The 105,452-nt window shown below is 43.3% G+C and overlaps 1 protein-coding gene across 1 annotated transcript; it reads left to right on the top strand.

Annotated features, from left to right (window-relative positions):
• The first annotated feature begins 14,742 nt into the window (after nucleotides 1-14,742).
• Nucleotides 14,743-72,176, top strand: LOC110533935 (fibroblast growth factor 11-like). Its single transcript, XM_036990358.1, has 4 exons — nucleotides 14,743-15,698; nucleotides 51,531-51,641; nucleotides 53,584-53,687; nucleotides 69,033-72,176. Exons 1-4 carry the CDS (start codon nucleotides 15,506-15,508, stop codon nucleotides 69,267-69,269), a joined length of 645 nt encoding a protein of 214 aa, XP_036846253.1. The 5' UTR covers nucleotides 14,743-15,505; the 3' UTR covers nucleotides 69,270-72,176.
• Nucleotides 72,177-105,452: the final 33,276 nt, after the last annotated feature.

The following is a 105,452-nucleotide window of genomic DNA, read 5'->3' as shown; positions in this document are numbered from 1 at the left end:
TTCTCCCCACACACTGTCCTCTTCTCTACTCTTCTCCCCACACACTGTCCTCTTCTCTACTCTTCTCCCCACACACTGTCCTCTTCTCTACTCTTCTCCCCACACACTGTCCTCTTCTCTCCACTTCTCCCCACACAGTGTCCTCTTCTCACCACTTCTCCTCACACACTGTCCTCTTCTCTTCACTTCTCCCCACACACTGTCCTCTTCTATACTCTTCTCCCCACACACTGTCCTCTTCTCTCTACTTCTCCCCACACACTATCCTCTTCTCTCCACTTCTCCCCACACACCATCCTCTTCTCTCCACCTCTCCCCACACACTGTCCTCTTCTCTCTACTTCTCCCCACACACTGTCCTCTTCTCTACTCCTCCCCACACACTGTCCTCTTAATGTCCTTTTCTCTCTGCTTCTCCCTACACACTGTCCTCTTCTCTCCACTTCTCCTCACACTGTCCTCTTCTCTCCACTTCTCCTCACACACTGTCCTCTTCTCTTCACTTCTCCCCACACACTGTCCTCTTCTCTCAACTTTTTCCCACACACTGTCCTCTTCTCTCCACTTCTCCTCACACACTGTCCTCTTCTCTCCACTTTTCCCCACACACTGTCCTCTTCTCTCCACTTCTCCTCACACACTGTCTTCTTCTCTCCACTTCTCCCCACACAGTGTCCTCTTCTCTCCACTTTTCCTCACACACTGTCCTCTTCTCTACTCTTCTCCCCACACACTGTCCTCTTCTCTACTCTTCTCCCCACACACTGTCCTCTTCTCTCCACGTCTCCCCACACACTGTCCTCTTCTCTACTCTTCTCCCCACACACTGTCCTCTCAATGTCCTTTTCTCTCCGCTTCTCCCCACACACTGTCCTTTTCTCTCCACTTCTCCTCACACTGTCATCTTCTCTCCACTTCTCCTCACACACTGTTCCCTTCTCTACTCTTCTCCCCACACACTGTCCTCTCAATGTCCTTATCTCTCCGCTTCTCACCACACACTGTCCCCTTCTCTACTCTTCTCCCCACACACTGTCCTCTTCTCTACTCTTCTCCCCACACACTGTCCTCTCAATGTCCTTTTCTCTCCACTTCTCCTCACACTGTCATCTTCTCTCCACTTCTCCTCACACACTGTCCCCTTCTCTACTCTTCTCCCCACACACTGTCCTCTTCTCTACTCTTCTCCACACACATTGTCCTCTTCTCTACTCTTCTCCACACACACTGTCATATTCTCTCCATGTCTCCCCACACACTGTCCTCTTCTCTACTCCTCCCCACACACTGTCCTCTCAATGTCCTTTTCTCTCCACTTCTCCCTACACACGGTCCTCTTCTCTCCACTTCTCCTCACACACTGTCCTCTTCTCTCCACTTCTCCTCACACACTGTCCTCTTCTCTCCACTTCTCCTCACACACTGTCCTCTTCTCTCCACTTCTCCCCACACACTGTCCTCTTCTCTCCACTTTTCCCCACATACTGTCCTCTTCTCTCCACTTATCCTCACACACCGTCCTCTTCTATCCACTTCTCCCCACACAGTGTCCTCACTGTGAGGTTATTTAGCTCTCAGTTTGTCAGTATCACTCTCTGTTTTCACCAGTGCTGTCTATCTGTCTCTCTCTGCATCTCCACTTCTCCTCACACTGTCCTCTTCTCTCCACTTCTCCTCACACACTGTCCCCTTCTCTACTCTTCTCCCCACACACTGTCCTCTTCTCTACTCTTCTCCCCACACACTGTCCTCTTCTCTACTCTTCTCCCCACACACTGTCCTCTTCTCTACTCTTCTCCCCACACACTGTCCTCTTCTCTCCACTTCTCCCCACACAGTGTCCTCTTCTCACCACTTCTCCTCACACACTGTCCTCTTCTCTTCACTTCTCCCCACACACTGTCCTCTTCTATACTCTTCTCCCCACACACTGTCCTCTTCTCTCTACTTCTCCCCACACACTATCCTCTTCTCTCCACTTCTCCCCACACACCATCCTCTTCTCTCCACCTCTCCCCACACACTGTCCTCTTCTCTCTACTTCTCCCCACACACTGTCCTCTTCTCTACTCCTCCCCACACACTGTCCTCTTAATGTCCTTTTCTCTCTGCTTTTCCCTACACACTGTCCTCTTCTCTCCACTTCTCCTCACACTGTCCTCTTCTCTCCACTTCTCCTCACACACTGTCCTCTTCTCTTCACTTCTCCCCACACACTGTCCTCTTCTCTCAACTTTTTCCCACACACTGTCCTCTTCTCTCCACTTCTCCTCACACACTGTCCTCTTCTCTCCACTTTTCCCCACACACTGTCCTCTTCTCTCCACTTCTCCTCACACACTGTCCTCTTCTCTCCACTTCTCCCCACACAGTGTCCTCTTCTCTCCACTTTTCCTCACACACTGTCCTCTTCTCTACTCTTCTCCCCACACACTGTCCTCTTCTCTACTCTTCTCCCCACACACTGTCCTCTTCTCTCCACGTCTCCCCACACACTGTCCTCTTCTCTACTCTTCTCCCCACACACTGTCCTCTCAATGTCCTTTTCTCTCCGCTTCTCCCCACACACTGTCCTTTTCTCTCCACTTCTCCTCACACTGTCATCTTCTCTCCACTTCTCCTCACACACTGTTCCCTTCTCTACTCTTCTCCCCACACACTGTCCTCTCAATGTCCTTATCTCTCCGCTTCTCACCACACACTGTCCCCTTCTCTACTCTTCTCCCCACACACTGTCCTCTTCTCTACTCTTCTCCCCACACACTGTCCTCTCAATGTCCTTTTCTCTCCACTTCTCCTCACACTGTCATCTTCTCTCCACTTCTCCTCACACACTGTCCCCTTCTCTACTCTTCTCCCCACACACTGTCCTCTTCTCTACTCTTCTCCACACACATTGTCCTCTTCTCTACTCTTCTCCACACACACTGTCATATTCTCTCCATGTCTCCCCACACACTGTCCTCTTCTCTACTCCTCCCCACACACTGTCCTCTCAATGTCCTTTTCTCTCCACTTCTCCCTACACACGGTCCTCTTCTCTCCACTTCTCCTCACACACTGTCCTCTTCTCTCCACTTCTCCTCACACACTGTCCTCTTCTCTCCACTTCTCCTCACACACTGTCCTCTTCTCTCCACTTCTCCCCACACACTGTCCTCTTCTCTCCACTTTTCCCCACATACTGTCCTCTTCTCTCCACTTATCCTCACACACCGTCCTCTTCTATCCACTTCTCCCCACACAGTGTCCTCACTGTGAGGTTATTTAGCTCTCAGTTTGTCAGTATCACTCTCTGTTTTCACCAGTGCTGTCTATCTGTCTCTCTCTGCATGGCCACATCATGTCTCTTACCATAATCTCACATAAATGGGTATTGCGCTAAGCCTTGCGACCACTAATGCTTTTATGTAAGGCTCTTAAAATATTTTAATTAAAAACAAAAATGAAAGCATCATTTGGAGTGGTGGTTAGTGCCTCCCCAAAAAGCAGATAGCTTTGGATAGAACGGGAGCGCCGAGATGCTATTTATAGAGTATTCACAGCCCCGTTGTTTATCAGTGATATTTAATCACAGTCAAACAACATAGTAAAGGAGACTAACGTAAGCTGTAAGCTCCGTCACGTCCAAGAGCAATCATTCCTCCCTTTTACACACGTCACCAAACAAGTCTCCTAACAACACACTGCTCCTAATGATTACGTTGCACAAGTAATGATGAGTGTACTGTAAGTACTGCTACAATGTAGCATGAGACCAGACCTCTGAGTTCCCTTTATCTGTAGTTGTTGTGTTTTTGCCCTGTTGTTGTTCCCTGTCTGGCACTGTGTGTTGTTCCTTGTCTGGCAATGTGTGCTGTTCCTTGTCTGGCACTGTGTGTTGTTCCCTGTCTGGCACTGTGTGTTGTTCCGTCTGGCACTGTGTGTTGTTCCTTGTCTGGCACTGTGTGTTGTTCCCTGTCTGGCACTGTGTGTTGTTCCCTGTCTGTCACTATGTTTTGTTCCCTGTCTGGCACTGTGTGTTGTTTCCTGTCTGGCACTGTGTGCTGTTTCCTGTCTGGCACCGTGTTGTTCCCTGTCTGGCACTGTGTGTTTTTCCCTGTCTGGCACTGTGTGTTGTTCCCTGTCTGGCACTGTGTGTTGTTCCGTCTGGCACTGTGTGTTGTTCCTTGTCTGGCACTGTGTGTTGTTCCCTGTCTGGCACTGTGTGTTGTTCCCTATCTGTCACTGTGTGTTGTTCCCTGTCTGGCACTGTGTGTTGTTTCCTGTCTGGCAATGTGTGCTGTTTTCTGTCTGGCACTGTGTTGTTCCCTGTCTGGCACTGTGAGTTGTTCCCTGTCTGGCAATGTGTGTCGTTCCCTGTCTGGCACTGTGTTGTTCCCTGTCTGGCACTGTGTGTTGTTCCCTGTCTGGCACTGTGTGTTGTTTCCTGTCTGGCGCTGTGTGTTGTTCCCTGTCTGGCACTGTGTGCTGTTTCCTGTCTGCCACTGTGTTGTTCCCTGTCTGGCACTGTGAGTTGTTCCCTGTCTGGCACTGTGTGTTGTTCCCTGTCTGGCACTGTGAGTTGTTCCCTGTCTGGCAATGTGTGTTGTTCCCTGTCTGGCACTGTGTGTTGTTCCCTGTCTGGCACTGTGTGTTGTTCCCTGTCTGGCACTGTGTGTTGTTCCCTGTCTGGCACTGTGTGTTGTTCCCTGTCTGGCACTGTGTGTTGTAGATACATCAGTGGTGTATGTCTGGCACTGTCTGGCATTGTTCCTTGTCTGGCACTGTGTGTTGTTCCCTGTCTGGCACTGTGTGTTGTTCCCTGTCTGGCACTGTGTGTTGTTCCGTCTGGCACTGTGTGTTGTTCCTTGTCTGGCACTGTGTGTTGTTCCCTGTCTGGCACTGTGTTGTTCCCTGTCTGGCACTGTGTGTTGTTCCCTGTCTGGCACTGTGTGTTGTTCCCTGTCTGGCACTGTGTTGTTCCCTGTCTGGCACTGTGTGTTGTTCCCTGTCTGGCACTGTGTGTTGTAGATACATCAGTGGTGTATGTCTGGCACTGTCTGGCATTGTTCCCTGTCTGGCACTGTGAGTTGTTCCCTGTCTGGCACTGTGTTGTTCCCTGTCTGGCACTGTGTGTTGTGCCCTGTCTGGCAATGTGTGCTGTTCCTTGTCTGGCACTGTGTGTTGTTCCCTGTCTGGCACTGTGTGTTGTTCCGTCTGGCACTGTGTGTTGTTCCTTGTCTGGCACTGTGTGTTGTTCCCTGTCTGGCACTGTGTGTTGTTCCCTGTCTGGCACTGTGTGTTGTAGATACATCAGTGGTGTATGTCTGGCACTGTCTGGCATTGTTCCCTGTCTGGCACTGTGTGTTGTTCCCTGTCTGGCACTGTGTGCTGTTTCCTGTCTGGCACTGTGTTGTTCCCTGTCTGGCACTGTGAGTTGTTCCCTGTCTGGCACTGTGTGTTGTTCCCTGTCTGGCACTGTGTTGTTCCCTGTCTGGCACTGTGTGCTGTTTCCTGTCTGGCACTGTGTTGTTCCCTGTCTGGCACTGTGTGTTGTTTCCTGTCTGGCACTTTGTGTGTTGTCATTAAATGAGAGACTGGAGACATTTTTCCACTTGAGAAATACTGCACCAAACATCTTAGCTGGATGTAAAATTGCATTACTATAAGACCTCCTCAGCTAAAACGATTTTTGGATTTATCTTAGATTCATTCAGACTATTCTGAGGAAGTGTTTCTGGCTATGTTGTTGCTACGGTGGCTAAAGAGGGACAAACAGGATGGACACTCTGCAAACCATTTCCTGGACAGAGCTGAGAACTTTTTGGTGATGATCAATATACTAGTAGGTATAACCTTTCAAAGACATACCAATTGTCCCTGAGACGGCCGCTGTCCACAACTCAGTGGTGCTGAATGTCAGAGCTCAGGATCTGTCCATGGTATCACTGCCATGTTATCGTTGTCCATGGTGCTGTAATCTACTATGCTGGTTATTTACAGTACATCAGACCATCAACCAGCCACCACAGTTAGCTCCCAAATAGCACTGATGCATTAGCTAAGTGGGGCTATTACAGTCGTGAGCTATGCAGAAACAGCCAAATGGATCTTCACATGGTAACGTTTTGACGAGCATGACTAGTTCAGAGCAGTCATCAGAATGCCTTGGAGTGTCAGCTGTGGCCGCAGCGGTGATGAGTTCACACAGTTTGGTCAACCACTGATTAATACTGGAAGTTTGTGCCGCCTCCAGTAATTGACGTCATTGATATCTGCTTACTGGCCCTGCAGACATTTTATTGCCTTCTTTTTTCAAATCATTCAACGCTTTTAGTTTAGTTTCATTTCTGCTTAATTTATTTGCACCAAAGAAAACAATTGATAAACAATAGAGATGAAAATGAATTAAAAAGTAACAAAACGGTGTGCAGGTTTGGTTTGAAGCCCAAGGGCTTATATGAAAAGCCCACCACAAAAAATGATATACACATACAGTGGGGCAAAAAAATATTTAGTCAGCCACCAATTGTGCAAGTTCTCCCACTTAAAAAGATGAGAGAGGCCTGTAATTTTCATCATAGGTACACTTCAACTATGACAGACAAAATTAGAAAAAAATATCTTTGGAGGGAGTTGAAAGTCCGTGTTGCCCAGCAACAGCCCCAAAACATCACTGCTCTAGAGGAGATCTGCATGGAGGAATGGGCCAAAATACCAGCAACAGTGTGTGAAAACCTTGTGAAGACTTACAGAAAACGTTTGACCTCTGTCATTGCCAACAAAGGGTATATAACAAAGTATTGAGATAAACTTTTGTTATTGACCAAATACTTATTTTCCACCATAATTTGCAAATAAATTAATAAAAAATCCTACAATGTGATTTTCTGGATTTTTTTCTAATTTTGTCTGTCATAGTTGAAGTGTACCTATGATGAAAATTACAGGCCTCTCTCATCTTTTTAAGTGGGGAGAACTTGCACAATTGGTGGCTGACTAAATCATTTTTTGCCCCACTGTAAGTACAAAAATAAAAAGGTTTGTTCCAACAGACAGAGTCATTAAAACTCGTTTTTCAACCACTCCATAAATTTCTTGTTAACAAACTATAGTTTTGGCAAGTCGGTTAGGACATCTACTTTGTGCATGACACAAGTTTTTTTTCCAACAATTGTTTACAGACAGATTATTTCACTGTATCACAATTCCAGTGGGTCAGAAGTTTACATACACCAAGTTGATTGTGCCTTTAAACAGCTTGGAAAATTCCAGAAAATGATGTCATGGCATTAGAAGCTTCTGATAGGCTAATTGACATCATTTGAGTCTGTCATTCCGCTCAGGAAGGAGACGCGTTCTGTATCCTAGAGATGAACGTACTTTGGTGTGAAAAGTGCAAATCAATCCCAGAACAACAGCAAAGGATCTTGTGAAGATGCTGGAGGAAACAGGTACAAAAGTATCTATATCCACAGTAAAACGAGTCCTATATCGACATGACCTGAAAGGCCGCTCAGCAAGGAAGAAGCCACTGCTCCAAAACTGCCATGAAAAAGCCAGACTACAGGTTTGCAACTGCACACGGGGACAAAGATCGTACTTTTTGGAGAAATGTCCTCTGTTCTGATGAAACAAAAATAGAACAGTTTGGCCATAATGACCATCGTTATGTTTGGAGGAAAAAGGGGGAGGCTTGCAAGCCAAAAAACACCATCCCAACTGTGAAGCACAGGGGTGGCATAATCATGTTGTGGGGGTGCTTTGCTGCAGGTGGGACTGGTGCACTTCACAAAATAGATGGCATCATGAGGTAGGAATATTACGTGGATATATTGAAGCAACATCTCAAGACATCAGTCAGGAAGTTAAAGCTTGGTCGCAAATGGGTCTTCCAAATGGACAATGACCCCAAGCATGCTTCCAAAGTTGTGGCAAAATGGCTTAAAGACAACATAGTCAAGGTATTGGAGTGGCCATCACAAAGCCCTGACCTCAATCCCATAGAAAATATGTGGGAAAACTGAAATAGCGTGTGCGAGCAAGGAGGTCTACAAACCTGACTCAGTTACACCAGCTCTGTCAGGAGGAACGGGCCAAAATTCACCCAACTTATTGTGGGAAGCTTGTGGAAGGCTACCCGAAACGTTTGACCAAAGATAAACAATTTAATGGCAATGCTACCAAATACTAATTGAGTGTATGTAAACTTCTGACCCACTGGGAATGTGATGAAAGAAATAAAAGCTTAAGTACATCATTCTCTCTACAATTTTTATCGACATTTCACATTCTTAAAATAAAGTGGTGATCCTAATTGACATAAAACAGGGAATTGTTACTAGGATTAAATGTCAGGAATTGTGAAAAACTGAGTTGAAATGTATTTGGCTAAGGTGTATATAAACTTTCGACTTAAACTGCATAAACGAATTGATCACTAATCAAAAAAAGTATTTGTTTTGTTTAAATGTGTGAGTGTGCATGTGAGTGTGTGAGAGTTGGGCTACACGGAGGAGATTACTGAGTAGTTTGGTTAATCAGTCCGACCCCCAGTCTTCACTTGAAGTTATTGAGGGATGAGGATGTTTCAGCAATGTGAAGATAAGAAATTCCAGAGTATTGTTTTTAATAAAAACATATCTTTAACCTTTATTTAACCAGGAAGGGCTCATTGAGACGTCCTGGCCAAGATAGGCAGCACCAAGTCATTACACAATTACAGACAGACCACATTAAAATCTACAGCTAATCTAGTAAAAAAACATGGAATTCACAATAGTTTTAAAAAAATCATAAAACTGTCAATTAAAAACATTGACAGGTCAGGGAATCAGCCTCAAAATCCTTCATCCATGATTTAAAAACACCAATCGAGACAAGTTCTTCGAGTTTAAAAGTATTTTGTAAGGCTTTCCAGGGAGATTGCGCAGAGTACATAAAAGCCCTTTTTTCCCAGTTTGGACATTTGGAACAGGTAGCAGGATAATGTCCGAAGAGAGTACCCACCACATTTCTGAACAATAAAAAAGCCCAAATAAAATGGTAGTAAACCCAAAATGGCTTTGTAAAAGTATACCAGTGACTGAGCCTACTATTGACTAGAGAAGGCCAGCCAACCTGGTATGTAACGTGCAGCTGTGCGTAAAGGTTTTGAGACACTGAAATCAAATAGGCACCAATCTCATCATGGCCTGCTGCTAATATCTTTAAGTTACCAATTACCAATTACCTCCATCACCTCCATTACACCAGGAGGATCAAACTGAAGTAGAGAAGGGAAATGTCCCTTAACGCAATTGTCGTTGACAGAGAGGAAACCACATTCACAAAAAAAGTTATTACATTCAGATGAAATAACGTCATTCAATATAGAGCCCACAAACCTCTCTCCACCTTTCTGGTTTATGGCCTCTTTTTCTTTCCACTCTATTCCACTCAGGCCAGTAAATGTAGTCAGGCGCTCTGCTGTACAGTGGTATGTCCCTATCTCTGCACGTCTTTCAGATGTATTACTGTGATCTTTATGGCCCCGAGACTCCTGGGATATCTGAGTTACATCTACTTCTCGCCACCTCTTCTTTTCTGTCCTCTCCTCTCTTTAAAAGAGACAAACAAATGCACGGGCGCACTCTCACAAACCGACACATGCATAAACACACACACACACCCACCCACACACACACACCCGCACACACACACACGCCTCTGTCCTCAGCGCCCCTTTTCGTTCCTGTCTCTGTCTGTATTTGTGGAGCGGCAGGTTGCCTAGTGGTTGGAGCGTTGGGCCAGTAACCGAAAGGTTTCTAGATCGTATCCCCGAGCTGATGAGGTCAACATCTCTCTGCCCCTGAACAAGGCAGTTAACCCACTGTTCCTAGGCCGTCATTGTAAATAAGAATTTGTTCTTAACTGACTTGCCTAGTTAAATGTAAAAAATGTACTCAGATGTTTTGGGAGGATGAGAAGCTGTTCTATGGTAGATTAACTTTGAAATCACACGATTTTGTGTGCCCAATACTATCCCAACTCCTCTCCTAATCCATCAGATTAAGAGTCATATTAATATAGCTGTCATATTTGTTTTTACATTCTTTCCTGGGGAAATGAGGGAAGGAAATTGAGGAGACCATCTAAAGCGAGGATTGTGCTAGATTGCAGGTGTGAAGTCAAAACATTGTTGTCTCAATGGCTTTCGATAGAAATCCCCTGACGTTCACAGAATGGGGTAGCTGAACCAGATGACAATTCCAATGCAACATTCCCTGCTATATGACATGGATCTTTACCTAATGTTTTATACAACAGTAATGGAAATGTTTATGGATCTGAGTGACTGCCATTTGGTCTGTTTGAAAATGTGACATTGATGTTATAAGCTCAATAACCACAACCTGATGATTACTCTGATGGACATGACTTAATATTCTAAACATCTGGTTACTGGGCACTAACGTTACATACAGATGAATGCACACACACACAAACTATGGCCCCACATCCCCTCAGCTGCTTGCCCTCCTGCAAGCCTAACGAACTCAGACCCCTCTATTTAACACATGCATGCCTGCACACACACACACACACACACACACACACACGCACGCGCACGCACACGCACACGCACGCACACGCACACGCACGCACGCACGCACACACAAACACACATAATGCAGAGCGGCACTCAGGCCTCAAACATAATTACCAGGCGGTCTGAGTAAATACCAGAGAATGGAAACGATATCTGCAGCTCATTGCTAATGAGGAGCTGACCGGGAGGTCATGGACATTAGAAATATCACCTCTGCAACCAAAAAGAGAGGCTGGTATTCCACATGGTTACATAATGGTGGGGGGATTACTGAAGGATACCTCCTGTCATCTGTGTGGAGCAGTGATAGAAAGAGAGAGAGAGAGAGGTAGAGGGAGAGAGATAAAGAGAGGGGGTGACAGAGAGACAGAACTGGGCCAACTGCTTGGACGTGCCTGTGTGTGTGCGTGTGCTTGTGTGTGTGTGTTCGTGCGCCTGTGTTTGTGCCCTCCCCCCCACAATGAAGGGGAACTCAGGGAAGGGATGCCCACATTTGTCAGGCAAGTCTGGGGGTCCTCTGTGGAATGCAGTAGCTTTGGAAAAGCAGATCAAGGTCGCACTTAAGCCGTCCTCTATGATGAGAGCCACAGTGACAGTGACAAGTCCCTGCAACTACATTAAAAACACAAAGTAATCTAAAAACACAAATATTCATCCACCTTTCTCTCCGTCTCTTCCCCTGTATACCTCAATACATCACAAGGGACAAGTGTTTTTGAATACAACAAACAAATATTGTATATTTGTTTAAATCACATTGATAATGTTAATCAGAAATGAATGAAAGCTCTCAACATTTGCTAACCTTGACCCCAACCTTACATCACCTAAACACTCACTATTACTAGACTTTTGATATAGAGAGATGAAGGAGTTGTAAAAGTCTTGGCAATGTGTGTAATGTCTTCTCCATTAGGAGATTGACTCTGGTCTCTTCTCTCCACTCTGCTCGTCTTATGGCATGAGTTCTGCCTGTGTGTCCATCTGTCCGTGTGTCTGTCCGTGTGTCTGTCTGTGTGTCCATCTGTCCGTGTGTCTGTCTGTGTGTCCATCTGTCCGTGTGTCTGTCCGTGTGTCTGCCTGTGTGTCCATCTGTCCGTGTGTCTGCCTGTGTGTCCATCTGTCCGTGTGTCTGTCTGTGTGTGCTCTGTATAAATTGGTGCATGCAAACAGACAGACAGAGGGAGGATCAGATGGAAGGAAAACATATTTCCTGTTTCCTTGTCAATGTTAACTGTATTAACCCACGCCACCCCCGCTCCCTCCGCCCTCCTCCTCCGTCTCCCTCCTCCTCCCCGCGGAGACCGGACGTCTACTGTCACCTGTCAATCAGTGTTGACCTTGCTCCCAATCGAGGAGGCGTAATGTAAATCGACCTTGCATTTTCAACTTGCTTCCACTGCTGGTTTCCATGGTGATTGCCTTGTAAAAGAGGTTCCGTGCCAAATAAAATGGAAGTGATTGATAGGCTTTATTGGGGTGTGAGGGACGGGACGATTTAATTACTGTGGCTGATTTCATGCTCAATAACAGTTTTGCTAACCACGCAAGGTAAACAACGATGACAAATAGGATAACATGACAGGTGGGAGCCGGCCCGTCATGAGCCTCTTAACTGTAAATACTGCATTTATATGTTCAATGTTAATGACCAACCAAGCAATTTCTCCAGGAAGGGTTTACCCAGGGACTGAGCATACAGTGCATTTGGAAAGTATTCAGACCCCTTCCCTTTTTCCACATTTTCTTAGACTACAGCCTTATTCTAAAATGTATTAAAATATTTGTCTTATCAATCTACACACTCCAAGACCCTATAATGACAAAGCGAAAACCATTTTTTTTTTAAAATTGTTGCAAATGTATATATATATATATTTTTTTAAATAAAGTATTCAAACCCTTTGCTATGAGACTAGAAATTGAGCTCAAGTGCATCCGGTTTCCATTGACCATCCTTGAGATGTTTCTACAAATTGATTGGAGTCCACCTGTGCTAAATTGAATTGATAGGACATGATTTGGAAAGGCACACATCTGTCTATATAAGGTCCCATAGTTGACAGTGCAGGTCAGAGCAAAAACCAAGCCATGAGGTCGAAGGAATTATCTGTAGAGTTCCGAGACAGGATTGTGGCGAGGCACAGATCTGGGGAAGGGTACCAAAAAATGTCTGCAGCATTGAAGGTCCCCAAGAACACAATGGATTTCATAATTCTGGAACCACCAAGACTCTTCCTAGAGCTGGCCACCCGGCCAAACTGAGCAATTGGGGGAGAAGGACCTTGACCAAGAACCCGATGGTTACTGTGACAGAGCTCCAGAGTACGTCTGTGGAGATCGTTGAACCTTCCAGAAGGACAACCATCTCTGCAGCACTCCACCAATCAGGCCTTTATGGTAGAGTTGCCAGATGGATGCCACTCCTCAGTAAAAGACACATGATAGCCCACTTGGAGTTGGACTCACAGACCATGAGAAACAAGATTTTCTGGTCTGATGAAACCAAGATTGAACTCTTTGGCCTGAATTCCAAGCATCACGTCTGGAGGAAACTTGGCACCATCCCTACAGTGAAGCATGGTGGGGGCAGCATCATGCTGTGGGGATGTTTTTAGTGGCAGGGACTGGGAGACTAGTCTGGATCAGGGCAAAGATGAACGGAGCAAAGTACAGAGAGATCCTTGATGAAAACCTGCTCCAGTGAGCTGAGTACCTCAGACAGGGGCGAAGGTTCACCTTCCAACAGGACAAAGACCCTAAGCACACAGCCTAGACAAGTTTCTGAATGTCCTTGAGTGGCCCAGCCAGAGCCCTGGCTTGAACCTGATCGAACATCTCTGGAGAGACCTGAAAATAGCTGTGCAGCAACGCTCTCCATCCAACCTGAGAGAGCTTGACAGGATCTGCAGAGAAGAATGGGAGAAACTGCCCAAATACAGGTGTGCCAAGCTTGTAGCATCATACCCAATAAGACTCTAGGCTGTAATCGCTGCCAAAGGTGCTTCAACAAAGTACTGAGTAAAGGGTCTGAATACTTATGTAAATGTGATATTTCAGTTTATAAATTTTTTATAAGCATTTCTAAAAACCTGTTTTTGCATCATTATTAAGGGGTATTGTCTGTAGATTGGGAAAAGAACAATTCAATCAATTTTAGAGTAAGGCTGTAACATTAACAAAATGTGGAAAATGTCAAGAATGGCTGAATACTTTCCGAATGCACTCTATGTTTTTCTGTGTGAGTGTGAGTGTCAATGTGTGTGTGGTGTGTGTGTGTGTGTGCATATGCGACTGGGTGAGTGTATGCGATAGACTGGGCTTGGAGTGCCAGGGCCGGTGGTGTTCTGTGGTGGGTGTTGTGGTGGGAGGGAAGGGGGGAGGCTGTCTAACTCAATCTGTCCCTGGTCGTGTATCTGTCACGGTTAGCGTAAGCCAGCAGCCTTCCTTGACAGACACTCAATGACCGTCTCTGCAAGCAAACCTGCTTTTTCTTCCCTCCATTTCATATGAGGAGTTTGAGGAGAGAGAAGGAAATAGAGGAGGGAAAAGGGAGGGAGACATGCAGCAGAGTCTCCAGAGAGACTCAGCATGACATACTAGTGTAACGAAGATGGTGAATGACAGAGAGCATACACACCAAACAGAAACACAGAATGCAGAGATGTACCCAAAAGTGTTCTCTCTCTTTCTTGCTCTCCACCTCTGACGGACAGTCAGATGGATGGGGAGGCAGCGCGACAGAGAAATTGTATCTCTTCTAAGAGCGTTAACTCTGAGGAGAGAGGTGGCTGCATGGTTTCTCTCTCCTCAGCCTCTCTCTGCTTCTCTCTTTCTCTCTCCTCTTCTTCTCATTCCCAGTCGATCTCATTCTCTCCCATCACAGCTGCTCTCTCCCTCCCCCTCTCTCTCTCTTTTCCACTCTCTCTCTCCCCCTCTCTCTCCTTCTCTCTCTCTCTCTCTCTCATGAATGTCACCTCTACTGATGGTGGCTGCTGAAATTCACGCACACACACACACACACACACACACACACACACACACACACACACACACACACTAACTTGCTGCTTTGGGTGGAGGGAGGGGGGGGGGGGGTTAGGTGAGGGCTGTGTGGAGAGAGAGTATGCCAGAAGAGGCGGAAGAGAAATCTCTCTCTGTCCATCCCTCCGTTCCGTTCCCGGCTTCATTCTTGTGAGTCCATCACCGTCCCGCCTGTATGCTGCCACTGGATCTAAGTCTGCTGGATTACCGCGCCGTTTCTCCGCTCATTATTCCTGACGCTTTTCCACGGCAGGCAAAGTTGGGCATCCAGAAACTACATGGTGACTGCCTGTATATTTTTATGCTGTTTGAGCTTCAAAATGATTTCACTCTTCACTGGAAGAAGTGTAATTTTTATATGACAGAGAAAAGAGCTCTGTCTCTTTTTGGGGGACTGTTTACTTATAGGATAGGCTAGTGATTTTGCAATATTTTGAACTTCGTTGTCTGGTAATTTGGTCGTGAGGGACAAGATGGGTGGGGTTAAAAATGTAAGAAATGGAGATGTCTTTACATGTTTTTTTTATCAAACAGACATTCTAACCTCAATCACCCTTCTTTATTTTGACTGATGATGTGACCTTACTGGTCTTTGTTTTGGGTGTTTTTTTTTAGTGTTGGTGTATTTATTTATCATCACACTGGAGGGTCAACATTGGATGTTTGACTGCACTTGAACTTTCACCTTCTCCAGCTCCTTCCTTTTTCAGGGGGCTCTGAACCTAACCCCCATATCTGTAACACCGCGTAGAACCCCTCTCCCCCCTCTGGGGCTCTCCCTGGACCTTCCCATCTCTCTCTGCTGCTTGAGGACAGAGACAGCCCCACCAGGAGAGGGGTTGTTAGGTAGGAAGACACCCCCCTCCCAAAGGTGAGAGGGGGGGGAAGATGGCAGCTCTCGCCAGCTCTCTCATCAGACAGAAACGGGCGGTCAAGGACGACGGACAAAACCGACCTGTAGCCAACAAAAGGAAGCCCTGTCCTAAGAGCAACAAGTCTCTGTGCCAGAAACAGATCTTAGTCCTTATCTCTAAAGTACGGCTATGTGGGGGTCGAAAAGGTCGAAACGAAAAGAGACCGGGTGAGTCATCGCTCTCTTCTTCCTCCTCCTCCTCCATCTCCTCCCCTTCCTCTCTGCCAAGTCACTGATTGGTTGGTGGAATGGTGGTCACAGGTAAACACAATATATGCTTCTGAGCCTGTCTGTAGTGTTTTGGGGTAAACATTTTGGGGGTTACATTTTTTGCTTTATTCATAACTAACGGAATGTGGGGATGTTCATGTTGGAATTATTTGTAAATTTTTTGGAATGAATGATTAGAGAATTAGATTCTATCCAATGTGTCTGTTTGGGTCAGACCATGTCAGAATGAAAAGGAACGCCATATCAGATGCCGCTGGTTGTAGTGGGTATGCCCTAGTCACAGAGAGACAACAGAGCTAAATCAACAGTGGTGAGCAGGAGTCTCCACTCACACTACTGGATTATATAGTGTATAGTCAGCCTTCCCCAAATCCACACAGCTGTTCCCATCCTGGTTGGTGGCTAGTTGGATAGTGGGTATATCATGTGGAGTGGGTTATCACTCTGTCCATACTGGAGGGACCACATGATGCAGTAGACTACAAAGAGAAAACCCACAGCTCACATACACTATTCTTACTTCACCTTTTAGAACTGCCTTTGGGGAGGTAATTAGAGCCACTTATTTCTGTCTAAGTGTGTGTGTGTGTGTTGGTAATGTGCACTGTAATGACACCTCCGGTTAAAATTCAGTTATGTTAAAGACCCTTCGACCTTTCCACCCCCACAACAGAGATGATTAATACATTTCAGATTGAGACCAATCTAACCTGTGTTGTGATCTATGTAACCTTGCCAGTTTTCTAATCTATGTAACCTTGCCACAGGCAAAAAAAAATACAATGATCACAATATTGTTCTCTTCAATGTCCATTGGGTGGCCATGAAAATGTAGACCACACGAGCCGCGTGATTAATGAAAACGGCTGGTTTCTGTCAATTCTTCTGTGCTTCTGGATAGTGAAGAGTTGAACGTAAAGGATCATAGCAGCCGCCATATTGAGAATATAACCCATAATGCATTTCATAGAACACAAATATTTTGTTGTAACCCCAGATAATCCCTGTTTGGAGAATCACCACTTTTCTACAAAGCCTGAAATGTCTGCTACGTTATAATGGTGTTTTCAAGATGTTGCTGAATAGTGAAGAGATTCTGCTTTATGGACACAGTTAAGGACATGCCAGAGAGGGTTCACATTATAAAACACTACGTTATCCTTGTTATTTCCTATGGCCATTGGTGTATGTAGTATCAGACATGTATTTTGCTCTGGCATCTTGACGTTTTCTTTCGATGACTTTGGCAAATTTTTCAGACGCAAATGATATCATTTCTAAACATTAAGTACAAAACTCTAAACTGATAAAACTTGTATTTCTTTTATTTTCTTACGTGACTTGTCAACTGATACAGTATCACCTGTCTCTCTCTGCTTGAAATTCATCAGCTTACAATGCATCAATGACATTCAGATAGTAAGTGGGATACACGGAATGTACAAATCATTAGGAACACCTGCTCTTTCCATGACACAGACTGACCAGGTGAATCCAGGTGAAAGCTATGATCCCTTATTGATGTCACCTTTTAAATCCACTTCGATCAGTGTAGATGGATTCTGTATGTGTGCCATTCAGAGGGTGAATTTTATTTTATTTCAATTTATATTTCACCTTTATTTAACCAGGTAGGCTAGTTGAGAACAAGTTCTCATTTACAACTACAACCTGGCCAAGATAAAGCAAAGCAGTGCGACACAAACAACAACACAGAGTTACACATGGAATAAACAAAAATACAATCAATAATACAATAGAAAAAAGTATATATACAGTATGTGCAAATGAGGTAGGATAAGGGAGGTAGGGAAATAAATAGGCCATAGTGGCAAAATAATTACAATATAGCAATTAAACACTGACGTGATAGATGTGCAGAAGATGAGTGTGCAAGTAGAGATACTGGGGTGCAAAGGAGCAAGATAAAATTTTAAAAATAACAGTTTGAGGATGAGGTAGTTGGATGGGCTGTGTACAGGCGGAGTGATCTGTGAGCTGCTTTGACAGCTGATGCTTAAAGCTAGTGATGGAGATAAGAGTCTCCAGCTTCAGTGATTTTTGCAGTTCTTTCCAGTCATTGGCAGCAGAGAACTGGAAGGAAAGGCGGCCGAAGGAGGAATTGGCTTCGGGGGTGACCATTGAAATATATGTCTGCTGGAGCTGCTGCTGCTGGTTGCTGTTGCTATGGTGACCAGTGAGCTGAGATAAGGCAGGGCTTTACCTAGCAAATACTTATAGATGACCTGGAGCCAATGGGTTTGCCGACGAATATGAAGCGAGGGCCAGCCAACGAGAACATACAGGTCGCAGTGGTGGGAAGTATATGGGGCTTTGGTGACACAACGGATGGCACTGTGATAGACTGCATACAATTTGCTGAGTAGAGTGTTGGAGGCTATTTTGTAATGTGATTTTCAGGATTTTTTTTCTCATTTTGTCTGTCATAGTTGAAGTGTAACTATGAGGAAAATTACAGGCCTCTCTCATCTTTTTAAGTGGGAGAACTTGCACAATTGGTGGCTGACTAAATACTTTTTTGCCCCACTGTATACAGAATGGTGTCGTCTGCAAAGAGGTGTATCAGAGAATCACCAGCAGCAAGAGCGACATCATTGATGTATACAGAGAAAAGAGTCGGCCCGAGAATTGAACCCTGTGGCACCCCCATAGAGACTGCCAGAGATCCGGACAACAGGCCCTCCGATTTGACACACTGCACTCTGTCTGAGAAGTAGTTGGTGAACCAGGCGAGGCAGTCATTTTAGAAACCAAGGCTGTTGAGTCTGATAAGACTGTGGTGATCGACAGAGTTGAAAGCCTTGGCCAGGTTGATGAATAGAGCTGCACAGTATTATCTCTTATCGATGGCGGTTATGATATCGTTTAGGACCTTGAGCGTGGCTGAGGTGCACCCATGACCAGCTCTGAAACCAGATTGCATAGTGGAGAAGGTAAGGTGGGATTCGAAATGGTCGGTGATCTGTTTGTTAACTTGGCTAATAATTTTGCACACCCAATTTTTCAGTTTTTGATTTGTTAAAAAAGTTTGAAATATCCAATAAATGTCGTTCCACTTCATGATTGTGTCCCACTTGTTGTTGATTCTTCACAAAAAAATACAGTTTTATATCTTTATGTTTGAAGCCTGAAATGTGGCAAAAGGTCGCAAAGTTCAAGGGGGCCGAATACTTTCGCAAGGCACTGTAGGTCTGTAGCAGTTTGGGTCTAGAATGTCTCTCCCTTTGAAGAGGGGGATGACCGCGGCAGCTTTCCAGTCTTTGGGGATCTCAGACGACATGGGAAAGACAAAAGATTTAAGGGCTTTGAACGAGTATGCTAGTAGGTGCAAGGCTCTCCGGTTTGAGTGTATCAACAACTGCAGCGCTGCTGGGATTTTGAAGCTCATCAGTTTTCCGTGTGTATCAAGAATGGTCCACCAATCAAAGGACATCCAGCCAACTTGACACAACTGTGGAACACATTGGAGTCAACATGGGCCAGCATCCCTGTGGAAAGCTTTCAACACCTTGCAGAGGCCATTCCCCAAAGAATTGAGGCAGTTCTGAGGGCAAAAGTGGTACAACTCAATATTAGGAAGGTGTTCCTAATGTTTTGTGTATATTGTTATATACAACCCAGATATTTAATCAGTGCATTCTACACTACACTATAATTCCAAATGGTAGCACATAGAGTGACTCTTTCCACTTTGTCCTATTGAAGCATTCTGGTTGATAGATAATGCTGTAGTATTACAGCCACATCAATATACAGTTGAAGTTGGAAGTTTATGTACACCTTAGCCAAAAACATTTGAATTATGAGTGAAATAATCGGTCTGTAAACAATTGTTGGACAAATGACTTGTGTCATGCATAAAGGAGATGTCCTAACTGACTTGCCAAAACTATAGTTTGTTAACAAGAAATGTGTGGAGTGGTTGAAAAACAAGTTTAAATGACTTCTACCTAAGTGTATGTAAACTTCTGACTTCAACTGTATGATTTGGTTTTACCTTCCAAGATAAATTGACTCAAATTGATACATTTATGAGGCAAAAATATATAAATGTACAGCATTCAGCAGTTATCTATATCCGTTAACTAGGGACTATATAATTTTGGTTTAGAAGTTATCAGTTTTGAGCAGTTAGATTAAGTGATAGTTCATTTTATTGTTAACAAATGACAACAAAATTATATGAAAAGTAAAGTGAATATTGCTATTTGAAAAGCAGATGCTCAGATTGACTATGTACCCAAATGGAAAGAACCACTGGGCAAAAACTGGTTGAATCAACGTTGTTTCCACATCACTTCACCCCCCCCCCCCCCCTCCCCCCCCCCCCCCTCCCCCCACACACACACCCAAGAATGTATGTGATGACATTGAATCAATGTGAAACATGGATACGTAAGGGTATTTCGTTTTCTTCATCTAAATCCAATGACATGGTGATTTATTTTTATTGGTTTCACATTGAATTCACATTAGTTGACAACTCAACCAAATGTAAAGCAAAACAAGACGTTGAACTGACTGACGTATGTGCCCTGTGGGGAGTAATTTGGTACAGTGAACAAGTGACTTTGTGAATTAGTTTGTTGTAATCAGTCAACTGAAAATGTGCTTCGATGATCTGTTTTGATATTTGTGCTTAGAGTTGTGAAACATTCTGATGATCTGTTTTGATATTTGTGCTCAGAGTTGTGAAACATTCTGATGATCTGTTTTGATATTTGTGCTCAGAGTTGTGAAACATTCTGATGATCTGTTTTGATATTTGTGATTAGAGTTGTGAAACATTCTGATGATATATTATGATATTTGTGCTCAGAGTTGTGAAACATTCTGATGATCTGTTTTGATATTTGTGATTAGAGTTGTGAAACATTCTGATGATCTGTTTTGATATTTGTGATTAGAGTTGTGAAACATTCTGATGATCTGTTTTGATATTTGTGATTAGAGTTGTGAAACATTCTGATGATCTGTTTTGATATTTGTGATTAGAGTTGTGAAACATTCTGATGATCTGTTTTGATATTTGTGATTAGAGTTGTGAAACATTCTGATGATCTGTTTTGATATTTGTGCTTAGAGTTGTGAAACATTCTGATGATCTGTTTTGATATTTGTGCTTAGAGTTGTGAAACATTCTCATGATCTGTTTTGATATTTGTGCTCAGAGTTGTGAAACATTCTCATGATCTGTTTTGATATTTGTGCTCAGAGTTGTGAAACTAAGAATAAGAGCACCTCCTCACAGCTGGCCACTGAACTGAGGCTAGGAAACACTGTCACCACACCGCTTTGCATGCTCTTCAACCTATTGCTGCCCACACCTGCCCGCCCATCCAGCATCACTACTCTGGACGGTTCTGACTTAGAATATGCGGACAACTACAAATACCTAGGTGTCTGGATAGACTGTAAACTCTCCTTCCAGACTCACATTAAGCATCTCCAATCCAAAATTGAATCCTTCCTATTTTGAAACAAAGCTTCCTTGACTCATGCTTCCAAACATACCCTCGTAAAACGGACTATCCTACTGATCCTTGACTTCGGCGATGTCATTTACTCTACTCAGAAAATTGGTTGCAGTCTATCACAGTGCCATCCGTTTTGTCACCAAAGCCCCATATACTACCCACCACTGCGACTTGTATGCTCTCGTTGGCTGGCCCTCGCTTCATATTCGTCGCCAAACCCACTGGCTCCAGGTCATCTATAAGTCTTTGCTAGGTAAAGCCCTGCCTTATCTCAGCTCACTGGTCACCATAGCAGGACCCACCAGTAGCACGTGGTCCAGCAGGTGTATTTCACTGGTCACCCCCAAAGCCAATTCTTCCTTTGGCCGCCTTTCCTTCCAGTTCTCTGCTGCCAATGACTAGAACGAATTGCAAAAATCACTGAAGCTGGAGACTCATATCTCCCTCACTAACTTTAAGCATCAGCTGTCAGAGCAGCTCACAGATCATTGCACCTGTACATAGCCCATCTGTAAATAGCCCATCCAACTACCACATCCCCATATTGTTATTTATTTTTTGCTCCTTTGCACCCCAGTATCTCTACTTGCACATTCATCTTCTGCCACATCTATCACTCCAGTGTTTAATTGCTAAATTGTAATTACCACTACAGCCTATTTATTGCCTTACCTCCCTAATCTTACCTCATTTGCACACACTGTATATAGATTCATTTCTATTGTGTTATTGACTGTATGTTTGTTTATTCCGTGTGTAACTCAACTGTGTTGTTGTTTGTGTCGCACTGCTTTGCATTATCTTGGCCAGGTCGCAGTTATAAATGAGAACTTGTTCTCAACTGGCCTATCTGGTTAAATAAAGGTGAAATAAAAAACGAATTAAAAAAAACATTCTGGGGATCTGTTGTGAAAATGTAGCACATGCAGTACTTGTGGAAATTGCTACAAAGTGATAAAAAAACGATCTGCTCTTTGTGTGACATTAATTATTTGTGTGTCTTTGTTAGTGTTTGTAGATCTCTATTTACATGTGAGTGTGGAAGACTGCTTGAGTGTGTGTGTGTGTGTGTGTGTGTGTGTGTGTGTGTGTGTGTGTGTGTGTGTGTGTGTTAATGTATGTACAGGTAAAATAATGGAAACGAGTAGATAAGGATACAAAGTATATTGAAGGCAGGTGCTTCCACACAGGTGTGGTTCCTGAGCTAATTAAGCACCTAACATCACATTATGTTATGTATCAAATGTATGTATCATGGCTTATGTATCAACATTTTGGGCAGGTCAGTCTTTTGGCACATTTTTTGGGCTACCATGGCTATGGGAAGACAATTCCCCAATCCACAGGGCACGAGTGGTCACGGAATGGTTTGATGAGCATGAAAACAATGTAAACCCAGGCAGGTCACCCGTGATACAAGTCAGTGTTCGATGCCCATCCATGTCTGGGGGACGTCAGGAGATGTCGTGGAAACAGATCCCTATGGGCAACAGTGATCACGTTTACCTTCAAGTAGGCTTTCGTTTTGCTTGGGCATAAGCATCTCCCCCTGGTTCCAGAAGTCGCAATCCATTTGTATATTTTTGGTTTCAATTATATCCCAAACCTTAACCCTTACTTGACACATTCATAGTTAATGCTTAACCTTAGGAATTCAGCGTTAATGCATAAACTTAACCTTGGAACCATACAGCAACCATACACTTCGAGATTTGACGTTTGAGATACACGGATGAACATCTAATTCTGATGTGAGACTGTGTGAGCTTGTTGTGAAAACCATATGCCATGGCCGTCTCAGTCACCAGATCTCAACCCAATTGAACACTTATGGGAGATTCAGCAGCAGCGCCTGAGACAGTGTTTTCCACCACCATCAACTAAACATCAAATGATGGAATTTCTTGTGGAAGAATGGCGTCGCATCCCTACAATAGAGTTCCAGACACTTGTATAATCTATTCTAAGGTGCATTGAAGCTGTTCTGGCTCCTGGTGTTCCAACGCCCTAAGACACTTTATGTTGGTGTTTCCTTTATTTTGTCAATTACCTGTATGTGTGCGTGTGTGTCCATGAGTGTGTGTGAGTGCTTGCCTCCCGTATTGGTGTGTTTGAGTTGCTGTGCATGTTCATGTCTCTGTGTGTGAAAGCCCCAGAGTAATGTATGATAACAACCTCTCCACGGGCCTGAAATAGCACCGTGCTGTATTCCCATTCTTCTAGTGGCAACAGAGTGCACTGCTGCCATGCCTCATAGCTTTGTTATGGTAATACCCATTGGTCTTGCAACTGTGAGCGATATCATAAACAACAGTGAAAAACAACAGGAAAGCTTCGATGCTCTCACATATGACTGTGTGTTTGCATAACACGGCTTCAGGCCACTAAATGTCTCATAGTTGAGTTCACTGCACTGTAGGGTCCTCACTTCATGCCAGTGGTTGTGTCTTTCAGAGAGTTATATAAGTGATCCATCGCCATTCCTCCATTTTAAGTGCGTTCTATCATCAAGCCATCAGCATTGGCATGGTAATAGTTGTTGTCCCCCCCCCCCGAAGACCCATATCATGTTCTGCGCATGTATTTATTTACCTTTATTTTACACACATATTTTTGTGGTCACCCTCCATTCACATTTCTCACTGCCAATCGTAAATGATAATTCCTCCGAGTTTAACAGGTGAAACATCCATGCAGCATCTTCATGCTAACCATTTGATCTCAGCTACAAAGGAATATGCATTTAGGTCTTTTTAGTTATGTACAATGTTGTTTTGAATTATGTATAGTGAGCAGATGGTGTTAAACTGTAGCATACCTGTGTTTTGTTTCAGTCAGATCCGCAGCCACTTTGAAGCATTTACCACTTTCATTAAACTGTAATATTTGCAGTATACACATTTCCTATAATGGTGGTAGGTGTACAGTGTTAAAGATGTCATATTACCACAAACAGTGTGATAGTTGCAAAATGCAGCATCAGCTCCCACCTTCCCTCCACCTCTTCCTGTCCTGGCCTTTCTTAAGATGGCCGCCTGGCTGGCCCGCTATATGAAAGCTCTCTGCCAGTGATCTGCGGTGATTCTCCCCTCTCCGATCCATCCAACGCATTAATGTACAGTATACTGATTAATCAATAATTACCCCCTTAGTTTGTCCAAGGAGGAATCTGACCTGGGAAGGGTGGGATATAGAGCAGTGACCCTCTCCTCCCCTCACACACACTGTCTAACTCGCTCGCTCGCTCACACACACACACACACACACACACACACACACACACACATATATGCAAACTCACACACACCTACAACCTGGACAATGACACCTGGGCAAGATGAGAATGAGACAGTAATATGAACCAAAGCTAAAGAGGAGTGTTTGATCTGCAGTTAGTGCATGTTGACAGCCAGACAGACAGGAAGTGTAGTATAGTCCCAGATGTCTTCTGGCGCAGAGGTGGGTCGTAGTAAAGCATGAGTAGGCATCAGTAGGGCCAATCGACTGTACTCTGGAAAAGTGCTGCGGGTCACAAATCTGGGACCCTATCGGCGAGCAGGAGACCAGGGAACGTGGTGAGATCCAGCGTAGGATAGCATTTAGCTGACCGCAAGAGATGAGGGCCCTAAAGTCGCTTACTGGACAACACCTGATCAGACTGAGCGGTGTTAGGTAGCCTCCCATCAGATCTTTACTGACTGCGACAGGGGTCAGAGAGGGAGAGAGAGAAGAAGGGAGCGAGAGAGAGGGAGAAGGGATACCATGAGGTTGAGAGGTAAGAGACCACGGTCAATAGAAAAAGTATTTATTTCTACAAGTTAAGCCCTTCTTTTCCCTTATGACAAAATAAAGCATCACTATAAGCACAGTCAGATCTGACAGTAATACTTTTTAATAGCAAACTACTGTACATTGAATAGGCCGTGTTGATAGCCATCACATCTGCACAATAATTACAACGTTTACATTTTTTTTACCCCTTTATCTCCCCAATTGGTAGTTACAGTCTTGTCCCATCGCTGCAACTCCCGTACGGACTCGGGAGAGGCAAAGGTCGAGAGCCATGGGTCCTCCAAGACACCACCCTGCTAAGCTGCACTGCTTCTTGACACACTGCTCGCTTAATCTGGAGGCCAGCCGCACCAATATGTCGGAAGAAACGCTATACAACTGGCGTCCGAAGTCAGCGTGCATGCGCCCGGCCCACCACAAGGAGTCGCTAGAGCGCAATGGGACAAGGATATCCCGGCCGGCCAAACCCTCCCCTAACCCGGACGACGCTGTGCCAATTGTGTGCCGCCTCATGGGTCTCCCGGTCGCAGCTGGCTGCGACACAGCCTGAGATCGAACCCGGGTCTGTAGTTACGCCTCTAGCACTGTAATGCAGTGTCTTAGACAGCTGAACCACTTGGGAGGCTATAATTACTAATAAGTGATTTTGTCACGAGTAAACCATATGCAATCCTGTTTTTAAGCTTGGTGTTTTATTGGAGATTTAAACAATTCTTTAGCCATGACAAACAAGATTTAAAAATAACCTTTGTGTCTATTTTCAGAGTGTACTGTATTATGGAATAAAACCTAGGGAAAGAGTCGACACCCAGCTTGTGTCTGTCAGTCTCTGGGCAAAACAATGAGCAAAGATCACCTTGGATTTGTCCAACCAATTTCCATGGATTTTCAAATTTGTCCATGAACAGCCCTTGTTGCGTCACAATGCCTAAAATACCTCTTAGCAAATAGCATCCACGGACCAGGACGCTAGTATCCATGCGTAAGCATATCCGATTAGTTTAGGAACAGAGGGAGAATAAATTCCTATATTCCACTGTTTGATAATGAGAATGCCCAAGATGCATCAGATTACAGCCTTATGCAACAGCAAAGATTTGGGTCCGTTCCATAATCTTTGAGGATTTTTTTGCTCAAAAGGAAAAAACACAATTAGAAGTGAAGGGATTGATGTTTGTGGTTTGGTGGCTTAATTTTCCGTCCATAAAATAAGTCTCCAAGCTGGAGCTCCTAACTGAGCTGCAGGATACAGTAGATGGAAAGCATCCAGAATCATGCAGATATCTAAAAGAAATGCAGAATGCATAAATCAGATTATCATTCTCTTTGAATGGATCAGAGGAAATGTGGCCTTTGGCCAAACACACAGTGATATTAGGGTACAGTAGCCCTGATAGCTTTAGTGGCGGTAATCAAATCAAATCAAATTGTATTAGTCATATGCGCCGAATACAACAGGTGTAGTAGACCTTACAGTGAAATGTTTACTTACGAGCCCCTAACCAACAGTTAAGAGACAAAAGTAACAACTAATTAAAGAGCAGCAGTAAAAAAATAACAATATATACAGGGGGGTGCCGGAATAGAGTCAATGTGCAGGGGCACCGGTTAGTTGAGGTACATAGATGACAGAGAGTGGCAGTGGTGTGGAGAGGGGAGGGGGGGCAATGCAAATAGTCTGGGTGGCCATTTGACTAGATGTTCAGGAGTCTTATGGCTTGGGTGTAGAAGCTGTTTAGAAACCTCTTGGACCTAGACTTGGCGCTCCGGTACCGCTTGCCGTGCAGTAGCAGAGAGAACAGTCTATGACTAGGGTGGCTGGAGTCTTTGAACATTTTTAGGGCCTTTCTTTGACACCTCCTGGTATAGAGGTCCTGGATGGCGGGAAGCTTGGCCCCATGTGATGTACTGGGCCGTTCACACTACCGCATGTCGTACCTTGCGGTCAGAGGCCGAGCAGTTGCCATACCAGGCAGTGATGCCTGGTGCAGCTGTAAAACCTTTTGAGGATCTGAGGACCCATGCCAAATCTTTTCAGTCTCCTGAGATGGGAATAGGTTTTGTCATGTCCGCTTCACGACTGTCTTGGTGTGCTTGGACCATGTTAGTTTGTTGGCTCTCAACCTGCTCCAATGCAATCCCGTCGATGAGAATGGGGCCATGCTATGTCCTCTTATTCCTGTAGTCCACAATCATCTCCTTTGTCTTGATCATATTGAGGGAGAGGTTGTGGTCCTGGCACCACACGACCATGTCTCTGACCTCGTGGTTGTCTCGTTGTCGGTTATCAGGCCTACCACTGTTGTGTCATCTGCAAATTGAATGATGGTGTTGGAGTCGTGCCTGGCCGTGCAGTCATCAGTGAACAGGAAGTATAGGAGGGGGCTGAACACACACCCCTGAGGGGCCCGCGTTGAGGATCAGCATGGCGGATGTGTTGTTACCTACCCTTACTACCTGGAGGCGGCCCGTCAGGAAGTCCAGGATCCAGTTGCAGAGGGAGGTTTTTTTTAGTCCCAGGGACCTTAGCTTATTGATAAGGTTTGAGGGCACTGTGGTGTTGAGCGCTGAGCTGTAGTCAATGAATAGCATTCTCACATAGGTGTTCCTTTTGTCCAGGTGGGAAAGGGCAGTGTGGAGTGCAATAGAGATTGAATCATCTGTGGATCTGTTGAGGCGGTATGCAAGTTGGAGTGGGTCTAGGGTTTCTTGGTTGATGGTGTTGATGTGAGCCATGACCAGCTTTTTAAAGCACTTCATGGCTTCAGATGTGAGTGCTACGGGTCGGTAGTCATTTAGGCAGGTTATCTTAGTGTTCTTGGGCATATGGTGGTCTGCTTAAAACATGTTGGTATTACAGACTTGGACAGAGAGAGGTTAAAAATGTCAGTGAAGACACTTGCTAGTGTCGTGGCAATTTCCTGTATTACCAAATGATGAGAGAGCAAACCACACACCAGTCAGAGTTATACTTAAACTTCACCTTTAACAATAATTAAGCTTTTGCAATAGCATTTGACTTTCAACATTTCAGGATCTCTAATGAAAAGTTGAGAGTGGTCAACATAATGGCAACTGAGATATTTTATAGCAAAGATCCACCCCCTAGTCGACATGACAAACCACCGATAACAGGAACTGTTCACAAAGAAAGACTTTTACTTGAGAGAGGTGTATCCCATAGCCAGACAGCATTCGCTATAAATTATCGTTCAGTTTGGTCTCTAAAACGAGGCTCTAATCTCTTTTTGGTACTTCATAGTACCAAAACACCAACTCATCCAATGGCATATATCAATTGTCAATTCTAGATACTCACATCTCAAGAACACCCCACTTCTGGACAAGATCACTGAGGGGAGTGAGCCTCTAGGTCATATACTAGGTCATGATAAGGGCAACATCAGAGGGGACATACAATGGTTCCAGACACTGCCATACTCCTCCCCCCAATGGGAAAAGGAGGGAGTGACTGGCGTACAGACATTGTGGAGATAACTAACTGGTTCCCCATTATCACGCCATCCCTTCACATGGTTTAGGAATAGTTACAGAGACATTCCCATAAGAAGACAATGTTCCATTCTGTCCTCCTCCCCTTCTGATATTCTGCATAGCACCACATGGTTTAACAGATACATTCACATATGAAGACAAGCCTGACCTCTCCCCTCTCTGGGCACCAAGTGACTGAGCCCTAGCTGAGGAGGGATAACTGCAACTGCCAACCCTATAGTCCAAAGGGAAACATTCTAATGACAAGTATCTCACGTAAGCATATTATGAAAATAAAACATCTTATCTATGTTACCCAACTAATTCTGATTCGCCGCAACACTAGTTGGTCAGCGTATGCTCGCAGTACACGTTCTGGTTATCCATTTGGCCCTGCGACCTTGTGAATGTTGACCTGGCTAAAGGTTTTACTCACATCAGCTACGGAGTGCGTGATCACACAGTCTTCCAGTACAGCTGATGCTCTCATGTATGTTTCAGTGTTATTTTCCTCGAAGCGAGCATAGAAGTAGTTTAGCTCGTCTGGTAGGCTCGTGTCACTGGGCAGCTCTCAGCTGTGCTTCCCTTTGTAGTCTGTAATGGTTTGCAAGCCCTGCCACATCCGACGAGTGTCAGAGCCGGTGTAATACGACTAGATCTTAGTCCTGTATTGATGCTTTGCCTGTTTGATGGTTTGTCTGAGGGCATAGAGGAATTTCTTATAAACTTCCGGGTTTGAGTCCCGCTCCTTGAAAGCGACCCCTCTAGCCTTTAGGTCAGTGCGGATGTTGGCTGTAATCCATGGCTTCTGGTATGTACGTACGGTCACTGTGGGGATGACATCGTCGAAGCACGTGTTGATGAAACCAATGACAGATGTGGTGTACTCCTCAATGCCATCGGAGGAGTCCTGGAACATATTCCAGTCTGTGCTAGCAAAACAGTCCTGTAGCTTAGGTCTGCTTCATCTGACCACTTTTTTTATTGATCTAGTCACTGGTGCTTCCTGCTTTAATTTTTTATTGTAAACAGGAATTAGGAGGATGGAATTATGGTCAGATTTGCCAAATGGAGGGCGGGGGAGAGCTTGGTATGCGTCTCTGTGTGTGGAGTATAAGTGGTCCAGAGTTCTTTTCCCTCTGGTTTCACATTTAACATGCTGATATAAATTTGATAAAAGGGGTCTGTTATGGTAATGCTGGTATGGCTATACGTTTGCTAGTCCCTGGTATTTAAAAGATTAGTTCACTATTTTACAATTTGATGAAAGATGGCTCCACACCCTGAAAGTAGTCTATGAGCCATATGAAACTGTATGGTTAATGGTTCAGTTCTTTAAACAGCCATTGCAAACTTCAGCTAACTTTAGCCACCGCTAGCAAAACAAAAAAATCTGTGGAAGTGACGGGGGCATTTGATTATGTTGTATTTGTTAAAAGCAAAATCACCTTCAATTAACATGAAACCAAATATGTATTTGATTTCAGGTCATTTGGACATGATTTTTTAAAACATGCTCACATGCCCCCATCACTTTCATTGGTTTTTAGCTAGCAGATGGTAAAGTTAGCTGAAGTTAGTAATGGCTGAATAAAGAAAATGTAACCATGGATTGCAGTTTTTCCTTGCCCATAGACCACATTCAGGGTGAGGGACCATCTAACATCAAGCTGTAAAATACTTACTCCTTTCATCAGAAGTTACGTAGGGAAATGGCAATTACATCATACTGTATGAATAACTCTTCTTTTCTGACACCCATTAAAACAAGCACCATTACCATTTGTCATCAGATAGTGTTGAACTCATTAAAGTAAGTACCAAAAACTACCGTTGCTACTTAACTTCCAAATAAATACTAAATCCCTTGTAAACAGGAATGCAAAAATCAAGTCTGGTCACGTATTAGTATTGGGCAGCAGTACTGTGCAGTGGTAAGAGTTCACTCTATGACTATGCTGTGTAACCCTGAGTGTGCACTGAACTGAGCTGAGGGTGTTGCCACAGGCCCCGGGGCTTATTTACCGTCATCCAGCTCAGCTAAGGGAATAAGTTATGCAGGAAACACCTCTTTGCCTTCTCTCGCCCTAAAGATATCACAAAAAGACAAAGAACGCAGTCAGTGCCCCCCCACATAATAACAGCTGAAATTGAAATTGTGGAGACTTTGATTAGACCGGACAAGGACAGATTGAGTTTAACCGCTAACAAGAGAAAGACAGAGAGAGAGGGGGGGTGGGGGGTGGGGGTGGAGGACAGGCAGCGAGATAAAGATGGAGGGAGTGTGAAAGAGAGAGAGGGGTATAGAGAGAGAGAGAGAGTGGGATAGAAAGTGGGTGTAGAAGGCGTGTACCATTCCTGTCCATCTGGATTAAAGTAATCTATAGGAGAAAAATTGTGCATAAGCAACGTGCCTCTGTGTGTGTTCGTGTGTGTGTGTGTTCGTTCGTGTGTGTGCGTGTGTGCACGAGTAAATGTACATGTGTGTGGTTAGTATTGACTTTGTGTCAGCTGTAATCTATCTCAGGCAATGTTGGGCTGAAAAGTGGCTGATCCCAGGCAGCACCAACACAAAATGCCTCTCACACAACACCAGTACTATGTAGCACCATTCATGACCCACAATGTTTTCACACCAATTTAGTTTCTCTAAATGCTACAACAATCCACACATAGTAATATCTATACCAACAGTACCATTCTTCATATTGCTCATTTACACTTAAACTGACTGATTTATCCACAGTTTCAATCCACTTTATTAAGAAATGCAACTGAGAAGGAGATTAGGGTCTTGGAGGTGTGCTTTGATGTGGTTTTCTCTTGTGTGTGTGTGTTTGCACGTAGGACGTGTTTGTACATTCGCTCTGCCTAAGCTGTACATGTGTACAGTTACAGTCACTCACCATTCTAGATAACTTGAAACAGTCTAACCAGGCTGGAAGTAGCCTAGGCTAACTAGCAAGCTAGCCAACTCCTTTTGCCAATTAGCTTCAGCCAGACAGTGGGACTGGCTGAAGCCAGACAGTGGGACTGGCTGAAGCCAGACCGTGGGAAAATTGGTTTGACCTTGTATTGCCTCTTTGTGGGGCTAGTTAGGGGCCGTCAATAATTTACATGGGAAAACATTTTCATATTGCCCACCTTTTACTTCTCATTTAATGCTTTCAATATTTGTATATGAACTGCTGACATTTAAAAAAATATTGTCCCATTTCCATTGTGTAATATACCTATCGTCGATAACTAGCCCTATAGTGACATCCAAAGTTAAACCAAATTTACCATGGGCATCACAATCGGGTTGCATGCAGCTGAGCTCTGAATTGATGATTACTAAGGTGTTGCCGGCTGTGGGCATTATTGAAATAAACCCAACCCAAGGAATACTGTGGCGTACCTTTAACCCTTTACACTCATGGGAATTGGCCTATATGGATAGGGCTACATTGAAATGTTTCTCACAAAATAAATATGAAATGCATAAGCATGGTAGCAATTGGAAGGGAACAGTTTGGAGATTATGGGAAACGTATTAGACCGAAGTTGAGGACACAACTGTTCACCTGACTCAAGACTGAATCTAAACATTACACTGTTGATTTTATGGGCATTTCAAGTTCACTGTACTTTTTGTCACATTTGTTGATAGCAAAATCTGAAAATACTCTGGATGCAGAATATTCCTGGAAAATGTGGGGTAGGTGCAACATAAGACAAAACAATTGCAAGAATTTGAGTGAGAGGACTAACTGGTGTCTCCAAGTGGACACACACACCTCTCCAACGTGTGCGCACTTCCTAAGTGATTTCATTTTTCTTCAACTATAAGGGGCTTGTTTGAGCTCTCCTAGCTGTGCCGTCGAGGAGCTAGGGCAAGCACACTTGTAGTTGTTTTGAACACAACCCTGCATCTCCGTCATCACATAATCACTGTTTTTGTTTTACGCAATACAAAACGTCCCATTATAAATCACAATCTGGGTCAGGTGGGCATCATTTGAAAGCTTGTTCTATTGCCAACATGACTACCTAAGTTATAGAATGTGATCGTACAGTGTTAGGCTTTGACAAGGCAATTCAGAGAAACACAATGCAGTCTTGGAGTGCTCAGAAAGGACTCAGGAGTGCATTCAGGTTTCAAATCAAACTTTATTTGACACCTGCGCCGAATACAACAAGTGTAGACCTTACCGTGAAATGCTTACTTACAAGCCCTTAACCAACAGTGCAGTTCAAGAAAGAGTTAAGAAAATATTTACCAAATAAACTATATAAAATAATAAAAAGTAACACAAAATAACAATAGCGAGGCTACAGTATATACAGGGGGTACCGGTACAGAGTCAATGTGCGGGAGTACAGGTTAGTTGAGGTAATTTGTACATGTAGGTATGGGTGAAGTGACTGCATAGATAATAAACAGCAAGTAGCTGCAGTGTAAAAGTCAAATGGGGTGGGGGAGGGGGGTGTCAATGTAAATAATCCGGTGGCCATCTGATTACTTGTTCAGCAGTTTTCTGGCTTGGGGGTAGAAGCTGTTGAGAAGCCTTTTGGTTCTAGACTTGGCACTTGCCGTGCGGTAGCAGAGAAAACAGTCTATGACCTGGGTGACTGGAGTCTTTGACAATTTTTTGGGCTTTCCTCTGACACTGCCTAGTATATAGGTCCTGCATGGCAGGAAGCTTGGCCCTAGTGATGTACTGGGCCATACGTACTACCTCTGTAGCGCCTTGCTGTCAGATGCCGAGAAGTTACCATACCAGGCGGTGATGCAACCGGTCAGGATGCTCTTGATGGTGCAGCTGCAGAATTTTTTGAGGATCTGTGGACCCATGCCAAATATTTTGAGTCTGCTGAGGGGACATAGGCTTTGTCATGCCCTCTTCACAACTGTCTTGGTGTGTTCATGATGGTTCGTTGGTGATGTGATCACCAAGGAACTTGAAACTCTCGACCTGCTCCACTACAGCCCCGTCAATGTTAACGGGGGCCTGTTCGGCGGATGGGAGACCCACGGTATAGGTGAATAACGCACAAAGAGGAAAAATTGTGTTTCAGAAATCGTCAAAGACTAATTATTTTAACCTAAAGCATTTAATAAAGACATTTATAGTACAATATTGTGGGGTATGGGAGTGAGAGGGCTAATTACACCGTGTGGGATAGGGATCACAGCAGTGATTGAATGAAGATATGTGGCATGAGTTGAGGTGTTCAGAGGCTTGACCAGTGCAGGACAGGATTTGATTGGGAAGACAAAAAAACAATAACACAACAAACTACACAGTTAGACAAAAGAGCTAAGAATGAGTTAGTCTAAGCAAGTAGTAAAATCATTGCTGTGTAATAATGTGATTGTGTTTGTGTATATGATTGACTCTACATACAGGAATGAGAGAAAATGTATAGGGGTACTCACAGTGCTTGGAGGGAAACAGACGTGGCTTCAGTTCATGTCAGGAGAGAGTTGACAATGGTAATGGAGTGGAGTAGTCATCACCTCTTAATCAGGGAACAGGAGGGGACTTGGCTGTAAATACAAATAGCAGATACATTCCATTACAGCTGTGCCGTTGTAGGTTTGGGCGAGTTTCTCTATGAACTTAAAAATAATTTAGTCAAACACAGACTGCACATCTCGCTTACTTGACACATCAAAGTATCCTAAGAAAAGTTCCTGAATAAAGCCCTGACCATCCACATACCTGAGGATAACTGACAACTGCAAGCAGACTGGTGGCACCATAGGTCCCAGAGCGGTGGGGCAATTTTTTCCCCCTGGGGCCTGGAGTTTTTCCTAATATGTTAACCTAACTTGGAAAACTCTGGACCCTATAAAGGTATGACAGTGATTCATTTGTAAAAAGGTTTTATATGGGCTATGGTGGGACCAGTTTTTCCTAATCAGGTCACATGATTTTTTTAACTCCTGAAACTCCTGGCCCTGGGGGGATGAAAACCCTGAAAAAACTGCAGCTACATTATATTTGTTCATATGAATTTTATTTAACTGGATTAGAAGGGGGATTTCCTCTACCCAGACAACAACTGATAGACATAATAACTCACAGGGCTGAGCTTGCTTTATGCATGTTTGCATCATGCAGGCAACTGTAGGCTTTATAAAACATTGGACAGGGCGCATAGGCTGTATGCAGCTGTTCTTATTAGTAGCCTACAGTTGATCAGACTGAAAAATAGTCTCGTTTTCATCCCATACAGCATGTCAGATTTCTAATGTTTAGGTATAGCCTACTCTGTTGCAACATTTATATCGTGAGTTTTTGCTTGTGTCTGTCCGGAGTGGTCATGTGTTACCATCTTCGCTAAATAAATACCGGAGGAAAGTGGAAAGGCTACTTGACCGCACGCGAAAAAATGTGCTGCGTCAAACTCTCTCTTTAAAAACGTGTAATGGATGATGCGATCAAATCATTCGCAATTATTTTCTACATCCCAGAAAAGACAGTCGAAAGTGTGATATGTTCAGCTAGTAAAACATAGTAACGTGCCATTTCCTCTGCAAGCTCCTTGTAGTTGCCCTTGTCAGCGGAACTTTCCATCTCGTCGTGTCCTCTAAAAGCAAATTATAGCATGCCCAAAAACGCAGGCAAGGCCAATAATACAGGCGGCTTCATGACCAGCTATACTTTTGATACCAGTTGGTATTGAATGCCCTTACCTTTTCATACTTCTTCATGAAACTTATCTCAGGCTGAGGTCGACCCTCGCTTTTAATTCGCAACTTTTCCATAAACCCCAGATAATGAAAGGGGTTCTTAACACATAGAACACCCATAATGCTCTGTGGCACAATCCCAATTCAGCTCAACATGTTCATTCTCTGATCCTAATTCTATGATCGGATGGACACCATGTCAATTCATACTGCAAAAGCTTTGATTGGTTGTAGGATGTCCTCCGGAAGTGCTCATAATTACCATGTATGTCTATGGAAGGTGGTGAGGCCTACGAGCCTCCTAGGTTTTGTTATGAAGTCAATGTAGCCAGAGGAGAACAGAAGCTAGCAGTCCTCCGGCTGCACCATGGTGCTACCCCAGACAGTGCTGTTGAAGTTACAGTAGACCTTCATTGCAAAAAAAGTGTTATTTAATCAATTATTTTGTGACACATGAACATATTTAATATAGTTTTATCCCCTAAAAAGGATAACTTTAATGTTTCACTATTTACATTTTTATGAAATTTCACTGAGGAGGATAGTCTTCCCCTTCCTCCTCTGAGGATTCTCCACTGGTCCACGATCAGCTCCTTTGTCTTGCTCACATTAAGAGAGAGGTTGTTGTCCTGGCACCACACTACCAGGTCTCTAACCTCCTCCCTATAGGCTGTTTCATCGTTGTCGGTGATCAGGCCTACCACTGTTTTGTCATCAGCAAACTTAATGATGGTGTTGGAGTCATGTTTGACCACGCAGTTGTGGGTGAACGGAGAGTACCGGCTACCAAGAGCGTTATCACATAGTCGTCCAGAACAGCTGGTGCTCTCATGCATGCTTCAGTGTCGCTTGCCTCAAAACTAACATAAAAGGCATTTAACTCGCCTGGTAGGATCCTGTCACTGGGCAGCTCGCGGCTGGGTTTCCCTTTGTAGTCTGTAATAGTTTTCAAGCCCTGCCACATCCGATGAATGTCAGAGCCGGTGTAGTAGGATGCAATCTTAATCTTGTATTAACGCTTTGTTTGGTGGTTTGTATGAGGGCATAGCAGGATTTCTTATAAGTGTCTGGATTAGTGTCCCGCTCCTTGAAAGCGGCAGCTCTAGTATTTAGCTCGATGAGGATGTAATCCATGGCTTCTGGTTGGAATATATACATACGGCCACTGTGGGATGACGTTGTCAATGCACTTATTGATGAAGCTGATGACTGAGGTGGTATACTATTCAATACCATTTGATGAACCCCGGAACATATTCCAGTCTGTGCTAGCAAGTCACTGGTACTTCCTGCTTTAGTTTTTGCTTGTTAGCACGAAGGAGGATAGAATTATGGTCAGATTTGCCAAATGGAAGGTGGGGGAGAGCTTGGTATGCATCTCTATGTGTGGAGTAAAGGTGGTCTAGAGTTTTCTTCCTTTGGTTGCACATGTGACATGCTGGTAGAAATGAGGTAAGACGGATTTAAGTTTGCCTGCATTAAAGTCCCCGGCCACTAGGAGCGCCGCTTCTGAATGAGCATTTTCTTGTTTCCTTCTGGCCTTATGCAGCTAGTTGAGTATGGTCTTAGTGCCAGCATCGGTTTGTGGTGGTAAATAGACAGCTACAAATAATATAGATGAGAACTCTCTTGGCAGATAGTGTGGTCTACAGCTTATCATAAGGTACTCTACCTCAGGCAAGCAATACCTCGAGACTTCTTTAATATTAGACATCACGCACCAGCTGTTATTGACAAATAGACACAAACCCGCCCCTCGTCTTACCAGACGTAGCTTCTCTGTGCATGGAAAATCCCACCAGCCCTATATTATCCATGTCGTCATTCAGCCAGGACTCGGTGAAACATAGGATATTACAGTTTTTAATGTTCCAAATTTTCTTTACGGTAGACAAACATAGGCTCATTCTGTTTGTTCAGAACAACTCATGGTATGTCGCCATGTCATCTTGTAACTGTGCATCAAACATAGTGATCATAAATGTTGACACTGAATATGACTTGAGTTTTATGATATGGAAATGTGAACTGCACATTTGGACTCATTGATGTTTGGCTTGCATGTAGGGCTTTAAAGCAGTATGTATCATAATCCTCAAAGTGTTGTGTTTCAAAATACACCAAATCCTCTTAATTTACAGTGTTTCTTTCAGTCTGACAACCTAAAAATTGCAAAAGTTGGCCAACTTCTTGTCACATATGGTGCTCAAGTTCTGAAAGGCTGTCAGTCAAATCCCGTACAGCGCTGTGAAGCACAGAGCCTGAGCTCTGACTGTAATTTAAAGCATGTACAGCCACTACGTTTTAATTTAGATGCTTACCAGTGTCCAAATCTGCCATTTTCAACCCATATACAGGTATGAGTGTAAAGGGCTACAAAAAAAAAAGAAAATCTGTCAGCAGCCACGTTTTCAAGATATTGGACTTTCAAGGAACAAAGTATCACTTGCCACATCCTCATGGTGATGCAAACTTGACTGTCGACATGTAAAACCTTTTGGGACTGTATTGACAGCAGACATATTCCTTAAATTCTGTGTCATACCATTTTCTCCTAATCATCTCGCAAATTTCAGTTTTGGACGAGATTGACTTTATGAACAAAATGATCCTATTACTTTGTAGTCCATTTTAACACAATAACAAAAGGGTGGCAAGTAGCCTAGTGGCTAAGATTGCTGGTTCTTATCCTTGAACTGGCAGGGTGGGAAAAATTGCTCTTCTGTCCTTGATCAGGGCAGTTAACTGCTCCCTGGGGGCTGTGGACATCGAATAAGGCAGCCTCACTTCTCTGATTCAGAGGGGTTTGGTTAAATGCAGAAGACACATTTCAGTTTATAAACTCGTTATCAACGTAATTAGAACAGTAAACAAATAAGGTTGTGTCATACCCATGGTATACGGTCTGATATACCACAGCCTTCAGCCAATCAGAATTCAGGGCTCAAACAAGCCATTTTTTATGTCCACTATAACACTGGTTGTTTGGATCCTGGATGCTGATTGGTTGATAGCAGGGAGTTATAGCACCACAATTGCTGCATTCTCCGGGTAATGCATGTTAGTAGCTCCATTAGATTTTTCAATGTGCATCCACTGTCCCACAGCACAGCCAGTCATTTATTAAACTTAATCTCCCCTGAAAAAAAGCATCTAGATAATATTTCCCCATGCTACTAGGCTAGCATTTGCAACAGTTGGGGTTTGTCTAAACCAGGAATGGGCAACTGGCTGCCTGCCCCCCTTTTGTAGGCCAGCATATCAATTTCCAGAGGACAGGCTGGAAGATGACCCAATGAGGGTGCGGAACACCTTCCACAACTGAGATGAGAGACCATGTCGACCGGTAGTCTATGGATCCGGAAGACGTGATGTACCATGAGCTGGGCCGTCTCCGTGGCAGAGGGTAGTTTGGGGAGAGGAATGAAGTGGGCGACTTTGGAAAACCGATCCACAAAAGTGAGGATGGTGGTGTTGCCATCAGATGGGGGAAGAGCCATGACAAAGTCCAGGGAGATGTGGGAAGGTCCTGGTACTCTGCGGGAATGGAGGAGAGGTCCAGGGCACCTTCCGAGACCCCAGGAAGACATCCCGGGGCAGAAGGGACTCCAGCCCATGATGGCACCAGTAGACCAGTTGATGAGGGGATTGTGTCATTGGAGCCAGGAGAATCCTAAAACCACGGGAATCTGAGGAGACTTGATGAGCATGAATTGAATAGAGCGCCCGTCCAGGGGCTGAGTGGGGGGTTAAGCGGGGCTCCCGAGAAGGTGGAGAGATCGATGTACCACCCTTGTAAGCTGCCTCTCAGACAACCCGCGGAATTGCTCCAGCAACTTGTCCAATCCCCGATCATGGCATTCAGCCAACGTTTGGACCCCCTCCATAAGGCCACGAAGCAGTTCCTCATGCCTCCCGATGGTGGCTCCTTGGGAGGAGGTGGCGTTGCGCAGCTGACCTGGTCTGCTGGTCATGGCCAATTCGTACTAACAGGTTTGAAGGTAAGACCCAGGTGCACACAATGTCAAAGTAACAGAAGTTTATTAAATCTAACACTGGCAGTCAAAGATACAGGACGGCAGCTCAGGGTCAGGGTCAGGGTAGTGAGGCAAATGTACTGGACGGTAGGCAGGGTCAGGGCAGGCAGAAACCTCAAAACCTGGAAAACTTGAAAACAGGGGAAAACACTGGTAGGTATGAATGAACAAAACAAACTGGCAACAGACAAACAGAGAACACAGGTATAAATGAACAGGGGATAATGGGGAAGATGGGCGATACCTGGACGGGTATGGAGACAAGACAGGTGAAACAAATCAGGGGGGTGAAGACAGGTGAAACAGATCAGTGTTTGACACCTATGTGCTGTTTCTATGACCAGCTGTTAGTCAGGAATTATTCACACGATAATTACCAGGTTCTCATGCCTTATTAGTTCTTATGCCTTATTGCTTAATTATAAACTGGGTGGTTCGAGCCCTGAGTGCTGATTGGCTGACAGCGTGGTATATCAGACAGTATACCACGGGTATGACAAAACATTTATTTTTACTTTAATTACCTTGGTAACCAGTTTATAATAGCAATAAGTCACCTCAGGGGTTTGTGATGTACGGCCAGTATACCACGGCTAAGGTCTGTGTCCAGACACTCCGTGTTGCGTAGTGCTTAAGAACAGCCCTTAGCCGTGGTATATTGGCCATATACCACACCTCCTCAGGCCTTATTGCTTAAATATACCACGGCTAACGGCCGTGTCCAGACACTCCGTGTTGCGTCTTGCTTAAGAACAGCCCTTAGTCGTGGTATATTGGCCATATACCACACCTCCTCGGGCCTTATTGCTTACATATACCATGGCTAAGGGATATTCTTTGACACAACGTGAGGCACAACCCTGAGGTGCCTTACTGCTATTAAACTGGTTACCAACATAAATAGAATGGGAAACAAGCATGTTTGTGTCATACCCGTGGTATATTGTCTGATATGCACACGGCTGGAATGCTTTTTTAGCCTATCAGTATCCAGAACCCAAACTACCCAGTTTATAATCTACTATATACACTGGCCAATAAGAATTATCTTCTGGTTTAAACATCATGACCCAGTTCTCCAGTTGACAGATTGTTCCCCTTGCATGCCACGCTGTGCACTGCTGTAGGGGGAGGAAACCCCTCTTTCTGCAGTGAGGATGAACCCTCATGGGACAGTGTTTGTCTTCTCTGGTAAATCAAACAGAGGTGCCTGGCTGAACTTGTGTGAGAGTGCAGACGTGTGTGTGTGTGTGTGTGTGTGTGTGTGTGTGTGTGTGTGTGTGTGTGTGTGTGTGTGTGTGTTGAAGGGTTCATGGGAAAGACATGGTGGATGAGGGTTTGAGGGTCATGGGAAGCTGTTGGATAGGACTGAAGGGAGAGTGAGTAGTGTGTGTGATGATGAACAGCACTCTTGCTGCTTTGCATTAGTTTCTTCACCTGCCTCTGGTCCTTATTCCTCCAAGTAAGCAGGGCAGAGGCTTTGGAGTCTGCAGCTAGGAGGGAAGAAACCATGGTGTATGGAGGTAGTAAGAGCAGTCCTTGCAGTGTATGGAGGTACTGTAGTAAGAGCAGTCCTTGCGGTGTATGGAGGTACTGTAGTAAGAGCATTCCTTGCGGTGTATGGAGGTACTGTAGTAAGAGCAGTCCTTGCGGTGTATGGAGGTACTGTAGTAAGAGCAGTCCTTGCGGTGTATGGAGGTACTGTAGTAAGAGCATTCCTTGGGGCGCACTATGGTGCTCCCTTTCTTTCTGAGCTGACAGCTCCTCAGACAGTCTATATTGCTAATTACAAATGACACAGATATGTCATGATGCCAATGAGGCAGATATGAAATATGTGAATGTTTAATGTGTGTCAACTAGGGAATCAGTCAGTGGGAGCTCTATTTGCGTCGCTGTGTGTTTGACATGTCCTTGTCAATGTCATTAATAAGTAGCAGTAACTCTCGCCTGGCTGGCTGGCTGCTGGGTGTTTGACATGTCCTTGTCAATGTCATTAATAAGTAGCAGTAACTCTCGCCTGGCTGGCTGGCTGCTGGGTGTTTGACATGGGTAACCGTTTTACCGTGGTATAATTGAAAGTGAGAGAGTAGTGTTTGATTGGGAGATGAAGAGGTCATTAAACACCCTTCTCATGCTACTACTGCATGAGTTACCCAATGTGCCTCTTTTCCTCTCTCTTTCCCGTTCTCTTCCTTCTACTGTTTCAACCTTCCTCATATCACATCCGCATCCTTCTCTCTCTCCTCCTCCTCTTCTCTGTCCTCTATCTTTCAGCTTCTTGTCTATCCTCATCCCTGCCTCCCTATTGTTATCTCTCGCTCTCTTTCTATCTCTCTCTCTCCACGTCCCACGTAGCATCGATAATTACTAGCGATACTCCAGAATTCATGGCTCTGTTTGGAGGGATTGAACACCACCAGAGACAAACTGCTCTCTCTCTCTCACACGCACACATACAATTCCCTCACAATCTGGTTGAAAGAGGAAGGCAGAGAGCGAGGACAAATGACAAGAGGGGAGGGGAGAGGCAGAGAGTCCTTCTAATGAAAGGAGAGGGAAGCCCCTGCAGTTTAGCCCGGTCACAGAGCAGAATGAGAAATGCCCTTGGCTGCTAAGTCAAGCAGTGCTTGTGATTACTCTCCACACTTATCAAGATGAGGTAAGTCACAGATAACCCCAGCAAGCTACAGTTCCCAGGGAGCAATAGACTAACAGAGCATTGCAGACACACTCACTAACATATACACAGGCACACACACAAAGACATACACACACACACACACACCACATACACACATGCACTCATACAAGCGCACACACGCGCACACCAACACACACACATACACAGAAACAAAGACACAAACACACACATGCACACACGCACACACACACACACACACACAAAAGGGTTCCACTGACTGGCATCCATGGTTGATGATGGCACATGCTCTGTATGACTGCCCTCACCCTGGACTGGAATAGTGATGCAATAGTGATGGCTCAGCATATTAGGTGCCAACAAGGGAGGTGGGTTAATTGGCTCACATTGTGGGTGACAGCAGTGAGAAGGAAACAAAAGGAAACAGCAAGAAAATCCCTCAGCCAATCATATTAATTAAAGGGTATTGATGCATGAGATTCAATTAGACAGAGCCAGGGGTAAAAGGAGAATATTGTGGGTAGAGGGTACGGTGTGTGTCTGTGTGTGTGTGTGTGTGTGTGTGTGTGTGTGTGTGTGTGTGTGTGTGTGTGTGTTACCCTGTCTAATGAATGAAACTAGCATGGATCTGTTACAGTGATGAGAGTGTAACATGTTTGCTGTGGTACTGAAGTTGTCACCCCTACCCGTATGCTACCAGATCATTAACTAGGATGAAAAAGCATGTGTGTCACGGGAGGCCGGTGGCACCTTAATTGGGGAGGATGGGCTCATAGGAATGGAACACATGATAATGGTATCGAACACATCAAACACCTGGTTTCCATGTGTTTGATACCATTCCATTCACTCCATTCTAGCCATTATTATGAGCCGTTCTCCCCTCAGCAGTCTCCTCTGGTGTCCGTGTATGTGTGTATGAAAGAGAGAGAGAGAAGTCCATGTGTTCATGGTAATGTAATGCATGGCTGCAGTATCCTGTGACATGGAGTACAAGGAGTCAGTGTTATGATTCTGCACTGTATAGTCCGCTGTCTGGTTGACATTCACATCAATGTCATTGTGCCCATTCAAATGTGTGTGTGCACGCATATGTCTTCGTGAGACAGCCATGGATGGAGTATTAAGGGGAGCTTGTAAAACGGCTAACTAGCTTGAGGGAAACATTTTGGTAAACATATAGGTCATTTGGAAAATAGCATGTGTGCCTGCACTGAGATCAACTAAGAACTATAAACTGAATAAACGGAACAGTTCAACTGTGGGCATATGCGTTGACATGCCAGCCTCAGTCTGTCTGGGAAATGTCCTTCTGCCTCCCCTCTCCCCCCTGGTCGTGCTTTCTCCCAGCCATCCCCTCTGGTCCTACTGCCTCCCAGCCATCCCCTCTCCTCTCTGGTCCTGCTGCCTCCCAGCCACCCCCTCTCCCCTCTGGTCCTGCTGCCTCCCAGCCATCCCCTCTGGTCCTGCTACCTCCCAGCCATCCCTCTCCCCTCTGGTCCTGCTGCCTCCCAGCCACCCCCTCTCCCCTCTGGTCCTGCTGCCTCCCAGCCATCCCCTCTGGTCCTGCTGCCTCCCAGCCATCCCTCTCCCCTCTGGTCCTACTGCCTCCCAGCCATCCCCTCTCCCCTCTGGTCCTGCTGCCTCCCAGCCATCCCCTCTCCCCTCTGGTCCTACTGCCTCTCAGCCATCCCCTCTCCCGTCTGGTCCTACTGCCTCCCAGCCATCCCCTCTCCCCTCTGGTCCTGCTGCCTCCCAGCCATCCCCTCTGGTCCTGCTGCCTCCCAGGAATCCCCTCTCCCCTCTGGCCCTGCTGCCTCCCAGCCATCCCCTCTCTCCTCTGGTCCTGCTGCCTCCCAGTCACACCCTCTCGCCTCTAGTGACTCTCCAGGGTTGCTCTGCTCTGGGGAAGAGTGAGTTGTGACATAATGGCCATCTGTAACAGGCTTGCCTGGGATTGAAAGCTCAGCGCGACACAGCCTCCCCAACAATCATGTCTCTCTCTCTCTCTGCTGCCCAGTTAAGAGCTCCGCTGGGAGAGCTCTCTCTCTCTCTCTTTTTCTAGCACTAACTATCTGCCTCTCTCTTCAGTGATTTTTTGTTCTGGCTGTCTTTTTATTCTATTTACATTTGGGGGGGGGGGGGGGGGGGGGGGTCACAACAAGGCTGTGTTGTTCTTAGATATGTTTTTTCCTTGACATGCTCAAATAACAAAGATTGGTCACTTTTTTGTAATCTGTTGGACCAAGAGACTCTGATCTTTGTACGTCAGTGTCTTTCCTCGTGCTGAACAAACGTGTCCATAACATCCGTCAGGACAGATTTTCCTCCATCTTAAACCTTTTGTTATTACCAAATCAAAAGTCACATTTTACACTTTAAATCCACCCCGCAATAGCCTATCACCTCGAAACTGGTCATCACCATCCTGGACGTCCCTAAGATGAACCTCACTGAATGTGCTATTGATATCTAGAAAAACAAGGTAACACTAATGCTCAAAATCATCTGCAATCATCATCTCCTCATGAACCATATGGCACATTCACTCCAGATTTGGTATTTAGACTTATTACATCAGTCTTTACAGGTTTTGAGACAAATATGGCCGCAATGTACCTATAGATGCATGTTAGCACATATGCTAATCATAAAAATGCTTAAAACATATTCTTCTCATGAACCATGAGTCAGATTGGCTCCAGATTTGGTACAGAAACTCAATTAATTATCCTCTAATGAATTTGAGAATGATTAGTTTCTGCATTCAAAGTCGGCCACTCTACACCACTAGATGGTACCATATCACACCAGGGCTATAAGAACTGAACCCGTTGACACGAGGCCATGAAATGTGGTATGTAAACCTTGTGTATTTGTCCGTAGAAGCTGTGTGAACATAAAGTCAGTTGGTGGCACTATGAGTGTCATTGGCACCAGTGGAACCATAGAATTCCAGAGCAGTAACTATTGACCTTTGTCTCATGAAGGTTAGATTGAAATTTTGCAGACAAACAATGAGAAATATCGTGATTAGTATATCTGCATAGTCACATATTGTTGCCAAATCACATAGTGTTGCCATATTATGTGGTCTGAACACAGTGAAACATTTTTATTTTATTCTGGAAAATCAGAAACCTGAAGTCCTGCCGTTTGCGCAGTATGTGTATTACAGCTGTGAGCGTGTATTGAAGTATTATTTTGGAATGCGAATGTGGAGTGTTAATGAACTTATCTTGTGTTCATTCTGTCATCCTGTGAACCCTGATCATTGCTGCTCTCTCTTTCTTTCTTACCAAGAATTGAACAGAACTCTAGTCAGTGACAAATGAAACCATCCTTTGGCCTTCTGCACCAACTGGCTTGACTTCCTTGTGGCAATATATTATGCTGTTCCCTCATCCCAAAGCCACAGTCTCACTTGTTTCATGGTATAAAGAGGCCACTAGAGCTGCAATGATTTTTCCATTGATCGATGTAGAGCGTTAGCAGAGCAACACAAGAGCCCTAATGGCACCTGGGAGATTCTCAGTGGCACTTCCTAATGGCTAGAGTTGGTAAAAGCCACAGTGGCTCTTTATTCCCCTCTGGTACATATCTGGTGTGATGAGGACTGGTTACAGTTTTTTTTACGATTGCTTACACACTAAAATTGAACTTTTCCCACAATTAGCAAAACCTTACACTCAGGGAGCAAAACACAAGGCTAGATTTGCACAACTGTAAGCACATTGTCAGCTTCACACTATTTGCAAAACATTACACACAGTGATTTGCAAAACCCTAAACACACTTGTATACATCAGACACAGAAGTATATCATGATGTCACTTCCTTGCAATTCCAAAGCACTGACTGTCAAATTACCACTTCTATGAGCCAATCTGTTAAACTTCTTATGGCTGCAATCCCGTTAACGGGATGATATGAAAACAACCAGTGAAAGTGCAGGGCGCCATATTCAAAAGAACAGAAATCTCATAATTAAAATTCCTCAAACATACATGTATTTTATATTGTTTTCAAGGTAGTCTTGTTGTTAATCCCACCACCGTGTCCGATTTCAAATAGGATTTACGGGGAAAGCACCACAAACGATTATGTTAGGTCACCAACAACTCACTAAAATACACAGCCAATTTTACAAGCCAAAGAGAAAGAGACAAAAAGCACAAATCGAGAAAATTCATCACTAACCTTTGATAATCTTCCTCAGATGACACTCATAGGACTTCATGTTACATAATATATGAATGTTTTGTTTGATAAAGTTCATATTTATATAAAAAAAATCTGAGTTTACATTGGCGCGTTACATTCACTAGTTCCAAAAACATCCAGTGATTTTGCATAGCCACATCGATTCAACAGAAATACTCATCATAAATGTAGTTGATAATACAAGTTATACACATGGAATTATAGATATACCTCTCCTTAATGCAACCGCTGTGTCAGATTTCAAAAAAACTTTAGGGAAAAAGAAACCTATGCAATAATCTGAGACGGCGCTCAGAAGTAAAAATCACCACAGCCGCAACGATGGCGTCAACATAAACAAGAAATTACATGATAAATATTCCCTTACCTTTGATGATCTACATCAGAAAGCACTCCAGGAATCCCAGGTCCACAATAAATGTTTGTTTTGTTCGATAATATCTGTTATTTATGTCCAAATACCTTCTTTTGTTGAAAATAGCTGCTTGAGAGACACCTGATGCATTCTGCTATCATTCACTCCCACAACACCATAGAAATCTCATTACAATTTCTATTATTGGTTGACATCTAGTGGAACCCCTATGCAGTGCAACATCATTAAAAATTAATATCTCAAGGGGATTTCATTGGGGACTCTGGTGAATACATACAAAGCCCAGATTTCTCACTTCCTGTTTTGATTTCAACTCAGGATTTTGCCTGCCATATGAGTTATGTTATACTCACAGCCATCATTCAAACAGTTTTAGAAACCTTAGAGTGTTTTCTATCCAATACTAATAATACTATGCATATATTAGCAACTGAGACTGAGGAGCAGGCCATTTACTTTAGGCACCTTATTCATCCAAGCTACTCAATACTGCCCCCCAGCCATAAGAAGTTGCTAAACACAGCCATCAGGTGCACAAACACATGATTGCTAAATTGTAGACACACCAATCAGGTTTAAGCACTATAAAAATGCAGCAGGTAGATAAACCTGCTTTCAACCACAATGGAAGGAGTCAGAAGAAGAGTGAGGGTGAGAGGAGGAGTACACAGAGGAGGAGAAGGAGGTAGAGGAGGAAGAGGCAGAGGCCGAGCCAGAGGAAGACCTGAAGCAGGAGGAGAACGTGCACAAAGGAAAAGAGGACCAAACTTATCAAATGACATTCGTGCAACACTAGTGAACCACGGATTGACGCTGAGGGAGGCTGGACTGAGAGTTCAGCCAAATCTTAGCAGATATACAGTGGCATCTGTCATAAGGACTTTTCGACAGGAAAACAGGTTAAAGATCTGTCTACAGTTACAGTAATCAGCCGCTTATTGTCAGCACCATATCAGCACTTGTCATACCCCTTCCTGTGACATTGTACAGTAAGTTACATGTATTATTCTCTACATAGGATTGAGGGTTGGGAACGACAAGGAGGAAGGGGGCCCATATTCACGCAAGAACAAGAGAGATAATTAACATGGTTTTGGCCAATAATGCTATCAGGCTCCGAGAACTACAAGCCAACATTATCAGTGACCATGCCATTTTCAATAATGTCCGTCAGGTTCAGACAACTACAAGCCAACATTATCGGTGACCATGCCATTTTCAATAATGTCCATCAGGCTCAGAACTACAAGCCAACATTATCGGTGACCATGCCATTTTCAATAATGTCCATCAGGTCTCTCAGTCAACACTGGCACACATCCTGAAAAGACATTAGGTTCAAATGAAACAACTTTATCGAGTGCCTTTTGAGCGGAGTTCAGAGAGGGTCAAACGGCTGCGGCATGAGTATGTGGAGGTTTGTATTGTTCACTTTAGCACTGTGATGTTGCATACTGCACACATGACTTTTTTACATTGACTGTATACTATTTCTTTCCTGAACTACACAATCTTGTCTTTCACTGTATTTCAGGGAGTTTTGCAGATGGATGCTGAGGAAATCCTGCATGAATTCATATATGTTGATGAGGCAGGGTTCAACCTCACAAAAGCAAGAAGGAGAGGCAAAAATATCATTGGCCACAGGGCTATAATCAAAGTCCCAGGGCAACGTGGGGGTAACATCACCCTTTGCGCTGCCATTTCACAGCATGGGGTTGTCCTCCGTCATGCCAAAATGGGCCCTTACGACACACCTCACATTCTTGCATTTTTGGACCGATTGCACTACATCGTCACAGCAGGTAATGAAATGCACCAGATGCAATACATGGTCATCTGGGACAATGTGTCATTCCACCACTCTGCTTTGGTCCAGAACTGGTTTCAACACCATCCACAGTTGACAGTACTATACCTCCCACCATACTCTGTTTCTAAACCCTTTCGAATAGTTTTCTCTGCATGGCGGTGGAAGGTTTACGATCTCCAGCCCCAGGCTCAGGTACCCCTCATTCAGGCCAGGAAGGTTTACGATCTCCAGCCCCAGGCTCAGGTACCCCTCATTCAGGCCAGGAAGGTTTACGATCTCCAGCCCCAGGCTCAGGTACCCCTCATTCAGGCCATGGAGGACCCCTGTGACCAAGTCGATGCCGCAGCTGTGTAAGGATGGATTCGACATTCAAGACGGTTCTTCCCGCGTTGTCTTGCTAATGACGATATTGCTTGTGATGTTGATGAAATTCTCTGGCCAGATCCAGCTAGGCGAAGAGATAATGTATAGGATGTTTACTGTAGTATTTTCTGTACAATATTGTCAGTTTTTTTCAGATGATGTTTTGTTTGTTGTTATTTACTGTAATTGTAACCTGTACTGGATACAGTGTTTTACGTTTGTCTGTTTGCTGAGTTAACAGTGTTATGCACACTACTGTAGTAGCATGAAAACTGGGACATGTTTTGTTGTGATTCTCCATGTTGACTGATTTGGGTATATGGAGAGAAATAAATGATGTTTTCCTCAGTCTGCAGCATTGGTCTTGTGTAGTGTTTGTATAGTTGCACTTTCTCTGTGTACTTCATTTACAGTATTCTTATCACTGACAATTAGACTTGCTAAAAGTGTTTTAGGTTAGCAACAGCAGTGTGTAACTGGTTCAAAAAGATTGAAGTCATATGAAATGTGTGGGTATCGTATGGTAACAAAATATAATTTTTATGAAGTCGTGTTTAGTTTTGACAAAAGTGTTCCATTTTGCAAATGATCTGAAGTGTTGTGCTAATTGTGTGTCATGTTTTGACAAACCGGGCCCTGTTTTCAGAATTGTGCTTAAACAATTGAAACAAAAACTCCTAGCTCTTGTCTTCCATTTGTTCTAAGCAGCCGGAGTGTGTATTGTACAGTATGTTGAGACAGTGGGACCTGTTCAGTGTGGGAGTGAAGCATCAGATGTATTGGCCCAGACAGACAGCAAGCAGTGGTGTTTATTAGCCCTGTCTTGCATGAGCTGTCTGTTGAACTGCACATACAGCCATCTTTCCCAATGAAATGACACTGCCATCTCTCTCTCTAAGATCCCTTGTCTCCCTGCTCTCCCACAGACATCCGCAGGGACATGTAATGAACGGCTTCCATGCTCTGATGGTGTTATTGGGTAGGATGAATCCCACATAACTCAAAGGATATGAGAGAGAGAATGGGGGCGATAAAGAGGGAGAGAGAGAGAGACAATGGGGAGCGGCAAAGAGAGAGAGAGAGACAATGGGGATCGGCAAAGAGAGAGAGAGACAATGGGGAGCGGCAAAGAGAGAGAGAGAGACAATGGGGAACGGCAAAGAGAGAGAGAGACAATGGGGAGCGGCAAAGAGAGAGAGACAATGGGGAACGGCAAAGAGAGAGAGAGACAATGGGGAGCGGCAAAGAGAGAGAGAGAGACAATGGGGAGCGGCAAAGAGAGAGAGAGAGACAATGGGGAACGACAAAGAGAGAGAGAGACATTGGGGAGCGGCAAAGAGAGAGAGAGACAATGGGGAACGGCAAAGAGAGAGAGAGACAACGGGGAACGGCAAAGAGAGAGAGAGACAATGGGGAACGGCAAAGAGAGAGAGAGACAATGGGGAACGGCAAAGAGAGAGAGAGACAATGGGGAACGGCAAAGAGAGAGAGAGACAATGGGGAACGGCAAAGAGAGAGAGAGACAATGGGGAACGGTAAAGAGAGAGAGAGACAATGGGGAACGGTAAAGAGAGAGAGTATGGGGGCAATAAAGAGAGAGAGAGAGAGAGAGAGAGAGAGAAAGCAAGGAAGGGAAGTAGAGAAAGAGGAAGAGATATTAGAGGGGGGAAGTGTGAGTTTTGTATCTACATGGTTGTAAATATGAGAGTCTCTGTCACATTGTTACAGACCCTGACTCTGTTCCTATGGGGAAATAACCCTTCAAATCATATACCCAATCACATACCCACATTGTGAGTGCACACACACACACACACACACACATACACACAGATAGAGAGACCAATCTTCATCAGGATCTGTGTATCGATCTGGATCGTGCGAGCAAATGGCTCTCAGGGAGGCTGAGAGAGGAGAGGGCAGAGTAGGAGGAGGTTAGAGGCATGGGAACTAACATCTGACCCCCATTCCCCCAGAGGGTTTCTCACAAACTGCTCTCTCATCCATGTTTCATCTCCCTCATTAAAGCTACATTGTGGATGAGAGGCGGCCCGCTAGCTTAGCCCGACCAGGCTGTTCTCTCTAACTGAGAGTGACTGAGCATTAAGCCATGGCACCACAGCACCTGCAGCCTCCTGCTGGCAGACTGTCAACTAGGAGCACCACAGAGCAGGGAAAGGGAAAGTGAGGAAGGTTGTAGGAGTGAACCGGAACAGACTCAGTGGCTGCATGTTTCCTATCTGAAAGGATTCGTTATCTGTCGGTTTCTTAAATGAACACAAAGTAGACGGCAGGGACCCTGCACATTAAATGTTCAGTTATCTTATTCCTCCTCATCACAAATACATGTGTGATGCTGATGTATCTTTCATGGAGCAGAAGACAGGCTCTCTTTCATTTGACTTAATCCTCCAATGACCCCAAACTCTTTTGCTTAAAATACCAACGGCAATGATAATGGGCAGAGAGAGATAAGGTGCTGGCCAGCAGCTAGCCAGCAGCCTCTGTTCATGACATCAGTTTGTCTATTTTTGTCGTCAACTTTTATTAAACTATTATTCATCATTATTAGATGACGTTGCAAATATTCATTGCACTGACGGCTAAACAATTTGTATACCCTTCTAAAAGACACATTTGGCTGTGTGTTGTTAACTCAGACTATTGTAAGTATTTTCCTACCTCCCTAACTGACAATCTCCTATTAACCCATTCTGTTCAACTCCAAGTTCCTCTCAACCCTAAATAACTATTACATGACTCTTCTATCTGTCCCTGTCCATGGGCCCTGTCTAATAAAGCTTTGTGCTGACTGTTTCCTCTGCAGAGCCCCAGTTGAAAGGCATCGTGACCAGGCTGTACAGTCAGCACGGATACTACCTGCAGATGCAGCCGGATGGCACCATGGATGGCACAAGGGACGAAGGCAGCTCCTTCTGTAAGTGTGTGTGTGTGTGTGTGTGTGTGTGTGTGTGTGTGTGTGTGTGTGTGTGTGTGTGTGTGTGTGTGTGTGTGTGTGTGTGTGTGTGTGTGTGCGTGTTGGCACATGGCCTGCCAGTCTGGCTAGTAGCCAGGTATTGTATACTTCTCTCAGTGTCTGGTCACTGGCACCAGTTGATTGCTCATTCAACAACCGCTGATCAGGGCTATTGGTCTGTGGCTGAAGTACTGAAGCCTATGCTTTTCCAGAATAGGTGGATACTAGATACTGGTATCCTGGTATACTGGAATAACTACAGCACACAACCCAATCACCATTAACACCAACTCAGATCAGGTCATGGCAACAGTACACAAAACCACACTAAGCACACAATTTGAAACACTGAAATATTCAGTGTTGTTGTATACTTCTCCCTCATCCATAAAATCCTTCATATAGTGAGGTCATACCAAGAGAAGATAGAAGGAGAAGTAGAGAAATAGAGAGAGAGAGAGATGTAGCAATAGAGTAACAAAGAAATAGAGAAAGAGGTGGAAGGGAGAGAATGGAACAGAAAGAGAGAAGGGGGAGTGACAGGGATGAGTGTGTGTGTGCGGTGTGTGATGACTGGGTCTGTCCTCAGCTCTCCTCCTCGGGCCCAGCTGTCTGCGTGTGTGAGGAGCAGAGCAGAGAGGAGCGTGTGGAACAGATTGACTGGTCTTTGAGTGAGCTGGAGGTTGTCAGAGGGTTTGGTGCAGGGTGACTATGACACCACAGAGTGATGAAAAGGGAAGAGAGAAGACAGCAGCATGGTGAGGCAGAGAATGGGGAGACTTATAGACATGCCTGCTTTCTTGATATACCATGACATCGTTGTACAATAATTGAGTTATTATTCAGCAGATAAATAAATAACCACTTGAGACATCCTCAAGGACCCCTCGCTTTGCAGGTTCTTTGTTTCATTGAATTGTTTACTTACTTTTAATATGGATTGGATGCATGTATTGACTTTCAATATTAATCTTATTTGATTCCCAAATGCGCCTTTAGAAACTGCCAACAGTGAAAATACACAAAATCAACAAGAGGATTTGACAAAGATCTTATTCAAATATAGTTAGAGATTAGGAAAGCCAGATGCTCCTTCACAAACAGCAAGGTCTGCAAATAAATAGACAACACAATCATGTTGACAAAGACGCTGTGCTTCTTATTGCATCGGGTTTAGGTTTCAGAATGGGTGTGGATTTGATAAGGATGTTTAGTTGGCACGTTTAAAATCCATGGAAGCAATAATTGTTCCTTTATCTCTCTCATCTCTACTTTCTCTTTTCCACCCGATCTGTCTTCTACTGTTTCCACTCTGTTGTCCTGTTCTGATGGTTCCCTTGGTCTCTATGTAGAAGAGCTCAGTAACACCCCTGAAACCCTGCACGCCCCAGAGAGAGTGAGAAGAGACGAGAGATAGAGGATAGACTTGTCCTTTCTCTTCCTTCCTTCCTCCCGCCTCTGCCCCTTCCTGACGTCTATTTCTGTCATCTTTTTGTCACTCCATCCTCTCTGTTGTTCACGCTCTCGTTCTCCCTTGTTTTCTCCCACTGTCTCTCTCATATGCTCTCGTTCTATTCCTTTGTGTTTCACCAGTCCTCTTAGCTGTATTCAGGGAGGTGCTGCACCCAGAGTAGAGCAAAAGTATGGCAAACCTGAGGTGACGTGATGATAGCCCCTCACTCCAACAACACTCCATATCTCGCTCATGACACTCTGGCTTAGGCTCAGTGAGGTTGTGACCTTTGTGCCTGGTAGGGTTATTCAGAGGTGAAACAACAGCCATGTAAATTCCTATAGAAGACATTCTAGGAAGCTCTTGATTGCTGCTGTCTGGGTCGGTCTAATGTCAGTCTCATGTTCTAACGTTTCTCTCTCCTCCCTCCCTCTTTCCGCCTCTCTGCAGCACAGTTCAACTTGATTCCTGTGGGTCTGAGGATCGTGGCGATCCAGGGGGCAAAGACAGGGCTCTACCTGGGCATGAACAGCGATGGGTACCTCTACACCTCTGTGAGTCCACATGCTCAACAATACATAAACTACATAAACCAGTAACAACATTGGACAATGTGTCTTTTACAGTAATGTTTCTGAGTAAACCTGGGGGAAATGGCTGTGTGGCAGTAGGCCAGTGCCAGCAATAGAGATACTCAGTGAAGCTTTAGCTCTCTAAATGACAGTTATAATGACCATGCAACGGCTGGAACAGCCATATCAGGAGTGGACTGCTGTTGCGAAATCTCCTCAATTACGGACTGTGTTGTTGCTGTCCATGTTGCTGAACTCTGTGCCAGGAGAATCTGGTTTCTGCCCATGATGCTGAACTCTGTGCCAGGAGAATCTGTTTGCTGTCCATGGTGCTGAAATGGACTTCAATCTGGAGTTGCACATCCTGTTCCATTGGCTTAGATTCAGCGGTGCAGTTGAGCCACTTAGAAATATACACCCCCCGTAAAAAAATGTGGGTCACTTAGAAATGGTTTTGTTTTTGTGCATTAAAATAACATCAAATTGATCAGAAATACAGTGTAGACATTGTTAATGTTGTAAATGACTATTGTAGTGGGAAATGGCTGGTTTTTATTGAATATCGACATAGGTGTACAGAGGCCCATTATCAGCAGCCATCACACCTGTGTTCCAATGGCACTTTGTGTTAGCTAATCCAAGTTGATCATTTTAAAAGGCTAATTGATCATTAGAAAACCCTTTTGCAATTATGTTAGCACAGCTGAAAACTGTTGTTCTGATTAAAGAAGCAATAGAACTGGCCTTCTTTAGACTAGTTGAGTATCTGGAACATCAGCCTTTCTCAGTTCGATTTCAGGTTCAAAATGGCCAGAAACAAAGAACTGAATCTGCAATGTACAATTGTATGGGGGTTGAGGACAGTATGCAGCTATAGTACAGCGTCTGTACTGAGGATGTACTGTTCAACGTTAAGTCTCTTCACCGAGCTTAGGTAATAGGGTGTAAGCTCTGTGTGTGATTAAGGATGAAAGGTTACTGTGCCCCGAGCGTCTAGATTGCCACACAACATAAAAACAGCAGAATAATAACAAGGGATTAGCCACTGCAGTGTGACCAATTACCTACACTGTGTCTGGTGCTACTGTAAAGGACATAGAGCAATAGCATTACAGAGTAGTGGAACATTCACTCAATCTCACTGTGTGTGTGTGTGTGTGTGTGTGTGTGTGTGTGTGTGTGTGTGTGTGTGTGTGTGTGTGTGTGTGTGTGTGTGTGTGTGTGTGTGTGTGTGTGTGTGTGTGTGTGTGTGTGTGTGCGTGCGTGTGCATGTGTGTGTGTCACAGAATCCATTTTTTAAAACACAGGGTGTAACCGTGCGATACTTCATACATAAAGTCTGTCAGCGTGCAGTGCACGTAGGGCAGACACATTCAAGTTGGGAGAGCTCGTTGGAGCGTTGGTGTAAGGTTGTAACAGCTGCACCTCTGTCAGTGTGAGAGAGAGAGAATATCCCTGAGCTGAAGATTAACATTCTGCAATGAGAAGGCGTTTGTCTATTGCCTCTGTGTGTACAGAGGCAATAGGAGCATCGGGTTCAAAGGAAACACAGTCAAAACCCCTCGGTAACTCACAGAGGCCTTCTATGTGGCTTCAAGCAGACAGACAGAGTGTCTTCCCTTAGAATATAATCATGCTGAGGATGTGTAACCTTGTGTGTTTGGTATGTGTTACAGTCACACACCGGTAAGCTGTTGTTTGTGAGAGCGGATGCATGTTTGAAACAGTGATGTACTCTGTTTTGTGACTGTGTGGGTGAGAGGCTGAGGTGAGTGACAACAAGAGACACAGAGGACACTGCCATTGGGGAAAACCTCTGCAGGGCTCTCAGTCAGTCAGTCAGTCAGTCAGTCAGTCAGTCAGTGAGTCAGTGTAGAGTAGGCAGTCAGTCAGTCAGTCAGTCAGTCAGTCAGTCAGTCAGTCAGTGTAGAGTAGGCAGTCAGTCAGTCAGTCAGTCAGTCAGTCAGTCACTCACTCACTCACTCACTCACTCACTCACTCACTCACTCACTCACTCACTCACTCACTCACTCTCTCACTCTCTCACTCTCTCACTCTCTCACTCTCTCACTCACTCACTCACTTTGATTCTTTGTCCTCCTCTTTTCAATTAGGCTGTGCATTGCAGTAAAAGCGTGATCAGACAGCTTTTGTCAGGCTAGTGAAGCAGGGCAGTATGGAGCTAATGACAAGGGGGAACTCCATGTCACAGCTCTGTTGTCTCAGCCATGAGCCTCAGCTTCCTTATACCTGTAGGAGACTCCAGGAAAATGGCTTCTGTCCTGGTAAAAATAGTGCTCAGCTCTGTCCTGACCCATTTTATCATCTGTGTTCTCTGGAAAACCCTCCTGGGCCATGAGAGGGGGGAGATGTGTGAGAGAAGGGGGCCGATTGTGTGTGGGAGTGCGAGTGTGTGTGTGTGTGTGTGCGTGCGTGCGAGAAAGACAGATAGAGAGATGGTGGATGGGAAGAGGCACAATTGAGAGACTAGATTTCACAGATGCAGTTCCAATGCATGTCAATCAGGCCTCTGAAATTAACCGCGGTGATTGCGTATTTAATGGGTGTGTTGATGTACGTATGCATACCTTCAATTATAATGTCTATGATGTAATATACAGTGCCTTGCGAATGTAATCGGCCCCCTTGAACTTTGCGACCTTTTGCCACATTTCAGGCTTCAAACATAAAGATATAAAACTGTATTTTTTTGTGAAGAATCAACAACAAGTGGGACACAATCATGAAGTGGAACGACATTTATTGGATATTTCAAACTTTTTTAACAAATCAAAAACTGAAAAATTGGGCGTGCAAAATTATTCAGCCCCCTTAAGTTAATACTTTGTAGCGCCACCTTTTGCTGCGATTACAGCTGTAAGTCGCTTGGGGTATGTCTCTATCAGTTTTGCACATCGAGAGACTGACATTTTTTCCCATTCCTACTTGCAAAACAGCTCGAGCTCAGTGAGGTTGGATGGAGAGCATTTGTGAACAGCAGTTTTCAGTTCTTTCCACAGATTCTCGATTGGATTCAGGTCTGGACTTTGACTTGGCCATTCTAACACCTGGATATGTTTATTTTTGAACCATTCCATTGTAGATTTTGCTTTATGTTTTGGATCATTGTCTTGTTGGAAGACAAATCTCCGTCCCAGTCTCAGGTCTTTTGCAGACTCCATCAGGTTTTCTTCCAGAATGGTCCTGTATTTGGCTCCATCCATCTTCCCATCAATTTTAACCATCTTCCCTGTCCCTGCTGAAGAAAAGCAGGCCCAAACCATGATGCTGCCACCACCATGTTTGACAGTGGGGATGGTGTGTTCAGCTGTGTTGCTTTTACGCCAAACATAACGTTTTGCATTGTTGCCAAAAAGTTCAATTTTGGTTTCATCTGACCAGAGCACCTTCTTCCACATGTTTGGTGTGTCTCCCAGGTGGCTTTTGGCAAACTTTAAACGACACTTTTTATGGATATCTTTAAGAAATGGCTTTCTTCTTGCCACTCTTCCATAAAGGCCAGATTTGTGCAATATACGACTGATTGTTGTCCTATGGACAGAGTCTCCCACCTCAGCTGTAGATCTCTGCAGTTCATCCAGAGTGATCATGGGCCTCTTGGCTGCATCTCTGATCAGTCTTCTCCTTGTATGAGCTGAAAGTTTAGAGGGACGGCCAGGTCTTGGTAGATTTGCAGTGGTCTGATACTCCTTCCATTTCAATATTATCGCTTGCACAGTGCTCCTTGGGATCTTTAAAGCTTGGGAAATCTTTTTGTATCCAAATCCGGCTTTAAACTTCTTCACAACAGTATCTCGGACCTGCCTGGTGTGTTCCTTGTTCTTCATGATGCTCTCTGCGCTTTTAACGGACCTCTGAGACTATCACAGTGCAGGTGCATTTATACGGAGACTTCATTACACACAGGTGGATTGTATTTATCATCATTAGTCATTTAGGTCAACATTGGATCATTCAGAGATCCTCACTGAACTTCTGGAGAGAGTTTGCTGCACTGAAAGTAAAGGAGCTGAATAATTTTGCACGCCCAATTTTTCCGTTTTTGATTTGTTAAAAAAGTTTGAAATATCCAATAAATGTCGTTCCACTTCATGATTGTGTCCCACTTGTTGTTGATTCTTCACAAAAAAATACAGTTTTATATCTTTATGTTTAAAGCCTGAAATGTGGCAAAAGGTCACAAAGTTCAAGGGGGCCGAATACTTTCGCAAGGCACTGTATGTTCAGCACATTTGTGTAGTGGTTGATGTGTGTGTGTGGGCAGGTTTTACACATGCGGTTATGTATATTTGAGTGGATAATTGTGTTTGTGTCTGTGCTTGTATGAGTAGTTTCTATTGTCTGCGTTTAATTGCTTGTGAGGTTATACATGTAAATCACTGTAATATCTATGTGGTGCTGTATCTCTGTGTGTGTGTGTGTGTGTGTGTGTGTGTGTGTGTGTGTGTGTGTGTGTGTGTGTGTGTGTGTGTGTGTGTGTGTGTGTGTGTGTGTGTGTGTGTGTGTGTGTGTGTGTGTGTGTGTGTGTGTGTGTGTGTGTGAGAGAGAGAGAGAGAGAGAGAGAGAGAGAGAGAGAGAGAGAGAGAGAGAGAGAGAGAGAGAGAGAGAGAGAGAGAGAGAGTGAGAGAGAGAGAGAGCGAGAGCGAGAGCGAGAAGAGAGAAGAGAGAGAGAGAGAGAGACCTTTCCTGATGAATGGCTTTGTAGTCCATTCTTCTCCTGTGAGGGCTGCATTGAGATGCAGGACAACACAGCCGTCCAGATAGCATCACCTTCATCACAATGGGGGAGAGAGAGAGAACAGGAGAGAGTTGGAAAAAACAGGAAAGGGGAAGAAGAGAAGAGTAATCAGGCAAAACGGCAGGGATAGAGAAAGAAGGGATGAGGTATAGAGAAACGGAATGGAATGATACAGAGGCAGACATGCTGCCAGCCAGGCAATGAAGTGCACTTAGGAGAAGTAATGCTGTGTGCAGGCAGGGTTCCTTCTTTCTATTCATTTATCATTAGTCCAGCAACAAGGTTCTGTGCTAAGATGGTACTAATAAGTAAGAGATGTAGACTTGGTTGCCAATGGCATCTGTTGTTGTAGTCTTTCCAGCCACACAGCATCAGATAGCATGTACATATCTGTATGTGTATTGGGTGTGAGTGTGTTGTGAACAAAGAGCTTTGTTTTGACAGATGTATCACTGCTGTGTAATTTACCCCGAGCCTATGACAAAGGCCACTGCTGATCTAATGACACACAGAGACATCACAAGTGCACTACCTCCCTCCGTTCTCTCTCTCCTATGAAGTGGATATTGAAAGGGGGATGACAAATGGAGGTATGAAGGGATGTGAGGTGGATGCATGGTCACCTCTGTCACTCCCCTGCATGTGAATCACATCAACAGAGACTGTTAATCAACCCAGAGATGAGTGTAGAGTAGGCAGTAGACTCCACTTACACATCCCCTAGCCCCAACTCACTCTGCTCCTAGCTATCACTATCACACAATATAACATCATACCAAGCCGTGGCATCATAAACCATTAGAGAAGGGCCATGTAGTTATGGTGACAGAGGGCCATCTGCGTGCCTCACATGCTGACTACACCGGCCACTCGCTCGCGCTCGCCGTCGCGCTCATTTTGATTTTGTCCCTTCACACCAGACAATCTGGGCAGGTTAAAATACCAAAACCAACTGTGAATCAACTACATTAATTTCGGGGCAGGTCGAAACACACATGAAACATTCATGGATATTTAGCTAGCTTGTCCTGGGAGATGAACATTTGGTTGTTATTTTAGCTGGCATGCGTATGGTGCTCTTTTTAGCTGGTTCTTTGTCATACAAAATTGTGTGTTTCTCTACTCCGACGATTCATCCACAGATAAAAAGGGAAGCCTGGTTTGTTTTTTGTTCATCTTCAATGAATCTCTCCTCTTTTGTCTTTCAAGCTTCCACATAGGTCTGTAACTTCCTGATACCCAGGGGACTTGCAGCGTGTGACGCGTCTCCAGTAGAAACAAGCTCTATTTTAGCGATTGGGTACGCAGACGCTCGTTCACAACCTCCAGCCCAATCAAAGACCAGCGCTCGAGCAGTGTGGGTGAAATGATTGAATAACCTGTGTATTGCAATGCTTGTGCACACAACATGACCAGTGAGGTCAGCCTCGCCCTCTGTTAACCCCTCTCTTTAAGTGCATATACGGTGCCGGGAAAAAGTATTTTCCCCTTTCTGATTTTTTCTATTTTTGCCTATTTTTTATACTGAATGTTATCAGATCTTCAACCAAAACCTAATATTAGATAAAGGGAACCTGAGTTTACAAATAACCAAAAAAATGTATACTTAATTCTAAATATTGAATTAACAAAGTTATGCAACACCCAATTCCCCTGTGTGAAAAAGTAATTGCCCTCTTACACTAATAACTGCTTGTGCCACTTTTAGCTGAATTGACTGCAACCAAATGCAGAACTGCTGTAACTCTTGCATGCAGAACTGCTGTAACTCTTGCATGCAGAACTGCTGTAACTCTTGCATGCAGAACTGTTGTAACTCTTGCATGCAGAACTGTTGTAACTCTTGCATGCAGAACTGCTGTAACTCTTGCATGCAGAACTGCTGTAACTCTTGCATGCAGAACTGCTGTAACTCTTGCATGCAGAACTGCTGTAACTCTTGCATGCAGAACTGCTGTAACTCTTGCATGCAGAACTGCTGTAACTCTTGCATGCAGAACTGCTGTAACTCTTGCATGCAGAACTGCTGTAACTCTTGCATGCAGAACTGCTGTAACTCTTGCATGCAGAACTGCTGTAACTCTTGCATGCAGAACTGTTGTAACTCTTGCATGCAGAACTGCTGTAACTCTTGCATGCAGAACTGTTGTAACTCTTGCATGCAGAACTGCTGTAACTCTTGCATGCAGAACTGCTGTAACTCTTGCATGCAGAACTGTTGTAACTCAGCAACATTTGTAGGTTTTCAACCACGAACTGCTGGTTTCAAGTCCTGCCACAACATCTCAATTGGGATTAGCCCATTCCAAAACTTTAAATGTGTTGCTTTTTATCCCTTTTCATGTAGACTTGATTGTGTGTTTTGGAACGTTGTCTTGCTGCACGACCCAGCTGTGCTTCAGCTTCAGCTCACAGATGAATGGCCTGACATTCTCCTGTAGAATTCTCTGATGCAGAGCAGAATTCATGGTTCCTTCTATAAGGCAAGTTGTCCAGGTCCTGAGGCAGCAAAGCATCCCCAAACCATCACACTACCACCACCATGTTTGACCATTGGTATGAGGTTCCTAATGTGGAATGCAGAGTTTGGTTTTTGCCCGACATAACAGGACCCATCTTGTCCAAAAAGTTGACTCAAGTATGCCAAAAGGCAACTGAAAGCACCTGGATGATCATCAAGACTCTTGGAAGAATGTTCTATGGACAGATGGGTCAAAGTATAACTTTTGCATGACATTGGGTATTGCATAACTTTTTTTAAATTGAATAAATGAAATAAGTATGTAATTGTTGTGTTATTTGTTCACTTTGGTTGAAGATATGTTTTGGTTGAAGATCTGATAACATTCAGTTTAAAAAGTATGCAAAAGTAGAGAAAATTAGAAAGGTGACCAATACTTTTTCACAGCCCTGTACGCCTTCTTAACCCTTGTGTTGTCCTTAAGGGTCAAACAATGACCCACCACTATGTATAGCAGCAGAGAAAAACCCCTAAATGATATTTCGTCAACTTGAAATTTGATGACTTTTCCTAGAGTGACCCCAAAGTTAGAAAAAGTGAAACGTCGCCTTTGTTCATATTTCCATGAAAGCTGTACACCACCAGGGTACAAAGATTGTCTTAGGGTCATTTTTGACCCGGCAGTTATAAAATCATTTACACACCACAAAAAAACAACAAAGACACACACACAATTAGAAATTGAGATTATGTGTGGTACTGATTGAACTCAGCCAGCAGCTACTGAAGAGGAAGATCACCATGGTTGGCACAGTTAGAAAGAACAAGCCTGAGCTCCCCCTGCACTCCTTGAAACAAGAGGGAGAGAGGCCTTCTCATAAAGGTTTGCCTTCACCACCACTCTACTTTCTTACCTCCCAAAGAGGAACAAGAATGTGGTCCTCCTGAGCACACTGCACAAAACGGCTGAGATCAGTGATCATGAGGACAGGAAGCCAACCATCATCCTGGACTTCAACCACAACAAAGGAGGTGTGGACAACCTGGACAAGGTGATTGGAACTTACAGCTGCAGGATCATGACTGCCTGCTTGCCCCTGGTCATCTTCCATAACATCATTGATGTGTCCTCTTACAATGCCTTTGTGATATGGAACAAGATCAACCCTACCTGGATGTCTGATAAACGAAACAAGAGGAGGGTGTTCCTGGAGCAGCTGGGAAAGGCACTTGTAACCCCACGCATTTAAAGAAGGGAGTGCCTCCCCGGCACTGCAGCCTCTGCAGCGCTTGTGAAAGCTGTTCAGGGGACTGAATCAAGTCCTGATCCACCATCCACCTGAGGCTGCAGCTGGGGCAGGCAAGAGGAGGAGATGCCAATTCTGCCCCCAAAGAAGGACTGTAAAACAAATACCATGTGCTGCACATGTGAGAAATACATCTGCAAAGTCCATGCACACACACTTGCATACTGTCCTACATGTGCTAATTAGAGATGATTGATTTATGTTTTTCACATTTTTGTTTTGTATCTATTATCTTATTTTATTCGTATTTATTGTTGTTGTTTATACACCTTGTGGGTGGGGGCAATGGTTAAAAAAATGGGAGAAGGCTAGTATTTTGTAGTTAATTCCTCATTGTTCAGTGTATAAGAATATATCACTATGTTGCCAAAAAAGTTCAAGACTGTTATTGTTCAATAAAATGCATTCAAAACTACTTTCTGCACATTTCTGCTACTTTCTTAGGCTAAACACAGTAAGTGCTATCTCTTGCTAAAAAACAATGTTTACACCTATGCAATACCTTCAGCAATAATAATAATAAACCTCTACTTTAGTAAAGAAAACAATTATGAAAGGTGTGTTGTAATAAAAAGGAGTGGCGTCCACTGATTGAATGCAGTCGTTCTGCATTGTGAAGAGGGGAAACCCAGATATTCACAAAGTTTGTGATGAATGACAGGTTGTTTCTTCATGCAAAATAGATTTGGGGTTTAAAATTATTCAATTAAGCTGCTTTATTTGAAGGGTTTAGTGAAGGCGGGTCATTTTTGACCCTTAGGACAAGGGGAGTATACAGAATGTTAAGACGAGACAAGGGTTAACTTAGGTAATAGGCCATGTCACAGAACATCTGCACCTGGTTCTAAAAAAATCAACAACATGTTCTAGTGTCCCCCACCTCTGCACACTCCGACACACACACACACACACACACACACACACACACACACACACACACACACACACACACACACACACACAGAGGAAAGACCCAATAGGAGATTCAGTGAAAGTTTTGAGGGGGGGGGGGGGGGGGTTGTTGCTACAGCGTTAATACAGCACCATGGAATATGGCGGGATTACTGTAGCTAGGCAGATTCCACAGCATCTCCTAGAATACCTGGGACTGCTGGGGATGGTCAACAGACCCAGGCAGGGCTGCCTAATGTGTCACTACCACCCCTGCTGGCAATACAGAGCAGTACACCAAGGAAACAGGACCTCAACACATATTGTATTTTACTCTCCCGTCATATTTACTAAGCATTTGCACTGGTGCAAGAGGTGATTTACTTATCAGAGAAGAACAGACAAAGTAGAGGTGGCAGGAAGTGTTACAGATGACATTTTGTTATGCGACAGGAGGTTGTTTGAAAGGGAGAAAGGGGCATAGAACTCCCCCGCTATGGGAGACTCTCAATTGCATACTCCTCACATTTTCTCCCCTCTCTTCCCACCTCCTTCTCAAAACCCATGGGAGGAGAAGGTCAGAGAGGTGGGACCTCTGGCTTTCTCAACCAATGGTTTTGAGAAGGAGGCTAGGAGAGAAGTTTGCCATTGAGATTCTCCCTACGAATCTGCATGAGTAGCCCTAAATGTATGTACCAGTTACAATGTGAACACCTTGTGTGCTAGCACCTGGCCTGAGTACTTGGCCTAACTAGTGTTTCAGGAGAGCAACGTAGCGTAACGTATGGTGGCGTTAGGAGTTCAGCTTCTTGGAGCAGGTAGAATAGGTGTAATCAGGCAAATAAGGGAGGAGGAGGAGGAAGAGGAGGAGGAGAAATGAGAGGGTTGAGGAGAAGGTCGGGACACTGCTCTGCATGATAACGAGGTTCTTCCCAACCTCAGGATTCTCTCCACGGACGCTGGATATTACCTACAGTGCCTTGCGAAAGTATTCGGCCCCCTTGAACTTTGCGAACTTTTGCCACATTTCAGGCTTCAAACATAAAGATATAAAACTGTATTTTTTTGTGAAGAATCAACAACAAGTGGGACACAATCATGAAGTGGAACGACATTTATTGGATATTTCAAACTTTTTTAACAAATCAAAAACTGAAAAATTGGGCGTGCAAAATTATTCAGCCCCTTTACTTTCAGTGCAGCAAACTCTCTCCAGAAGTTCAGTGAGGATCTCTGAATGATCCAATGTTGACCTAAATGACTAATGATGATAAATACAATCCACCTGTGTGTAATCAAGTCTCCGTATAAATGCACCTGCACTGTGATAGTCTCAGAGGTCCGTTAAAAGCGCAGAGAGCATCACGAAGAACAAGGAACACACCAGGCAGGTCCGAGATACTGTTGTGAAGAAGTTTAAAGCCGGATTTGGATACAAAAAGATTTCCCAAGCTTTAAACATCCCAAGGAGCAATGTGCAAGCGATAATATTGAAATGGAAGGAGTATCAGACCACTGCAAATCTACCAAGACCTGGCTGTCCCTCTAAACTTTCAGCTCATACAAGGAGAAGACTGATCAGAGATGCAGCCAAGAGGCCCATGATCACTCTGGATGAACTGCAGAGATCTACAGCTGAGGTGGGAGACTCTGTCCATAGGACAACAATCAGTCGTATATTGCACAAATCTGGCCTTTATGGAAGAGTGGCAAGAAGAAAGCCATTTCTTAAAGATATCCATAAAAAGTGTTGTTTAAAGTTTGCCACAAGCCACCTGGGAGACACACCAAACATGTGAAAGAAGGTGCTCTGGTCAGATGAAACCAAAATTGAACTTTTTGGCAACAATGCAAAACGTTATGTTTGGCGTAAAAGCAACACAGCTGAACACACCATCCCCACTGTCAAACATGGTGGTGGCAGCATCATGGTTTGGGCCTGCTTTTCTTCAGCAGGGACAGGGAAGATGGTTAAAATTGATGGGAAGATGGATGGAGCCAAATACAGGACCATTCTGGAAGAAAACCTGATGGAGTCTGCAAAAGACCTGAGACTGGGATGGAGATTTGTCTTCCAACAAGACAATGATCCAAAACATAAAGCAAAATCTACAATGGAATGGTTCAAAAATAAACATATCCAGGTGTTAGAATGGCCAAGTCAAAGTCCAGGCCTGAATCCAATCGAGAATCTGTGGAAAGAACTGAAAACTGCTGTTCACAAATGCTCTCCATCCAACCTCACTGAGCTCGAGCTGTTTTGCAAGTAGGAATGGGAAAAAATGTCAGTCTCTCGATGTGCAAAACTGATAGAGACATACCCCAAGCGACTTACAGCTGTAATCGCAGCAAAAGGTGGCGCTACAAAGTATTAACTTAAGGGGGCTGAATAATTTTGCACGCCCAATTTTTCAGTTTTTGATTTGTTAAAAAAGTTTGAAATATCCAATAAATGTCGTTCCACTTCATGATTGTGTCCCACTTGTTGTTGATTCTTCACAAAAAAAATACAGTTTTATATCTTTATGTTTGAAGCCTGAAATGTGGCAAAAGGTCGCAAAGTTCAAGGGGGCCGAATACTTTCGCAAGGCACTGTATTTCACCAGCTTTCATTTGAATTCATTCTGGCTGGCGATGCAGGGAAAGGAGGCTGCCCGAGTCAGTCAGTAAGTCACAAGTGAAGGGTGAGATTTTTATTTTATTTAATATTTTGTCCCCCCCCCCCCCTTCTATACTTAAAAATGGTGACCCTCCCTGTCATGTTCAACACACGCTCAGCAATTATTTACTCCACTTGTGGTTCTATAGGAACTCAGTGGAAGTTCAAAGGTCACATTGTGGGGGAGGTGTCTTCCATTCTAAAGAGATAGATAGCTGATTACCTGGGTCCTTGAGGCTGACTCATGGATTAAAGGTATGGTAATTACAGAAACTAGATTGTATGAGATTAGTCATAGCAGCCATGGTAGCTGAGTTGGAGATTATGAGGATGGTTAGTCCAGGGGTTTAGCGGTCGGTTTATGAAGAGGGTCCTTAGTCTGTGCTGACGTCTTTCCAGGAAAGCTCAGGAGACGTCCTGCTGTTAGATAGACGTCAAAATGAAGACGTGGGTTATAATTAGGCTCATTCCACAGGATTTATCAAAGATTGTCGTCATGGTAGTGTTTATAAGTGCAACGCGTGGATTATCGTCAGGGTCATTTCAGAAGTCGACTGGTGGGTTTTCGTGAGGGTATAATTTCAGAGAGGAAATTGTGTTATCATGAGGGTCATTTCAGAATTGAATGTTATCTAGGTCTTAGTAATGGGTTATCCTGCCTGGTGATGATTCAGAGGTTGATTGTGGGTTATGGTGACACAGAGGTCAATGGTAGGGTCCTAGGTTATGGCGATTGGAGACCAATTGTTCTTGGTGCCCTGCTTCCAACTGCAGGTCCTGGGGGAGAACCAGGGGAGCAGGCCTCAGACTCAGACACTCTTTCTCCCAATGACATGCCACTGGCATTAAACAAAGCCTGTGGGTCCATGTATACTGATGATTCAACTATATACTTGTCAGCAACCACAGCTAATGAAGTCACTGAAACCGTTAACAAAGAGTTGCAGTCAGTTTTGGAATGGGTGGCCAGTAAATTGGACCTAAACATCTCTAAAACTAAAACGAAGCTCTAGACCTCAGCTGAATCTGGTCATGAATGGCGTGGCCGTTGAACAAGTTGCGGAGACTAAATGACTTGGTGTTACTTTAGATTGTAAACTGTCATGGTGAAAACATAATAGATGAAATGGTTGTGAAGATGGGGAGAGGTTTGTCCTTAATAAAGAGATGTTCTGCTTTTTTGACACCACACTCCGTAAAGCAAGTCCTGCAGGCTCTAGTTTTGGCTTTTCTTGAAAATCCCAAATTGCTTGCATAGTCAACTTACGCACAGCTCTGATACACACACTTGCCCCACCAGACATGCCACCAGAGGTCTTTTCATAGTCCCCCAAATCTAGAACAAATGGAAGAAAGCGTACAGTATTATAAAAAAGCCATCATTGCGTGGAACTCCCCTTCCATCTCATATTGCTGAAATGAACAGCAGACCTGGTTTCAAAAAACAGATAAAGCAACACCTCACAGCACAACGCCTCTCCCCTATTTGACCCAGATATTTTGTGTGTATGTACTGACATGTAGGCTCTGTGTGCTGTTTTTAAATGTACGTATTTCTGTCCTTGAGCTGTTCTTGTCTATTAATGTTCTGTATTATGTCATGTTTCATGTTTTGTGTGGACCCCAGGAAGAGTAGCTTGTGGCTTTCGCAACAGCTAATGGGGATCCTAATAAAATACCAAATACCCTTTCTCTCCCTCTCCACCCTGATTAATAATGAATGAAGCAGATCATTTATCAAGCTCCTTAAGATACCAAACCTGACAGAAGACGTATAAATAACTCTGTGATCTGGGGGGGGGAAAGTACCTACAGATGAGGATGGCTCAGGTGGTCCGGAGGTACGATAGAGAAAATGGGGTCGAGGGGAACTGAGGAAGGATATGAGGGCGTGGCGGAGCGAGGTGGAGATATGGCGTGATTGACTTTTCCAGACACGCACAGCACCTTGAAGGTGAGAGGTGATGATCTGGGAGCGTGTGACCATGGAGCTCCTTAATGCTGACGAGTCCACTACTGACTCCTTAATGCCCCTTCTTATTGCCGACTCGTCCTCCCCCAGTCCTCCACCATCTCCCCCAATCTCCCTGAGCCCCAGAGAAAGTCTCCAGTCAGCTGTTTCTGCCCTTCAGCTCGCACTATATAAATCGTGCAGATTGGGTTTGCTCTCTGACAAGGGAAGGAGGCTGACGGTGACTAAGAGAGATGTATACCTGTCGCTAGTGGTTACAATCACCAGGCAACATTCTGCAGGGTTTAGTGGTCCTTATGTTAGTGCTGGACATAGAGGGGTTAAACACTGGTGTAGGGACTGGGGAGATGTTCTAACAGCCAATAACTGTCGAGTTTCCATCTGAGATTTACCCCAGTGTTTTACCCAAAAGGCTCAGACTTTTCTGTTTCCATCTACTCGGGCCGGCAGCCATATTTTTACTGGGCCACGGCTTTGGTGGAACTGCTCTAACTTTGGGGACACCTTCTCACAAAGCAACAGTCTTGAATGACGTAGAGGTTGTTGATTCTGCTCGCCCCAACATTTCTGGTCGCCCCAAGGAAACACAATAACACTAGAGCCCATGTTAACACAAGACACCGGTGACACACAGGTCTGGGGTAAGTCTTAGGTGGAGGTGCACCATAAATGTTGGATACGCTTTAACTTTGAAGGGGTTCTGATTTGTGTGTTCACTTTCAGCCAGTATTACAGAGTGTGTTCAATGTTGAATTTGAAGGTTGAAAGGGGACTTCCATCTGAACCATTTGTTCTGCCTCCGTACTTTCACGTGTTTCCAAAACAACTGTGAATGTATTGTTGTGTTGTGTATTTATTCATTTGCATACTATGTGCACGTATTTGTAGGTATGTGTCAATCTTTTGTTCATGGGAGAGTTTCCCAGTGGTTTCTCCCTTCCACTGTACCTTTAGAGGGCTTCGTTAAGTTCATACCACTGATGCTGTAACGTAATCCCTCTCTATGAGTGTAATAATTCCACACTCTTCTCCCCAAAGACCAGGATGTTCTCGCTTTTTCAAAGGAACATGAGTACACACAGAATCCTAGCATTCCCTTCCATTCCCCGTAGACACAACTCTCTTAATGAATATGTTTTTCACTGAGCGTGTGTGTGCGCCTACGGTATTTGTGAGCACACACTATGCATGCATTGGAATGCCTGTTTGCGTTTCTGGGTTGGCTTAATGGGTACAGTCGATCCTCTCATGATGTGTGTTGTGTTTGTTCTCCTTCAGGAACACTTCACTCCAGAGTGTAAGTTCAAGGAGAGTGTGTTTGAGAACTACTACGTGACGTACTCCTCCATGCTCTACCGCCAGAACCAGTCGGGCCGCTCCTGGTATATCGGTATCAACCGCGACGGACAGGTTATGAAGGGCAACCGGGTGAAGAAGACGAAGGGAGCCGCACACTTCCTGCCTAAAGTTATTGAAGGTTGGTCACATGCCCTCCAAGCTATGACGAATGTTTGAGAGGAACAAATAAGACAGGGATATATCAGAAACATATTAAGTTATCATAGATGTCATAGATGTGCACTGGACACTCAACCGTTTCTCTCTTCTGCTCCACAGTTGCCATGTACAAGGAGCCATCGCTACACGAACTAGTCAATGAACAGAAAGAAAAAGAGAAGGAAAGAGATAAAGACAGCCCTGCTCGGAAGACAGTGAAGACGTCAGAAGAACGTCATGAAATAACATTCTCCATCAAGAACTGCAGGAAAGAGAAAAAAGCTCCCAAGGCTGACGCCTCGTAGCACAGGGGACCTAGGGGAGGGGAGGGGGAGCAGTGACACTGAGAACTCAATGGGGACTCAATCACCCATGATGCGTTGGGCTGGCTGGAGGAATGACCCTCATGGGCTCCCTTTACCAGAAGTGCACTGGGCTGCACCATGCTGACGGGTCAGGGGTCAACAGCTCATCAGCAGCTCACCAGGTCTGGTTCTGGGAGGGTTTCCTCTCACCTGTCACCAGAGAGAGAGAGAGAGATGGACCAGGGACCGAGTCAGCATCACCACCCTTCCACCCTGTCAATCACCTCTACCCCTCCTCTGGTACACTCACTACCAAAAGCACAGCCTGTGTCATACCTCTTTAATTGACCTACTGCCCTCCATCACCTGTCTCAATTTTCAGAAATCACCTACCCTCGCCCACACACAGTCATTTCTAATCCGTGTATTTTGATGTATGTGCGTGCGATTGTGTGTGTGTGTATGTTGGAGAAAAAGTGTGTAACACTAATCACTTCATGTCACCATAACCGCCATGCGTGGGTCCACTCTTCTAAGTAATGGAAATCACCATGGTGAAAGTGTCGCTATGCCTGGCCTCCACCATCTGCCCACCTGCAAATCTCACACCCCACAGGCGGACGTGGGCCATCAAAATGATGCTTTATTGGACAACATCTGGGGGATCTATTTATATTTGATAGTAGGCCTGTCTGTTGAACCGCAGTCTGCCAATCACTTTCAAAAATGCCAAATCTTCTGCTGAAAGAGAAAAGTCAAGCCAGCTCTTTTTGGGGGATCAGAGATATCTACAGGCTACAGGATAACCTTTTTCAGTGACCAGCCTTTTCTAGCTCACTCTTTCAAAGTCCATTTCTCCTTTGATCAATCACAATGAGGAAATACATGGAGGGAACTGAAGAAGTTTATCATATTAAATCATGAGGATGATGTAAAGGATGATAATGAGGATGATGAGGATGAGGATAATTACAATGGTTACAGTGATTGTGGTGATATTGATGATTCAACTGCCGCGTAACCTTGCAATAATCTCACAGGCAAAATAACGAGACAGAAATGTCAGGGTATCCCATTATCTGAAGTTGATAGCCATTTGCCCTTCTGGAGCCATGAAAGCACCATGTCCAAATTACTATTAGAACCCTGACTGGGACATGACTGCCATGTCTGGCCCACATAACATTAGCCTGACAGAGATGATTTCAGATTGGGCTCAGCAGGCTGATTCTGAGCATGTGAGAGAGTGATGGAGCTAAATGCCCTCTGGGCCCAATGTTATTATGATGCAACTCTTTGAAGGTTATTTCCTGGGGATTTTATGGAATACAGACAAAATTGCTTAAGTTATTCGCTTAAATGTATGTAAAAAAAATTAACATGTCTCTGCAATATTTGTACAGGTTTGAGTCTCTGTCAGAGCTGGGCTGTGTTAAAAAAAGGAAGTACGGCATTTTATACAAGTGAGGGAGATAGTGACAGTGGTTATGAATGTGCATGCTTAAAATACTCCCAATTGCTAGCCTCCAAAACTCACCTTGTGGTGCTCATAATTCACTAAACTATTTCAGATAAATGGTAAGGATTGGACCTGTTAAATCTGATTAAATTCTCTGTCACCTGAAAGGTAGTGCTAGTGACCTCTGAGTGTATCCTTTGCTTGGCAACTGTTGTCGACATGAAGCAGAGTTTAAAGCTGACATCAAAGTCTGAGGAGGCTCTTAGCTGGAGCACAATAGATATATGGGGCTTTCTGGATGAGTTTTTATAAGACACAGCTGGAGCACCTACTTGCTATTCTAAAGACATCTCACTGCTTATCCCCTCACCAGAGTTATCAAATCACCACAGAGGAATCCACTCGCAAATATGGATTTCTTTGTGTGCGTGGCTGTTTGTGATTGTGTTCTTCTCCCAGTGTATGGATGTTTGTGGGAATATGTGAGTTTATTTTGGGAGTGCATAGTGCACGTATCCATGTTTGTGCAAGTGTCTGTTTCTGTGTGTGTGTATCTGTGTGTTGAGTGGGAGGGGACTTCTACAATGTCCTTCATACTGGACATGGGGCACTGTGAGGGGTGTCTTAGTGATGTCCTTCTCTGTGGAGATGATGTTTGGGTGACAAATGGCCACCTTTCAAACCCAGCACTGGCACTGCATTGTTATTGGCCTGAGAGTGCTGAAGGAAGCAATGGGCAATAGCATCTGAAACAAACCATGAACATAAAATTACAACATACACAGGGACATCCTGGTGTACAGAAGGCTGATTTTCTAAGCATGGGGATATATGAAGTAAAATGCCCAAAGGCATTGCTGCGTAGCTTGTTCCTGCCATGGCGGCTGTGCTGTCAGAGTGAGATGGCAGGGGTGTTCTGTGTGACCAGCTCCTGTCCTGTCTAGTGGGTCACTGAGAAGGGATGGCAACACAAGTGAGCTTATTATTTTCGTCCCTTACAGAGCCCCTCTGTAAGAAACAGGCAATAGCAGTGGACTGCCTGTAAATATGTTACACAACATTACAGAAGATGAGGGAAAACCCAGAGAAGGAAAATACATAACAAATGAAAATCTAATCAAATTTTATTGGTCACATACAGTACACGTGTTTAGCAGATGTTATTGCGGGTGTAGCGAAATGCTTGTGCTTCTAGTTCCGACAGTGCAGCAATATCAAACAAGTAATATCTAACAATTTCACAACACATACCCAATACACACAAATCTAGTCAATGAATGGAATTAAGAATATATAAATATATGGATGAGCAATGTCAGAGCGGCATAGACTAAGATATTGTAAAATAGTATGGAATGCAGTATATACATATGAGATGAGTAACGCAAGATATGTAAACATTATTAAAGTGACATTCTAAGAATGTTACATGTTCCCAAAATGTACAGAATGTGAGAAGGATGTTTTTGGCATGTTATTGAGGATAAGAGTATGTCTGAGATGGTCTAGAATGTTCTAAGAGGGTCAGAGTATGTAGGCAGTCGTTGAGATATAGTCATGTTCTGAAATATCAAGCCTGCTTTTTGGTGATGTAGACTATCTGAGAACGTTTTTGGGTTAGACTTAATATTAGGGAATGAGGGTGCCTTGCTGAGTTCTAACGTATGAGGAGGAAGCTTCACTAGTTCTGAGAAAAAATGTGAGGCAGAGAAAGTTAGCAAGTTCTGAGAAAAAATGTGAGGCAGAGAAAGTTTACTATGAGAAAGAGGAAGTCAATGAGAGTCAAATAAAGTTCAATAGTTCTGAGATAGAATGTGAGGCAGAGAAAGTTTACTATGAGAAAGAGGAAGTCAATGAGAGTCAAATAAAGTTCAATAGTTCTGAGATAGAATGTGAGGCAGAGAAAGTTCACTAGTTTTGAGGTAGAATGTGAGACAAACTGGTTTTCTATGTCTGAAACAATGTGAGGCTAAGTTCACTAGTTCTGTTATTGAATGTGAGGCAGTAAAAGTCAGCAAGTTCTGAAAAAGAATGTGAGGCAGAGAAAGTTTACTATGAGAAAGAGGAAGTCAATGAGAGTCAAAGAAAGTTTAATTGTTTTGAAATAGAATGTGAGGCTGAAAGAGTTCACGTTTTGTGATAGAATGTGTAGGAGAAAAAGAGGAAGTCACTTCGAGTCAAAGGAAGTTCACTAGTTCTGAGAAAGAATGTAAGACAGCGAAAGTTTTAAGAAATAATGTGAGGCAGAGAACGTTCTGAGATAGAATGTGGGACAGAGAAAGTGCACTAGTTCTGAGAAAGAAAGTAAGACAAAGAAAGTTCAATTGTTCTGAGATAAAATGTGAGGCAGAAAAAGTTTACTATGAGAAAGAGTAAGTCAATGAGAGTCAAAGGAAATTCAATAGTTTTGAAATAGAATGTGAGGCAGAAAAAGTTCACTCATTTTGTGATAGATTGTGAAGCAGAGAAAGAGGAGGTCACTTAGAGTCATAGGAAGTTCAATAGTTCTGAGATAGAATGTGAGGCAGAGAAAGTTCACTAGTTTTGAGGTAGAATGTGAGACAAACTGGTTCACTAGTTCTGATATTGAATGTGAGGCATAGACAGTTCACTAGTTCTGAAATAGAATGTGAGGCAAAGTTCACTCATTCTGATGTTGAATGGGAGACAGTGAAAGTTCACTAGTTCTGATATTGAATGTGAGTCATAGACAGTTCATTAGTTCTGATATTGAATGTGAGGCATAGACAGTTCACTAGTTCTGAAATAGAATGTGAGGCAAAGTTCACTCATTCTGATATTGAATGTGAGACAGTGAAAGTTCACTAGTTCTGATATTGAATTTGAGGCAGTGAAATGATATTAAATGCGAAGCAGGACTGTTTGGCAGTGGTGGAAAAAGTCCCCAACTGTCATACTTGAGTAAAAGTAAAGATACCTTAATAGAAACTGACTCAAGTAAAAGTCAAAGTCACCCAGTAAAATTCTACTTAAGTAAAAGTCTAAAAGTATTTGGTTTAAAATATACTTAAGTATCAAAAGTAAATGTAATTCCTAAAATGTACTTAAGTATCAAAAGTAAAAGTATGAATCATATAAAATTCCTTATATTGAGCAAACCAGACACCATCATTTTCAATTTTTTTCTTTTTTACAGATAGCCAGGGACACACTCCAACATTCAGACATTATTTACAAATGACGCATGTGTGTTTAGTGAGTCTGCCAGATCAGAGACAGTAGGCAGTAGGATGACCAGGGATGTTCTCTGTTTAGTTAGTCCACTAGATCAGCGGCAGTAGGATGACCAGGGATGTTCTCTGTTTAGTTAGTCCACTAGATCAGAGGCAGTAGGAATGACCAGGGATGTTCTCTGTTTAGTGAGTCCACTAGATCAGCGGCAGTAGGGATGACCAGGGATGTTCTCTGTTTAGTGAGGCCGTCAGATCAGAGGCAGTAGGAATGACCAGGGATGTTCGGTTGATAAGTGCGTGAATTTGACTATTTTCCTGTCCTGCTAAGCATTCAAAATGTAACGAGTACTTTTGAGTGTCGAGGAAAATGAATGGAGTAAAAAATACAATATCATCTTAAGGAATGATTTGAAGTAAAATTATTGTCAAAAATATAAATAGTAAAGTAAAGTATAGCTACCCCAAAAAACGACTTAAGTATTTTTACTTAAGTACTTTACACCACTGCTCTTTGGTTCTGATATTGAGAGCAAGCCAGAGGGATATTTAGCTGGTTGAGGCAGAAATAATGAATTAGCTATCATAAAGTAAGGCAAAGAGAGCTCGTTTCTTGATTAGAGCAGAATTTAAGGCAGAGCAGGTCCCACAAGGGGAGGGGGAGGGGTAGTGATGTTGAGAATACAAGGACAGTTGTGGTTCACACACACACACGCTCGCACATGTCCGCTTCGAAGTCACACTCCACTTAAAGCGCAATCTCACCAAAAGGTGTCCTATATGTCTACTGCCCATTAACCTTCCCTCCACACACTGTGTGCTTGTACATGCGTGTGCGTTCGTTTGCACGTGTGTGTCTGTGTGGGTGAGTGAAAGAGTGACTGAGCGAGTGTAATGACCTACCTGTATGTGTGCATGAGTGTGTGAGGGAGAAAAAGGAGAGAAAGGGGAGAGGGGGAAAGAAGAAAAGACAAGGAATGAGAGTGAAGTGACGATCGATAGACTCAATAAAAGCCAAAGAGGAAAGCAATAGTATAGCGTTGAGAGCAATAATGTCCCTTAGGTGCAGTGGGAGGAGCAACCCATGTTTGTGGACAATGAACTCAAGAGCAGTTTTGTTCCATTCCAACGTGCAAACTGGACAACGTGGCCTGTTGCACAACAAATGTGGGGGCAGATATTTCTCTCATCTTACGGTACACTTTAGAGATCCACAGCCCCATACAACTGGCCAGTGTGATCTGGCCATGTACTGAGCTACTTGGGTTTCTGTCGTTTAACAGTCCTTTTCTGAGGCTCTGGGGACAATGCCGTGGAACTCCATTAGAGTGCACTCTGTTTGAAGGACTTTGGTCTTAGGTTCTGACCCAACTGGGGTCAAAACAGGGAACACCAATCTCATAATAACAAGAGAACATAGTGGTTAAAATGTCATTATAATAATAATAATAAATATTTATAGAGTTCTTATGAAGGGATTTGACAGTACTACCAAAGTCTGGCTTAGCCTTTTTGACTGTTTAAGTATGATTTAACAGTGATGTTTAATAGGGCTGTCAGTCTACAGTACACAGCTAAAGGCCAGGGAAATTGTTTGGATGGACAACAAACCTAGCATTTGTTGGTGCTTTCCTGGCTCATTGTTTCATAGAAATATTACTATATAGCTATGTCCATATATAAATAATATATGTGATATATGTGTGTGAGGTGTTGTATTGATATTTTTCAGAAAATATCTCCAAGAATAGGTGGTGAACATTTTTCTTGTTGTGTTTTACTTTGCGTTGTCATGACTTTCTGATGCAGACTCTTGGGAGGGATGTTTTTCTTTCCTCATACCAATCCTCCCTTCAATGTGGTTTTGTAGGTGAACAAAAGGGTTGTGTTGGGGTGAAGTGGTAAGGGCACTGGTTCATCGTTCCCACAGAATGCTAAATGAGGCAGTGTGAGCTTCCACCCAAACTAAATCCTCTGGGTGGAAGCTCACAGTGTGAATGATTTACAGTATGCCAGAGATTTAACCCTAAACTGTAAATGTTGTCAAAGTTCAAAAGAGTATGTGGAAACATGCAAAGGCCAGATTTGTCCTCCTAAAGCCAACACCTGTCTGTCAGTCAGTTATGACCTTTCCCAGCAATGACCAGACTTCCCCAACACCCACTGGGCTCAGCGTTATGGTCACACAAGTCTTCCAAAAACAAACTACGCCCCCTCCTTTTTCCTCTCGGCTCTTGGTTTATCTCAGTCCTTTCCTCTCGTCTTCCAAAAGTAACAGACGTCTTCCAACAAGAGCCATAAGTAATAACACAGGGCTTAGCACTGATGGAGCCTATGAAAGAAGGGCTGTGGTGTTACTTACCAGGTGGGACTCTACATGGCAACTGAGCCAAAGTGAGCAGAGCTCGATCTACTAACACTCCAGCCACAACAAAAACTGAGACTAGAGAGTATGAACAATGCAGATAGGACTAACAACTTGCAATTGGGACAACCAGCTCGCAAGGACGGCAAACCGCCATCAGCAAGGATGAACAGTTAGCAAGGAGGACTAACAGGCTACAAAACAGTCCAGCAATAAGGACCACAAATCCAGGTTGACTTGAGAATTTTTGCAACGCATGCATGCACCACCATTTACCAACTTGACTCCTCCTCCACAGTAACTAGAGACACACCGGCCCCTCCCCTCACCCTCTCTCTGAGTTTGACACAGACCTGTGTACATTTCTATAGTAAATCACACCTGACTCAAGGGGAGATGTCTTATTATGGAATATTATTCAATAAAACAAACAGATATATTTGTATGATTGTACGTATTGTCCCTTGGTGATTCTTGTCATGACTCATGCTCTGGTCAAAAGAGGTCATCTGATGACGTGTTTTTGATTATGTGTTGTGCAAATTGACTTATAGCTAAGTGATTACAGGGTCTAGTTATGTGTGGCTACCGACCAGTGGAACTTCAAGGCCTCAAGGTGAAGAAAACACATACTCTCATACATGTGTGCTGCTGACTAGAGGCCTTGGGAGGGTTTTAGACTTTGGTCTGCTGTGTGTGAGAGGGCTGTGGTGACCCTTGGCCCTGTATTAATGAGAGGCTGTGTGTGTGTATGTATGTGTGTGTGTCTGTGTGTGTGTGTGTGTGTGTGTGTGTGTGTGTGTGTGTGTGTGTGTGTGTGTGTGTGTGTGTGTGTGTGTGTGTGTGTGTGTGTGTGTGCCAGATGGTATTGACAGCTGCAGGTGCTCACAGGTGAGTGGAGAGAGACAGGTGACAGAAGTACCTGGCTCCTCCAAGCTGAGCACGGTGGCGCAGGGAAACCACGTGACCCATCATCACCCTACAGTCTCTCACTGTCTCTCTAACACACACACACACACACACACACACACACACACACACACACACACACACACACACACACACACACACACACACACACACGGCCTCTCATTAATACAGGGCCAAGGGTCACCACAGCCCTCTCACACACAGCAGCCCAAAGTCTAAAACCCTCCCAAGGCCTCTAGTCAGCAGCATGATGGCAAGACATTCACTTAATTGCCATTTAAAGTAATTACCCACATATAACCCACTAAGTACAGAAACGCTTAATGCGTCATGGTGTGGTAAACCATGTATGTTTTGGATGTGATTGACTATTTAAATGAACGATTTAGAGTGAGAATGTTTTGTGACACACACAATCATGCAGTGTTTAGAGCGTGAGAGATGAGTAAATTAGCACTAATCCACTGTCGTAAAAAGAAATGGTGAAAGTGCGAGAGGATCCCCAGGGCTGAGATTAAACACTCGCTCATCTCCATCTGATCGACTTTATAATCAGCCTGCATTTCAAAAACCTGCAGATTATTAAGAAACGCATCAGAGAGATGAATAGCAGCATTTATTTCTCTTCGGCCACTCCAAGGTTGGTGAGACTGGCCAGTCTCTCAGTGATAATCATGCTAACCGGATGACGGATTACAAGCAGTGGGAGAAACATTAATGATGTTTCTAGGTGTCTGGCAGCCCAGGTTGACGATCTAGGCAGGATATTCAGATGGATTATTACAAGTCACGGCTGTCAAGGATTTTCAGAAATACTGAAATTGGCCACTGACCTTTTGACCTCCATCAAGGTCAGCTTTCCTCTGGTTACAGCTAACCAGGTGACTGCTGGGTAGAGCATGTTTCAACAGATTTAATCAAGCTGTGTTACGGTAGATTAACACAGTGAATATGGATTCTGTCATTTCATCACACATATGAGGCAATGGCCATTGGTCGTACTGCATTTGAGGTAACCCATTACCAGAAATAGTCATATGCAGAGAACATGTGCGCTTCAGAGCAAAGCCATGACAAATATGCTATGCCAGCTTTAAGTCGTACTTTTGCCAATCTTAGAAATCTATCTGCATAAATACACACTGAGACATAAATACATAGTGGTTTTTCCTACTGCTGGCTGTTTTCACAGTAGAGAAAAACGATCTGTTAAAAGTAATGATTCATTCATAAATGATTCATAATTCCTCCCGGGAGAGGCAGTGTTAGGGGGGAGGGGAGGGGGACGTTGGTGTCAGGAGATGCACCTTGCATGCTGCTGAATTTCCTCATTACATTTACCATCTGGACCCAGAGCTGGGATTTCCCTCACAAACCACTCATTACACATCACACACTCCTCCACATAAACATTCTTCCACACAAACATTCCTCCACACACACGCTACACACATTCTCACCAGGGTTGGGTAGGTTACATTCTAAATGTAATCAGTTACAAAAAAATGTATCAGTAACGCAACTTTTGGATTATCCAAAAGCAGTAACGTAATCTGGTTACTTTCTGTTACTTTTGGATTACTTGCCCCTTAAAGGGATAGTTCACCCAAATTACAAAATGTCACATTAGTTTCCTTAGCCTGTAAGCAGTCCATGGACAAGGTTTGACAGCAATCCATGTTTTGGTTTAGTTCTCTGATACTAGTTCCATATGCTAACGTTTTAGCATTTGTGTAACAAATCACATTCAAATCCTGGTATATTATCATTTTTCGTGAATCATTAGAAGAAGACAAAAAGGATCCATCAAACACATTTGACTTGTAGTCAGACTCGCTCTGGTGGAACAAACGTAAAGTTGTGCCTTTTTTAAATGCTGAATTGAATGTTATTGAGAAAACAGAAAGGTGTCAAATGTTTTTTACAAATTCACAAACATCCTTTCTGAATTTACAAGTAATCCAAGAAGTCATCATCTAGTTTTTCAAAAGTATCTGTAATCTGATTCTGGTTTTTTAAATGGTAACGTAACTGATTACAGTTCCAACCCTGGTTCTCACACTCTCTGGCCACTTCAAACCGTTTACACACCTCATCTCTACCTCTCCCCCTCACAGATGTCCTCATCTCTACCTCTCCCCCTCACAGATGTCCTCATCTCTTGACCTTGACATACACTGAGGCTGAGGACACACACTATCTGTCTCAGAAGGGTGCATAAGGGTACACACACGTACATGGAAACGCACACAAACGCACACGCACACACACACACACACACCAACGAGATCCATACTGCAGTTGCTCATCCTTTTAAAATGAGATCAATTAACTCCTATATTTGTGTCTTCTGCTGCCCTCTGCTGGATTTACAAGAACATCATCAGTTTGTCCGGAAACCAGCACTCTCGGTCAATCACTGCAGTCAAGGCTGAAAGAAATTGAAAGTACTTTTGTATACTTTTTAGCCAGTAGTACTTAAAGTAGTGTCACGAGCCAAAAGAGGTCCCTGAAAATTGCTTACTACGTCACATATGTGCACCACATCATTGCTCTTTCTCTCGCTTTGCCTCACGTGCAACTTGCTAGCTGTCACTCAAATAGCAAGGGGCCAAAGCTCATTGGCTAGAACTCCAGTTGTTAGTGGGCCGGCCCCCCGTGGGGGAAAATGGAGGGAAACACTACTTCCAGAAAAACAGTCGCTTTCAAACTATGGGTTTCATGGCTAATTGAGGTAAAACAGTAATTCTGCTCATAATGCCCAAAGCCGGAGGTTTAGAAATGACATAGTAGTCACCAAAGATCCGGAGCATGTCCTAATTGGACAGACTTATGCATTAACAGTTAATAGACTGTCTCCAGGATTGAGAACCAATTTCCCGAAGATATTCAGTTATGAGTTCTAAGTGTCCCACTGCCACATCAAGAGTAGCTTACCAAAAATAGAGGACAACCTGGACGTTTCAAAAATGTGTATGGTCACACAAGCACTCATCCTCATTGTCCTTCATCATCCTCTCCTCTCTGTCCCTGACAAATGTGTCACTGCTCATTTCACCTTTATTTCGCTTACACACTAGTCCTCCTCTCCTGTCTCGTTCCCCCGTTTCAGCTTTTGTTCTCATTAGGATGTAAATTTGCTTTATTGACTGACTGACGGAGGGGGGAGAGAGAGAGAGAGAGAGAGAGAGAGGGAGGGGGGGGGGGGGTTGAAGCTCATGGACACCTTAATGATGTTTGGCATTCAGAGAGGTGATAACAGCAGCAGTTTTACAAATGACAGAGCAGTAAAAACATGGCCGTGTTTTCTCTGCCACATATCCCACAAACACACACCACACACACAGGTCCGTGCACCGACTTATTAGGGGATAGGTGCTCAAAATGAAAAAAGGGCACCCACCAACTTTCATCAATCGACTTTCATAATTCATATCTCACTGACTGCCTTTGTAGTGAACCATTTAGCATTTTTTTTTAGCATAGACCTATTTATTTATTTATTTCAATCTTCGTGATGTCACGATGACTTGTGGGCAGTAGATTCAAAACAACAACAACAAAAACTGTGTAATTAAAAAAATATATATTTATATACAACCACCCAAAAGGGCATTGGGGGAGTGGGAGTGCAAAGGGACAGGGCCAGGTGGACGCTATCTGTGCACGTGCCTGCACACACACACACACACACACTTCATACTGCCCACTAGATGACAGTAGTGAGCTTTATCGTTTCATCAAACGTGGGGTGACATTTTATCCTAAGACCTAGCGGCACTGCTACATAACATGACGGTAGTTCTTTTAATTCTCATTTTGGGAAGTCCTTACATAGACTGTGGTCAACGAAAAGCTACTCTATAAATAAAAAACTAGACACAGCCCCATCTTCTCCACACATTTCAGGTGAGGTAATGTTTTTCTCATGAAGTGAGTAATTTGACAACAAAAACTCTGCCTTCAAAAGTCAAAGGGTAATTACATAGATGTGTTTCCTTCTCTCTCTCTCTCTCTCTCTCTCTCTCTCTCTCTCTCTCTCTCTCTCTCTCTCTCTCTACCGTCTACAAAATAATTTACCTCTAAAGTGACTCAATAAATGATTGTGTGTGTGTGTGTAAGCTTGAGTGTGAAATGTCTCACTCTCACATGAGTGTCTGTGTGACTAGCCACAATGTGTGTGTGTGTTTATATGTGAGCGTCATTGTTTCTGACTATGTTTGTGTACATGCATTCAGGATTCTAGATGTAAATGTATGTGTGGTAGCATCTTCATTGTACTTTTCAGTCACTACTTTAAATGTATTTTCTTTTTGTTTACCTTTATTTAACTATGCAAGTGAATTAAGAAACTAATTCTTATTTACAATGACGGCCTACACCGGCCAAACCCAGACGTCGCTGGGCCAATTGTGAGCCGCCGCCCTATTGGATTTAAAGGTGGTTGTAAAATTATAGAGGTTGTTCAGTAAACCTGTTTGACTGGTAACAGCCGAGCAGACACCACTCCCTCCGTAATATACTTGGCTTGCAAAAGGAGAAATGGCAGGTACTTAAAACCACAGTACAGCATGTAAACATGTCACAGAATTAATCATTTCCCATTCATTTTACTAAATGACCAACACGTTACTTGCTCCTTTTTTGATCAAGGTATTTCCGTACATTAAAATCTGGTCAAAGCTCTGACTCCACCTGACTGAAACCTGATGTCATCCCAATCATCACAGTTTAGCCCATTGCCTCCTACGCTTCCCCAGCACACAGCTAACTGTCATCTGAAAAACTCTCTACCTGCAGGCCCCACCTAAATATAACACCCTTACTCACTACAGTATGACTCACTTAGATCTTAATCATTTTTTGATCTGTACCCCAATCCAGTCAGTAACAGTCAGTATCTGGTGTGGCCACCAGCTGCATTAAGTACTGCAGTGCATCGCCTCCTCATGGATTGCACCCAGATATGCCAGTTCTTTCTGTGAGATGTTACCCCACTCTTCCACCAAGGCAAGTTCCCTGACATTTCTGGGGGGAATGGCCCTCGCCCTCACCCTCCGATCCAACAGGTCCCAGACGTGCTCAATGGGATTGAGATCCAGGCTCTTCGCTGACCATGGCAGAACACTGACATTCCTGTCTTGTAGGAAATCACTCACAGAACGAGCAGTATGGCTGGTGGCATTATCATGCTGGAGCGTCATGTCAGGATGAGCCTGCAGGAAGGGTACCACATGAGGGAGGAGGATGTCTTCCCTGTAACGCACAACGTTGAGATTGCCTGCAATGACAACAAGCTCACTCCGATGATGCTGTGGCACACCGCCCCAAACAATGACGATCCTTCGACCTCAAAATGTATCCCGCTCCAGTGTACAGGCCTCGGTGTAATGCTCATTCTCTCGGCGATAAACGCAAATCTGACCATCACCCCTGGTGAGACAAAACCACGACTCAGTGAAGAGCACTTTTTGCCAGTCCTGTCTGGTCCAGCGACTGTGGGTTTGTGCCCATAGGCAAAGTTGTTGCCAGTGATGTCTAGTGAGGACCTGCCTTACACCAGGCCTACAAGCCCTCAGTCCAGCCTTTCTCAGTCTATTGCGGACAGTCTGAGCACTGATGGAGGGATTGTGCGTTCCTGGTGTAACTCGGGCAGTTGATGTTGCCATCCTGTACTTGTCCCACAGGTGTGATGTTCGGATGTACCGATCCTGTGCAAGTGTTGTTACACGCGGTCTGCCACTGCGAGAACAATCAGCGGTCCATCATGTCTCCCTGTAGCGCTGTCTTAGGTGTCTCACAGTACGGACATTGCAATTTCTTGCCCTGGCCACATCTGCAGTCCTCATGCCTCCTTGCAGCATGCCTAAGGCACGTTCACGCAGATGAGCACGGACCCTGGACATCTTTCTTTTGGTGTTTTTCAGAGTCAGTAGAAAGGCCTATTTAGTGTCCTAAGTTTTCAGAACTGTGACCTTAATTGCCTTCCGTCTGTAAGCTGTTAGTGTCTTAACGACTGTTCCACAAGTGCATGTTCATTAATTGTTTATGGTTCATTGAACAAGCATAGGAAACAGTGTTTAAACCCTTTACAACAAAGATCTGTGAAGTTATTTGGATTTTTACGAATTATCTTTGAAAGACAGGGTCCTGAAAAAGGGACGTTTTGTTTTTGTTTATATGAGCCAATCAGAGGTTTCAGACATTTTTTCTATCTACGAATGTTATTTTCAAAATATTTACCAATCACAGCACAATATTAAGATACCAAATGTGGGTCTTCATCATAGTGATGTGTAGAGATTATTACTTGGAAATAACTCGTTTTTGCATGGTCATTGGCATTGAGGGCTTCCACCGTTTTAGTTAACTGGGTGGGAATTCCTATAGCCTGCTTGCCATCTCTGTTCAGCTATTGCATTCCACTTTGGCAAATGACAGGACTGGCCCGGTACTAGTCCCCAGACTAGCCAGGATTCTTATGGGTTGCCAGTAGAGTCCTGCATCAAATCTGGTACCCACGGTTCCAGTAGGTGACCTCCAAAAAAAATCAGCTGTCGGGTGGAATGAAACATTAACATTCCTTCAACCCATGGTTCGGTTTGCGTCGCAGAACAATTAATTATATTGTGGGTCGGAAATGTTTTAGTTAGTCTCTATGGCAGCCACTAGCAGGCAGTCCACACTGTGGTGTTGGGTTTCCTAGCAACCAGAGTAAACAAACACCTAGCGCTCATCCATCAATCATACAATCTGGGTGTGTTCTTAAATTCAATCTGGAGTGCCAGAGTGCGCTGTCGTAATTCGTAAATTCAGAGTTTTGTCAGATTGTAAATTAGTAAATTCAGAGCGTTGTCAGATTTTAAATTCGTAAATTCAGAGCGTTGACAGATTGTAAATTAGTAAATTCAGAGCGTTGTCAGACTGTAAATTAGTAAATTGAGTAAATTGTCAGATTGTAGTTCGTAAATTCAGAGTGTTTCGCTCTCGGATTGTTCAGAGCGCACACTGGACGCTCTGGCCGAGGAGAAGGGTTGATCTGATCGTCCTGACCTCACAACGGCAGTCAAGCTAACTGGCTAACTACTTCCAGATATAAATGAGAGAACACCTCACTCTGAACATTTTACTCGCCCTAGCAGAGCCCTAGCAGTTATTCTGCGCTCTGGCACCCTCAGGCGAGAGTGCTCTGAATCGGAGTAGACAGCCAGAGGGAATTTACGAACGCACCCGAAATAACGCCACAGCGAGTGGGCTGCCTACTAGTAGCTTCTAAATCTGCTGCAGCGCAGCATAGAGACTAACTAAACCATTTCCGACCCACAGTATGTTTGTTCTGAACCGTGAAGAGAATCATCCAGCTCATTGGGTTTCTCACTACACCCCCATATGCCATATCTTGAAACATGCAGTGAGGATTAAAAGTACATTTACTTTTTAATACTTCTGACAGCCAACATTCTAACCCCGCCCATACATTCTGGATTTGATTGCATTCCCAGAAAACATGGATTATTGAATCCTTGTTAGTTTTATACCTAAAATGTAACTCTGCCGTTCTGCTGTAGAATCGGATAATTTTGTGTCTTGTGTAATACATTCTATACATTATTTCATACTGGATTAAGCATACATTTTTGTTAGCTGTAATTTCATTAGTTATGCTCCAACATTCCCTCCATTTTGTGCCAACATCAGTTATTTTAAAATATTGGTTCCAATAGTTTATACAGTTGGATATGCTCTCTGTAAGGTTTTGTATATCTTACCTATCAGATTAACATAATTTTCTGACTCAAATAAGATTCTGTCAAGGTTGCTCTGATGTCCAAAAGATTTCAAATCGAAATTTTGTGATATGTAACTTTTAAATGTAAGCATGTATTTGAAACTATCGACATTGGTCAGTTCAAAATGACATTTCAATTCCATCATGGAAATAAATGTATTAAATACATTTCGGGTCCAAACTCTGTCGCTAAGTTCATTATCTATTGGTGTAATTAAACATGATATCGGAGAATGATCCGATATCACAATACAGTGCATTCGGAAAGTATTCAGACCCCTTCCCTTTTCCCACATTTTGTTACAGTACAGCCTTATTCTAAAATGTATTAAAATATTTATTTTTCTCATCAATCTACACACAATACCCCATAATGACAAAGCGAAACGTTTTTTTTAAAGATGTTTGCACATTTACTAAACATAAAAAACAGAAATACCTTATTTACATAAGTATTTGAGCTCAGGTGGATCCTGTTTCCGTTGATCAACCTTGAGATGTTTCTACAACTTGATTGGTGTCCACCTGTGGTAAATTCAATTGATTGGACATGATTTGGAAAGGCACACACCTATCCATATAAGGTCCCACAGTTGACAGTGCAGGTCAGAGCAAAAACCAAGCCATGAGGTCGAAGGAATTTTCTGTAGAGCGCTGAGACAGGATTCTATCGTGGCACAGATCTGGGGAAGGGTACCAAAACATTTCTGCAGCATTGAAGGTCCCCAAGAACACAGTGGCCTCCCTTATTCTTAAATGGAAAAAGTTTGGAACCACCAAGACTCTTCCTAGAGCTGGCCGCCCAGCCAAACTGAGCAATCGGGGGAGAAAGGCGAAAAGGCCTTGGTCAGGAAGGTCACTCTGACAGAGCTCCAGAATTCCTCTGTGGAGATGAGAGAACCTTCCAAAAGGACAACACTCTCTGCAGCACTCCACCAATCAGACCTTTATGGTAGAATGGCCAGATGGAATCCACTCCTCAGTGAAAGGTACATGACAGCCCACTTGGAGTTTGCCAAAGGGCACCTAAAGGACTCTCAGACCATGAGAAACAATATTCTCTGGTCTGATGAAACCAAGATTGAACACTTTGGCCTGAATGCCAAACAACACGTCTGGAGGAAACCTGGCGCCATCCCTACGGTGAAACATTGTGATGGCAGCATCATGCTGTGGGGATGTTTTTCAGCGGAGGGACTAGGAGACTAGTCAGGATTGAGGGAAAGATGAATAGAGCAAAGCACAGAGAGATCCTTGATGAAAATCTGCTCCAGAGCGCTCAGACTGAGGTGAAGGTCCACCTTCCAACAGGACAACAACCCTAAGCATACAGCCAAGACAACGCAGGAGTGGCTTCGGGACAAGTCTTTGAATGTCTTTGAGTGGCCCAGTCAGAGTCCAGACCGAAACCCGATCAAACAGCTCTGGAGAGACCTGAAAATAGCTGTGCAGCAACGCTCCCCATCCAGCCTAACAGAGCTTGAGACATGTCTCCGGACCTACTCACTGCCACAGTCATACTCTGGACCTAGTTTTGTCCAGAGGAATAAATGTTGTGCATCTTAATGTTTTTCCTCATAATCCTGGATTATTGTACCAACATTTTATTTTATTTGCAATTGCAAAAAATAATCTGCTCAGACCCCAACCAAGGATCATCAAAAGCCGTGCTATAAATTCTCGGACAACCCAAAGATTCCTAGATGCCCTTCCAAACTCCCTCCATCTACCCAAGGACGTCAGAGTACAAAAATCAGTTAACCACCTAATTGAGGAACTCAATTTAACGTTGCGCAATACCCTAGATGCAGTCGCACCCCTAAAAACAAAAAAACATTTGTCATAAGTGTCACGAGAATTTTCCATCCCAATGATAATAACAATCCATCAATAGCTTTGACCAATCCCCGAGGTTTGTAAGACCATGGGTTTAATAATAATTAGTCAAAGACTAGGTTAGTACAGTTTATTCCTGAGAACGTTCTGAAGTCCACAATACAAAGACATGCATTTTATAGCGGCTCACATACATTCACACACAAACAGTAGGTATCCTACGTACATACTGTATCACTACCCAGCAGACAAAGATTATGGAGACCGCGAGAAGCACTCCCTGTCCTCCCCCAAGATTAGGGAGGCCGTGAAAAGTACTCCCTACCCTCTCTCAAATCTCTCAGTGGCTCCTAGCTAAGGTCGGCACCGAATTGTGCTCAGACAGTCTGTGTTTAAGATACTATAGAGACATTGTACAGATATATTGTTTTACCCTAATTCTGACTAAAACTACACCCATCATTAATAATTTTATGATTCTAATCAATTTCATACAGTTATAAGGTTTCAGAGTGGAATTATTTCATCATTATCTTTCAACATTTAAATTACTTTAACAATAAGAAACTAGCTCCCTTGTATACAGAAAATACCGAGCTCTGAAGCAAGCTTCCAGAAAATTGGAACGGAATTGGCGCTACACCAAACTGGAAGTCTTCTGACTAGCTTGGAAAGACAGTACTGTGCAGTATCGAAGAACCCTCGATCATCCTATTTTTGCTGCTTGATCATCCTATTTTTCCAACTTAATTGAGGAAAATAAGAACACTCCAAAATTTATTTTTGATACTGTCTCAAAGCTAACTAAAAAGCAGAATTCCCCAAGAGAGGATGGCTTTCACTTCAGCAGTGATAAATTCATGAACGTCTTAGAGCAAAAGATCATGATCATTAGCAAGCAAATTACGGACTCCTTTTTAAATCTGCGTATTCCTCCAAAGCTCAGTTGTCCTGAGTCTTCCCAACTCTGCCAGGACTTAGGATCAAGGTAGACACTCAAGTTTTTTAATACTATATCTTTTGACACATTGATGAAAATAATCATGGCCTCGAAACCTTCAAGCTGCATACTGGACCTTATTCCAACCTAACTACTGAAAGAGCATTCTTCCTGTGCTTGGACCTCCTATGTTGAACATAATGGCTCTCTATCCACCAGATGTGTACCAAACTCACTAAAAGTGGAAGTAATAAAGCCTCTCTTGAAAAAGCCAAACCTTGAACCAGAAAATATTAAAAACTATCGGCCTATATCGAATCTCCCATTCCTCTCAATGTTTGGAAAAGATTTTGTGCAGCAACTCACTGCCTCCCTGAAGACATACAACGTATACAAAACGCTTCAGTCTGGTTTTAGACCCCATCATAGCACTGAGACTGCACTTGTGGGGGTGGCAAATTACATTTTAATGGCATCAGACCGAGGCTCTGCATCTGTCCTCATGCTCCTAGACCTTAGTGCTGCTTTTGATACTATCATTCACCACATTCTTTTGGAGAGATTGGAAACCCAAATTGGTTTACACAGACAAGTTCTGGCCTGGTTTAGATCTTATCTGTCGGAAAGATATGTTTGTCTCTGTGGATGGTTTGTCCTCTGACAAATCAACTGTAAATGTCGGTGTTCATCAAGGCTCCGTTTTAGGACCACTATTGTTTTCACTATATATTTTTACCTCTTGGTGATGTCATTCAGAAACATAATGTTAACTTTCACTGCTATGCGGACAACAAATGTTCTACTTTTAAACTCAGACAAAACAGAGATGCTAGTTCTAGGTCCCACGAAACAAAGAGAGGGGGTACTGTCTCGCTCTGACCATAGAGAGCCCTTGTTTCTCTATGGTGTAGTAGATCAGGGCGTGACTAGGGGGTATTCTAGTTTATAATTTCTATGTTGTGTTATAGTTTATATTTTCTATGTTGGTGTTTTGTATGATTCCCAATTAGAGGCAGCTGGTAATCGTTGTCTCTAATTGGGGATCAAATTTAAGTAGATATTTCTCCCACCTGTGTTTGTGGGATATTGTTTTGTGTTTGTGCATTTGCATCACGTAGTCACGTTTAGTTGTTCGTTTATTGGTATATTTTTGTTTCACTCAACATCCGCTGCGCCTTGGTCCCGTTCTTACGACAACCGTTCTTACGACGACCACATGCTTTTGTCACTTCTAGGTTAAGACTACTGCAATGCTCTACTTTCCGGCTACTCGGATAAAGCAATAAATAAACACGGCTGCTAGAACCAAAAAACATGATCATATGTCACGCCCTGACCTTAGAGAGCCTTTTTATGTTTCTATTTGGTTTGGTCAGGGTGTGATTTGGGTGGGCATTCTATGTTCTGTTTTCTATGTTTTTGTATTTCTATGTTTTGGCCGGGTATGGTTCTCAATCAGGGACAGCTGTCTATTGTTGTCTCTGATTGGGAATCACACTTAGGCAGCCTTGTTCCCTTTTGTCATTGTGGGAAGTTATCTTTGTTAGTGGCACTATAGCCCTCGTAAGCTTCACGGTCGTTTCTTTGTTTCTTGTTTTGTTGCTGACATTTACATTAATAAAGGAAAATGTACGCTCACCAAGCTGCACCTTGGTCCGGTCATTTCCACCCTGACGACAGCCGTGACATCATATTACTCCAGTGCTAGCCTCTCTACACTGTCTTCCTGTTAAGGCAAGGGCTGATTTCAAGGTTTTACTGCTAACCTACAAAGTATTACATGGGCTTGCTCCTACCTATCTTTCTGATTTGGTCCTGCCGTACATACCTACACGTACGCTACGGTCACAAGACGCAGGCCTCCTAATTGTCCCTAGAATTTCTTAGCAAATAGCTGGAGGCAGGGCTTTCTCCTATAGAGCTCCATTTTTATGGAATGTGCTGCCTATCCATGTGAGAGACGCAAACTCGGTCTCAATCTTTAAGTCTTTATTGAAGACTCATCTCATCTCTCATCTCTTCAGTGGGTCATATGATTGAGTGTAGTCTGGCCCAGGAGTGTGAAGGTGAACGGAAAGGCACTGGTGCAACAAACCGCCCTTGCTGTCTCTGCCTGGCCGGATCCCCTCTCTCCACTGGGATTCTCTGCCTTAAACCCTATTACAGGGGCTAAGTCACTGGCTTACTGGTGGTCTACCATGCTATCCCTAAGAGGGGTGCGTCACTTGAGTGGGTTGAGTCACTGACGTGATCTTCCTGTCCGGATTGGTGCCCCCCCTTGGGTTGTGCCGTGGGGAGATCTTCGTGGGCTATACTCGGTCTTGTCTCAGGATGGTAAGTTGGATATATCCCTCTAGTGGTGTGGGGGCTGTGCTTTGGCGAAGTGGGTGTGGTTATATCCTGCCTGTTCGGCCCTGTCCGGGGGTATCATCGGACGGGGCCACAGTGTCTCTCGACCCCTCCTGTCTCAGCCTCCAGTATTTATGCTGTAATAGTTTGTGTCAGGGGGCTAGGATCAGTCTGTTATATCTGGAGTATTTCTCCTGTCTTATCCGGTGTCCTGTGTGAATTTAAGTATGCTCTCTCTAATTCTCTTTTTCTTTCATTCTTCTCTCCTCTCTCTCGGAGGACCTGAGCCCTAGGACCATGCCTACCTGGCCTGATGACTCCTTGCTGTCCCCAGTCCACCTGGTTGTGCTGCTGCTCCAGTTTCAACTGTTCTGCCTGTGGCTATGGAATCCTGACCTGTTCACCGGACGTGCTACCTGTCCCAGACCTGCTGTTTTCAACTCTCTAGAGACAGCAGGAGCGATACTCTGAATGATCGGCTATGAAAAGCCAACTGACATTACTCCTGAGGTGCTGACCTATTGCACCCTTTGCAAACATTTCTAAAAACCTGTTTTCACTTTGTCATTGTGGAGTATTGTGTGTAGATTTATGAGGGAAAAAAACACCTTAATCCATTTTAGAATAACGCGGTAATTTAACAAAATGTGCAAAAATTCAAGGGGTCTGAATACTTTCCGAATGCACTGCATCATTCATTTATGAATCCAGTGAATTGTTGAGTGCAATTTTGGAAATAGAATTGTAGTAAATTCTTGAATAGCTTTTCTTACTTTGAAAAAAAAAGTCATAGTCTTTTGTAGCTGGGAATAATAACCTCCAGGTGGCCTGTAAATGATTTTAGAGATAAACATTTTCAGCCTCTTTGGACATTTTTATTACTACCATAAAGGTTTATTATTACTATTACTTACTTATCTGTCACTCTTATCGAATGTATAATTTAGGTCATCTGCTAAAATAATAGTTCCTGTCTGGATTTGAATTCTATGAACAAACACCAGATTTGCCCATGGTGGGATATACAATGAAATCAATGCTGATTTTCCACCATGTAAGGAACAATTCAGCCTTCTTGGTCCATGTGCTTAGAAATAAGGGGAAATGGTGTATTCTTATTTATCAGGATGTCTACTCCTTTGATGTTACTCCACTTTAAATGTTAAATTACTTGTTTTTTTTAAAAGGAACTCTTGCAAGAAAACCACATTTGCTGAAATCTCTAAGTGTTTAAGAATAATGTTATTTTTTCCCCATTATGGAGCCTGTGCATATTCCATGTGATAAGTTGGATTTTGTTGGTCTTTACTTTGATTCTAAGGTAAACTTATCTGTTTTGTTTATCATTGAAGAACCAAGTAAAACATTTTAGCAGGCATGACATATGAGGGTGGTGGGCATCCCAATAGAATGGGAGGATCGTAGTATAAATATATAGATATTGTATACATTACATATAGAGCGTGTGGGCATGTGGGCTGAGCAGACATTACATAAAAAAATAAACATCATGCTAAGTACTTGAGGCACTATGCCTTTTTAGGGCTTTTTAGTTCCAACTCCTCTCCTAATGAACCCCCCAAAAAACTGTGGATACATACATTGACATACATTTGAAGAAAGACTGCCACTTACGTACTGTGGTTGGTTAGTCTTACCTTATAAATGAAAGTATAGTGGTTGGAGGGGGTCTACTTGGGGTGAGTGGGTCCTCTGAGAGACTGAAATAGGATGAGTGGAGGCCCCAAGCACACCTCTGAGAAGTGTCTGATGCCTTCCCAGTCACCCCATCCCAAGCCCCCGGACATAGCCCCTCTCCATTCTCACTAATAACCACTATGAAATCTTAGTTGTAATGACAAACAAGGAGTGATAATGATTCGGCATCCTTTCCTAATCTGTCCAGAACTGTCATTTTACAAACCAAATCCACCCCTCTCCACCCAGTGGTGGAACTAGTTTTATACATGGGGTGCGCAGAGGGTGGCCAAGGCTACTTCAGGGGGTCCATAGACCATGACAGAAAACGTGTGTGTCATGCTAACCTGGTATCTAAGGAGCATGAATGAATCCTATGATTGCTGATTAGAGGTAGAAGTGATAATTCACTTAACCCGGAGTTCTTCAATGTGACAGATAGTGTGGTCCAAAAGGGTTACTTCACTAGAATTCTTTAACATACTATGAATAGTCAGTGTCTCTACCTCGGAACTGCAGCTCAATTTCTTTCTTTCTTTCTCTCTCACACACACACACACACACACACACACACACACACACACACACACACACACACACACACACACACACACACACACACACACACACACACACACACAGTACTGTACTCACATACTGGAGACACTTGGGTCACTCTGTTTTCATGAATATATAATCTGGGTCTGTAAGTGTTGAACATCCAAAACATTTTTAGAAAATATAGCTCAAGCACCAAGGAGATAAGAGCATTTGTGTGTTACATAAATTGCATAGTTTTATTTACAAAATTCAATTTACAACAGCAACAAAAAACACTGCAATTTCACAAACCAGGTATCAAGCAGAAATGGACTTGAAAAATATAAATAATATTGGTGCCCATCAATATTACAAACTTACAGTATCATATATATTAGGTTTATAGCAAAGAAAAGTTTTGGAATTGGTCTAATAAAGACCAAATTGAATCTATGTGACATGGTACCCTTTGAATTTGTCGTTTTAAAATGTCAGTGTACTAGTTAGTACACAGTGCAGGTTTTAATCATGACCAGAGGGACCACCTAAGTGCCAAATTATCCTAGGTAGATTTAAAACAGCAATATTCTGCGGTTCTGTTGAAAACTGGCAAAATGTTTCACAACCTCATCCATGTTGAGGGAGCCTGCCCTCCTTGACTCAACACGGAGAATTCAGAGCTGACTTAACCTGTCATCAACCATTGTTGTCCAAAGGTGGGTTTTAAATCGGTTGTAAAGTTGAGAAGCTTCTCTCGCAAGAAGTACTGCTGACTGGTGTAACAACAGAAATCTTCTAAAGCTGAAATAGCTCATTGAAGACCTCTTTATATGATTCTACAAACACAACAAAGTCAAGGAGACTAGACGGTCTGTCCATTCCACTTTTCTCTCTCCTTTCAAGAAGCCGCTTGGTTTGATGAACCTCATGTTTGAGGTCCTCTAAATCTGACGAGAAGGTCTGAGCAAAGGCAAACAGAGGCTCCTCATTCAAGAATGTTGTGCTCTTTGGGTTGAGAGACTGGACCCCTTGCATTATCTCACAATACTTCTTTGAAAAGCGCCTCTGCAGCTCAGCTGTGAGACTGGCAAACACCTGATAAAAGATACAGTGCCTTGCAAAAGTATTCATCCCCCTTGGTGTTTTTCCTATTTTGTTGCATTACAACCTGTAATTTAAATGGATTTTTATTTGGATTTCATGTAACGGACATACACAAAATAGCCCAAATTCTTGAAGTGAAATGAAAAAGGGAACTTGTTTAAAAAAAATTTTTACAAAATTTTAAAAAAAGTGGTGCGTGCATTTGTATTCACCACTTTGCTATGAAGCCCCTAAATAAGATCTGGTGCAACCAATTGCCTTCAGAAGTCACAAAATTAGTTAAATAAAGTCCAGCTGTGTGCAATCTAAGTTTCACATGATCTGTCACATGATCTCAGTATATATACACCTGATCTGAAAGGCCCCAGGGTCTGCAACACCACTAAACAAGGGGCAGCAGCAAGCAAGTGGCACCATGAAGACCAAGGAGCTCTCCAAACAGGTCAGGGACAAAGTTGTGGAGAAGTACAGATCAGGAAGTGGGTTATAAAAAAATACCCAAAACTCTGAACATCCCCCGGGGCACCATTCAATCCATTCTTAAAAAATGTAAAGAATATGGCACCACAACAAACCTGTCAAGAGAGGACCACCAAAAATCTCTGACCAGGCAAGGAGGGCATTAACCAGAGAGGCAACAAAGAAACCAAAGATAACCCTGAAGGGGCTGCAGCTCCACAGAGGAGAGGAGTATCCGGGAGCGTAATCATAGCCTCAAGTGCATTACCATAACGCAACATTTCCTATTCATGAAAATCGCAAATGAAATGAAATAAATATATTGAAACACAAGCTTAGCCTTTTGTTAACAACACTGTCATCTCAGATTTTCAAAATATGCTTTTCAACCAAAGCTACACAAGCATTTGTGTAAGAGTATTGATAGCCTAGCATAGCATTAAGCCTAGCATTCAGCAGGCAACATTTTCACAAAAACAAGAAAAGCATTCAAATAAAATAATTTACCTTTGAAGAACTTCGGATGATTTCAATGACGAGACTCTCAGTTAGATAGCAAATGTTCTTTTTTCCAAAAATATTATTTGTGTTTGCGAAATAGCTCAGTTTTGTTCATCACGTTTGGCTAAGAAAAAGACCGGAAAATGCAGTTACTACAACGTCAAACTTTTTTCCAAATTAGCTCCATAATATCGACAGAAACATGGCAAACGTTGTTTAGAATCAATCCTCAAGGTGTTTTTCACATATCTTTTCGATAATATATCAGTCGTGACAGTTGGTTTCTCATCAGAAGCGAACGGAAAAATACTGCAGCTTGAGATTACGCAATAATAATTGCAACGGAGGACACCAAGCGACCACCTGGTAGATGTAGTCTCTTATGGTCAATCTTCCAATGATATGCCTACAAATACGTCACAATGCTGTCGACACCTTGGGGAAGCGACAGAAAGCCTAAGCTCATTCGTGGCCCATTCACAGCCATATAAGGAGTCATTGGCATGAGGCGGTTTCAAAAAATGCGGCACTTCCTGATTGGATTTTTATCTGGGTTTCGCCTGTAACATCAGTTCTGTGGCACTCACAGACAATATATTTGCAGTTTTGGAAACGTCAGAGTGTTTTCTTTCCAAAGCTGTCAATTATATGCATAGTCGAGCATCTTTTCGTGACAAAATATCTTGTTTAAAACGGGAACATTTTTCATCCAAAAATTTAAATAGCGCCCCCTATATCCAAGAAGTTAAAGAAAACATGTTTGCTGTTTGCCAAAAGGCATGTGGGAGACTCCTCAAACATATGGAAGAAGGTACTAAAACTAAAATTGAGCTTTTTGGCCAAAACGCTATGTCTGGTGCAAACTCAACATCTCGCATCACCCCGAGAACACCATCCCCACAGGGTCAGAATTGAAGGAATGATGGATGGCGCTAAATATAGGGAAGTTCTTGAGGGAAACCTGTTTCAGTCTTCCAGAGATTTAAGACTGGGACGGAGGTTCACCTTCCAGCAGGACAATGGCCCTAAGCATACTGCTAAAGCAACACTTGAGTGGTTTAAGGGGAAACATTTAATTGTCTTGGAATGGCCTAGTCAAAGCCCAGACCTCAATCCAATTGAGAATCTGTGTTAAGACTTAAAGATTGCTGTACACCAGCGGAACCCATCCAACTTGAAGAATCTGGATCAGTTTTGCCTTGAAAAATGGGCAAAAATCCCAGTGGCTAGATGTGCCAAGGTTAACTTCTTATGGCTGCAGGGGCAGTATTGAGTAGCTTGGTTGAAAGGTGCCCAGAGGTGCCCAGAGTCAACGGCCTGCTCCTCGGTCCCAGTTGCTAATATATGCATATTATTATTAGTATTGGATAGAAAACACTCTTAAGTTTCTAAAACTGTTTGAATGATATCTGTGAGTATAACAGGCAAAAACCTCAGAAGAAATCCAAACAGGAAGTGAGGAATCTGAGGTTGGTCGATTTTCAACCCAGCCCCTATTGAATTCACAGTGGGATATGGATGTAGTTGCACTTCCACTACATGTCAACCATCTTTAGAAACTTGAATGAGGCTTGTACTGTGTTGTGGGGCTGAATGGGAGCTGAATGAGCCAGGTGTCTGGCAGAGAGCCAGGGCCTGGTCACACGCAATTCACATGATAGCGACCTGCGTTCCATGGCTTCTCTACACACAACGGAATTCTCCGGTTGGAACTTTATTGAAGATTTATGATAACACCCTAAAGATTGATTCTGTACTTAGTTTGACAAGTTTCTTCGACCTGTAATATAACTTTTTGAAGTTTTCGTCCGACGTTCGGATGGACCTGCACGAGCGTTTGGATTTGTGTACTAAACGCGCTAACAAAACTAGCTTCTTGTACGTAAATAATGGACATTATCGAACAAATCAAGCATTTATTGTGGAACTAGGATTCCTGGGAGTGCATTCTTCTGCTTCATGCTAAACCGATGGCATCACTCCAGATCCTTAGGTGATACATCCACACCAAGCTCCTCCGATATCCGCTTGATCATATAGGTGGAAAGGTCGCCTTTTTCCTTGACTTCCGGTAGGGACAATATTCTCATATTGTTTTGTCTTGATTTGTTTTCTAGCTGATCCAGTTCTTTATCTATCTAATTATTCACACTTTCATTCATTTTATTCATATATATTTATTTATTCCTCCAATATGATTATGAGGTGGTGTCAATCAAATGTATGTGGGTGGTATCTAACACACCATTGCGTTTATCTGGCTCTGATGGTCTGAAAAGTAAATAATCAAACTACACACTTGAGAGATGTACAACAGGTAGATAGCTATAGCAGCCCAGTTATCCTGGTAAGTAGTATGGCTGCAATTAGGCGAGCGGTAGCCAGAGACTTGAAAGTGCAGCACACCAGTGGGTAATTCAGTACAGTACCATTTCCATTGAATTAAACATTGAACACCATTCTGTCATGTTGAATGCACCCCAGGCAAACACAATCAAGTAATGCACCGTGACATTGATCAACCAATGTTGTGTTAGATACCACCCACATAAGTTTGCTTGACACCCCTTCATTATCATATTGGAGGAAGAAATACATAAATAAATAAATGAAGAAATAATATAAATTAATAAAAATAATGAAAGTGGGATTCATAATTTAAATAATTATTTATATATTTCTGTGTGCATTCATTCATCAAATCAAATCAAAAATCAATTCAAATGTATTTATATAGCCCTTCGTACATCAGCTGATATCTCAAAGTGCTGTACAGAAACCCAGCCTAAAACCCCAAACAGCAAGCAATGCAGGTGTAGAAGCACGGTGGCTAGGAAAAACTCCCTAGAAAGGCCAAAACCTAGGAAGAAACCTAGAGAGGAACCAGGCTATGTGGGGTGGCCAGTCCTCTTCTGGCTGTGCCGGGTGGAGATTATAACAGAACATGGCCAAGATGTTCAAGTGTTCATAAATGACCAGCATGGTCAAATAATAATAATCACAGGCAGAACAGTTGAAACTGGAGCAGCAGCACGGCCAGGTGGACTGGGGACAGCAAGGAGTCATCATGTCAGGTAGTCCTGAGGCATGGTCCTAGAGCTCAGGTCCTCTGAGAGAGAGAAAGAAAGATAGAAAGAGAGAATTAGAGAGAGCATTCATCCATTTATGTATTTATCTATTTACGTGTGCATTTATTAATATATGCATTTATTTACGTATTCATATATTTATGTATTTCCAATTATGGCAGGTTTGGTCCTCCATAAGAATGCCTTTTGGTAGCTACTTTCAGCAGACAGTGACAATTCAGGTAGGATTTTCCACTTTTTTTATATCTTTACACAATCCACACTGTACAGATAAATGTTGCAGCAAAAGGGAGCGCATTTTGAATGGGAGAGTGTGTTTTGATAGGAGATGGAGGCAGTTTGATAAATAGACGGATTAAAGATGCACTATCCCGAAATTGCTCTGCCATTTCCTGGTTGCTAAAATTCTAATAGTCTAATCATTTCAGTTTATGTGACAAAACATAAAGTATAGTGAATAGAAACATTGTACCATCTGAACCATCTGTTAGAAAATAGTGTTACAAAACCGAAAGTTAAAGACAAAGGAAATGGAAGAATGGGAAGCATAGAAATAGCGCACATAGAACATATCTAAGGCTTCTTAGACTTTCTTTCAGTCATGAGTGAACAGGGAGTACACGAGGGGACAGAGCACGCACCCCCCTGAGGGGCCCCCACGTTGAGGATCAGCGTGGCGGATGTGTAGTTACCTACCTTTACCACCTGGGGACGGACCGTCAGGAAGTCCAGGATCCAGTTGCAGAGGGAGGTGTTTAGTCCCAGGGTCCTCAGCTTAGTGATGAGCTATAAGGGCACTATGGTGTTGAACTCTGAGCTTTAGTCAATGAATATCATTCTCACATACAGTGGGGAGAACAAGTATTTGATACACTGCCGATTTTGCAGGTTTTCCTACTTACAAAGCATGTAGAGGTCTGTCATTTTTATCATAGGTACACTTCAACTGTGAGAGACGGAATCTAAAACAAAAATCCAGAAAACCACATTGTATGATTTGTTGAGGCGTTATGCAAATATGAGTAGGTCTAGGGTTTCTGGGATAATGGTGTTGATGTGAGCCATGACAAGCCTTTCAAAGCATTGCATGGCTACAGACGTGAGTGCTACAAGTCAGTAGTCATTTAGGCAGGTTATCTAAGTGTTCTTGGGCACAGGTACTATGGTGGTCTGCTTGAAACATGTTGGTATTACAGACTCGGACATGGAGAGGATGAAAATGTCAGTGAAGACACCTGCCAGTTGGTCAGCGCATAATCGGAGTACACGTCCTGGTAATCCATCTGGCCCTGAGGCCTTGTGAACGTTGCCCTGTTTAAAGGTCGTAATCACATTGGCCGCGGAGAGCTTGATTACACAGTCGTCCAGAACAGCTGATGCTCTCATGCATGTTTCAGTGTTACTTGCCTCGAAGCGAGCATAGAAGTTATTTAGCTCATCTGGTAAGCTCATGTCACTGGGCAGCTCCCAGCTGTGCTTCCCTTTGGAGTCTGTTATAGTTTGCAACCCTGCCACATCTGACGAGTATTGGAGCCAGTGTAGTACGATTCGATCTTAGTCCTGTATTGATGCTTTGCCTGTTTGATGGTTCGTCGGAAGGCATACCGGGATTTCTTATAAGCTTTTTGGTTAGAGTCCCGCTCCTTGATAGCGGCAGCTCTACCCTTTAGCTCAGTGCGAATGTTGCCTGTAATCCATGGCTTCTGGTTGGGGTATGTACGTACAGTCACTGTCGGGACAACGTCATCAACGCACTTATTGATGAAGCCAGTGACTGATGTGGTGTACTCCTCAATGCCATCGGAAGAATCCCGGAACATATTCCAGTCTGTGCTAGCAAAACAGTCCTGTAGTTTAGAACATGCTTCATCAGGAAGTAGAATGGTGTACCCATTTGTCATATTTGAGAAAAGTAAAGATACCTTCACAGAAAATGAGTCACCCAGTAAAATACTACTTGAGTAAAAGTATTTTTTTTAAATACAGTTGAAGTCGGAAGTACATATACACTTAGGTTGGAGTCATTAAAACTTGTTTTTCAACCACTCCACAAATTTCTTGTTAACAAACTATAGTTTTGGTAAGTCGGTTAGGACATCTCATTTGTGCATGACACAAGTCATCTTTCCAACAATTGTTTGCAGACAGTTTATTTAACTTATAATACACTGTATCACAATTCCAGTGGGTCAGAGGTTTACATACTAAGTTGACTGTGCCTTTAAACAGCTTGCAAAATTCCAGAAAATTATGTCATGGCTTTAGAAGCTTCTGATAATTTGAGGCAATTGGAGGCGTATCTGTGGATGTATTTCAAGTCCAACCTTCAAACTCAGTGCCTCTTTGCTTGACATTATGGGAAAATCAAAAGAAATCAGCCAAGACCTCAGAAAAATAATTGTAGGCCTCCACAGGTCTGGTTCATCCTTGGGAGGAATTTCCAAATGCCTGAAGGTACCACGTTCATCTGTACAAACAATAGTACGCAAGTATAAACACCATGGGACCACGCAGCCGTCATACCGTTCAGGATAAAGACGCGTTCTGTGTCCTAGAGATGAACGTACTTTGGTGCGAAAAGTACAAATCAATCGCAGAACAACAGCAACGTACCTTGTGAAGATGCTGGAGGAAACAGGTATATCTATATCCACAGTAAAACAAGTCGTATATCGACATAACCTGAAAGGCTGCTCAGCAGGGAAGAAGCCACTGCTCCAAAACCGCCATAAAAAAGCCAGACTACGGTTTGCAACTGCACATGGGGACAAAGATCATATTTTTAGAGAAATGTCCTCTAGTCTGATGATACAAAAATAGAACTGTTTGGCCATAATGACCATCCTTATGTTTGGAGGAAAAATGGGGATGCTTGCAAGCTGAAGAATACCATCCCAACCGTGAAGCACAGGGGTGGTAGCATAATGTTGTGGGGGTGCATTGCTGCAGGAGGGACCGGTGCACTTCACAAAATAGATGGAATTATGTGGATATATTGAAGCAACATCTCAAGACATCAGTCAGGAAGTTAAAGCTTGGAGTGCCCATCACAAAGCCCTGACCTCAATCCTATAGAAAATGTTTTGGCAGAACTGGAATAGTGTGTGCGAGCAAGGAGACCTACAAACCTGACTCGGTTACACCAGCTCTGTCAGGAGGAATGGGCCAAAATTCACCCAACTTATTGTGGAGTGAAATTAACTAATTGAGTGTATGTAAACTTTTGACCCACTGGGAATGTGATGACAGAAATAAAAGCTGAAATAAATCATTCTCTCTACTATTATTCTGACATTTCACATTCTTAAAATAAAGTGGTGATCCTAACTGACCTAAGACAGGGAATTTGTATCACGATTAAATGTCAGGAATTGTGAAAAACTGAGTTTAAATGTATTTGGCTGAGGTGTATGTAAACTTCCGACTTCAACTATATACTTAAGTATCAAAACTAAGTGCAATTGCTAAAATATACTTAAGTATCAAAAGCAACATAAATAATTTCACATTTCTTATATTAAGCAAACCAGATGGCCAAATGTATTTTCATTTTAAAACATTTAAGGATAGCCAGGGGATTCTCCAACACTCAGACATCATTTACAAACGAAGAGCTTGTGTTTTGTGAGTCCACCAGACAGAGACAGTAGGGATGATCAGGGATGTTTTCTTGATTAGTGCGTGAATTTGACAATTTTCCTGTCCTGCTAAGCATTCAAAATGTAAGGAGTACTTTTGGGTGTCAGGGAAAATGTATTTAGTAAGAAGTACATCATCTTTTTTAGGAACGTAGTGAAGTAAATGTTGTCAACATTTCAATAATAACGTAAAGTACAGATACCCCCCAAAACTACTTAAGTACTTTAAACCACTGGTGATTGGAAGGTAATCTCCACAACTTCAACATGAACTGTGTTTTCATTAATCCTGGCTTGGGGCAACACGTCTTTAGGGTGATTAACTTGTATCCCCCCTGTACGTTTGCTTGCTAAATTCTTGTGCTTTGGGTGGCACACCAATTCTGTCTGTTGCGAAACGTTTTGCAACAAATACTGTTTACCCCAAATGGAAAACGTTTTGCAACGAAAACAAGAGTTTCTATTGGACAAATTCATATAGGTCCCACCCCATTTGGTTCCATTTGCTTCTGTTCTTAAACAGTGAACGTTTTCCATTGTAAGACGTAATGAATACACCCCAGGTCAGTCTCTGCCATGGTCTTTGCCTAGGGTGTATTCATTATCCTACTCTTATATGCAAATAACGTACCTCGTCTTTGAATGTTGTGTTATCTTGTATTAAAGAAGTGTTTAGTGACATGATATTAATGAGATGTTGAGAAAGAGAGACATGCAGGAACAACAACAACCCCAATTACAAACATAATAAAACATAGGCTACTATTTTCCTCTAGTCAGTGGTGTTGTGGTGCCTGGAGAAGTGTGAATACTCAAATGTACCTAAAATTTCACAACGGTTCAAAGGAAGGGCGCCCTGTGTGAAAAATTATATGAAAAACAGTTATGTACTCTGAATGACCTAAAATGATTAATCCCATATTAGTATTTCACATTCAGGCAAACCCAAGCTGTACTGTGCAAGTAGGTAATGGTAGACTTACTACTGAAATACACTATATATACAAAAGTATGTGGACACCTTCAAATTAGTGGATTCGGCTATTTCAGGCACACCCGTTGCTGACAGGTGTATTACATGGATCGCATAGCCATGCAATCTCCATAGACAAACATTGGCAGTAGAATGGCCTTACTGAAGAGCTCAGTGACTTTCAATGTGGCACCGTCATAGGATGCCACCTCTCCAACAAGTCAGTTAGTCTAATTTCTGCCTTGCTAGAACTGCCTGTAAGTGATGTTATTGTGAAGTGGAAATGTCTAGGAGCAACAAAGGCTCAGCCACGAAGTGGTAGGCCACAAAAGCTTGGGACCGCCGAGTGTTGAAGCGCTTAATGCGTAAAAATCGTCTGTCCTCGGTTGCAACACTCCCTACCGAGTTTCAAAGTGCCTCTGGAAGCAACGTCAGCACAAGAACTTCATGAAATGGGTTTCCATGGCCGAGCAGACGCACACAAGCCTAAGATTACCATGCGCATGGCCAAGCGTTCTCTGGTGTGCTGAATCACGCTTCACCATCTGGCAGTCCGATGGACAAATCTGGGTTTGGCAGATGCCAGGAAAACTCTACCTGCCCCAATGCATAGTGCCAACTGTAAAATTTGGTGGAGGAGGAATAATGGTCTGGGGTTGTTTTTCATGGTTGGGGCTAGTTCCAGTGAAGGGAAATCTTAACTTCCAAAGCATTCAATGACATTCTAGACGATTCTGTGCTTCCAACTTTGTGGCAACATTTTAGGGAAGTCCCTTTCCTGTTTCAGCATGACAATGCCCCTGTGCACAAAGCAAGGTTCATACAGAAATGGTTGTCGAGATCAGTGTGTAAGAACTTGACTAGCCTGCACTGAGCCCTGACCTCAACCCCATCGAACACCTTTGGGATGAATTGGAATGCTGACTGTGAGCCAAGTCTAATTGCCCAACATCAGTGCCCGACCTCACTAATCCTCTTGCAACTGAACTGAAGCAAGTCACTGCAGCAATGTTCCAACATCTAGTGAAAAGCCTTCCCAGAAGAGTGGAAGCTGTTATGGCAGCAAAAGGGGGACCAATTCCATATTAATTCCTATGATTTTGGAATGAGATGTTTGACGAGCAGGTGTCCACATACTTTTGGTCATGTAGATAAATGAGCATGTCAAATTTGTCAGCAATTCCTAAATTTTTTCAGGTTTTTGCTTTCAAAGTTACACTTTTTAATAAAAAAAATGGATGTTCTAAGTCCACAACAATGCTTGAACCACATTTGGAGTCAACTTTTAAGGTCTGGGAAAAATCTAAGAAATTTGTGTAGTTACCCTTTCTGTAGCTCAGGTGATGGAGTTTGCCAAATAAATGGCAGCTGGATTGATGCAAATAATCATGACATCAAACGTTCCCACAAATGTAGAGAATGTTCCCCTAAGAGTCTCACTAGAACATTAATGTGTCCAGTTTTCTGTGGGTTAGGAGAATCTTCCATCAAATTCCCACCAAACATACATGTTCTCATTTAACATGTCTAGAACATTCAAATCTTATATTCTAAGAACATGGAAACCATTTTTTTGTGTACGTTTGATGGGATGTTGATGGATTATTGTTCTAACCCTCAGAAAACTGGAGACATGAATGTTCTTGCAATGTCCCATAAACATTAATGTTGTATATTCTGAGGACATTGTAACCACATTCTAGGTAAGTTATGCTTGATATTAAGGGAATGTTCTCCTAACTTTAACATCAAAACATTCTAAAAAGGTTCTCAGAAGGTTTTTGCTAACATAGATAGAATGCTCCCCTAACTAAAGGAAAACTGAACACTCAAACATTAGGGTAACAATACAAAACATTTTAGTTGGGTTAGGCCTTTCATTAAATGATGCCTGCCAAGCAATGTGTTGCTTGTTACTAGCTAGCTAGCTACGTAGCTTCATAGTGAGGGCTGGGTTTCTCCAAAGATTTTCACAACTAATCCTAGCTCCTTGTTCTATCTGGAGTTTCTCTGACAGCAACATCGATAGCTACACTTCTCATCTATATTTGAAAATAAGGTATTTAAAGATCAAATTTGATGACTGTAACTAACTAGCTAGCTAAATGAAACAAAATAATAACTTATATTGGCTAAGGTCTATGCATAGGCCGTTGATCTTTCAAACCAGAAAGATCCACTGCAGGGAAAAATATGATTATTTCGAGCAAAAAATTATCATATTTTTCCCTGAAGTGGATCCTTCTGGTTTGAAGGATCAAGGCCTATTTATAGACCTCAGCCAATATAAGTTATTATTTTGTTTCATTTAGCTAGCTAGTTCCCAATTAAATACAAATGTGTTCATGAACATTAACACCTTATTCTTCATCTTGTCGAAATGTTTTACTGACTCTCTGCCTCTGCATTATCCACAGATCTTTAAATACCTTATTTTCAAATACAGATGAGAAGTGCACAGAGGTAATTTGTACTTTCTTTTTTTTATCGAGATGCAACCTTCCAGTGACTCCTATGCCACAATTCAACAATGGACCAAGTTATTTGAGCTGAAAATAAAGATTATTAAAAGCACTCCTTTAGTTGTCAGTCATGAGTCATTTATTAAAACTTTTCAAAGTATACTACAGCATGCTATTGTGTAATAGTGTTGAACTTTTTAGTGTTATGCGTTGCATTTTAATGTTGCCTAACTACTGTATCTAAGGTAAATGTATACATCTTGTATTTCATAAAAATAAATGTCAACATATACTTATGAAATATGTTTTGGGATATATTTTGCTAGCTACCACAGCATGTTGTCAACATGTATTTCTAGCCCACACATTTGCATATATGGCAATAATTATCTGAATAATACATGTATGTAAAATGCATATTACCACATATGGATAAGTAATACATGTAAATATATGTACATATGTAAAATATTACAACGTATATTTTTTTAGATGGGCAAAATGGAATATAAGAAAATATATTTATGAAATATATGTGACGTGAGTAATAAATGTATTTATATATATTTATTT

Source organism: Oncorhynchus mykiss, chromosome 10, assembly GCF_013265735.2.
Source record: "Oncorhynchus mykiss isolate Arlee chromosome 10, USDA_OmykA_1.1, whole genome shotgun sequence".
NCBI lineage: Eukaryota > Metazoa > Chordata > Actinopteri > Salmoniformes > Salmonidae > Oncorhynchus > Oncorhynchus mykiss.
Note: the sequence above shows the minus strand (reverse complement) of the source record. Positions and strands in the feature narration are given on the sequence as shown.

Coding starts and splice junctions, on each gene's coding strand:
- LOC110533935 (XM_036990358.1), top strand. CDS start 15,506: ATGGCAGCTCTCGCCAGCTCTCTCATCAGACAGAAACGGGCGGTCAAG. Junction 15,699..51,530: donor TCGAAACGAAAAGAGACCGG/GTGAGTCATCGC, acceptor TTTCCTCTGCAG/AGCCCCAGTTGAAAGGCATC. Junction 51,642..53,583: donor GGACGAAGGCAGCTCCTTCT/GTAAGTGTGTGT, acceptor GCCTCTCTGCAG/CACAGTTCAACTTGATTCCT.